The 144,179-nt window shown below is 40.2% G+C and overlaps 2 long non-coding RNA genes and 1 pseudogene across 7 annotated transcripts; 2 read left to right on the top strand and 1 right to left on the bottom strand.

Moving 5' to 3' along the window:
- Nucleotides 1-30,168: 30,168 nt before the first annotated feature.
- Nucleotides 30,169-79,602, top strand: LOC123334655. 6 transcript variants are annotated; one of them, XR_006552658.2, is made up of 6 exons: nucleotides 30,169-30,227; nucleotides 31,147-31,324; nucleotides 43,152-43,220; nucleotides 54,454-54,507; nucleotides 57,219-57,451; nucleotides 79,416-79,602. It is a non-coding gene; the product is annotated as an uncharacterized LOC123334655 (long non-coding RNA). The 6 variants fall into 6 exon arrangements; XR_006552659.2 differs by lacking the exon at nucleotides 54,454-54,507; XR_006552657.2 differs by lacking the exon at nucleotides 57,219-57,451.
- LOC123334656 lies at nucleotides 31,331-33,510 on the top strand. The gene is made up of 2 exons (XR_006552660.2): nucleotides 31,331-32,165; nucleotides 33,253-33,510. It is a non-coding gene; the product is annotated as an uncharacterized LOC123334656 (long non-coding RNA).
- A 63,461-nt stretch (nucleotides 79,603-143,063) lies between the features above and the next one.
- LOC112586649 lies at nucleotides 143,064-143,695 on the bottom strand (annotated as a pseudogene).
- Between the last annotated feature and the right edge of the window lie 484 nt (nucleotides 143,696-144,179).

The following is a 144,179-nucleotide window of genomic DNA, read 5'->3' as shown; positions in this document are numbered from 1 at the left end:
CTCTATTAGTCTTTGCCCTGCTTTATTCCATATTCCTCTGTGACCCTAGAGGATTGTTTAGAAAGTGCAATAAAAAAATATATATGGAAATATTCTAAATGATTAGAGTGTCTATTACTACTTAAATATCTATTACTACTCAGGCCCATTGAGTCAGTGATGCTATCTAACCATCTGCTATCTAACCGTGTTGCTATCTAACCATTACTACTCAGGCCCATTGAATCGGTGATACTGTCTAACCTCTGCCACTCACTTCTCTTGCCCTCAGTCTTTCCCAGCATTCAGGGTCTTTTCCAATGAGTTCATTCTTCACAGCACATGACCAAAGTATTAGAGCTGCAGCATAAGTCCTTCCAATGAATATTCAGGGTTGATTTCCTTTAGGATTGACTGGTTTGTTCTCCTTGCTGTCCAAGTGACTCTAAAGAGTCTTCTCCAGCACCAGTTTAAAAGCATCAATTCTTTGGCACTTAGCCTTCTTTATGATCCAGTTCTCACATCTGTACATAATTTTGACCACATGAACCTTTGTTGGCAAAGTGATATCCCTGGTTTTGAATCTAGGTTTGTTATAGCTTTTCTCCCAAGGAGCAAACATCTTTTAATTTCATGGCTACAGTCACCAACCACAGGGATTTTGGAGCCCAAGAAAATAAAGTCTGTCACTGTTTCCACTTTCCCCCCATCTATTTGCCATAAAGTAATGGGATCAGGTGCCTATATATCTATACTATATGTACTCAGTATGTAAAAAACCTAAAAATTCATCCTATACTGCTGGGGTCCAGCCCCGGTGGATCCAGGGAATTCAAAGGGGAGATGGCTTCGGCGATCAGGAAACAACAGCTTATTTAAATGTTAATTAAAGATATAAAGAGTGGTTAAATAAGGATAGCTCAGTGAGAAAATTTAGTGGAGAAAAGAGGCTGAATAATTCAGCCAGAAGGTGAGAGAAAGAACGACATGGGGAGACCAAGTTTCGGTGAACAAGGCCCGCACTTTATTTTCCAAAGTAGTTTTTATACCTTAAATTATGCATAGAGGATAATGGGGGAAAGGGTAGAGTCATGCAGTAAGCCAGGCTTTCTTCCTGCAAACTTATCATATGCAAAAGTTTAGGTGATTTGCATCATCTTCTGGCCTGGAGGCCTGTTAACATTTTAAGACCCTTTCTTCAGAAAACTTATTTTTCTCTAAAGGTGATTAGTCAGGCACCACCCTCCAAAAGCATTAGATAAAGTTGCATTCCTATAGGGCAACGGTGTGGTGGGCTATAACAAGAAAAAGAATTAACTCAAGGGTCCAAGGTTACAAACATTAAAGCTACTACTTACACCAATTATATTAATCAATACACTGCCAGGGACACAGTAGGTAAGGGATATGAAGACTTAGCAGCAAACATTGGCCCAACAAGTGAAAAACCCTTCACCAATACAATTTCTAATCAATCTTTTAACTGCTCAACGGAATCTGTATTCAGACAGTTTAGAACATCTCACGCCTCTCACGGTTGTGAACTAAAACACTCTTGTCACGCCCAGGACAGCCCCCCATAAAGTCAGAGGTGTAGGTGAGAGCACAAAGCAGTAAAGTAGGCAGACTCTGGTTTTGGGGGTAGATGCTTGAGAATTTCCAGGGGGACTCCTGAGGCTCAATCCCGCCTTTGCGTATGCCGAGCCTCCTTCCTTATGACCTTTGCCACAGGCGGAGTTCCTCATGCTGGCTCCCGGCACCTCTACTATTAGAAATGGATAGAAATGAGATAATTCTAGCAGGCTAGGTGAATGGGTGGATGGCTTGCTATAGATGCAGATATAGTTGTAGTTTTTTAACCTTTTACATAATTTCTCATTCCATTTTACATACCTTATGGGACAAATCTTATTTTTCCTATTTTTAGGTGAAGTTCAAAGTGAAATAAAATCTTCAAAATAACCCAAGTAGTCAGTGACAGAGATGAGATTGAAGTCCAGGCCTCCTCTATTTCAGAATCCTGTGTTCTTTCTCCCTTACCTCACTGCCTTCTCCTTGTCAGTGCTTGGAACCCACCTGGCCGTATACCTACTAATGCAAGAGACTTCAGAGATGTGGGTTCGATCCATGGGCCAGGAAGATCCCTTGGAGGAGAGCGTGGCAACCCACTCCAATATTCTTGCCTGGAGAATCCCATGATCAAAGGAACCTGGGGGGCTACATTCCATTGGTTTGCAAAGAGTTCGATACGACTGACATGAATTAGCATGCATGCATGATAAGCAAGAATTATTAATGACTTCCAAAACAACGGAGTCAAAGGTTATTGGGAAAAAGGACATTCACAGGATCTCCAATTATTGCCACATAGAATACATATTAATTACAAATCCAAAACATTATTCTGACCTATTTCATTTACCTAATACCATATTCCTCTATTTCTTTGCATTGATCACTGAGAAAGGCTTTCTTATCTCTTCTTGCTAGTCTTTCGAACTCTACATTCAGATGCTTATATCTTTCCTTTTCTCCTTTGCTTTTCGCTTGTCTTCTTTTCACAGCTATTTGTAAGGCCTCCCCAGTCAGCCATTTTGCTTTTTTGCATTTCTTTTCCATGGGGATGGTCTTGATCCCTGTCTCCTGTACAATGTCACAAACCTCATTCCATAGTTCATCAGGCACTCTATCCATCAGATCTAGGCCCTTACATCTATTTCTCACTTCCACTGTATAATCATAAGGGATTTGATTGAGGTCATACCTGAATGGTCTAGTGGTTTTCCCTACTTTCTTCAATTTAAGTCTGAATTTGGCAATAAGGAGTTCATGATCTGAGCCACAGTCAGCTCCTGGTCTTGTTTTTGTTGACTGTATAGAGCTTCTCCATCTTTGGCTGCAAAGAATATAATCAATCTGATTTCGGTGTTGACCATCTGGTGATGTCCATGTGTAGAGTCTTCAGTTGTGTTGTTGGAAGAGGGTGTTTGCTATGACCAGTGCATTTTCTTGGCAAAACTCTATTAGTCTTCACCCTGCTTCATTCCGTATTCCAAGGCCAAATTTGCAGAAATGGTATGGACCTAACAGAAGCAGAAGATATCAAGAAGAGGTGGCAAGAATACACAGAAGAACTGTACAAAAAAGATCTTCACGACCCAGATAATCACGATGGTGTGATCACTGATCTAGAGCCAGACATCCTGGAATGTGAAGCCAAATGGACCTTAGAAAGCATCACTATGAACAAAGCTAGTGGAGGTGATGGAATTCCAGTTGAGCTATTCCAAATCCTGAGAGATGATGCTGTGAAAGTGCTGCCCTCAATATGCCAGCAAATTTGGAAAACTCAGCAGTGACCACAGGACTGGAAAAGGTCAGTTTTCATTCCAATCCCAAAGAAAGGCAGTGCCAAAGAATGCTCAAACTACCGCACAATTGCACTCATCTCACACGCTAGTAAAGTAATGCTCAAAATTCTCCAAGCCAGGCTTCAGCAATACGTGAACCGTGAACTTCCAGATGTTCAAGCTGGTTTTAGAAAAGGCAGAGGAACCAGAGATCAAATTGCCAACATCTGCTGGATCATGAAAAAAGCAAGAGAGTTCCAGAAAGAACTCCAGAGTTCTTTCTGCTTTATTGACTATGCCAAAGCCTTTGACTGTGTGGATCACAATAAACTGTGGAAAATTCTGAAAGAGATGGGAATACCAGACCACCTGACCTGCCTCTTGGGAAACCTGTATGCAGGTGAGGAAGCAACAGTTAGAAGTGGACATGAAACAACACACTGGTTCCAAATAGGAAAAGGAGTACGTCAAGGCTGTATATTGTCACCCTGCTTATTTAACTTCTATGCAGAGTACATCATGAGAAATACTAGGCTGGAAGAAGCACAAACTGGAATCAAGATTGCTGGGAGAAATATTAATAAGCTCAGATATGCAGATGACACCACCCTCATGGCAGAAAGTTAAGAGGAAATAAAAAGCGTCTTGAGGAAAGTGAAAGTGGAGAGTGAAAAAGTTGGCTTAAAGCTCAACATTCAGAAAATGAAGATCATGGCATCTGGTCCCATCACTTCATGGGAAATAGATGGCGAAACAGTGTCAGACTTTATTTTTTTGGGCTTCAAAGTCACTGCAGATGGTGACTGCAGCCATGAAATTAAAAGACACTTACTCCTTGGAAGGAAAGTTATGTCCAACCTAGATAGCATATTCAAAAACAGAGACGTTACTTTGCCGACAAAGGTCTGTCTAGTCAAGGCTATGGTTTTTCCTGTGGTCATGTATGGATGTGAGAGTTGGACTGTGAAGAAGGCTGAGCGCCGAAGAATTGATGCTTTTGAACTATGGTGTTGGAGAAGACTCTTGAGAGTCCCTTGGACTGCAAGGAGATCCAACCAGTCCATTCTGAAGGAGATCAGCCCTGGGATTTCTTTGGAAGGAATGATGCTGAAGCTGAAACTCCAGTACTTTGGCCACCTCATGCGAAGAGTTGACTCATTGGAAAAGACTCTGATGCTGGGAGGGGTTGGGGGCAGGAGAGGAAGGGGACGACGGAGGATGAGATGGCTGGATGGCATCACTGACTTGATGGACGTGAGTCTGAGTAAACTCCAGGAGTCGGTGATGGACAGGGAGGCCTGGCGTGCTGAGATTCATGGGGTCGCAAAGAGTCGGACACGACTGAGCGACTGAACTGAACTGAATACCACATTTGGAGAAGGCAATGGCACCCCACTCCAGTACTCTTGCCTGGAAGATCCCATGGACGGAGGAGCCTGGTAGGCTGCAGTCCATGAGGTCGCTAAGAGTCGGACACGACTAAGCGACTTCACTTTCACTTTTCACTTTTTGCTTTGGAGAAGGAAATGGCAAGCAACCCACTCCAGTGTTCTTTCCTGGAGAATCCCAGAGATGGGGGAGCCTGGTGGGCTGTCGTCTATGGGGTCGCACAGAGTCGGACATGACTGAAGCGACTTAGCAGCAGCAGCAGCAGCAATACCATATTGGTTAATGTTTATTTTGCTTCCATTTTTTCTCATTCTAAACACTGTTGTAAAACACTTTGATACACATAGCTTTGTACACAAACTTGTGTTCTAGAGAGGCAGCATGGCCAGTGATTAGAAGCAAGGACTCAGGAACCAGTCATAAACCAAGTCCTGGTTCTTTCTTTTCTTTCTTTCTTTTTTTTTTTTTAAGTTTTATTTATTTATTTATTTACTTTACAATATTGTATTGGTTTTGCCATATATCAACATGAATCTGCCATGGGTGTACATGTGTTCCCCATCCTGAACCCCCCTCCCACTTCCCTCGCATCGCATTCCTCTGGGTCATCCCAGCGCACCAGCCCTGAGCACCCTGTATCATGCATCAAACCCGGACTGGCAATTCGTTTCACATGTGATAATTTACATGTTTCAGTGGCATTCTCCCAAATCATCCCACCCTTTCCCTCTCCCACAGAGTCCAAAAGACTGTTCTATACATCTGTGTCTCTTTTGCTGTCTCGCATACAGGGTTATCGTTACCATCTTTCTAAATTCCATATATATGCCTTAGTATACTGTATTGGTGTTTTTCTTTCTGGCTTACTTCACTCTGTATAATAGGCTCCAGTTTCATCTACCTCATTCAGCTGTGTGACGTTGGCTGAAGTTCATCCCTCTGCACTTCAACTTCGCCATTCAGAAATGAAAATAACAATAGTGCCTACATCATAAAGTTGTTGTTGGAATCGGATGAACTTATATATGAAAAGGACTTGGAATAGTATCTTCATCAAGTCAGCACTCTAGGCTGTGTTCTATCTCAACTACAGTCATTGCTGTTGTTATGGTATGGTTGCGTTAAGGAAAATACATATTCCGGTTTAATTGAGCTTTAGGAATTACCTATGGGAGGGGCTGCAACAACATGTTTCCACTTTATCACAACCTCTCTAATATATGATATTATCAGATTTTTGTTGTCATTGTTTAAAAAGGTTTTTAAAAAATCTTAGTTTTAATTTGAAGTTTTCTGATTACTAGTGAATTTGGTTTTCTTTTAGTTTTTTTGGCCATTGCTTTTTATATTCTCTGATTCATCTGTTCATATGTTCTGCTTATTTTTTAATTGGACTGTCTTTGTTGTTAATAGGAACTCTTTGTATACTCTGGACTCTAAACTCTAGCCACTTGTACAAATTCCAGAGGTGAAGAGAATCAACATCTATACAATACCAAGTGTCCCATCCATGAACACAGTACCTGTCCTATTACCAAGGTAGTCTCTCATTTTGTTCAGTGAAACTGTATCAAATTTCTCCATAAAGAGCTTCCTTCTCTTCTCTTTTTTCTTTTCTTTCTTTTTTTGTTTGTTTTAATTTTTTTGGTCTTAATAAGATTAAGACCAAATCTTTTTTAAAGATTGTTGGTTTCTAATTTTGCTGCATTAAAGTCACAGAAAATATTCTGTATATATTTAGCCTTTGAAATGTGTGACATCAATTTTTGTGAATATTCCATGTGTTTGAAAGTTATGTGTTTTCACTGTCATTTAGTTGTAGAGTTCAATATGCATATTATAACATGAAGTTTATGTTATTCAGTGCTTCCATATGCTTAATGATTTTTCCCTACTTGAAATGTGTTAAAGTCTCCCATTATATGCATTATGGCAACTTTTTTTCTGATATACTCCTTTGCTATCTTATTGATGTTTTCTACTATTGTGTAGTTAAAACTTTATTTCTTAAAAATTCTTTATTTTCTTGAATGTTTTGAAATCTGCCATTCTAAAGTTTGAATCTACCTCATATTCTCTTCCTTCATTATTACAAACTTCAAGATAGCTTTGCCATCCTCTTTCCCCCAAAACAGAATTCCATTAATTGAACTTAATCAGATAGGTTTAGATCTTCAGCACTCCATCCATATCAATAGTTACTCATATTGTTTACCTTCTGTGATGTGAATTTATTAACAGCTCAAGTAGAAATGTAATAAAATGCTGTGCTTTTCCAGACTCATACTTTCATTTGAAAAAATCCATAAACTGGATGGCAGAAAGCATGGTATTTGATATGTGAATATCAAATATGTGAATTCCTACCATATGTGAATATCAAATATGTGAATTCCTACCATATGTGAATGGTAGGAAAGGGAAAGAGATACAATAAATAAACATGAATAGAGGCACTCCCCAACTTAAGTGTAAGCTGCATTCCAAGATTTCAATTGATGAATTGATCATGTGGAAGTTAGAGGATACTTGGTCTCCCAAGCGCTAAGTTATTTCCTCAGCTGTTCTCAACTGCTAATTAGGAAGCCCCATGTCCTCTGTGTTATTACCTGTTCCTTGGCACATATTTTCCTGGCTATCATGACTTCATTTCTCATAAACATTTTAGAGCTTGTTAATGATGGATTCATTTTAAAGCTCTATTAGGTTTGAGAGTTCATAGCCAAGCATATTTTTTCCCCATTCAATTCCCTCTATCCTTCACTGGAACTCTCTTATTTTTATATGACCCAAGTCTAGGACATCACATCTGCCTCTTCAGTATTAACAAAGTAGATAATTATCTATTTCTAATTCTTCTATTTCTTTCAAGGAGGAGTTGAAGACTGAGAATGTAGAGAATGTGATGCAGGATAATTATACTCAGTTGGAATCTTTAAAGAAAACATTGCCCATGCTACCTTGTCTTTCAACTTTTTACAGACAAAGCCAAAGATGTTAGAGGTATATTTAAAGATCTTCTGACTTTGTCGATTTATTCCACATGAATTTGTCATAGTGATTAGTCGTTGTTGACTTAGTGAGTCTGGGCATTGTTTCTATACACGAAACAAGCTTTGGAGGCACACCCTACATATCAGGAAAGATCTGCACACAGCGTTAGGTGGCATCCTTAGGCAGCCTGATTTTATTTCTCTTACAAGAGCTAAGGGGACAATCTAAATCTCAGGCTTCTTTCCACTAACTGGTTTCTATGACTCTCTTCTGATCACATATGCGTAGGGATCCACATGATGACTATATTAGTTTGCTAGGTCTGCCATAACACAGACCATAGAAATTTGTCTTCTCACCACTCAGGAGGCCAGAAGTCCAAGTCAAGGTGTTGTCAGGTTTAGTTTCTTCTGAGGCCTCTCTTCTTGACTTAAAAATGGTCATATTTTCCTTGTGTCTTCACATGGCCTTTCTTCCGTGTGTGTGTGCATGCCTGGTAGGTCTTTGTGTGTCCAGATTTCCTCTTCTATGAAGGACACCAGTCAAATTGGATTAGAACCCTAGTGGGGTTCATTAGAATGCCCTAATGGCTCAATTTTAACTTAACACCCCTTTAAAAGCTATATCTCCAAGTGTGGGCAGTGCTTGACATAAGCAGGTACTTGTACTTTGGTCTGGTGACAGAGAGGGCAGTTGAAGAAGCACTGTAAAAAGAATTGCATCTGAATGATTTTTGGATCAAAGATGATTTGAAGACTAGCCATTTTAGAACATGATTATTTTCAAGTCTTGCTTAAAACCCCCATTATCTTCCAAAACCCAGCAAAGTAGTTCAGGATTTCCTTCAGGGAAGTGGGGCGAGAGGCTTATCACTTTGGTCCCTTTAAGTTGGACTGAATAGTGTGGATGAGGCACCACCTTGGCAAGATTGGGGTGGACCAACTGAACAGGTCTCTTCCACTTCGAATTTCTATGATTAATGTGCTCTTGCTCGGATTTTCTGCATTTTCTAACAGTTTTGAAAATCTCTGCTAATGGAAAAACATTTTACGAAGAGATTGAAAGTAATTATAGTGTCTTTCCTTTTTTTACCTAGAATATATAATCAATTTCATTTATTTCCCTAGTAAAACATTCACTGCAGGTTTAATCTTTGAAAGACAACTTGATTATCTGTTCTACAGAGCAAGTCAGGAGATATCATTCAATCATAACTTCCTATTATGAAATGTTTATGCCCAAATCATTTTCATATTGAATAGGGGTCTGATTAACACATAACATTTAAGGTGTGTGTGTGTTTCACAAAACAAACTGAATAGGTAGCATGTAACATTATTGAAAGTATATTGATATATTTAGTACCTTTGCTTTAAAAAAAAAAAACTATTTTTTTTTTCTCTTCTAGAGCTACATAATGTCCTGAATGTTTTAAATAAAGGGTACTGTTCTGCACTCCAAAACCGTGTAATAAAAACTCTTTGAAAGTGGATTAAATAACTTCCCACATACAGTTAATGTCATGGTACTCTTAAATAAAAAAGGGGAAGGAACAAACAATGGGAAATAAAAATACACATTCTTATCTGGAAAGTCACCTTAGATTACACTTTTTAAAAAACTAAGTTCTGTACATATTAAACTTCTTTTGCAAAAGTATAAATGAAAATTTCCACCTAAATTAATATCTAATATATGTGACCTACATTTCCCCAAGCATCCTCACAGGGATTACCCCAGAGTAACAGTGTGTATGCTTAGTCGCTCAGTTGTGTCTGACTCTTTGCAACCCTTTGGACTGTAGCCTGACAGGCTCCTCTATCGATGGGGATTTCCAGGCAAGAATACTGGAGTGGGTTGCCATTTCCTTCTCCAGAGGTTCTTCCTGAAGCAGGGGTCGAGCTTGTGTCTCTGGGTCTCCTACACTGCAGGCAGATTATTTACCCGATGAGCTATCAGGGAGTAACAGTAACACATATTAAACCCCAAATCTCTGGTTTAGGGTTTGCTCTCTCTCCGTGAGCAAAACTGCCAGAACACCAGCCCCTAGATCCTGCACTCTGATTGAAAGGTGCTAACGAAAGATCACAACACTGCCAGTGTCTCTGTCCCATTTTGTGGGATATGATCTTTGTGCAAATTAGTAAAAGTTGCTCTTTCTCCAAGCAGATGAAGAAAGGAACTGGATTTCAAGCATGTTCTAATTCCCTTGGCTGCATGTCCTTGAGCATGGACAACCAACATGTGTGCGGCAGCCCTGCCAACTCACCTCTTCTTCTGACCTGCAGCATTAGTTCACTGTCTCTTTTCAGCCTATATGACCCTGAATGCTGTGTGACCTTTGGTGGTGACAGTCTCTGCGAAACCTGTTTCTGCTGTTTTCTACCATGGTGGTCGCAGCTGTTCTTATTCAAAGTCAATAATTTCCATGCTAAAACTATGGAAGAATGAGTCCCCCACAACTCACACTGCATCTTTTTTCAAGAACCACAGCAGAGCAAATCTGCTTGCTACATTTAAGGAATATAGCTTTTTGGAGGAGATCAGGTATTTGTTTTGCAAGAAGTCACCAAACTTTCTTCCTAAGTGTCTATATTAGTTTTCATTCCCACCAACAATGAATGAAAGTTCCTGTCGCTCCACATCCTCACCAGCATTTGGTATTGTCAGTGTTCTGCATTTCGGCCTTTCCAATAGGTGTGTAGTGGCATCTCACTGTTATTTTAATTTGCAGTTCCCTTATGACATATGTTGGGCTTCCCAGGTGCCATAGTGGTATAAAAAAATAAATAAAAAATCCACTTGCCAATGCAGGAGACTCCAGAGACACAGGTTCAATCCCTGGGTCGAAAAGATCTCCTAGCATAGAAAGTGGCAACTCACTCCAGTATTCTTGCCTGGAGAATTCCCTGGACAGAGGAGCCTGATGGGCTACACCCATGGGGTCATAAAGAGTCAGATGTGAATGCATGCACTCTGCACCATATGCCATATGTTGTGGACCATCTTTTCTTATGCTTTTTTGCCATTTGTGTATCTCATTAATGAGATGTATGTTAAAGCCTTAGACTCATTTTTTAATTGGGTTGTTTGTTTTCTTATTGTTGAGTTTTAGGAGTTCTTTATTTGTTTTGGATAGCAATCCTTTAACAGTATGTCTTTTGCAAATATTTTTATCCAGTCTGTGACTTATCATCTCATTCTCTTGATGAGTGCATTTGTTATAGCTCCGTCTCCTGAAGAAAATGACACATATTCCTTAGGACCAAATAAAGAGAAAATCTGAGTGAATGCAGCTGCTTAACTCAACTTTGTTCCCTTCCATAGTCTACTTGGGAAGCTAATGGCTTATCTCCCCCATCCCTTACCCCAGAGTCATTGGGAATATTGGTCCAAGAGGTCAGGAATCTCAACTTGTCTAGTCATTGTCTCTACCAGAAAGTGTATGAGGTCTTCAGGCAAACAAAATCCTTTTCTTACTTTTATACCAGCTCTCAGAACCTTCTCAAAGATATGGGAACTGAGAAGAATCGGTAGTTTAGCCTTCTGCTCTAAGAGCCTCCCTATATAGTTTTATATGACTTTAGAGGCTAAATAAAGAAACTGTACAAGAATATACTTTATCCAATGATGAAGTGAGGTCACGCTGGATTTGAAGAACAAGATAAAATCAGTCTTTGTATGACTTGCATTAATCCAATGATCTGGCCCAACACTTTGTTAATGTGGATTGTGTTCTCGCAGCCTCTCTGCCTTCCAGCCTTTGAGCTTGCTGTGTTCTGTGTGCTGTCTGTTTTGCTCAGCATCAACCTAGACAAGAAAATCAGCATTTTCACTGATCTCCAGGCCAAAAAGAGTACCATTAATATAAAAGTTTTCATTTTTGCTATTCCATTTTTTAATTTCCAAGCTCCTTTTTTGCTCTCTGACTTTTCCTTGTTCGGCATTTTTAATCACATTCTTGTTATAAATCTTATACTCTTATCACTCAGAGATTATCAGTGATAGTGTTTTCTGTTTATTTTTATGGCCTTGACTGTACTCATTTTCAAGTATTAACACTTAGAAGTTAATTGAAGGCTGTGCAGTTATTCTCCATGTGTCTCTCCAGAAATACTCTCCATTCTTTCAAGGCCCTGGAGGCTGACTGCTATAGATCACGTCATCTGGGATCCCTAGCTCCCTATTAGCTTCCTATCAGGTTCAACCAGTGGAGGCACTGGCAAGTGGTAAGAAAGGAAAGGGAGACGGAGATTGGTCATCCGTTCGCATTTACTCTCTGCCCAGCCATTGTTCTTTCAGTGCCTGTGTTCCTCCATCACAGGGTTTCTTAACCTTGGCACTGTTGACATTTGGGGATAAATATTTCTTTGTCGTGGGCACTGTCCTGTGCATCATAAGATGTTGGCAGCATCCCTGACCTGTTCTTTCTAGATGCCAGTAGCAATTCCATCTCCCCGATGTCTCAATCTCAACCAAAAATGTTTCCTGGCGTTGCCAACATCCATGGGAGAAACTACCCCTGGTTGAGAACTGTCCTATTGCTGTGGCTGGAACAGCCGTCTTCCACAGTTCCAGCTCAGACTGGACTCCAGTAATAGCAATCTCTCCTCTTGTCTCCTTAGGCCTGCCCACTTGTACTCCACCCTAGGCTGCTCAGCGTTCTTTTTTGGTTCATTTGAATCTTCCCAGCCATCTATAAGAAATCCCTTCATTATGGTCTCATTTACATGAGTCCTGTTAGTATGTGCCACCTGTTTTCGGCTGAGACCTCATTGTTCCAAGGTGTGTCATGCTGGAAACGACTGTGGCTCAGCCTCTTTGATAACATTTCCATCACTGTATCTGAGAACCAAGATAAAATATCTTGTGTTCAAGTATAACCATCTCAACCATGTTGGAAGGATTTCCAGGACAGATGGTCCATTCGTGAGCTATTCCTCTTTCTGCTCTCACGGCCCCATTCCTGCCGCCATCACACAGTCTGTGTCATGTCTTCCGTGCGTGTCTTTCTCCTCATTGCCCTGCCTGCATGTCTCATCCGAGTCACTTGTGTTTCTGATGCTAACACCAAGCTGTTAGCATCCACTTGTTGCCTCTTGAGAGAAGCCACAGCATCACAGGCATTTGGGTTTGCTGCTTGCCTGATTGCTGCCAGCCACCATAACGTTGCTTCCACATTGACTTCCCCCTCTGCTCTGCCTCATCCACACAGAGCAGGCTGGCAGCACCTGAGCCCCACAGACTACTCTGTGGAAAAACCCATTTTAGGGACATTCATCTCTATGAAGCCTTCAATATGAATTTAAAATGAAAGGAATTAAGAGATGTAACTATCTCTCACCAGAGGCTCTCTAAAAACTACAGAAAAAAATAAAGGAAGAAAACGAAAAAAATTACTTTAGTGAAAACTGACCAAATCCATAACAAACAAATAAGTCCTATTTCAGCCTTTTTGCCCCTCAAATAACTCCAGGCCAGGATAGCAAAGCAGTCTCTCCAAAGTCAGAAAACTTGCTCAGAGATTTGGCCTTAATTTCTTTACAAAAGACTGGAATTCACCACCCTGAATAGCACAGAAAGAAAACCTGGAATTCTTAGGGTACAAACCAGGTACAGAGCTCATTTACAGATGATCTCTTCCAAACTCCCTGCTTTGAATGCAAACCTTTACAAACTAGATTAAGAGCTGAAGTTCAGCATTCTCAGGAGTTGCTAAAAGTAAGTACTTGAATGAGCTAAATACCACTTTGCTATTCAGTTGCTTACTAATGTCTGTCTCTTTGTGATCCCATGGACTACAGCACACTAGGCTTCCCTGTCCTTCACCATCTCCCAGAGTTTACTCAAACTCATATCCATTGAGTCAGTGATGCCATTCAACCATTTCATCCTCTGTCATCCCCTTTTCCTCCTGTCTTCAATCTTTCCCAGCATCAATCTTTCACCAGTCTTTTCCAATTAGTTGTCTCTTCACATCAGGTATCCAGACTATTGGAATTCAGCATCAGTCCTTCCGATGAGTATTCAGGGTTGATTTCCTTTAGGATTGACTGGTTTGATCTCCTTGCTATTCAAGGGACTCTCAAGAGTCTTCTTCAGCACCACAGTTCAAAGGCATCAATTCTTTGGTGCTCAGCCTTTTTTATTGTTCAGCTCTCACATCCATACATGACTGCTGGGAAAACCATAGCTTTGACTATATGGACATTTGTAGGTAAAGTAATGGCTCTGCTTTTCAATATACAGTTTAGGTTTGTCATAACTTTTCTTCCAAGGAGCAAGCGTCTTTTAATTTCATGGCTACAGTCACTGTCCACAGTGATTTTGGAGCTCAAGAAAATAAAGTCTCTTACTGTTTCCATTGTTTCACCCTCTATTTGCCATGAAGTGATGGAACCATATGCCATGATCTTTGTTTTTGGAATGTTGAGTTTTAAGCCAGCTTTTTCACTCTTGTCTTTCACTTTCATTAAGAGGCTCTTTAATTCCTCTTCACTTTCTGCCATAATGTGGTGTCATCTGCATATCTGAGGTTATTGATATTTCTCCCAGCAATCTTGATTCCAGCTTGTGTTTCATCCAGCCCTGCATTTCACATGATGTACTCTGCATATAAGTTAAATAAGCATGGTGACAATATACAGCTAACTTCATCTAATCCCCAGGGTTTACTTCACACCAAGAACATGTAAGCATCACTCTTTAGCATGGCCCTGCTTCATAGACTTAGCTTTGAAAGGCAGGTTAAATCATCAAGGAGAATACAAGGAATGTATCCCCAGGAGAAGCAGGCAATTTATTTTTAGGCTTTCATCAGTAAAAAGAGCAACATCTCAAATGTGAAACTCTTTGCAACTCAGGAATAAATATAAAAGTAGACCCTATTTTTAAAAGGTAATCCGGTTTGTTAATTGCACTGTTAACTCTCTTGTTCTGCAGTGTTCTTATGTCAAATGCCACCCCCACACCCGAGAGAAGGTAACTGCTAGCGGCAGCTCATGAGATCACACAGAATCCCTTTCGAGCTGCAAGCAGAGGCACTGGATCCCAATGAGCAAGATAAGCCATCTTCAGAGCAATCTTCAAATTATTCTGAGCACAGAAATTTCCTGGAGCATAGTGCTGGGAAAACGTGCTTGATTGAGCCTCTCAGTTGCTCGTGTTATCACAGAAGGACAGGTGTGGTTGTCATGTTTAATATCCTGTAAGAGGAAAGGCCTAGGGCAAGAGTCACAGTGGAAAAAGGTATAATATTAACCCTCATGGAAATTAGATAGTCCTAAAGGAAAGCCAGCACTTGAACTTAATAACAAAGCAGACGTTTCTTATTTTTCATTCCCCTTTGGTTGTATTTTCCTGGAATTCTTTGTTCGAGAATCAGGAATCTAGGCACACTTGGCCAATGTTATCTTAGCACAGCTGGCATTAATATCACCTGTGTGTGTGTGTGTGTGTGTGTGTGTACACGCACGCACATATGTGTGTGTGTTAGTCATTCAGTCGTGTCTGACTCTTTGTGACCCCATGGACTGTAGCCTGCCAGGCTCCTCTGTCCATGGGACTCTCCAGGCAAGAATACTGGAGTGGATCTTCCTGACCCAGGGATCAAACTTGGGTCTCCTGTATTGCAGGCAGATTCTTTACCGACTGAGTTACCAAGGAAGCCCCAACATCACTAGTGCCCAAAACTGCTGGAAAATTATTCACAAGAAAAGGATTCATATCCACTTTGTTAGAACTCCCAGTTTACCTTTCCTTTTCTAGAAACCTTACGAGCATCAAGAATTTCGCAAGAATTTTCACTGCTGGAATGCTGCTGTGACTGTGTGTTTGCAACAGAATACAAGCAACAGTGGTGAGCCAAGGCAGTGCTGGCTGGGAGGGCAGAGCAGGAGCCCACCTCTCTGGGATTACTCTCACTGTGCTGCCTATGCGACTCTGAACAAGCTCTTTAAGGCTCTACTGTTTCATCTCTAATGTGGAGGAAATAATAGCACCCATTTCACTGGGCTGTTGTACAATTAATTTTTTCCTCCCAAGATCCCCAACTCCCACACTTTCTTCCACCTTAGCAAATGTCCTTCCATCCATGAAACTGTTCAAGCTAGAAGTCAGAAGGTCCCCCTAAATCATTCTGTCATTCACACTCCCTAGCCAGTTTGAGATTGCGTCTGTCAATTCCACCTCCATGGCAGATCCAGCGTCTCCCCACAGCTCTGGCATCTGGGCCAGTGGTGCTCTCATTTTCTCGCTCTAGCTCTTCCCCAGCTTCTCTACCACTGACTGCCCAGGGTATTCCTCTGGCCTGGTTGACACAGGCCAGACACCTTCACATGTCTCCTTGCTTCTACTCTTTACAGGGCTTAGTTACTATTAAGTAGACCTTAAGTTGGAGAAGGAAATGGCAACCCACTCCAGTGTTCTTGCCTGGAGAATCCCAGGGACGGAGGAGCCCAGTGGGCTTCTGTCTATGGGGTTGCACAAAGTCGGACACGACTGAAGCGACTTAGCAGCAGCAGACCTTAAGTAGTATTAAGTAGTACTATTAAGTAGACTATTAAGTGATAATCTGGAAAAGGAAATTCTGTTGTAGCCTTGCTTAGAGGCTGCCAGTTTCTCCTACTACACTGGAAATCCATGCCAGGCTCTTCATCATCACTCTTGCCTCTCCTCTCGCCTTTCCTCACTTACATCTGCTTTCCTTCCTTCCTGGAGCACATTCCTTTCTTAATGCCTTCACACCAGTGTTCTCCTCTGCCTTGAGCTTTGGTCCCTGTCTTAGCCCATTCAGGCTGCTATAACAAAAATATCACAAACTGGATGGCTAATAACAACAGACGTTCATTTCTCACAGTTTGGGAGAGATTTCTCACAGATTTCAGCTTTTGATGAAATTCAGAGAGTTTGATGAAACCTCACTTCCACATTCATAAGTTCCGTCTCCTCCATGTGTCCTCACATGATGGAGGCTCTCTTTTATAAGGGCATTCATTAATCCCTTCCATGGAGGAGCTAATCATTTATGACATCATCCCCTCCCAAAGGCCCCACCTTCAAATACTATCACATGGAACAGATAGAGCAGCCCTCAGACCTGATGTGACACTGTGTGATTCAGCTCTCCGCTCAGCACAGCCTGTTACCAGAAGCCTTCCCCGACCACACAGTCTAAAGTAGACCATCGTGATTTCACTCGCTACCTTTGCCTCATGCTATTTATCAGAATCTAAATCTGTCTTGTCTATTTAATCCATTATCCACTCCCCAAGTAGGAAACAGCGCCTGAGAGAACAGCAGTCCAGTCAAGTGTTACTCAGTAGCCCTCCTCCCAGAGCCCCTAAATAGTGCCTCGAGGCACAACAAGATTTGTTGAAGGAACACATAGAAAATGGTTTGTATGCAAGTACTTAACAAATGTGGAGGAGTTTCTGTTGATTGAGAATACTTTTTTTTTTTATCCCAGTCAGTTTTGTTGGCAAAGTTTAAATACAAAATCAATTTTTGTATTTTTTTCTAATAGTAATATCAATGGTTTGGGGGAAGGGGAGGCAAGAAATGGCCCCCTGAGAGAGGTGGAACCTTTGCAGCAGGTCCCAAAGGCTCCAGAGTCATTATTTTGCAAAGGGAATTTATAACAGGACCTGTCACTTGAGAAACAGTGAAACTTAGATTTATATCCTCCATTTAATTCCTTTTATGGGTATTCAGCATGGTTCGACCATTGAATACTTAATTCTAAATTCCAGATATGTTCAAGTTAAATCCCTTAGATATAAAGAAAATCAGCATCAACTTCTCCACTTTCCCCAGTGTATAATGCACCCTTTTAATAGAAAAATTAGCCATGAACAGAAGACCTTAATAGACATTTCTCTAAACAGAAGGCTAGTAGGCACATGAAAAGATGCTCAATATCGCTCCTTATTAGAGAAATGCAAATCAAAACAATGAGGTACCACCTCATACCAGTCACAATGGTCTTCATGAAAATGTCTACAAATAACAAATGCTGGAGAGGGTGTGGAGGCAAGGGAACCCTCCTACGCTCTTGGTAAGTTGGTACAGCCACTGTGGAGAACAGTATGGAGGTTCCTCAGAAAACTAAAAATAGAATTACCACATAATCCAGCAATCCCACCCCTAGAAATAAACCTGGACAAAACTATAATTCAAAAAGATACATGCACCCCTATGTTCATAGCAGCACTATTCACAATAGACCAGACATGGACACAACCTAAATATCCTTTGACAGATGAATGGATAAAGAAGATGTGGTACATATATACAATGAAATACTACACAGGCACAAAATAGAAGAAAATAATGCCATTTACAGCAACATGGATGCAACTAGAGACTAGAGAAAGGCATATACCTTATGATATCACTTATACATGGAATCTAAAATATGATACATATGAATCTATCTACAAAATAGAAACAGACTCATAGACATATAGAGCAGACTTGTGGTTGCCAAGGGTGGTGGGAGGGGAGAGGGAGGGATGGCCTGGCAGTTTGAGATTGGTAAATGTAAACTATAACAATTAAAATGGATAAACAAGAAGACTGTAATGTACACCTTGTTGTTTAGTTGATAAGTTGTGTCTGATTCTTTTGTGACCCCATGGACCGTAGCCCGCCAGGCTCTTTCTGTTCATGGGATTTCCTAGGCAAGAACACTGGAGTGGATTGCCACTTCCTTCTCCAGGGGATCTTTCCAACCTGCATCTCCTACATTGGTAGACAGATTCTTTACCACTGAGCCACCAGGGAAGCACAGAGAGCTATATTCAATTTCCTGTGATAAATCATATGAAAAAGAATATTAAAACAGAATATATTATATATGCATATAATTGAGTCACTTTGTTGTACAGCAAAGATTGGCACAACATTGTAAATCAACTATATTGCAATCAAAATTGATCAATCAATCAAATCCTGTCATTATGAACATGAGAACAACAACAACAAAAAGAAAATATCATTCCTTGGAGGCTAGGGATTTATCAAGATTTCTTGGTGAGCAAAACTGATATTTGCACTGATAAGTTAAACTCAGTGTTTCTCTATAAATAGGGAAGCAATTTGGTTGAATAAAGTAGATTGGCGCATTGAACCCTTTGAATTGTTTTATGTGGAAAAATTTCCTGACAGGTTCTTTAGCATGACTGGTACATAAAGTTATATCTGTGCTACAGAGCTTGTCTCTCAATAATAATCATAAATAGTTGGAAAACTAGTGATCCAGCCAGTGACTCTATGTCAACATAACCTTTTTGAAAAGAATTATGATTTATCATATACATATGTCTACCCTTTCTTCCGAATGCAAGTTTATATTTTATAAGTGACTGGGCAGCCTTTTGGAAAGGTTGTTGTTGTTGTTCAGTCTCAAAGTTGTGTCTAACTCTTTGTAACCCCATCAACTGCAGCACGCCAGGCTTCTGGGTCCTTGACTGTCTCCCAGAGCCTGCTCAAACTTGTGTCCATTGAGTCAGTGATGCCATCCAACCATCTCATCCTCTGTCACCCCGTGCTCCTTTTGTCCTCAATCTTTCCCAGCATCAGGGTCTTTTCCAATGAGTCAGCTCTTCGCTCAGGAGGTCAAAGTATTGGAGCTTCAGCTTCAGCACCAGTCCTTCCAATGAATATTCGGGGTTGCTCCCTTCCAATTCCATAGATAGAGCAAATCCATTTTAAAAGAATTCTAAATAAGGAGATTTAGAGTAATATTTGACTATGTAATTGTATGTACACAAATAAGACATATTCCTGTCATCAAGAAGCTTACAAGTTACTGAGAGATAAATGTTCAAACAGAGTAGAAATGTTATTTAAGGTCAATTAGCATAATTCCTAGTGAGAGACGAGCAGACATAAAAGTCAGACTCAGCCAAGGCTTCGTGGGGAATGGAAGGTGAGCTGAGACTTGAATGCTAAGTGGCAGGACAGGAGCAGAGAAAGAAGGTGGTTTCCAGCAGAAAGGGAACAATGTATTTAAGGGACGATGACACTAAATAAAGAGGTAAGGGCCAGCACAGAGGATTTATACTACCTACAAACTGTGTAGGTTTCCTTTTAGGCAAATGGAAATATTAAACTGAGAAGCACAGACATACACAGATTTCTGTTTAAGAACAGGACTGTCCAGTAAAACTTTCTGTGATAATGGAGATTGTTCTGTATTTGCACTATTCAGCATGGTGGTCATTTGCCACTCAGTAGCTACTGAGTACTTGAAATATGATTAGTGAGACTGAAAAAAATGAACTTTTTAATTGGGTTAGGTGTACGTTGACAAACGGTGTATGGCTAGGGGCTACAGTATTACTGCAAATTTTGAAAGCTACACCTCACCCATATTTAAGGTTAGGTTGCAGATATGAGCTATAATAAGAAAGCCCTAAAGCAAGTTATTTTGAAAGTCCAGGAGACTGTACTGTTGAAGACTGAAAAAAGGGTAGTGGCAGCTGAGAAGTAAAGGATGGGGTACCTCACCAGGTAGGCCAGGTAGACTTGTGCCCTCAGTTCCTGGGCTCAGTGACCAGTGCAGCCAATGTAAGAAATTAGCACTGAAGGGATTGATTGGATATGAATAAGAAACAAATGCTAAAAGTTAAATCTCTTCCAGGCTGGTTAATAACACATTTTCTTCTCTTCAAATTATATAGGAAAAGGAGAGGAAAAGGTTAAGCCTTTCTCTAACTAAAGAATTTGCATACTTGGTCTCCAAAATTTGGGAGAGGGAAAAAGGGTGCCCATTGAAAGAAGAGAGCAGTTTATAGCTTCTCTGAGACAGTGAAGGGAACTGGGATAGGTTTGTACGAGTCCTGCAGGGAGAGCCCTCAGATCCTGCTCTTTCAGAGTGCTCTGGAGAGCAGGAGGGACTCGTGGGAGGAGATGATAAGTGAGTCCAAGAAGGTGGACGTCAGGCCCGGGTGCATTCAGCTTCAATAAAGACCTCTGCTTCCAAGTTCTAACTTATCAGGTGGCGCTAGTGGTAAAGAACCATAAGAGATACTGGTTCAATCCCTCATTGGGAAGATCCCATGGAGGAAAGAATGGCAATCCACTCCGGAATGTGGCGTAGAGCTCCAAAATGAGTTGGCAGGGCTGCGTTTTTCCCTGGCAGTGCTGCTGCTGCTGCTGCTAAGTCACGTCAGTCGTGTCTGACTCTGTGCGACCCCACAGATGACAGCCCACCAGGCTCCCCCGTCCCTGGGATTCTCCAGGCAAGAACACTGGAGTGGGTTGCCATTTCCTTCTCCAACGCATGAAAGTGAAAAGTGAAAGTGAAGTTGCTCAGTCGTGTCCGACTCCTAGTGACCCCATGGACTGCAGCCTACCAGGCTCCTCCGTCCATGGGATTTTCCAGACAAGAGTACTGGAGTGGGGTGCCATCGCCTTCTCCCTGGCAGTGCTAGGGAGAATCTGTTTTCTTGCCTTTTCCAGGCCTCTAGAGTCCACCTTCATTCTTCGACTTCATCCGTCTCCCCCCTTCACCCCTCCCCTCCCCCTCTTTCTCTCCTTTTCCCTCTCTCTTCTTCTTCCTTTCCCTCTTCTCTCCACTACTGTTCTCATATCTTCTCTTCTGACTTTCACCCTTTTGCCTCCTTCTCTTAAGGATTCTTGTGATTACACTGGGCCCAGGAAAATATTACTGAGCCCAGATAACCTCTCCATCTTAAGATCCTTGACCTTTGCAAAGTCCCTTTTACCATGTAAGGTAATATCATTACAGATTCTGGTTTCAGGGTGTAAATATCTTTAGGAGGCTATTATTCTGTCTATTACACCAACCTACATGGATAAAATCTTATTTTAATGATTAATGAGAAAACATGTAAATTTTTCATTGCATTAAAATTAAGTTATATCAGTATACTTGATACATTTTAAGTAGGTAAACCTTTTTCTAGGACTTAAATTTTAAGTAGGTAATTTATAAGTAGGTAAACCTTTTTCTAGGACTTAAATTTTAAGTAGGTAATTTATAAGTAGGTAAACCTTTTTCTAGGACTTAAATGTTGTTTAAGAGCTAAAGCTTTAGTTTCATCAACATTTATAATGTTACCATTTGACTTATAATGGTTGACTCTTTTCCCTTTTTTTTTTTAAATGTATTATTTATTTTTTAATTGGAGTATAATTGCTTTACAATGTTGTGTTACTTTCTGCTACACAACAAAGTGAATCAGCTGTGTGTATACATATACTCCGGAGAAGGCAATGGCACCCCACTCCAGTACTCTTGCCTGGAAAATCCCTTGGGCAGAGGAGCCTGGTAGGCTGCAGTCCATGGGGTCTCGAAGAGTCGGACACAACTGAGTGACTTCACTTTCACTTTTCACTTTCATGTGTTGGAGAAGGAAATGGCAACCCACTCCAGTGTTCTTGCCTGGAGAATCCCAGGGACGGGGGAGCCTGGTGGGCTGTCGTCTTTGGGGTCCACAGAGTCGGACACGACTGAAGCAACTTAGCAGCAGCATACATATACTCCCTCTCTTTTGAGCCTCCCTCCCTTGTAGCTCAGTCGGTAAAGAATCCACCTGCAATGCAGGACACCCAGGTTTGATCACTGGGTTGGGAATATCCCCTGGAGAAGGAAATGGCAACCCACTCTAGTATCCTTGCCTGGAAAATCTCATGGACAGAGGAGCCTGGTGGGCTACAGTCCATGGGGTTGCAGAGTCGGGCACGACTGAAGCGACTGACACTTACTTACTTACTTACTTACCCACCCCTGCATCCTACACCTCTAGGTCATCATGGAGCACCAAGCTAAGCTCCCTGCACTACACTGCTATTTCCTACCAGCTATCTATTTTACACATGGTAATATACGTATGTCAGTGCTACTCTCTCAATTTTCCCTTCATTTTTACATTAACTAAATTGTATGAAATTAAAAAGGTCAGATTTCTCAGAGCCTCAGTCTCCTCCAGTGTAAGATGAGGGAATTGAATTGGTCCATTTCTGAGGTCCCATTCAGCTAGAATCTTATCTATATTGTTTCCTGATATTCTAATTTACATTCAGAATTACATTTTTAAAACCAGCAGAAGTTCTGGTTTCTCCCTAGAGCTGCAAAAGCCAGACTTTGTTTTTGATTTGGATTTTGCTCTGTTCTATGTGCCTAAAGCAGGCTAACAGAGTTTATCATTGGGGACTAGAAAAACAACGCATAATTCAATTTTACCCATATCTACTCATAAATAAAAGGTGCAAACTTTATAACTAGCGTGATAAATAATAGCTCTCTTGGACTGGTTTCATAGAAAATAATGATATACATATCACTTATGGTAGGTAATAAGAGATGCTATATTTGCATAAATCCTAAGGGTACGAGTCATCCTCCAAAATGTTTAATTGCTTTCCTGTTTCCCATAATGTCATATTTCACTGGAAATACTAAGTTTCGAGGAATGTTCAGTATTTCACACTTCCTGGAAATCGTTTAAATGAAATACTAAAGGAGGCAAACTTTTTAAATGTAGGAGTTTTTGTTTATTTTTTATTGAGCAAGGGGCTTGAGTGGAGAAAAATACCATTGCGGGCACTTAAAATCTCAAGCTATTAGTCTAAAACTAGTAAGTAGACATCAGAATTCATCAATCGCTAGATGCGTCTTTTGTTGTTGCCCGTTGTGCATTATTCTCAACTTTATTTGGAACACGTCTAACTTGACCTAATAATAGGATGCGTGTAAACTGGCCTGAGTGCTGGCCCCTGTGAAGATACTGGTCCTCTGTGGCACCTTCTTCTTCTCACTTGTGTTACTACCTATTGGCAGCTATGGGCTGTTGTAATATGATTTATATTAAGATACGTATGTTTGGTCTTTGTTCACTTTTCTTGGCACAGAGGTCCTAAACCCTTTGTATTTTCCTGGGATAGCACCACAAAGGTGTCTTCTGTTAATGAGCTGATTCTTGGTGGTGGTTTAGTCACTAAGTTGTGTCCGACTCTTGCGACCCCATGGCCTATAGCCTGCCAGGCTCCTCTGTTCATGGGACTCTTCAGGCAAGAATACTGGAGTCGTTGCCATTTCCTTCTCCAGGGGATCTTCCCGACCAAAGAATTAAACCTGGGTCTCCTGCTGCTGCTGCTGATGCTGCTGCTAAGTCACTTCAGTCGCGTCCGACTCTGTGCGACCCCATGGACTGCAGCCTACCAGGCTTCTCCGTCCATGGGATTCTCCAGGCAAGAACACTGGAGTGGGTTGCCATTTCCTTCTCCCTCCTGCATTGCAGGCAGATTCTTTACCGACTGAGCTACAAGGGAAGATCCAACCCAGCTAAAGATGGGAACTGATTGCCAGGATAACTAACCATGTGCTTAGTGGGTTGGAACTTTCAATTCCACTCTCCTCATCTCCAGAAGTAGGGGAGGGACTGGAGGTTGAATCAATTGGCAATGGCCAATGATTTAATCAGTGATGCCGATGTAATGAAACTTTCATAAAACCCCAAAAGAATATGTTTGAGAGAGCTTCCAGGTCAGTGAACCAGAATGCTTTCCATATGCCACTGTGCCAAGTCCCAAACACCACCAGGATAGACACTCCTTTGCTTGGAACTTCACCCTCTGTATCTCTTCATCTGACTGTTGATTTGTGTCCTTTAACATCCTTTGTAATAATCCAATAATAAGGTAATGATCTAGTGAGTAAACTGGTTTCCTGAATTCTGTGAGCTGCTCTAGCAAATTAATCAAACCCAAGGAGTGGGTCCTGAGAACCTCCTCTAGTCGATCAGAAGTACAGGTAACAATCTGGACTTGCCATTGGCCCCTGAAGTGAAGAGAGCTGGTGGGACTGAGCTCTTAACCTGTGGAATCTGACACTATCTCTGGGTAGATAGTGCCAGAATTGATTTGAATTTTAGACCCCCAGTTGGGGTTGGAAAATTCCTTGGATGTGTGGGGGAAAAGCTCCACATGTTGGAAATGGTGACCAAGATCTTCGCCATTAACCTCTTTCTAAGAAAGTTCTTGTGTTCACTTAGAAGTCACACTTTAAACAACCCAACTATGACAATTCTTTCTCTCCATCAAGACCCAGTACCAACTGTTTTGTTCCCTCACAGCAGTGTCTCCTTATAGGTTATTTAGTTTATATTTCTGTGATATGTCAATGCATATTGAACGCAAAAGGAGAAGGGGGTGGCAGAGGATGAGATGGTTAGATAGCATTACTGACTTAATGGACATGAATTTGAGCATACTCCAGGAGATAGTAAAGGACAGAGTCTGGCATGCTGCAGTCCATGGGGTCGCAAAGAGTGGGACACAACTTAGTGACTGAACAACAACAATATTTAAATATCTTTAATATTCATTGCATGTGATCTTTCTAGCTGGTTCTCATTATTCACTCAGCAGATAGTTCAGTTCAGTTCAGTTGCTCAGTCGTGTCTGACGGTTATTGAATACTCACTTCATGTCAGGTATTATGCTAAGCTCTAGGATACAATGGCAGGCAAACTGAATAGAACCCTATTCTCACAGTTCTTACATTTTAGTGGGAGAGACAGAGATATTAATCCTGGGATTACACAGTCACATTTTAAAATTATAATATCATGCTAAGAACAATGTGTTAAACCAAGGCAATGATTAAAGAAACAGAATTTTTAGAATGTATAAATTCATATCAGTAATAGAATGCTTTTAAAAACATCAAGTCTTATGTGGATTTAAGTATCCATGTGACTTCGCTGAGAGTTCTTTCTCTAAATTATTTAATTGCAAAGGGAATTTGGCACAACAGGGAAAATTCAATAGCTTTAGAAGCAGCACAGGAAAATAATAAGTGACATTTGCCCAAGATTTCAGATCTGTTATGTACTGATATGTGGCACATTTTAAACATCCTGAAATTGAAAGTTCTAATCAGGTATGATAGGATAGGAAAGGTTAAATGCTGCCATTTTCTTACACATACATGAGTAATTATAGAGATGTCTCATTTTCCTACCCACCAGCTCACTGTATGCAAAGTTTTTATATCTGTTACCAAATAAGCCTTTATCTGAATCCATCTGGTTGGCTCCAGGACATATGGTAAAGCATTTTCATTGGGACTTCTCTTTCTCGCTGTAGGTGACAAAAGGAAAAGGCACTTGGACAGTGTCAAACCTATGCATGTGAGAAGAGTATTTGTGTTAAAGCCTACACTAAAGTATTAGGACTTTTCATATTAAAAAAAAAAACTTTGGTAGTGGGTGAAATCTTTATTTTCACTATGAGTTTATTCTTATTCTAAGACTTCTAACGATTTAAAGCCAAATTCTTTTCTGGCCACAAATACCCAACCTCCAACCATAAGCAATAGCTACCACCGCTTTACCCTATGGAAAGGATATGAGGAAAAGGAGGAAGTCTGGAACATTTTACAAACGCTTCCCAAGAAACTTTACTCCAAACATGCAGATCCTATTAGATACACAGGTAACTGTGAAGGACATCATCATATTTCCTTTCTTTAGCTATCTCAAATTCTACTTTCTATAAGAAACATTTTCTCACTACTCCAACAAGGACCTGTCTTCAGAACTCCTGGATCATTCACTGTGTGTACCTCTTTTATGGATACACAGAATAATGTGCTGCCTATGCCTTCTTTTTAGAAACAGAACTAGAAGTAATAAAAAGTAAAAACGAAAACAAAAAAGCACCAGCGACCTAGAGCCCAACTAGAATATAAGCCCATTGAAGTTAAGAGTCATATCTGTGAAATTTCTCTACCCCCAGCTGACAGTACATATAGCCTAGACAAAGAAAGTGTTGAGAAATATGTTTGCAGTTATTAATTAGGAGAGAGAGAAGGTAGATAGGAGAAGAGGAAGAAAAAGAAGAAAATCTGAAGAGAGAAGAAAAGAAACAAGAGCAAGGAAGAGACTGATATGTAGACAGACATACATATAATCTTCCCACCTAGAGCCCAGCTTAACCTTCACCACAGCTTCTTTTCTGAGCCATAGTGTATCTGTATTGTCATTTAGCATTTCTACCATCTATAAATGGGGATAATGATATTACCTACATCAGAGTTTCCTATAAGGATAAAATTAGTCATGAAATCATGATGCCCAGTACTTTCAATGAACGTTCAGTTCAGTTCAGTTCAGTCACTCAGTCATGTCCGACTCTTTGCGACCCCATGAATCACAGCATGCCAGGCCTCCCTGTCCATTACCAACTCCTGGAGTTCACTCAGACTCACATCCATCGAGTCAGTGATGCCATACAGCCATCTCATCCACTGTCATCCCCTTCTCCTCCTGCCCCCAATCCCTCCCAGCATCAGAGTCTTTTCCAATGAGTCAACTCTTCGCATGAGGTGGCCAAAGTATTGGAGTTTCAGCTTTAGCATCATTCCTTCCAAAGAAATTCCAGGGCTGATCTCCTTCAGAATGGACTGGTTGGATCTCCTTGCAGTCCAAGGGACTCTCAAGAGTCTTCTCCAACACCACAATTCAAAAGCATCAATTCTTTGGCGCTCAGCCTTCTTCACAGTCCAATTCTCACATCTATACATGACCACAGGAAAAACCATAGCCTTGACAAGACGGACCTTTGTTGGCAAAGTAATGTCTCTGCTTTTAAATATGCTATCTAGGTTGATCATAACTTTCCTTCCAAGGAGTAAGCGTCTTTTAATTTCATGACTGCAGTCACCATCTGCAGTGATTTTGGAGCCCCCCAAAAATAAAGTCTGACACTGTTTCCACTGTTTCCCCATCTATTTCCCATGAAGTGATGGGACCGGATGCCATGATCTTCGTTTTCTGAATGTTGAGCTTTAAGCCAACTTTTTCACTCTCCACTTTCACTTTCATCAAGAGGCTCTTGAGTTCCTCTTCACTTTCTGACATAAGGGTGGTGTCATCTGCATATCTGAGGTTATTAATATTTCTCCTGGCAATCTTGATTCCAGCTTGTGTTTCTTCCAGTCCAGCGTTTCTCATGATGTACTTGGCATATAAGTTAAATAAGCAGGGTGACAATATACAGCCTTGACGTACTCCTTTTCCTATTTGGAACCAGTGTGTTGTTTCATGTCCAGTTCTAACTGTTGCTTCCTCACCTGCATACAGATTTCTCAAGAGACAGGTCAGGTGGTCTGGTATTCCCATCTCTTTCAGAATTTTCCACAGTTTATTGTGATCCACACAGTCAAAGGCTTTGGCATAGTCAATAAAGCAGAAAGAGATGTTTTTCTGGAACTCTCTTGCTTTTTCCATGATCCAGCAGATGTTGGCAATTTGATCTCTGGTTCCTCTGCCTTTTCTAAAACCAGCTTGAACATCTGGAAGTTCGCACTGAAGCCTGGCTTGGAGAATTTTGAGGATTACTTTACTAGCGTGTGAGATGAGTGCAATTGTGCGGTAGTTTGAGCATTCTTTGGCACTGCCTTTCTTTGGGATTGGAATGAAAATTGACCTTTCCCATCCTGTGGCCACTGCTGAGTTTTCCAAATTTGCTGGCATATTGAGTGCAGCACTTTCACAGCATCATGTTTCAGGATTTGAAATAGCTCAACTGGAATTCCATCACTTCCACTAGCTTTGTTCGTAGTGATGCTTTCTAAGGCCCACTTGATTTCACATTCCAGAATGTCTGGCACTAGATGAATGATCACACCATCATGATTATCTGGGTCGTGAAGATCTTTTTTGCACAGTTCTTCTGTGTATTCTTGCCACCTCTTCTTAATATCTTCTGCTTCTGTTAGGTCCATACCATTTCTGTCCTTTATCGAGCCCATCTTTAAATGAAATGTCCCCTTGGTATCTCTAATTTTCTTGAAGAGATCTTCTCTAATCTTTCCCATTCTGTTGTTTTCCTCTATTTCTTTGCATTGATCACTGAAGAAGGCTTTCTTATCTCTTCTTGCTATTCTTTGGAACTCTGCATTCAGATGCTTATATCTTTCCTTTTCTCCTTTGCTTTTCGCTTCTCTTCTTTTCACAGCTATTTGTAAGGCCTCCCCAGACAGCCATTTTGCTTTTTTGCATTTCTTTTCCATGGGGATGGTCTTGATCCCTGTCTCCTGTACAATGTCACGAACCTCATTCCATAGTTCATCAGGCACTCTATCTATCAGATCTAGGCCCTTAAATCTATTTCTCACTTCCACTGTATAATCATAAGGGATTTGATTTAGGTCATACCTGAATGGTCTAGTGGTTTTCCCTACTTTCTTCAATTTAAGTCTGAATTTGGCAATAAGGAGTTCATGATCTGAGCCACAGTCAGCTCCTCGTCTTGTTTTTGTTGACTGTATAAGAGCTTCTCCATCTGGGCTGCAAAGAATATAATCAATCTGATTTTGGTGTTGACCATCTGGTGATATCCATGTGTAGAGTCTTCTCCTGTGTTGTTGGAAGAGGGTGTTTGTTATGTGCCAGGAGCCGGCATATTGCATATTGAGTGCATATTGCATATTGAGTGCAGCACTTTCCACAGCATCATCTTTCAGGATCTGGAATAGCTCAACTGGAATTCTATCACTGCCGGGAGCCAGCGTGAGGAGCTCCACCCGTGGCAAAGGTCATGAGGAAGGAGGCTCGGCATACGCAAAGGCGGGATCGAGCCTCAGGAGTCCCCCTGGAAATTCTCGAGCATCTACCCCCAAAACCAGAGTCTGCCTACTTTCTGCTTTGTGCTTTCACCTACACCTCTGACTTTACGGGGGGCTGTCCCCCACTACCTCTCTCTGAAAAAAAGAGTTAGCTTACAGCTCCAGTTAATAATTCCTGGGTGTGACAGTGTTTAACCTACAAACTCCTTTGGAAATCCTCTAGCCTGCCTGAATAGGTTTTTCCAGCCACATGTGATTGTTCAGAGCCTCCCAACTGTGAGAGGCAGGAGATGTTCTAAACTGTCTAAACACAGATTCCTTTGAGTAGTTAAAAGATTGATTAGAAATTGTATTGGTGAAGGGTTTTTCACTTGTTGGGCCAATGTTTGCTGCTAAGTCTCCATACTCCTTACCTACTGTGTCCTTGGCAGTGTATTCATTGATATAATGGGTGTATAGAAATGTAAAATGCAGCTTTGTCCAATGCTTTTTTGGAGGCTGGTGCCTGACTTTGGAATAATCACCTTTAGAGAAAGATAAGTTTCTTAAAATGTTAACAGGCCTCCTGGCCAGAAGATGATGTAATTCACCTGAACTTTTGCATATGATAAGTTTGAAAAGCCTGGCTTCAATTAGGACCAGGAACTGCTGTCCTTGCATGACTCCACCCCTTCCCCCATTATCCTCTATGCACAACTTTAGGTATAAAAACTACTTTGGAAAATAAAGTGCGGGCCTTGTTCACCGAAACTTGGTCTCCCCATGTTGCTCTCTCTTTCAAGTTCTGGCTGAGTCTCCATCTGGAGCACGGAACCCACCATGCTTGCTAATTATGCCTGGGCTTCTAAGATCCGACCGGGGAGGCCTCAGTGTCTCCTCTCCTTCGGGAGAACGGAAGGACGCCTGCGGCCTACGTAAGTGGTGCAAACTTCTTGTCTTGAAGTTTTATTGGTCTCCCGCGTAAACCAAGCTACTCAGCCTCTTTTCTCCACTGAATTTTCCTACTGAGCTATCCTCATTCTATTACTCTTTATATCTTTAATTAATATCTAATTGAAGCTATTGTATCCTTACCCTCGCCAACGCCGTCCCCGCTTCGAATACCCTGGATCAGCCGGGGCTGGACCCCGGCAGTTATGACCAGTGCATTTTCTTGGCAAAACTCTATTAGTCTTTGCCCTGCTTCATTCCGTATTCCAAGGCCAAATTTGCCTGTTACTCCAGGTGTTTCTTGACTTCCCACTTTTGCATTCCAGTCCCCTATAATGAAAAGGAATGTTAGGGATTTTAAAAATTATTTTAATCTGATTCCTTGTAAAAGAATGGTATTATTAGTCATATGAGCTAAACATGTCTAGAACTGGGGAAAAAGATTCACAAAAAAAGTATAGGATCAGAAGGAAATTGATGAATGATAGAGAAGACAAAGGTAGAGCATTAAATCATTAAGAAGAGAGAAAGTGAACTTAGGGCTATGGAGCGGAATATTGCCAACTCACAGTAGTTGGTTTATTATTGTTACTATTTATTTATAGGTAAGCAGGAGTCAGAGCTGGAGTGAGGAAGATTGCATGGGGAGACAATTTTAGGGCTACTTAGTTATGCTCTGTCATTCGGAAATATGGAAGACCAGTGGATGGAATAGTTGTCAGCAATAAACACATAGTCACTAGACATGTTTCCACGTGGGTTTGGATGAGCCCCTCCAGGCAACCATGGCTGACAAATAGGACAGGAAGAATGGAAGAGAATTTGTATCTACTGCTGGGTGTGAGGATCTCAACAGTCAACACATGACACAAATATCAAAACTGGTCTTATTTATTTTTTCAGGTGCAAAATTCTGATGCTGGTTTACGTAGATACTCCACTCTCATGGAGGTGGAGCATAATTGCCTACTCTTAAATGCAGGCTGTCCATCGAGACTGACTTCCAAAGACTATAGCAAGGAAAGGACGAAAAATGAATATCTTTATGCTGGAGAAACCTGAGCAATGCTATCTCAGCCAGGTGATCAAAATTAACATTATCCATCCTAAGGTGATTTGTTACTGGTAATTTGTATCTTTGACAAGATATGATGAGACTGTCACTGGGGTCTTCATTCCCCAAATTCATAATCCCAATCTAATCATGAGGAAAACATCAGACAAATCCCATTTAAGGAACACTCTTCATGTAATTAGCCAGTACTCAAAACAGTCAAGGTCACCAAAACCAAAAAAAGTTTGAGGAACTATCACAGCCAAGAGGAGCCTAAGGCGGTGTGATCATTAAATGCACCATGTCCAGGATGGGACTGTAGATCAGAAAAAAGACATCAGGCAAAATTTAAGGAAACACAGCTAAAGTACAGGCTTTAGCTCATTGATAACGTGTCATTGTGGGTTCATTAATTGTGACATTTGTACGGCACTAATGCAGCATATCACAATAGGGGAAGCTGGTGATGGCGTGTGTAGGAACTCTCTGTACCCTCTTTGCAACATTTTGTGGCTATCAAACTGTTCTGAAACTAAAAACTTCATTGAAAAAATGAAAGTCATGGGATGGTAGGCTGTTTAAGTGACAGGTGTTTCTACTTAACTTCAGTTCCGCTCCAGGGCTGTTACAGCAAGTGGTTTCAAACTTGAGTGCGTATCGTAACCACCTGGGCAGCTTATTAAAGAGATTGAAAGCCCCTCCTTCCCTAGGTAAGCCTGGGGTAAGGCTTGACGATTGTCATCTCTAACGAGTTCCCGGGTGATGTTTGTAGTGCGAGTCCATGGACCAAAACCACTGCTATTCAAAATCAGTCCCAGAATTCAAAGCAAGTTTTCGTTCGTGGCTCTTTGTTAGCGAGCAAGATAAGGTGGCTTTATTTTAATGTATTTCCTCCTCTAGTACTCAAAGCATTGATGCTATAATGACTGGTGTATAATAATTTTAGCACAATTCCAGTTGATATTGTGTTATTATCCTGTATACATTTTTGGTAATCAGTAAATGCTGTTCTTTGTTGAGCTTTTGAAAGTTATTTACAACAGGGAGGTGGAAACTTCCAAATAAAGTGCAGCTGTATCTGCAAGTCTTCAAAAATGCAATGAAAAAATCATAAGGGGTATTTGGAATTTGTTGCCTGAAAAGTACATGTTCTTGAACTAAGAAAAACAAAAAAAGCCAGGGAGTGTTCTATGTTTGGATGGTTTTGCTTGCAATTTTTGTCAGGATGAATTCAGAAAGAGGAGTGTAGGAGAGCTTATCAGTTTGGCAAATATTGGAGGATTCACAGCAAAGAACTGGATTTGTCTTGTTCATGATTTTGCTTGTGTGTATGGTAGGGGCAGGGGTGGGGGGATAGGAGGGTGGAGGTGGTCAGGATGAGTACTTGCTTAAGAGAGCTAGCATGAAGTTATCGATGCCCTGCTTTGAAACATCTTCCAGAACTATTTACTCTAAGATTTAGGAAGGAATGACAATATCCATGTCACTTCTTTAAGTGGATTACACAATTGTGAAGAGAGTCTAAAAAAGGAATTTCAGGTTAAATAAAAACAAAACAAAAAACCCTGGGCTTATGACATTTCAAAACAAACTGGGTTTAGTAAGGATAGATCATTGAAAACCTTTGACAGGTGTGTGAGTTCTTATGCATTTTGAAACCTAAAATGTTTTGAAATTTAGTGACTTTAGTAATTACAGGGGAGAACCTAGTATGTCACTGTTTATTATTACACTGATCTGGATCCTCTGTGCAAAAAGTTGAAGCTCACAAGGCAGGTGCTAGTCTTTGCTCTCAACATGCAGGGTGGTAAAGATCAGCCACCCTATGTTTGATCTCACAGTTGGCTGCCAATTTCTACAATAGTTACTGAATTCAAACTGCTCACTTCAGATGGCAGCCTGCCATCCCTGCTCAGGCCATGTGAAAACTCTTACCCAGGCTTCTCTTCCGGCAGGACTTGTGTTTCCTCCACCAGAACTGCTGCAAATGCTCCCAAGAGCAGGAGCTCGGGTGTGAGGAGGGAGCAGCCGCGCTGCGGGGGTGGAACCACTCAGCTCATTCACCTGCAGTGGAGGGAGCTGCTGGGAAGGAGTGAAATAGCAGGAGCAAAAAATAGCAGCTGTCAACAGAGGGACTGACAGCTAGGGCTGTCAAAAGTCCTCCCCCAGCCCTTCATACCAAGCTTACCGAATAAAAATAATACAGAAAGCAATGGAGAAATAATGCCCCATCTTTTAGGAGAGTTGATCCTTCAAACCGAATAACATTCCTTGTCTTTTCCCTGAGTTTCCAGGATTCGACTCTCCTTTTTCATACTCCTCTTGGCCCTCTCTGCTCTATGTGGTTTCTTCTCCTCTTTTGGTGCTGTATCTTTCAGTTCAGTCACTCAGTCATATCCAACTCTTTGTGACCCCATGGACTGCAGCACACCAGGACTCCCTGTCCATCACCAACTCCCAGAGCTTGCTCAAACTCATGTCCATTGAGTCAGTGATGCCATCCAACCATCCCTTCCTTTGTCATCCCCTTCTCCTCCTGCCTTCAATCTTTCCCAGCATCAGGTCTTTTCCAATGAGTCAGCTCTTTGCATCAGGTGGCCAAAGTATTGGAGTTTCAGCTTCAGCATCATTCCCTCCAAAGAAATCCCAGGGCTGATCTCCTTCAGAATGGACTGGTTGGATCTCCTTGCAGTCCAAGGGACTCTCAAGAATCTTCTCCAACACCACGGTTCAAAAGCATCAATTCTTTGGTGCTCAGCTTTCTTTATGGGCCAACTCTCACATCTATACATGACTACTGGAGAAACCATAGCTTTGGCTAGACAGAATTTTGTTGGCAAAGTGATAGCTCTGCTTTTTAATATGCTGTCTTTATGCTGTTTTTTTTAATTTAATTTTATTTTTTAACTTTACAATATTTTATTGGTTTTGCCATATATCGAAATGAATCCACCACAGGTATACATGTGTTCCCCATCCTGAACCCTCCTCCCTCCTCCCTCCCCATACCCTCCCTCTGGGTCCTCCCAGTGCACCAGCCCCAAGCATCCAGTATCGTGCATCGAACCTGGACTGGCGACTCATTTCATATATGATATTATACATGTTTCAATGCCATTCTCCCAAACCATCCCACCCTCTCCCTCTCCCACAGAGTCCAAAAGGCTTTTCTATACATCAGTGACAGGATTATATGATGGTAAGCATTTAGCAACTTATTTTCTTCTCTTACACGAGGTTGCTACAGTTAATGATACAGGTTCAGTTCTTCTTTTGTCTGGTTTTGGTTCCTTCAATTTTCTTTGGTCCTTTTTAGCGTAGTATACATCTGTGCATGCCCACCCTCCTCATTTGTACTTTCTGGCTCCCCCTGCTTTTCTCTGTGACACGAGGCACTGTAAAGGTATATCACTATATTCCTGTCCAGAGCCTCTGCCTAAGCCCTTTGCTCACCTCCTCCACCAACTTAAAAAAAAAAGAAGAAAAAAAAAGCTTCTTGTACTGCTATTTCTATTTTTTTGTTTCAGCATTAAAATTACCCCCTTTAGAAGGTATAATATAGTCAGATTTCCTACTTTTTACCAATTAAATCCAGCTTCTGCTTACTAGTAAACAGCACATTTATACTCCAGTGTTTGAGTTGTGCTAGCTTCCTTGGGTGTAGGACTATGGTACAAGCAGATGCCATCTCTCAGGAACCAGAGGTGAAAACCTGAAATCTGCAGAAATTTCTCTGCAGATCTATGATTGACTAACAGAACTGAAGCATCCTGATATTAGAGGACAAATTTGTACTCGGAACCAGAAAGAGGCTTCTATTGGGTTCTTCTTCCGTGTATTAGGCATGTAACATTAGTGTCCTAACCTTTTAGAAACTTTTTTTCCAAATGGAAATAGTACTTGTCTTGCTGCCCTTTCAGAGTTGCCATGCACATGAAAGGAGATGTTGTGAATGAAAGCAATTTGCAAACCGCAGACGTTCCTGTGAATGTAAACTGTACAGATGCAAACTTTATTCTCTTTTAAACAAGAGCTTGCTAACACACACTTGATTGTGTTATAAGTGTTGTTAACATAATTTTATGGTGCCTGCTTCCTCCACTCAGTTGCCAGGCCCTCTGTCTGCCTCTCTGTGGGTGCACTCACCCTGTGGCTTCTCCCTTCCCAGGAGGAAAGCTGAGGTCACTGAGTAGACTCCTCAGGGCCCAGTAGCCCATCAGAGCCCGGCCTTTGAGGCCAGACACACCCGGGCCTAAATCCCAGCCTCTGGTGGGGTGTGGTCTTGGGCAAGTGCCCCAGCTTCTCCAGGGTTGAGCTCCCTTATCTGTAAAACTTGGGCAATTGTTCAAGGGTCTTAAGAGACACTATGTCCAACTCCGAATCAGTGTTCCGTAGCTAACGTTGAACAGGTCATAACCATGTTGCCATGTTTTATACATGAAAACAGCAAGCAGTCAATAGTGAGAAGTGAGGCCTGGAATAAGGCCCAGAAGGTCCTCGAACAAGGTCCTTGTTGAATCAGAAACGGTATCTCAAGCTTCAGTGTTTAAGCTTTGGATCTCTTTCTCTCCTGGGCTGCCTGTTTATGAAGATTCCCTGTTCCCCATTAAGATGAGCATTCCCGGGCCTTAAACTTGAGTTTCCTCCTTGATGACAATGGGAAAGATGCAGGACTTGGTGACGTTGACCGGTCCTGGGATCCTGAGCTGGGATTTTCAGCCTCTTTGGAAGGGCAACTCTGAAAACTTAACAGTGCCTCCCACCGCTGTTAGCAGAGTGGGCTGGAATCCCACTGAGCAGAGTGCAGCCTAGATGTGAATGATTACTATTACTCAGTGAAACAAGAAATGGTTTGAGATGACAAATGTGTGAGAGCTGTGCTCCACACTGCTCTTAATCAACGGGGCAAAAGGCCAAATGACAGAAATCCCCTTAGAGATTGACGGTGCCAAATAAGCCTCCTTGACAAGTCTTCCTCTGTCAGTTGTAGGCAAATTAGCAAGTTCAAATAGGTGGCAACTATTCCTGTCTTGCCAGCCGTGGTGATTCTCATGCTCTGTGTGATCCTTTTAACTACTTGCCTGATGGAAATGCCTGAAGGCTGTGTCCATCCCTCCAGAGTATCATTAAAAGGAGAAGGACGTGTATCCACTGAGCCTGCCAATCTGCCCCTTCAGAGGTGGGATTTGACTGGCAGATGACACTCTTCTTCACAGTATGTGTGAAGCCCAGAACTAGCTCCTGGCCTTTACAGCAAGTGAGAGGAGCTCAAGTCATCAAGTCATTTTAAAAAAGAAGCCATTTTCCCAAATGAGAGAGCCTGCTGCCGGCTCTTCTCAATTTCCTTATATTCCTGGAATGTGACTTTGAGTTAACTGTTGGGGAAATGGCATCCTATGTTTCCTGTGCCTTGGGTATCTCTACATCTGAGACTGCAGGGAAAAAAAAAAAATTGAGTGTCTTAATGTCAATCTTGGCTCTCACTGCTGGTAGCTTGATGGCTGAGATACTCATTAGTTTATTCATTGCCTCATCACTCCCTTTTCAGGTCCCAGCCGGTGCTTGACTGCTTGTCTCATGATTACAGTATTTGGATGTGTGTGGATGATACTGATATGATTAAAGAAGCCTTTAGTTTCCTTATCTCTATCCAGTATCATAGTATGCCTATTCCTCCTTGCTAATCACCTGAAAAAGTCAGCAAATGATGGCCCAGGAGCCAAATCCAGCCTGCCACCCATTTTATAAGTAAAATTTTCTTGGAACCTGGTTGCGTTTGTTCATTTATGCCTTGTCTACGTTCCTGTAATCCAATAACAGAGCTGAGTAGATGGAACAGAGGACAGGTGGCCTGGAAAACCTGAAATGATTATCATCTATTCCTTGATGGGAAGTTGCCACCCATTCCCTGAGGAGACAGTGAGGGCCTTCTTTATAGGACCCCCCTGCCCAGTCTGTGGACTTAGGTCCCTACTACTCTGTTACCTATCTCCACCCGTTCTCTCTTTCCTCACACCTTCAGTATCTTATTTTCTAGTCATTTTTCATCCAGTATTCAACTTGGGTTATTTTAATTAAAGATGGTTAACTTCTCAACAGTGACATAGAATTCCAGGAGGAACAGTGTGTCTAGAATAAAGAATAACTTCAGGCTATCTCTAGCAGCCAGCACTCTGCAGAGCACCCCTAACCTAGGAGGTATTCAGCCCTTGAGCAGAGGTGCCCAGGATGGTCCCACCCTTAAGCCAAGTGGGCTGATACTCCATCTGACACCTCTAGGCTTTTGCTTATGCCAGTGACCTGAAAAAAACTCTTCCCATGCACTTGTTTGAGGTTCTAACCCATTTTTTTCCAAACTGAGCTGAAATAACATCTTTTATTTTCCTCCACACAAAACCCTTTATCTCCCTGATCTAGTCTCTCTAACACAACCACCTACAAGCATTTTGTTGGTACCTCTTATGATATTTATCACTTTCTACTTTGTAAGAGGGGAGAACCCTTGTATTCTACTCTATTACAAGTTAATCACCAAAGAGATGTTGCCTGTAAATTTGAATTACACATAATGGCCCATCTCTGGGAACCCTGTCCCCAGAAAATGAGCATTAAGTTAAAATACTTTTGTTCAGCTCACAGGAAACATTTTGACCAGGCCATCTGGGAATAACTGCAGGAAAGGAGAAACTAACACATTCCCTCTGGAGGCTGTCTTGAACCAGGAAAAGCTTGACTTTATTCATTGCCCTTTTCGTATAAAAAAGGGTGTTATACTAATACCCTTAAGCCTACTATTAGCCCTACTATTTAGGGCTACCCTGGTGGCTCAGATGGTAAAGAGTCTGCCTGCAATGTGAGAGATCTGGGTTCAATCCCTGGGTCAGGAAGGTCCCCTGAGAAGGAAATGGCAACCCACTCCAGTACTTTTGCCTGGAAAATCCCATGGATGGAGGACCCTGGCAGGCTCTAGTCCATGGGATGACAGAGAGTCAGACACAACTGAGTGACTTCACTCTTTAGTATAAAAGCTGTCTGAATTCTAATTCAGATTAAATGGTTCTTTGGGACAGTGGTCCACCAATCAGTCTTCTTGGTCTGCTGGCTTTCTGAATAAAGTTGCTATTTGTTGTCCCAACAACTCCTCTCTCGACTTATTGTCCTGTGGTGGAGCAAGTAATATGACCTTGGACTCAGTAACATATTTCAGTTATTTGTCTATCTTCTCCCTCTCCTTGATGGCAGAATCTTCACCTTATTTATCTTTGACGTCTTTACAATACCTAGTACTATTTAGATTCTACCTAGATCTGTTGAATTAGTTTGAATTTCTCTTACCAAGTATGTAGAATCTTTATGAATAAAGGATTTGGGGCTTCTTAGGGCATTTTCCCTGAAATAATATGTATTAAAACCTGAAGAACAGATGCTATACATACCTCAGGTTTTGACTTTAAATAGTATGTCAGCTCTTAAAAATTTCAGTATCCACTTATGTTACTGGAAAAAAAATGATAGCCCTGCCTGATTTTATTTTTCTATAAGTCAGTCCTATTTTATTAATCTGTGACTTACATGAAAATGCTAAGATGGTAATACACAAGTGAACTTTTTTTTTTTTACAACTGCAGAGCTCTAAGACTTAATTTGCATGACAATGTCTATGGAGTTTCATTTTTCCTTTCTGGTAAATGTGTCAGTTTAAGTTTTGAATTGATAATGAGCACTGCCTCTTCAAGGGAATTAGTTGGAGAAAATACCGATGTATGTCAGGGTTGGGTTTTCTTTTTTTAATGATTTCAGAAAGGTAGTTATAAAAGCCCTGTAGAGTTTATTCTTGAAGTCATGTTTTATACAAAATTTAGCTCATCAGCTTAAATTTTTTCTTAGATCTGCCAGCCCTAATGTTGGGTTAATTTAATTCCTTTTCACAGTTGTGCTTTTGCCTAGCAGGTGGCAACGGGGTGCTTAGGCAGCCAGAGTCATGTCCCTAGTCCTCACAGAGGTCAGTGCGCTTCTGTTCCATGGCCACTGCCTGCAGCCTGTCTGGAAGTGTGGGAGGCTGGAGTAAGGGAACCAATGAGTAGTGTGACTGGGTATCTACAAAATCTTTCTGAGCGAAGACAAAAACCTACTCAGGATATATTCATCATTGTAAACATTGTTAAGGGAGATAAAAGGCAGAGATCTGGGCATCTTAAGAGAGATACGGGTCAAATTCTACCTTAGTGTCATTTTCCTTTTGGGGAGTTCTTGAACTTCTGACTTGAATCTAGCATAAACATGGCTAAAGCAGTCCAGGTGATTTTTTTTTTTTTTTTGATCCTGCTCTAGCTTATGATTTCTACACAGGGTCTGGGTTTTGTTTCTATTCCCGAAGTCAAGAAGGGGTATTTTCATGTGTCTGGAAAAGTATTCCTTCTAGAATGAGGAGGGCCACATAAGAATCTGAACCCTTTGAAAGATGGACAGATATAGAGGTTGTGAACAGCAAAGTCAGACTCATTTTTTGCTTCCGGGTTTCTTACCTTCTATTCCATGTAATTGGAGAATGCAGGTAGGGGGCCCAAAATGACACTTCTTTAAAGCCCTAATATGCACCTAATCAAAGAAACAGTGATGAAAGTACTTCTTGGCATCAAACCATAGTTCTCAGCTAGAAGCAACTATAATTCTCACAAGTCCAAAAGGATAAAAATAGCTGATTCCAGGTTACAGAGCTGGCAATGACCCAGGACTTAAACCCAGGTCTCTTTCCCTCAAGTCTGGTGCTATGAATGTCGTGCCACACAACTCATCCTCTGCTGCCACGTGAGGCCTTATCATTATGCTCCAACAACCTGAGTTCTGATCTGCAGGTCAAAGGCAGTCTCTACCACACTTCCTTAAAAGCTTTGAATGTCTTTTGAACAGCACACCAGGATTATCAGTGTTCTTGTGTATTTATACCCTCAATCTGAAATAACTGACATTGAGTGCTGACTGTGAAGCCTTGTTCTGAGAGCTTACACGTCCTAACTCATTTAATCATCACAGTAGCCAATGGCACAAGCACCATTTGATCTGTCTTACAAAGAAAGTTAAGCAGACTCTGGCAATCTGACCAGAACCCATGCTTTGAACATAATATGCATACTCCATGTATACCTACCTCATCGAGGGCAACACAGAATTGTCTGGGCTAATCCTTCTCACCGTGTGCTAAGCCCTTACTCTTTTTCAAGGGCCATTAAGACTTGATCTGAGCCTCTCATCTCTTGGCTTCCACGTGAATACTCAGGCTGTCCCAAAGCACGGTTGCTAGTGACCACCAGATTAGTTTTCCTTCATCTTCAGGGGGAGTCTTTTTGCCTGTTGATTCAAAGTGACATGAATGTGGGGTCAGATGTCTTCCAAGTCCCCGGGCTGCTATAACTCTGTCTAAAACAGTTGGATTATTCTCAGTCAGATATTAATGCCTTTGTGTGGATGATTAATTGTAAGCAGTACAGAGGTGTAAGAAGATTCCGGAATCTGAAGATGATCCTTTTGGTCTCATGCCTGTCCCCAACTCTTGAGTTTACCTGCATCACAATGATTTCTGTCCAGATTTTCTAGAGACAAAATGTTTTTTCCAAAGAATCCTGCAGTCACCTAAACTGGTGCCTTGGACATTAGGAAGGTTTCTTTAAAAAATAAAACTTGTGTTATAGTTTTGGTGGTGGATGCAGATGTCTGCTCAGAAAAGTCAAGAGTCCCTATAAGCGAGAGTAATCTAGAGGGTGGGGGAAACAGCAGAAGTACCCATGGCAGAGGCGGGCCACAGAGCTGACATGGACTGGGGCTAGGCAGGGACTGCGGTGGCACGGAAGGCTCCCAGCTGAGTGAGTGGCTGTCACTGTGATACTGGACTAGAAGCCTATAAGCCGGGAGGGTGATGGAATGCACTGTAGTCCCGACTTGCACAGAGGTTGATAAAATGGTTTAATTTCCCCCAAATCGCATCCTTTTATTAATTCCTAAATCAAACTCCAGTTTGTGTGCTCTGTTTCTAGGCCAGAAAGGTATGCTTTGAGACCAATTCAAGTAATCTATCCTGTACCATTCCTGGAAAACAAATTCAAGCTCATTTGGATGTTTTGCCTCCTTCCCATTTGGTCTTAAGGCTTCCCTGGTGGCTCAGAGGGTAAAGTGTCTCCCTGCAATGCAGAAGACCTGGGTTCAATCCCTGGGTCGGGAAGATCCCCCGGATAAGGAAATGGCACCCCACTCCAGTATTCTTGCCTGGAGAATCCCATGGACGGAGGAGCCTGGTGGACTACAGTCCATGGGGTCGCAAAGAGTCAGACATGACTGAGCGACTTCACTTCACTTGGTCTTAAACCTGCTTCTTGTTATTTCTGTGTCTTCCTATGTGGTGTTTCTTAATAGAAATTCCCAGTCAGTCCATGGACTATTTTTAAGTGCTTTCTCTCCCTCATTCCTTCCCACACATCTAAAATATCTCCAAGGGAAATTCAACAGTTATAGCCAGTGTGGAGGGAATTGAAGGCTCCAAAAGATGTACTGTAAGAACTGGAAACAATTTCAGAGATGATCTCTGACATGAACGCTTGTGAGGATCTTCACAAAATGGTTTAGACTAGCGATCAGAAGTAGCTCACCTGGGAAAATGTTACCAACTATGTTCATGATGCTATTAACAATACTTCTCAAATATTTCAAGATGCCAGAAAGTCTTAAATCCTACCTACATGTGCATTATTTGCAGAGGAAGGGAGAGAGAATTGAGAATGAACAAAGAATGAAAAAAACTAATATGAGAAATTGTTTTTCTCAGCAGTTAGAGTAGGATTCTCCTTCCTGGAAAAGACTCATCTTTTTCAATAATTTTTAAAACTTCTGTTGGAAACTGAGCTCTTAGTGGGCTTCTGGATGAGCTTGTGCTCAGATGGAGAGAGCCCAGGTGAGCTGCATTGCATCAGAAAGGAAATAGGATAAGATGTCCAGTCTGCAAGGTGGGGCAGTATGAGAGAAGGGAGAGAGGTGAAGTCCCAGACAGTACAGAGAGAAGGAACAGGCAAGAGGAGGTGTCTCAAGAAGTCTCCAGTGGCTCAGACAGTAAAGAATCTGCCTGTAATGAGGGAGACCTGGGTTTGATCCATGGGTTGGGAAGATCCCCTGGAGAAGGGAATGGCAACCCACTCCAGTATTCTTGCCTGGAGAATCCCAGGGACAGAGGAGCCTGGCAGGATACAGACCATGGGATCACAAAAAGTTGGGCACGACTGAGCTACTAACACAACAAGGGTTATTTCCTTTCTGTGTGGAAACTTTCAAAAATACATGAGGGATAGCTTAATGTACTACATGTAACCATCACCTGCCTTTAATTATCAACACATGACCAATCTAAACTCCAACTTCTCTGCTTCATGCCTTCACTTTTTAAGTGTCTTTTTAAAAAATTTTTATATTATTTATCATGGCTGTGCTGGGTCTTCATAATTGTTAACAGGCTTAGTTATGTTATGTGGGACCCTAGTTTCCTGACCAGGGATTGACCCGGGGTCCCCTGTATTGGGATTGTGGAGCCCTATACACTGGACCACCAGGGAGGTCCCCTTCCTCACTATTAAAGCTTATCTGAACATCATATTTCATCCACACATATTTTGATATGTATCTCTAAAATGCAAGACTTTTAAAAATAAAACTCCAGTATTATCAACAAAGAAAACTTCGGCAGTTCCTTTGTGTGATCAAATAAAAACGGGCAGATTATTCCAAATGCAACTATTTTATTGCATAACATAAAGCATATAAATCATAAGTTTACAGATTGACTTCTCACAAACAAATTTATCTACGTAACTAGGATATTCTTAAGCAGAATGGCACCAGCACCCGAGAAGGACCACCTCCTCCAGTGACCTTCCCACCAAAGGTAACCCTATCCTGATTTTAATTTTGTTTAAGTGGAATGGTATGATATTTATTCTGCTTTGCTCAACATTATTTGTAGGATTAAATTTATTAAAGTGTATTTAAGAGTGTTCACATGTACTTCAGAAGAGCATGCACCCAGCTTCTGAGGGATGGGCCGGGATGTTCTATACATTTCTGTTCGAGCCATTTGGTCTAATATGTGGTTCAAACCTATTTCCTTATTGATTTCTGTCTGGATGGTCTATCCATTGCTCAAAATGGGGTATTGAAATCCCCTGCTATTATTGTGCTGTTGTCCATTGTCTCTTGATTTGTTAGTATTTGCTTAATATGTTTAGATGCTCTTATAATGGGTGTATATACATTTATAGAAAGTTGTCTTGATGAATTTACCCCTTTACCGATATATAGTGACCATTTTGTCTCTTCTTTCCATTTTTGGCTTATTCTATTTTGTATGATATAAGTATAGATGCCCTGCCTTCTTTTAGTTTCCAACTGCATGGAATATCTCTTTCTACCCCTTTATTTTGAGCCTATGTGTGTCCTTAAAGTGAGTCTCTTGTAGGCAGCATATAGTTGGGTCTTGGTTTTTGTTTTTGTTTCTTTAAGCCATTTAGCCACTCTGAGTTTTAATTGGTGAATCTAACCTGACTTACATTTAGTTATTATTGACATACAAAAACTTATTAGTGCTATCTTATTGTTTTCTGGTGGTTTTGTGTTTCCATCGTCCCCCACCCCCACTCCATCTCTGCCCACCTGTGTACACTGGTGATTTTTATGGTGGTATGCTCTATTTCATACTGTTCATGGCGTTCTCAAGGCAAGAATACTGAAGTGGTTTGCCATTCCCTTCTCCAGTGGACCACATTCTGTCAGATCTCTCTACCATGACCCGCCCATCTTGGGTTGCCCCACGGGCATGGCTTAGTTTCATTGAGTTAGACAAGGTTGTGGTCCTAGTGTGATTAGATTGACTAGATTTCTGTGAGTATGGTTTCAGTGTGTCTGCCCTCTGATGCCCTCTTGCAACACCTACTGTCTTACTTAGGTTTCTCTTACCTTGGGCATGGGGTATCTCTTCACAGCTGCTCCAGCAAAGCGCAACCGCTGCTCCTTACCTTGGACGAGGGGTATCTCCTCACCGCCACCCTTCCTGACCTTCAACGTGGGATAGCTCCTCTAGGCCCTCCTGTGCCCGTGCAGTCATGGCTCCTTGGATGTGGGGTTGGTCCTCCCGGCCACCGCCCCTGGCCTTGGGCATGGGGGCGTGGGGTAGCTCCTCCCAGCCGCCGCCCCTGACCTCCGACGTGGGGTAGCTCCTCTCGGCCATTCCTGCTCCACCACAGCCTGGCACTCTCGGCCGCTGCCCCTGACCTCGGATGTGGGGTAACTCCTCTTGGCCGCCGCCCTTCCGGCATGGGGTCCTCCCACTTCTGCCCCTGACCTCGGATGTGGGATAGCTCCTCTCGGCCGTGCTTGTCACAGCCGCCTGCGCTTAGTGCGCCGGTCGCAGCCGCTTGCGACCAATATGCTACTGGAGATCAGTGGAGAAATAACTCCAGAAAGAATGAAGGGATGGAGCCAAAGCAAAAACAATACCCAGCTGTGGATGTGACTGGTGATAGAAGCAAGGTCTGATGCTGTAAAGAGCAATATTGCATAGGAACCTGGAATGTCAAGTCCATGAATCAAGGCAAATTGGAAGTGGTCAAACAAGAGATGGCAAGAGTGAATGTTGACATTCTAGGAATCAGCGAACTGAAATGGCCTGGAATGGGTGAATTTAACTCAGATGACCATTATATCTACTCCTGTGGGCAGGAATCCCTCAGAAGAAATGGAGTAGCCATCATGGTCAACAAAAGAGTCCAAAATGCAGTACTTGGATGCAATCTCAAAAACGACAGAATGATCTCTGTTCATTTCCAAGGCAAACCATTCAATATCACAGTAATCCAAGTCTATGCCCCAACCAGTAATGCTGAAGAAGCTGAAGTTGAATGGTTCTATGAAGACCTACAAGACCTTTCAGAACTAACACCCAAAAAAGATGTCCTTTTCATTATAGGGGACTGGAATGCGAAAGTAGGAAGTCAAGAAACACCTGGAGTAACAGGCAAACTTGGCCTTGGAATATGGAATGAAGCAGGGCAAAGACTAATAGAGTTTTGCCAAGAAAATGCACTGGTCATAACAAACACCCTCTTCCAACAACACAAGAGAAGACTCTATACATGGACATCACCAGATGGTCAACACTGAAATCAGATTGATTATGTTCTTTGCAGCCAAAGATGGAGAAGCTCTATACAGTCAGCAAAAACAAGACCAGGAGCTGACTGTGGCTCAGATCATGAACTCCTTATTGCCAAATTCAGACTTAAATTGAAGAAAGCAGGGAAAACCACTAGACCATTCAGGTATGACCTAAATCAAATCCCTTATAATTATACAATGGAAGTGAGAAATAGATTTAAGGGCCTAGATCTGATACATAGAGTGCCTGATGAACTATGGAATGAGGTTCGTGACATTGTATAAGAGACAGGGATCAAGACCATCCTCATGGAAAAGAAATGCAAAAAAGCAAAATGGCTGCCTGGGGAGGCCTTACAAATAGCTGTGAAAAGAAGAGAAGCTAAAAGCAAAGGGGAAAAGGAAAGATATAAGCATCTGAATGCAGAGTTCCAAAGAATAGCAAGAAGAGATAAGAAAGCCTTCTTTAGTGATCAATGCAAAGAAATAGAGGAAAACAACAGAATGGGAAAGACTAGAGATCTCTTCAAGAAAATTAGAGATACCAAGGGATCATTTCATATAAAGATGGGCTTGATAAAGGACAGAAATGGTATGTATGGACCTAACAGAAGCAGAAGATATTAAGAAGAGATGGCAAGAATACACAGAAGAACTGTAAAAAAAAGATCTTCACGACCCAGATAATCACAATGGTGTGATCACTGACCTAGAGCCAGACATCCTGGAAGGTGAAGTTAAGTGGGCCTTAGAAAGCATCACTACGAACAAAGCTAGTGGAGGTGATGGAATTCCAGTTGAGCTATTCCAAATCCTGAAAGATGATGCTGTGAAAGTGCTGCCCTCAATATGCCAGCAAATTTGGAAAACTCAGCAGTGGCCACAGGACTGGAAAAGGTCAGTTTTCATTTCAATCCCAAAGAAAGGCAGTGCCAAAGAATGCTCAAACTACCGCACAGTTGCACTCATCTCACACGCTAGTAAAGTAATGCTCAAAATTCTCCAAGCCAGGCTTCAGCAATACATGAACCGTGAACTTCCAGATGTTCAAGCTGGTTTTAGAAAAGGCAGAGGAACCAGAGATCAAATTGCCAACATCCGCTGGATCATGGAAAAAGCTAGAGAGTTCCAGAAAAACATCTATTTCTGCTTTGTTGACTATGCCAAAGCCTTTGACTGTGTGGATCACAATAAACTGTGGAAAATTCTGAAAGAGATGGAAATACCAGACCACCTGATCTGCCTCTTAAGAAATTTGTATGCAGGTCAGGAAACAACAGTTAGAACTGGACATGGAACAACAGACTGGTTCCAAATAGGAAAAGGAGTACGTCAAGGCTGTATATTGTCACCCTGCTTATTTAACTTATATGCAGAGTACATCATGAGAAATGCTGGACTGGAGGAAGCACAAGCTGGAATCAAGATTGCCAGGAGAAATATCAATAACCTCAGATATGCAGATGACACCACCCTTATGGCAGAAAATGAAGAGGAACTCAAAAGCCTCTTGATGAAAGTGAAAGGGGAGAGTGAAAAAGCTGGCTTAAAGCTCAACATTCAGAAAACGAAGATCATGGCATCTGGTCCCATCACTTCATGGGAAATAGACGGGGAAACAGTGGAAACAGTGTCAGACTTTATTTTGGGGGGCTCCAAAATCACTGCAGATGGTGACTGCAGCCATGAAATTAAAAGACGCTTACTCCTTGGAAGGAAAGTTATGACCAACCTAGATAGCAGATTGAAAAGCAGAGACATTACTTTGCCAACAAAGTTCTGTCTAGTCAAGGCTATGGTTTTTCCTGTGGTCATGTATGGATGTAAGAGTTGGACTGTGAAGAAGGCTGAGCGCCGAAGAATTGATGCTTTTGAACTGTGATGTTGGAGAAGACTTTTGAGAGTCCCTTGGACTGCAGGGAGATCCAACCAGTCCATTCTGAAGGAGATCAGCCCTGGGATTTCTTTGGAAGGAATGATGCTAAAGCTGAAACTCCAGCTCTTTGGCCACCTTATGCGAAGAGTTGACTCATTGGAAAAGACTCTGATGCTGGGAGGGATTGGGGGTGGGAGGAGAAGGGGATGACAGAGGATGAGATGGCTGGATGGCATCACTGACTCAATGGACATGAGTCTCGGTGAACTCCGGGAGTTGGTGATGGACAGGGAAGCCTGGCGTGCTGTGATTCATGGGGTCGCAAAGAGTCAAACACGAATGAGCAACTGAACTGAACTGATGCTCTATTTTCTCTTTACCTTTTGTTTATCTGCTCTAGATTTTGCTTCGTAGTTACCATGAGGCTTACATAATACATTTTGAAGCATGTTTGAAACAAAGTCTATGCATTGTGCCTGGCTGATACTGTCAGGGAGGAAGAAAAGATTCTTCCAGCCTTCTAGGTTCTTCTGGCTGATCCAAGAATTAAATTGACATGAGACAGAGTAACAGAAGGCAAATTTTTGTCCAAAAGTTTGGAAAATTTCATGTATACAGGAGCCTCACTGAGAGGATCAGAGACCCCAACATACATGAAAGTTTCAGAGACAGGAAGGCAAATGAGGTTTGTATACCATCCTGAGCTAAGGAATGGGGTAGGGGCCTGGGGCTTCCTATGACATGAGAGGCATTCAAAGGATGAAAAGAGAAGATGTTTAGTAATTAGATGTTGACCGTGCCATACAAAAAAAAAAAAAAAACAAAAAAAACAAAAAAAAAACCACTTAGATAAAGTTTCTTTGGCAGTAACTCTTTCCTGGGAAAAATCCCCAACTTAAATTCTTTCAAGCAACTGAGGGAGAGGCAGTAGCTTCTCTAGAAGCCAGAGGGTCTTGATTGGCTTTAGCTCAAAATAACCTTCATGAGAATGTGACACGACATTGAGGAGGCTCAGCCTGAACCCTTACAATATACCTCTTAAACTGCCTTTCCGTTTCCCCTATTTTTCTCTAAATTTCCATTTGTTTGTTGAAACTGAGACAACTGTCTCGGAGAATTTTTTACATGCTGGAATTTGATTCCTTCCTTGGTATTAAATATGCTTCCCTATATCTATATTTCACACATACTGATTTAGAACCAGAGACACAGGCAGAATCAGGTATTCCTTTTTAGTAAGGATATAAAGAGTTTTAAAAAGCAATCCCACTCCATCTCTAAAGACTGTCATTTTTACATCATTCGTTACGGGAGCTCAGAGAGGAGGATGCAAATAGAGCTGGTATCTGGAATTCAAATGAATATAAGAAGGAAAAAAAGTTGAAGATAACATCAAAAAGTTAATTACTATTATGGGTATGTCATCAATAATGTTCTTATATAGTTATGTTGGAAACATTAGAAACTGATACAGATTTCATGCTTTAATAAAGACATTTCTCTGGCTGGCTTCTCCCTGGCAGCTACCTTCCCACGATGGGATGGGGGTTGGGGAAAACCATTCAATCCTAAAGGAAATCAGTCCTGAATATTCCTTGGAAGGACTGATGCTGAAGCTGAAACTCCAATACTTTGGCTACCTAATGTGAAGAACCAACTCATTGGAAAAGACCTTGATGCTGGGAAAGATTGAAAGCAGGAGGAGAAGGGGATAACAGGGCATGAGATGGTTGGATGTCATCACCGACACAATGGACATGAGTTTGAGTGGGTTCCAGGAGTTGGTGATGGATAGGGAGGCCTGGCCTGCTGCAGTCCACAACTGAGCGACTGAATGGAACTGAACAGGCAGATGAGGCGTCCTGGCCGCCCATCAGGCAATCCAGCCCTCACACCTTCCCTGAGTTTCCCATGCAACTTTCTGGTCTTCGTTTGCTTTCTCAAGTTGGCTATCTGGTGGGAAGAAGACACAGCATTCTAATCCACTTGACTGATAGATATGTCTAGCATTCTGTGATGTGTTGATCTGTCTTTGTGGGACATATAACTAATTTCCTAGGGTCTGACACCATTGGGTGAACTGACAAAACTGATTTTCTGAGTCATCACCACTGGGCTTTAGACTCTGACCTGAGGGTTTGGCAGGAAAGAGCTGAAAGGTTGAGAGTGAAGTATGACGGGGTCAATTCAGGAAACACCTGATGAGAGACACCATGCTACTTCTCTGGAAACATGTGCTAGAGACATCTAAATGATCATTTCAGGTGTTCCTAAACTAGAAACTTTGGACAAGAATCTACAAACGAGATCTTTATTTCTGGAAACAATGTAAAAATAGGATATACTATGAAACTTAGCGGTGTTTGACCTACTTAGGTGCTGGTCTAAGTAAGAGAGATGAAGTAAGAAATGCTTACATTTTTGTTCACTAAGGTTTTGTTTTTCACAGGGAATCACTGTTTGGGGGGATAAATCAGAGTATTCTATAGTTAAGTGTCCTTACATAGTATAGCTTAGGGGGGTTGATGCTATGGAAAAACAAACTGATAAGTAAGTTGTACAAAACTTTGTTTGCATGTATTTTTTCTAGGAAAAGCATAGCTTCTTCAGGACCACAAGCAAAAAAAGATTAAGAATATAGAAATTTCAGATGTTCTTAGGTAAACAATATGTTAAATGAGATTTGGAGGGTAAAAGGTGATCCTGGAAAAATGTGAAGAGAACCAATGTATCTACCTTCAGCTCAAATCAAAGTCTCTGAGGACATTGGGATTAGAGCTTGCTTGGAAAGCTTTACATGTGGAAGTCAGCTTTGAATTGTCCTGTAAGGCATCACTGATGGGTATCAGTTAGCTGAATTCATGCTCCCCTACATGAGCACCACCCCTAAATTCTTTCTTCCACTTTCCTTCCCAAGTGGTCCTCTGACCTTGCTGTCTTAAGCCCTTCATGGACAATTTTGGTCCATCTGTTTTTATGTGAAGGAGTCTACATTCCTCTTGGAAGAGACCATTCATTGTCTTCCTACTATAGGGAAGTATTAAACGAGAGAGAGAGATGAAAAGAACGTTTGTGAAATAAAACATCACAAAGGTAATGATACTGTGTTTGAGCTGAATTTTATCATGTGATGAACTAAAAATGGCTTTTGAACAAAAAGGCAGGATAGCAGGGGCTTCTGCTCTGCTCTAACCAGCAAGTATAGAGTTGGCTCTAAATAATGTGTATTTATTATGTGGTTTAAAAGGCAGTTAAATTCCTGGACATCTGTAATATTCAGATAGAGTCAAGGTCTAAAGCAGAGTACAAAATGACTAACTTTGGACTGAGTCTAATCCACAGACTTGAGAAGGGGGATGAAGAAGCATGTGTTCATATTTAATATAATATTTAGAAACTACACATTAGCACTGATAGAGTAATGAGCAATGGGAGCTGGGGGCGCTCCGATGTGCCAGAATCTTCTCCCATAGAGCTATATTTCTTATTATATTATGTGGGATTTAAACACTTGGGACCAATTAAGACTTTGTGTGCTAAACTTAGATTTGGTTCTGGGGGCAGGGGAAAGTTATGAAAGAATTTTAATTGGGGAAAGTGGAATGATCCAATATACGGAGCATGGACTAGAGGGAAATAAAACAGGATTCAGGAAAACCAAATCAGGAGACTGCTATAGGAACACAGACAGGAAGTCAGGAGAACCTGAACTAAGGCAACTCTTGGGACAAAAGAGGAGAGATAATCGAGAGCCTTTTGAGAGGTAGAAGCAGTAGGGCCAAGGGACTAAATAGAGGATTCAGAGTAGAGTCCAAGAAGATTTGAGTGACAATGGGTAAGGTAGGGTCATTCATATTCTGGATGATATAAAGGAAAAGCATTTGGAGACAATAAGCCATTCTACCTTTTGAAACACTTCAAAACCTAGCCAGTATGTGCTACAAAGCTGAGGAAAAAGCCTGTTTAATGACTTGATATACTTTCAAAGTCAGTCCAGGTTCTAACAGCCGGCTCTAGTCTGAGGGATACTTCTTGGATGGTATAAGAGGCTAAACTAGTGGTTATCACTGATTCCCATCAAACTAAGCATCATACTTGGGAAACTTAGAGCACTGGTTGTCCAATAGAAGAGTAAAGCAAGCTCCTTGCAAATTTTTTAATATCAGGTGCCTGGACCCTTAGATTAGGCATCTCCAGGAAGGGCCTAGACTCTTAAATCATGCAAGAGCATCCAGTTCAGTTCAGTCCATTCAGTCGCTGAGTCGTGTCCGACTCTTTGCGACCCCATGGACTGTAGTACACCAGGCTTCCCTGTCCATCACCAACTCCTGGAGTTTACTCAAATTCATATCCATTGAGTCGGTAATGCCATCTAATCATCTCATCCTCTGTCACCCACTTCTCCTCCTGCCTTCAAATATTCCCAGCATCAGGGTCTTTTCCAATGAGTCAACTCTTTGCATCAGGTGGCTAAAGTATTGGAGCTTCAGCTTCAGCATCAGTCCTTCCAATGAACACTCAGGACTGATCTCCTTTAGGATGGACTGGTTGGATCTCCTTACAGTCCAAGGGACTCTCAAGAGTCTTCTCCAACACCACAGTTCAAAAGCATCAATTCTTCAGTGCTCAGCTTTCTTTATAGTCCAACTCTCACATCCATACATGACTAGATGGACCTTTGTTGGCAAAGTAATGTCTCTGCTTTTTAATATGTTGTCTAGGTTGGTCATAACTTTTCTTCATAGGTGACGTGGTAATTATTTCTTGTGTACTTGCTCCCCACTATTCTTTTTTTTTTCAACTGACCTGCTGTGCTTTTGTTTATTGCTGCCTGGTTACAATTATTGAGTACTGTTTGATGTTAATTTAGAATAGCTTCCTCGTCCTTATTGGAAATATTTTCATTCATTATCCCTCTCACCTACTTGTAAGAGTGTTTTGTTTCTGTTTGTGGAACATCTGGTCTCAGCAAGAAAAGAATGAAATATATGCTTTTTGATTTTTATTATTATACAACTAATAAGAAGCCAAAGGAAACCAGAATTGTGGGGTGGGGGGAGGAAATTCATTGGCAGGATCAATTTGATACTGATCCCACTGAATTGTTGTTGTCATATTTGTTTCCTGTGCTTTCCAATCTGAGCAGAATATGCAATAGAAAACATGACTGACTGCCTATATGATTTAAAACAGAATGCAAAGTGGGGAACGGGCCCCTCTACTGTTTCAGTTCACAGAGAGCTCCGTGAATCCTTTTTTGCCTGCCCTGGAACTGTTGATCTATTACAGGTAGCAATACCTTGTGGTATTTTTAACCAATCTTAATACTGTGAATGGAAGTAGAAGGATGATGAAACTGCTTGCACAATGTCTTGCTCACCGAGACAGCTAACCTTTGACACGTCACAAAATCATTGGTGACCCCATAACAGATTATATGATGAGGTTGCTCATGGGTCCTGGTTCTCCTGGGTTAGAGAATATTCCTTAGTATACTTAGCTATTCCTGTTCATTATTCTCTCCCCACCTTGGATCCCAAAACTTTTTTCCCACTACATGGGGAGAATGAGAGAAAATCTGAGCTCATCTGTGACTCCGTCCAGACTTTTCATGGCCTCTCCAGAAGCATGTGCAGCAGATATTGTATATGTAAGATACAAATAGTCCTTTCAGACCTTCTCAGACACTAACCCCAGCATCCCTTACTTCTCTCTGGACAAAAGGAAAGGGAAGTGGTGGTCTCATCTCAGGACTCTATTACTAGAAACAGAGGAAGCATTGACAGTCAGGATAGCCACATTTCATTGCCTGTTGTCAGTGGGGTTTCATTTTTTTAGTCCTGAAGCTGCCTCATTCCTGAAGCAGCTGGACAATCACTAACTGATGGTATCCTTCTGTCTGAAGGAATGCTACTGCACCTAGGAAGGGAGGACTAACGAGCTGACCTGAGCTCAATCTGCTGCTTCCAGAAAAGAGTGCCACCGGTATCGACAGTACATGTAATCTGTGCGTGTTTTCTGGGAGAAAGAGAGGTTCTAGATGTGAAAGGGTATTTTGACTGTTGATGACTGCCTGGTGCCCACTAAGCCTAGCTGAATTCTCCCCTACATAACCCTTTACAAGGATGAGCTCTCCACCAGTGTCCATGATCTACACTGAAGGGCATGTCACTCTGAGAATGTGTGTCTGTATATGAGGGACATCGTAAAATAAGAAATGAGTGTTGGCTCGTTCACTGTCTTTTCCTGGGCAAGAATATTAGAGTTTCCCCATAATTTCAACTTTAAACTCTAGACAAGCATCTGACCATCAGAATGCACCTTTTTAAAGCGGAAAGGATAGCAATTTAAGAGCACAAGCTCTGGAACCAAACTTCCTGGTTTCTAATCCCAGTTTTGCTGCTCACTACCTCTATGGCCTTGGGTGAACTTACTTAACATCTCTTTGCTCTTGCTTCCTCATCAATAAAACAGGCAAAAGTAGAAATACCATAGAATTGTAGTGAGCACTGCATAAATTACTGCATATAGTAAAAATGTGTGTAACCAGCAAATGGTAAATACTCAAAATTTAGCTCTTATTAATATTAAGACAGTCAAAAATGAGGGGTAGTGGTCATCCATAAAATCAGGAAAGACAAAGAAAAATTATTCTCATATAAAATTGTTTTGGTTTTTAAAACCCAAAATTTAAGTTATGTGACATAAGATGCTCTGCAGATTGTTGTAGTCTCCTCAAGATCCTTTGAGCTTGACTTTTTAAAAGGTCCCTAGAAATAATCTACTCATTTTAGAGCTAAGGAAATTGGATTTTTAGAGAGGTTAAATGACTTGAGTCAAATGACATCAATAGTACCAAAACATCCCTTTGAGGAGATTGCTTAAGAAAAGAGGAGATGAGATTAAGAACAAAACTTCTTACCACCCCTCTTCCAACCTAACTCTTTAGAAGAGCAGCTGAGTGTAACCAGAACCAGTAGACTGAGGATTGGAAATCCAACCAGAGAGAGGGAGGAGCTAGAAATTTGACGGAACCTAATTAGAATACATCTCACACACTATTTCTTTCTTTCTTTCTTTCTTTTTTTTTTAGATTCAGACACTTCATTAATCACAAAGGCAGCAAAAGGAGGAAGGGCAGCCAAAGGTATGCACTCCTCATGAGCCTGAAGCAGGGCAGCTCTGAAATAGAAAGGGCCAATTAACTGCAACATGGACAACAGGACACTGTGTTGCTGATGAGCCCATCTACACTGCAGCTGAATGTTTTCATTGCCTGCAGCTGTGCCTTAAGGGGGTAAGGCAGAAAGCTTCTTACTCATCAGAACCCAGGAGATGATAAGAAACTATGGAAACAGAAAGATGTCCTTCTTTCTGATGGCTAAGTAGTAGTCTCTCTCTCACAAACACACATCTTCTTTATCCATTCATTCACTGATGGGCACTTAGATTGTTTCCACAACTCGAGGACATGTACATCTCACACACTAGTAAAGTAATGCTCAAAATTCTCCAAGCCAGACTTCAGCAATACATGAACCGTGAACTTCCAGATGTTCAAGCTGGTTTTAGAAAAGGCAAAGGAACTGGAGATCAAATTGCCAACATCCGCTGGATCATGGAAAAAGCAAGAGAGTTCCAGAAAAACATCTATTTCTGCTTTATTGACTGTGCCAAAGCCTTTGACTGTGTGGATCACAATAAACTGTGAAAAATCCTTCAAGAGATGGGAATAGCAGAGCACCTGACCTGCCTCTTGAGAAACCTGTATGCAGGTCAGGAAGCAACAGTTAGAATTGGACATGGAACAACAGACTGGTTCCAAATAGGAAAAGGAGTACGTCAAGGCTGTATATTGTCACCCTGCTTATTTAACTTATATGCAGAGTACATCATGAGAAACGCTGGGCTGGAAGAAGCACAAGCTGGAATCAAGATTGCCAGGAGAAATATCAATAACCTCAGATATGCAGATGACACCACCCTTATGGCAGAAAGTGAAGAGGAACTAAAAAGCCTCTTGAGCCTCAGATCCCTTCTGTCTCATTCATGTCTTAAGATCTGGTCCTTACAGCAAAAGAGACACAGATGTATACAACAGTCTTTTTGGACTCTGTGGGAAAGGGAGAGGGTGGGATGATTTGGGAGAATGGCATTGAAACATGTATAATATCATATATGAAATGAATCACCAGTTCAGGTTTGATGCAGGATACAGGATGCTTGGGGCTGGTGCACAGGGATGACCCAGAGGGATGGTATGGAGAGGGAGGTGGGAGGGGGGTTCAGGATGGGGAACACGGGTACACCCGTGGCGGATTCATGTTGATGTATGGCAAAACCAATACAATATTGTAAATTAAAAAAAATATCTGGTCCTTAGCAGTAATCACAGATTAGAGCATCTCTCCATACAGCAGTGTAGCATTGTGGGAATACATGGGGTTTAGAGTCTTCACTATATTGTAGCTCTGCCACTTGCAAGCTCTGTACTCTAGATTTGAACCTTTATCATTTCCTTTGTTTCCAGAGTAGGGACAATGTTAGGCCCTAAAAGGAGGACATGTCACTAAGATGAGATAGTCTGAGAACTGATTTTGAGGGGCCTGACCAGTTGGATTTATTCTTCACTCCCTGGGTCTTGTTTTTCTGCTGAGATTCTTCGTGAAGAATAACAGCTGATCTGATGCCACTTGGTTTCTCACCTCGTTGAGCCTTTTAGCTTTCCTCTGTCCCTTGTGTGTGCCATGTGCCTCTGTGGTGGTCCTCAAATTTAGGTGTCAGGATACTAGGCAACAGAAAGCATCTGAATTAGAGGAAGGGAAATTCTCAGAACCAAGTCTCCAGCAGCACTCAGAGCCATTTGGGGATATTTAGAATGCTGAGAGTCCAGAGCAGCTCTTCTAAGAGACCACAGAGAAAGATGAGCGCACTAGATTGACCATGGAAAAGAAAACCCAAAACTCCGTTTACCTCTCTAGAGTTTCCCAAATGTTTAGGAATGTGAGTTATTACGACAACAAGAGAAGATACTGAGTAGAAGGAAAGGTGTTGGGCTTTAGAAATGTTAGAAATTTATTCACCCAGAGCTTGAGCCATGTCACACACTCAAATGCTGGATGCCCATAGCCATCACGAGATGAGTCATGAGACTCAACAATGGATTTGTTACCCCTAGAGCAACAGGGAAGCCAAGGGCACTACAAGAAGCAGGACCGGCGGGAGGGGAAGAATACTGCCTCCCTCACTAGGTGATTTGGAGATTAAATGATTTAAGAGAAAAAGCATTGGGAAATTATAAAGTACTATGTAAAACAACTTTATTGCCAGTAGAAAACTCACTGGCAATACATCGATTAAGAAAAATCAAATTATTGATACTAAAAATTTTAAGATTAGGTATGTAATGTAATTAACAAATTACAGATGCTTATTTGTTACTTCTAAAACATTTTCTATATAGTCAACAATTATTTAATGTAGGGACAAATTAATGCTTTTGCAATATTTTTTGTCACACTTATTTGGAAACATGTTAATCAAGGCTGAACTTACTTTTTGCTTAATAGAATAGAATTCGCCTCATTGATCATTTCCCAGTTGGCAAGTTATTTTTGCAAACATGTAATTTGATCTCTGTAAGAAGGGGAGGTCCTCAGGAGAGATGGCATCGTCCCCAGTTTGGTGACAAGAAACCAAGGTGTGGAGGATAAGGCAGAGGTCACTTGTTCAGGATTGATGTTCACAAGAAGTGGAGCTGGAATTTATATACAAACTTTCTGACGCCACATCCAGAATTCCCTCAAATACCTTATGGTCTTTCTTTTGGTAAATAAAAATGTACTTTGCATCTTTCAGGCACAGACTAAGGAGTTTGAATGCGGCTAAACAGATCAACAATCCTTAATTCTCAAACTGTGCTGCATATGATTCAGTCAATTGTTACTGCTATTAAATGCTCTGATATGAAGACATGCTCACTTACCAGGAAAACTCAAGTGACATGCAGTTTGGCTCTTCCTCTCACAACATTTCACAAATTCAACCGACCAGATATAGAAATTTTGACCTACAGTTATTTGAATCTCAAGGTGAGAATCCAGAGGAGGCTGTCTGTATGTTTACTGAAAAAAAATCTACGTATATGTGGACCAGTACAGTTCAAATCTGTTGTGTTCAAGGGTCAACTGTATTCTTTGTGCTGCACCAGAGGGGACTTGAGCATCCACTGACTTTGGTACCCTCAGGGCTCACAGAATCCTCCACGGATACTGAGAGAGAATTTTAATTGTATAACATTCACTTACCTAAGCAATACTAGAATCACATGTCTGTCAAAGTGTGGTCCTCAGGCCAACAGCAGCATCACCTGGAAATGTGTTAAAAATGCAGACTCTGAGGCCCCATTGAAGACTGGCTTAGTCACAGGCTTTGGGATGGGTACACAGCAGGTTGTTTCCCTTGTGGCTCAGATGATAAAGAATCTGCCTGCAATGCAGGAGATCCCGGTTCGATCCCTGGGTTGGGAAGATCCCCGAGAGAAGGGAGTGTCAAACCACTCCAGTATTCTTGCCTGGAAAATTCCATGGACAGAGGAGCCTGTCAGGCTGCAGTCCATTGGGGTTGCAAAGAGTCACACACGACTGAGCGACTAACACCAACACATAGGTGATTTCAGCACACACTCAAATTTGAGAATCCCTTTCATAATCTATGTAAGGGAAGACCTGGCATTCTGTAAAGAAATGGTGCCCTAGGGTTTCCAGCTCCAGTCAAGGTTTGGATATAAATGTGCTCCTCTGAATCGCATGCTCTATAACAAGCAAATGCAAAGAGTGGGTGAGGGGGGAGAAGAAAATGGAATTTGCTGCTCATATTTACCTGAATCCATATTTATATAAAAGTTATAGGCAAATGTATATTTTAAAGGCAGCAGTTCCCATATTAGAGAGCTTAATGATTACGGTTTGGTTATTTAAGGTCATTCTTCCACTATTCTTAAGGCATCTTCACTTGAAACTTTGAAACAAATCTCTGAATTTTTGCATGAAATCCACAGAAATAACAGATCATGATGATATAAGTGAAAAGAAAGTAAAAAGTGAAAATGTTAGTTGATCAGTCATGTCTGACTCTTTGCGACCTCATGGACTGTAGCCCACCAGGCTCCTCTGTCCCTGGGATTCTCCAGGCAATAATACTGGAGTGGATAATCATTCCCTTCTCCAGGGAATCTTTCTGACCCAGGAGTTGAACCCAGGTCTCCCACATTGCCAGCATATTCTTTACTGTCTGAGCCAGAGAACCCCGATGACATAAGTACACCCCCTTTTCCCCCTGGGAAGTAAAGCTGTTTCCCAGGGTGTTCAGTTCAGTTCAGTCACTCAATCGTGTCCGAATCTACAACCCCATGGACTGCAGCACACCAGGCTTCCCTGTCCTTCACCAACTCCTGGAGCTTGCTCAAACTCATCTCCATTGAGTTGGTAATGCCATGCAACCATCTCATCCTCTGTCACCCACTTCTCCTGCCTTCAGTCTTTCCCAGCATCAGGGTCTTTTCTAATGAGTCAGTTCTTCGCATCAGATGGCCAAAGTATTGGAGTTTCAGCTTCAGCATCAGTCCTTCCAATGAATATTCAGGACTGATTTCCTTTAGGATTGACTGGTCAGATCTCCTTGCTGTCCAAGGGACTTTCAGAGGTCTCCTCCAACACCACAGTTCAAAAGCATCAATTCTTCGGTGCTCAGCTTTCTTTATAGTCCAACTCTCACATCCATTCATGACTACTGAAAAAAAACAAAGCTTTGACTAGACAGACCTTTGTTGGCAAAGTACAGTCTCTGCTTTTTAATATGCTGTTTAGATTGATCACAGTTTTTCTTCCAAGGAGCAAGTGTCTTTTAATTTCATGGCTGCAATTACCATCTGGAATGATTTTGGAGCCCAAGAAAATAAAGTCTCACATTGTTTCTATTGTTTCTCTATTTGCCATGAAGTAATGGGACTAGATGCCATGATCTTACTGTTTTGAATGGTGAATTTTAAGCCAGCTTTTTCACTCTCCTCTTTCACTTGCATCAAGAGGCTCTTCAGTTCCTCTTCACTTTCTGCCATAAGAGTGGTGTCATCTGCATATCTGAGGTTATTGATATTTCTCCCAGCAATCTTGATTTCAGCTTGTGTTTCATTCAGCCCAGCATTTCACATGATGTACTCTGCATAGAAGTTAAATAAGCAAGGTGACAATATACAGCCTATACGTACTCCTTTCCCAATTTGTAATCAGTCTGTTGTTCCATGTCCAGTTTTTTTTTTTTTAAACTTTACAATATTGTATTGGTTTTGCCATATATCAACATGAATCCACCACAGGTATACACGTGTTCCCCATTCTGAACCCTCCTCCCTCCTCCCTCCCCGTACCATCCCTCTGGGCCGTCCCAGTGCACCAGCCCCAAGCATCCAGTATCATGCATCGAGCCTGGACTGGCGACTCGTTTCATATATGATATTACACATGTTTCAATGCCATTCTCCCAAATCATCCCACCCTTGCCCTCTCCCACAGAGTCCAAAAGACTGTTCTATACATCAGTGTCTCTTTTGCTGTGTCGTATACAGGGTTATTGTTACCGTCTTTCTAAATTCCATATATATGCGTTAGTATACTGTATTGGTGTTTTTCTTTCTGGCTTACTTCACTCTGACCCAGCAATCTCATTGCTGGGCATACACACTGAGGAAACCAGAATTGAAAGAGACACGTGTACCCCAATGTTCATCACAGCACTGTTTATAATAGCCAGGCCATGTCCAGTTTTAACTGTTGCTTCTTGACCTGCATACAGATTTCTCAGGAGGTAGGCCAGGTGGTCTGGTATTCCCGTCTCTTTAAGAATTTTCCACAGTTTGTTGTGATCCACACAAAGGCTTTGGCATAGTCAATAAAGCAGAAGTCGATGTTTTTCTGGAAATCTCTAGCTTTATCTATGAGCTAATGGATGTTGGCAATTTGATCTCTGGTTCCTCTGCCTTTTCTAAATCCAGCTTAAATATCTGGAAGTTCTCAGTTCATGTACTGTTAAGCCTAGCTTGGAGAATTTTGAGCATTACTTTGCTAGCATGTGAGATGAGTGCAATTGTGCAGTAGTTTGAACAGTCTTTGGCCTTGCCTTTCTTTGGAGTTGAAATGAAAACTGACTTTTTCCAGTCCTGTGGCCACTGCTGAGTTTTCCAAATTTGCTGGCATATTGCACTTTCACAGCATCATCTTTTAGGATTGGAAATAGTGCAACTGCAATTCCATCACCTCTGCTAGCTTTGTTTGTAGTGATGCTTCCTAAGGCCCACTTGACTTTGCATTCCAGGATGTCTGGCTCTAGGTGAGTGATCACACCATTGTGGTTATCTGGGTCATGAAGATCTTTTTTGTACAGTTCTTCTGTGTTTTCTTGCCTCTTCTTAATATCTTCTGCTTCTGTCAGGACCATAACATTTCTGTCCTTTATTGTGCCTGTCTTTGCATGAAATGTTCCCTTGGTATCTTTAATTTTCTTGAAGAGATCTCTAGTCTTTCTCATTATATTGTTTTCCTCTTTTTCTTTGCATTGATCACTGAGGAAGGCTTTCTTATCTCTGCTTGCTATTCTTTGGAACTCTATGTTCAGATGAGTATGTCTTTCCTTTTTTCCTTTGCCTTTTGCTTCTCTTCTGTTCTTAGCTATTTGTAAGGCCTCCTAAGACAACCATTTTGCCTTTTTGCATTTCTTTTTTGGGGGGAGGATGGTCTTGATCACCACCTCCCATACAGTGTCGCAAACCTCCGTCTGTAGTTCTTCAGGCACTCTATCAGATCTCATCCCTTGAATCTATTTGTCACTTCCACTATATAATCATAAGGAATTTGATTTACGTCATACCTGAATGGTCTAGTGGTTTTCCCTTCTTTTTCAGTTTAAGTCTGAATTTGGCAATAAAGAATTCACAGTCTGGGCCACAGTCAGCTCCTGGTCTTGTTTTTGCTGACTGTATAGAGCTTCTCCATCTTTGGCTGCAAAGAATATAATCAATCTGATTTCAGTATTGGCCATCTGGTGATGTCCATGTGTAGAGTCTTCTCTTGTGTTGTTGGAAGAGGGTGTTTGCTATGACCAGAGCATCCTCTTGGCAAAGCTCTGTTAGCCTTTGCCCTGCTTCATTTTGTACTCCAAGGCCAAATTTGCCTGTTACTCCAGGTATCTCTTGACTTCCTACTTTTGCATTCCAGTCCCCTATGATGAAAAGGACATCTTTTTAGGGTTTTATTTCTAGAAGGTCTTGTAGGTCTTCATAGAACCATTCAACTTCAAGGTCTTCAGCATTAGTGGTTGGGCATAGTTATTTTTCTGGGCTCCAAAATCACTGCAGATGGTGATTGAATCCATGAAATTAAAAGACTCTTACTCCTTGGAAGGAAAGTTATGACCAACCTAGACAGCATATTAAAAAGCTGAGACATTATTTTGCCAACAAAGGTCCTTCTAGTCAAGGCTATGGTTTTTCCATTGGCCATATATGGATGTGAGAGTTGGACTATAAAGAAAGCCATTTGCTGAAGAATTGGTGCTTTTGAACTGTGGTGTTGGAGAAGACTCTTGAGAGTCCCTTGGACTGCAAGGCAATCCAACCAGTCCATCCTAAAGGAGATCAGTCTTGGGTGTTCATTGGAAGGACTGATGTTGAAGCTGAAACTCCAATACTTTGGCTACCTGATGTGAAGAGTTGACTCATTGGAAAAGACCCTGATGCTGGGAAAGATTGAGGGTGGGAGGAGAAGGGGACAACAGAGGATGAGATGGTTGGATGTCATCACTGACTCAATGGACATGAGTTTGGGGAAACTCCAGGAGTTGGTGATGGACAGGGAGGCCTGGCATGCTGTGGTCCATGGGGTCACAAAGAGTCAGACATGACTGAGCAACTGAACTGAACATTCTCCTAGCCATGGTTGTTCATCAGCGAGTTGTAGTTTTGGTGTTCTTGCAGGAGAAGATAAGCACATGTCCTTCTACTCCACCATCTTGTTTGAACAAGATGCTAATTCCTAGGGTGTAATTAGTTGTAAATTAGCACTTTGTTGGGTACTGTCCTCCTCTTTCTCTACAGCCTAGCCATGGTGAGTTGTCTCAAACTATCAGGAAAGGTGTTTGAAATCACACATCCAAATAGCAGTGGATTCACTGTAATTTTTGCTATCAAAAATTATGTTCCATTACAACAGGAACATCACCAAATTAATATCAGCAAATAAAATTAATGAATGTACATCCTAAGAGCCTATGTATCCTCCCTCATGATCCAAGGTGGGGCCCAAGACTGAGGTAAAGAGAAAGAAAGACATGCCACGTGCTAATGAACGGTTAGGGTATATCTGTGTGTAATGAGGCTAATTAACTAAGGTGTGTCACACCTATCAATGGAAAATCATAAAGTTAAGAAAGATCTTTTAGAAGCACAGACAAACATAGCCTTTCTTCAGAGTGAATTAAATTCTTTGAAAAGTGGTTATGCTGATCAGAGTCTGAATTCTGAAAGGAATGAAACTTCACATTTTACTTTGTAGTTTGAATGGAATGTCTATTCGGGTAACAACCATGTGAATGAAGCTTAGCTATATAGTAATAAGGGGTTATTTATTAACTTTGCTAATATTTTCTTTGCTTTCTAGAGATTTTATGTTTAGTGTCAGATCTAGTAATTTTTGTGTTTTTAATTTTTTAAAAAACAAACTGATTAATTAGTTTAATTATTGAATGCTGAGAACAGTGCAGGGCTTAGAAATGTTTGAATTAAATGGGAGCAGAAGAATATACCTAAAGTATCAAGAGGCAGTGCTAACTGAGGTGCTTTGAAGGTAGAAATTCCAGCCCTGCAACATAGGCAAGTCATTTTATTTTTACTATGCTTTAGTTTTGCAATATGGCGTTAATAATATAGGATCTAATCCCATGGCTGGAGGAGCCTGGTAGGCTGCAGTCCACGGGGTCGCTAAGAGTCAGACACGACTGAGCGACTTCACTTTCACTTTTCACTTTCATGCATTGGAGAAGGAAATGGCAGCCCATTCCAGTGTTCTTGCCTGGAGAATCCCAGGGATGGGGGAGCCTCGTGGGCTGCCGTCTATGGGGTCGCAGAGTCGGACACGACAGAAGCGACTTAGCAGCAGCAGCAGCAACACACACATGTACACACAAAGGCATGTAATTATACGTAAGGAAGATACACATAGATATTTATATAGGAGTTTTGTAAATATGAAAATGCATCTATATGCATGACTATATGCATGTATCCCCTAGTAAATGTACACTTGAAAAAAATACCTTGTGTTTTGTTTGTTGTTTCGCCAACCTTATTCAGAATTAAGATCCTGTACTGGAAAGCTTACCCAGTTGGCTCAGTGGTAAAAAATCCACCTGCCAATGCGGGAGATCCGAGTTCAATCCCTGGGTCGGGAAGATCCCCTGAAGTAGGAAATGGCAACCCACTTCAATATTCTTGCCTGGGAAATTCCGTGGATAGAGGAGCCTGGTGAGCTACAGTCTATGAGGTTGCAAAGAATCGGACATGACTGAGCATGCACACGTACAGTGAAAAGCAGCCATACATTTATTAAGTGCTTACTATATACAGGTCCCTGAGCTGGATCAGGAGTTATGAGTGTGGAGTACATTTTAAAAAAAGAAAAGATGTGTCCTCTGCTCTTTGAGAACTTCAAATTTAGTTGGGAAACTTAAAAGCTAAAGGGTTACAGAGTTAAACAGCATAAGAACTCAACAATGTCAGAAACAATACCACAAGCAAAAACAAACCCACAGGTTGAGTTTATTGCCATGAGATGGTAGACAAAGTGTTCTTTTAGTTCAGAAAGGTGGAGACTTTATTAAAGAAGAGACACTTGAGTTAGCTTGTCAACAAGTAACACAGGTCCCACTGACAACTGCCTGACACTGCCTTTAGTACTTCATTAGCATTAACTCAGTCACAGTTTCCTATGCAATAGGAACTTTCCTTATCTCCATTTTACTCATGGAAAAAGAGTCCCAGAGACATTCCATGTCTGGCAAAACCCAAAGCAGAGGCAAGGACATAAGGAGGGATATGACTAGTTTGGGGAACAGTGGTCAGGCCAGTGTGCAGAAAAAAGATATTTTGAATGGAAAGGCACACATTTAAAAAAATTAAAAAGTTTTAAAACTAGTTTAAGGCTGTAGTGTAAGGTCCCAGAGTTTTTGGCTAAGGAACTTAAATTCCTAGAGACAATTGGGAAACTTGTAGCCTTATCAAGAGTGCAAATGGGAAGTTAGTTATTATGGACAAAATTTGACAGCCTGAGGGTCTGGGGAAGATAGTGATGGGGGTTGTCTGCTTAGAAATGAGGCTGAGGTTAGATAGGGGCTGGAGGGAAGTGGCTGATGTTCTGAATGGACATTTTAAGGAGAAGGCCAGGACTGCTTCATAATAAAGCAACAGAGGACTTGCTGAGCATGAGTTTATAATGAACAGAGAAAGCCTGATTCTGTGGATACCTCTGTGGCTTAGAGTGGGGAGAGGAGGGCCAGCAGGACTGGGAGCACAGAGATGAGAAAGGAGTATTAATATAGCTGGGATTGGGGTTGTGTAAGGCTTGATGGCACCCCACTCCAGTACTCTTGCCGGTACCTGGAAAATCCCATGGACGGAGGAGCCTGGTGGGCTGCAGTCCATGGGGTCGCGAAGAGTTGGACACGACTGAGCGACTTCACTTTCACTTTTCTCTCTCATGCATTGGAGAAGGAAATGGCAACCCACTCCAGTGTTCTTGCCTGGAGAATCCCAGAGACGGGGGAACCTGGTGGGCAGCCGTCTATGGGGTCGCACAGAGTCGGACACGACTGAAGCGACTTAGCAGCAGCAGTCACACCTAGAGTGTGAAAGAGTGCTGTATGTGGAGACAAAATCTAGGTTCAAATGCAGTTTTTCCATTTCCTAGCTGAGTAGCTCTGGGCAATTTCCTTAATGATCAGGAATCCAGAATGTCATTTTAGAGTACTGACTTCCTTAAAGATTAATGAGAAGCTCATGAGAAAGAACAACTTTGACCACCTGTCTAAGCCTCAACAAAATGTGGCAGTCACTTGCTTTACCATGAGCTACGTTTCTGGTTCTGCCAGTGAACCAGCGTTTTCCCAGAACAAACGCCTGAACATGATGAGGAAGGCAGACAAGTTGAACTGCTTTGTGCTGTCAAGAACCATCATGAGGGCTTTTCCTCCAGAAGCTGTAATATACATTGCAGCCTTTCAGTCCTAGTTTGTTGAGTGTCAAGAGGCAGCAGGGCAGCTATTTTGCCGGTGTAGATCACAGGAGAGCTCATCTGGGAGCCAGGAGGTGGAGCAGATTCCCTGGCCTCCTGACAGCAGGAAGGCAGAGGCAGCATTCCTTTAGGCTGATTCTGTGGTCTTGTGGTCATTTCTGAAAGCTCAGCTGAGTCTGCCCCCTAACCCTCACAGTGATTGTGCAGGCACTAAATCTCTAAATTAAATCTCAGTCTGCTTCAACTAGCTCACATGACTTCTGTTTACAGCTACCCTCTGATCAATATGACAGTGAAGTTCTAAAGAAAAGATTTTCTTAGCTTTATTGAATAATTGATAAAACTATATATTTAGAATATACAGTGTGATAAGTTGATATGTAGATACACATACACTTTGTGAAATGATTACCACGATAAAATTATCTAACATACGTATCTGTCACCTCATGCAGTTAACTTGTGTGGTAAGAATGCTTAAGATTTACTGTCAGTAAATTGTGAGTATGTGATACTGTATTATCTGTAGTCACCATGCTGTATATTAGATCCTCAAAACTTGTAACTGGAAATTTCTACCTCTTAACCCACCTTTCCCCACTTTCTCCATCCCCTAGTCCCTGGAAACCACCATTTCACTGTTTCTTTAAAATCAGCTTTTCTCTTAATATTCCACATAAATGTGATACCATGCATTATTTGTCATTCTCTGCTGTCTAATTAATTTCACTTACCATAATGCCTTCCAAGTTCATCAATGTCATAACAAATGGCAGGATTTCCTTTTTATGGCTGAGTAATATACTATTGTATGTATATACACATTTTTCTTTATTCATGAAAAGGCAGCCTACAGAATAGGAGAAACTACCATATGATCCAGCAATCCCACTACTGAATATATATTCAAAGCAAACTAAATAAATATCTCAAAGAGGTCTGTATTCCCATATTCATAATCACCACACTATGGAAACAACCTGTGTTCATCAATAGATGAGAATACATTTTAATAGCAAGTACTAAACCCATCTTTTGCTGTAGGATATATAAGCTTTATTACTTAGAAACTACATTTCTTGCTATTTGTCCTGTCCAATCTTTTTTAATTGCCTTCTCTCTATTTTGATACATTCTCACATTTTGAATCTGTCTTTCTAAGGAAAACTTAAAAACAGACTTTCCCCAGCATCTCATATGGGTTGTGAATATGCAACCTAGGTTCTGGTAATTAGATGTACCTACAAGAGGCTTGGATGCAGATGAGAGGAACAAGAGGAGGTGTCTGGGCCCAGTGAAATCTATCATCTGGCAAAATACAACAGCATCTGTTTCTGCAGCTTAGGTTGTTGAGCGCTGAGCATAATCGGCATCTAGTGGCAGGTGGCAGGAATGATATATACACTGCAGCTATCCTCCAGGATATATGGTTTGTTCTTTCTGGTTATGTGGTCCCTTGTCTGGTAACATCTACCCCTGCCTTTTGGGCTCTCCTAAAGATTCATTCAGCTACGTAATACTCTTGATAAATTCTGCTGTTTGCAACTCAAAATCCTGATTCATAATCTTGTAGTGTTTTTGTCTTGTGATTCTAATCCAGCTGATCTCTGCACTATATTCTATAGTACTTTTCCATGGCTCATAGAATTATAAAATTTTTGAGCTAAAAGAAGTCTTAGAAAGATTTCTTGCAGCCACCCTACTTCCTGCCACTTCACAGATGTAGAATCTCCATTGAGAAAGGTGAATTCGCTTGAAGAATAGGAGGTCTGGATTCAGACTCTAAACTCAGGTCTCTTTAGCACTCTTCTGGTCTTCATCTTAGTGTTCATTTCACTCTGCAGTGCTCCCTACCAGAGAGAATATGCTCCAGGGGGAAAGGATACATGCCACAGAACTTGGTAAGAGAGCATTAAGGGCTCTTTATTTAAGAGTGCTCTAAATCATCCTCTTAAAGAAATATTAATTATATTGTCTCAGTCCAGTGCTATCCCAACTTCTATATTGTAAAAGCACTTTAAAAGTACATTTTATCCCAAACTTTCAAAATGTTGAATCAGAAACCTGCCCCTTTAACAATGGCAAGTGACAGTTTATAAAGTGTAGCAACCTGCAATCATCTCTAAAATTACACATGGTTTTCCAAATTAAACTCTGTAGTGTGTTCATACTTTGCACAAAGCGTATATCATGATTGATTGATAAATTTATAGTGGCAGATCTTAATTGCAGGCTCATTCCAAGTTAACAGCTAAATGACTTAACTACTTAGTAATTTGCATTGTACATGCCTCAATATTCTCCTATTTACACTGAATAAGTTTCATTGCGAAATTACAGTATTCTCATTGTTAAAAATTATGGAAGTACAGAAAGTAAAAATATGAAAGCCATCCACTGTATAGTCTCATTTCTCTGGATGGTATGAATCTTTTCTAACAGTTTGTAATTGTTACCACCTGGAAATCCACTTAATGATGGGCTTAGCCTCCTTCTGTGCTTCTCTATAAGTTACTTTCTTCTAGTATACTTGGGTATTTAATCTATCCCTCCACTGAGATCTGCTCCTCTACAATACTTGCACTAGCTCCTTATTTTCTGCTATGCTCTGGCCCTCCAATCCCTTCGCCCCCAGGCACTCTCTGTGACTTGGATATCCACCTTCCTGTGCATGAGGAATTTATTGCTGTTCTGACCTCAGAACTATGGCAGGGAGTCCAGGCTTCCCTTCTCTTGTCCCACATTCAAACTTTAATCTCCACTCCACCAGTGGACAAGGGTGTCATGACTTTTTCAAAGTTTGGGGACAACTCAAAGGGATTACATAGAGGGGGGGAGAAAATCTTAAAACTGAATTTTTTTAAATTTATTTTTTTATTGAAGGATTATTGCTTTACAGGATTTTGTTGTTTTCTGTCAAACCTCAACATGAATCAGCCATAGGTATACATCTATCCCTTCCCTTTTGAAACTCCCTCCCATCTCCCTCCCTATCCCACCCCTCTAGGTTGATACAGGGCCCCTGTTTGAGTTTCCTGAGCCACACAGCAAATTCCCATTGGCTATCTATTTTACATATGGTAATGTAAGTTTCCATGTTACTTTTTCCATACATCTTACCCTCTCCTCCCCTCTCTCCATGTCCATAAGTCTATTCTCTATGTCTGTTTGTCCATTGTTGCCCTGTAAATAAATTCTTCAGTACCATTTTTCTAGATTCCATATATGTGCATTAGAATATGATATTTATCTTTCTCTTTCTGACTCCCTTCACTCTGTATAGTAGGTTCTAGGTTCATTCATCTCATCAGAGCTGACTCAAATGCATTCCTTTTTATGGCTGAGTAATATTCCATTGTGATATATGTACCACAAATTCTTTATACATCTGTCGATGAATATCTAGGTTGCTTCCATGTTCTGCTGCTGCTGCTGCATCACTTCAGTTGTGTCCGACTCTGTGCGACCCCATAGACGGCAGCCCACCAGGCTCCCCTGTCCCTGGGATTCTCCAGGCAAAAACACTGGAGTGGGTTTCCATTTCCTTCTCCAATGCATGAAAGTGAAAAGTGAAAGTGAAGTCACTCAGTCGTATCCGACTCTTAGCGACCCCATGGACTACAGCATGCCAAGCTTCCCTGTCCTTCACCATCTCCTGGAGCTTTCTCAAACTCATGTCCATTGAGTCATTGATACCAAACAACCATCTCATTCTCTGTCATCCTCTTCTCCTGCCTTTAATCTTTCCCAGCATCAGGGTCTTTTCAAATGAGTCAGTTCTTCACATTGGGTAGCCAAAGTATTGGAGATTCAGCTTCAACATCAGTCCTTGCAATGAATAATCAGGATTGATTTCCTTTAGGATTGACTGGTTTGATCTCCTTGCTGTCCAAGGGACTCTCAAGCATCATCTCCAATACCACAGTTCAAAAACATCAATTCTTTGGTGCTCAGCCTTTTTTATTGTCCAGCTCTCACATCCATATATGACTACTGCAAAAACCATAGCTTTGACTATTCAGATTTTTGTAGCCAAAGTAATGCCTCTGCTTCTTAATACAATGTCTAGATTTGTCATTGCTTTTCTTCCAAAGAGCAAGTGTCGTTTAATTTCATGGCTGCAGTCACCATCTGCAGTGATTTTAGAACCCAAGAAAATAAATTCTCTCTCTGTTTCCATTGTTTCTCCATCTATTTGCCATGAAGTGATGGGACCAGATCCCATGATCTTAGTTTTTTGAATGTTGACTTTTAAGCCAGCTTTTTCAGTCTCCTCTTGCACCTTGATCAAGAGGTTCTTCAATTCCTCTTCACTTTCTGCCATAAGGGTGTTGTCATCTGCCTCTCTGAGGTTATTAATATTTCTCCCTGCGATCTTGATTCCAGCTTGTGTTTCATCCAGCTTGGCATTTCACATGATGTACTCTGCATATAACTTAAATAAGCAGGGTGACAATATACAGCCTTGACGTGCTCCTTTCTCAATTTGGAACCCGTCCATTCAAATGGTTATATATCCTTATATCACATTCAACATTACTTGGCATCCTTGATTGTTTCCTTAAGCTAAATTCTTAAAAGTAGAATTGTTGAGTCTAACATTCTCACATTTTAAAGTAAAATTTTGATTTATTATAGAAGTCACTTTTTCATTATGGCAAGATATAACAAAATTTACCATTTGTAGCCATTTAAGCGTATAGTTCAGTGGTATTAATACTCTCACACTGTTGTGCAACCATCACCAACATCATCTATAACAGCTCCAGAAACTCTCACACCCAGCTACTGATTGATGGATACACATGGAGTTCATTGTACTATTCTTTCCACTTTTATGTATGTTTGAAATTATCTGTAATTAAACTTTTTTTAAAGTGTAAAACTTATAATGTTTACATGACCTTGGATAATATACCTACATCACTTTGGTTAGAAAACAATGCAATGTGTGACTTTTTTTAAACAGTGTTTTGCAGGAATTGTCTTACTGTGACAGAGAACTTTGCTGTAAACCTGGCTTGGTATCTAAGTCTTTTTTTTTTTTTTTCAGTGTCAAGGATTGGTACCAAAAAAGCTGCCCCCAAAAGATTCATTCTGAACTGGGAACCTATGTCCAAAGCCCCACTGGCAGCTGGACCCCCTGCTTTATTAGTCTGTGAGCCTAGAAAGGCTTTGCAAATGTGTACATGAATCAAATAAACACTACACGGCTGGGAAAAACAGAATTCTAGGGCATGCATTATATATCATCTTAAACCATACTTTGCTTTTAAATATTTAACAGCTTGAAAGGTTGGCAGGTTTGAAAACTGATGTTCTTCATCCCAGAGCAGGCAGAGAAAATGTTCTTAGTAACATTTTTTTTCCTGTCAAGTCCTCACCTAGTCAGTACACTTAAATTACACTCTGTTACATGAGAGATGGAAGTGCTAATTTTAAGGGCATAACAACAAAGTAACAAAAATTGGATGAGTCCATCTTCTGCTAATATTTAGAGCTCTTTGAAGGATGTGGCGCAATAGATGAGAGTGATGGATGAAGAAAATATTGGCCTCTTATGCAGTGATTTAGTGAGCTTAAAATGGGTTGAATCTAGTATTAATAATTGCTGAGAACAGCCAAAAGATCAAAGATGTGCCCTAGAAGATTTGGGACCAAACAATGTGGACTGGAAGTTTAACTGTAAAAAACCCAAGGCAACCTGTGGCTGATTCATATTGATGTTTGGGAAACCTATACAATATTTATAAAGCAATTATCCTCCAATTAAAAACAAATTTCTTTAAAAAACGAAAGCAGATGTTGAGAGGTATAAGACCTCATTTTTTGAAGGAATTTTTCTAGACATTTATGCCGTGAGTACATGGAGTTAGGAACCTTATAACCAATTAGTCTTGTGTGTTGCATCAAGGACTTGCTTTCCATAGAAAGTTAGAGCGTTGAACTAGTGTGTAGGGTGTTTGGTCAAAGAAAAGAGTACAGAGTCCACTTGCAAATGAATCAAGTAGAGAAATGAATTCTGAAAGGAAGAAAACCTCTTAGTTTGAAATAGGCACACGCATAGGGTTTAGTTGTCTTTGGGTTTTGTTGTTGTTGCTTAGTCACTAAGTTGTGTCCAACTCTTTTGTGACCCTATGGACCCACCAGGCTCCTCTGTCCATGGGTTTGGGTCTATATAAATCATGAGAGGACTTTCTTCAGGTTTGTGTTAGAACTCTAGATTTCAAGATCGGGAAACCTAACCTGTACTGACTTAGGTAAGAAAGAGCTGGCAGATTCTGAAACACATGAAGTACAGGGTGGACCTGACTTGAGGTTAACTCAGCCAGGTCCTGACTCTGATAGCCAATCTCAACCTCCCTCTCTAATTGTTTTCTTTTTAGTTGGTGATATATATATATATATATATATATATATATATCATACATATATATATATATGTATTTTACCATTTTAAGTGTACATTTCAGCCATTAAGTATATGTACTTTGCTCAACCATCACAAGTAACCACTTCCAGCCCTTTTGCACCAGTTGAAACAGAAAACCTGTACCTGTTAACAATAAGCCCTATTCCTTCCCTCTGCACTCCTTAGTAACCACTATTCTACTTTCTCTCTCTCAATTTGCCTATTCTAGGTATTTCATATAAATCATGCAAATCATACAATAGTTGTCTCTTTGTCTTTGGCTTATTTCATTTAGAACAGTGTATTCAGAGTTCATTCCTGTAGGGTGTGTGTGTGTATGTGTGTGTGTATGTGAGTGTACATGAGTGTGTTAGTCACTCAGTCGTGCCTGACTCTTTGAGACTGCATGGACTGTAGCCAACCAGGCTCCTCTGTGCATGGAATTCTCCAGGCAAGAATACTGAAGAATGGGTTGCCATTCTCTTCTCCAGGGGATCTTCCTGACCCAGAGGTTGAACCTAGGTCTTCTGCATTGCAGGCAGATTCTTTACCATCCTACCCACCAGGGAAGCCCCATTCCTGTGGTAATATACATCAAAGTTCCACTTCCTTTTATGGATGAATAGTACTCTATTGTGTGTATATATACCACATTTTCTTTATCCATGTATCTGTTACCATCTTTTAACTACTGTAAATAATGCTGCTATAAATGTTGGTATACAAATATCTGTTAGAGTTCCTGCTTTCAATTCTTGTGGGTCTGTGTTTAGGAACAGACTTTCTGGATCATACAGTACTTCTAATTTCTTGAGGGATTCTTTTGTGTTCATGTTTACTTCATTCTCTCAGAATAACACCTCTACAAGGATTTAAACCATGGCTTCTAGTGGGTCTAGGTTCACATACTCACAACACTGGCTCCAGAGAGGAGAGAACTATTTTCCCCAACTCAAGGTCCAAAATCCTGGAAAAGAAATGTAACTGGCTAAGTTGGCTCTTATCCCCCTATCTGAAGCAGTGACTGTAGAGGGGCAGGGATAGGGCATAGATGTGTATTCTTGGATGATGGGATTAATTGAGACAGGCTCCCACCCTCAGCTGGGGAAGTGGAATCATGTCAGAAAATGACAGCCCTAGTTTGGGACCTGTGTCTAAATCTGGGAGAGGGGAGTACAGTTACTAAAAAGGAGAAGGGGGGGCATCCTGGACACGAATCCTGGAGAATTTCTGTGAGCCAAGTGCTTTCAAATCAGCAAACATCAAAATAGTTTTGTTTCATCACTATGCTTTGTAGTTTTCATAGGATAGGTTCATATGTACACACACAGAGAAAGGGATTTGTCTGAATGAGACAATTTATGATACTTCATGTAGCAGTCCCTAGTATATTTATTCAAACACTTGTTTAATATATACAGTGTTTTTTTCAGGACAAAAGACTGAAAATCTTAATATATCCCTTCATATAGATAGGCTGTTGAAGGATGCAAATTTTTTTAAAAATATGCTCCTAATATGAGCTTGTTTTTCAGCTTTTGTACCACCATGAACATATATACAAAGTATAAAGCAGCAGAGTAAAAGAGATATTAGGGCTTCCCAGCTGGCACAAATGGTAAAGAACTCTCCTCCCAATGCAGGAGACGTAAGAGTTATGGGTTTGATCCCTGGGTCAGGAAAATCCCCTGGAGGAGAGCGCTTGGCGATCCACTCCCGTATTCTTACCTGGAGGATCCCATGGCAGGTTATGGTCCATAAGGCTGCAAAGAGTTAGACGTGACTTAGTGACTAAACAACAACCAACCACCATGGACATATTTACAAAGCATATAGCAGCTGAGAATAAAAGATACTTATCTTGACTTTCATCTTATTGTTTCATTTCCACTTTAAGCTGTACCTGAGATTCAAATTATGTCAGATGGAAAGCCCCTGGAAGTATCCATTGAGAATTGTGTTACTAGCAATTTCTTACTCCTACTGGGTTTGAAAGACAAAGCCAAGAGTTGGTGTAACTTAATTGTTTTATCAAGTCAAGTTTAGTAAACTACTGACCTGATTTTAGGATTCATGAAGTTCTTAGGCTTTTGAAACTTGTGCTTTTTATTTATACATCCAGCAAGTAGAGCTATCTTCTCTCAATACACAATAAAGCCCCCAAATAAATCTGTTACTTATTCTCTAGCACCTTATCCCAAGCAATCATCTTTGTTTCTTTTCATAATCATATTAGTGCTCTATTTATTTCCGACTTTCATTTTGTGATTCAGTTTGCATCTTTCATTTTCCATCTTAAGCATTGTTTCTATTTTAGGCTTTCATTCAGTCATCATCCATTTCACATCTGTTATTCTTCTCAGAGGTCATTCCCTCTGTGTCTTAGTTATCCCCACGTAATTAACAGCCATAATATTTAAAAATAAAAGCCTTCACTAGATGCATCTTGTGGCATACTTGATTACTGCTTTTTCATAAGGGAAAGGGGAAGAAATCAGAGAAGGAAAGCAAAGTGGCCCAAATTGATAATGACCATTCATTTCCTTACAAAAACAATTCTATCTATGTATAAGTTGAATTACAGAATTGAATTAACCTTCTTTATATATCACGGTCTTTCTTTCTCTATCTTCCCCTCTACTTCTCTTCAAAATGCAAACACTTTTCTTTTCCTAGAACATTTATCTTTCTAAGGTGTGTATTTATTACTCTTCAATTTAAACAAGCAGATACCAAAGGAGGGATGGAATCTGTGCTCCTTGGTGGTGTATCTGGAAAGGAGATGTGCTCTTCTCAGCCTGGATTTAAGTCGGAAACCCCAAATTGCTGCTACCAGCAGGCTCACTCACCAACTTTCTGATAGGATGTGGAGGCTGTCTTTCTAGAGAAGCACATTGGGAAATGAAAGACAGAGAGGTCTTAAAAGGGAAAAGAGAGACTTTGGGAATTTTCAAGCACTTTGCTAACTTTGTCTCAATATCAAGAGATTTCAGTGTACTTTCAAGTAATCAGTTGAATGTCAGTAACTATTACCCTTTGCTTCTTTCTCTTCTTCTTAGACTGGTAATTCTTTCTCCCTTCCTTAACCTTACTGATTGTATTGATTTCGTTCTCACTAATAATTGTAATAAGAAGAATGCACATTTCAAAACTACAAGTCAACAACCGAGAACTATATTTCAGTCATGATACAACTATTCTTCATCCCTTTTCAATCTAGTTGCTCCTATTGGGCTACCTTGCTGATGGCTTTTAAATATTTTTTTCTGGTGGCTTTGCCTTCCCTTCTGTTGAAGACAAACTTGCTTCTTGCCATTCAGTATATTGAAAGTTCCCATAATCTTAGGCTCATCCCATCCAGGGAGAGTCTCCTTACAAAACTAGAAAAATAATTGCCCAAGTGATAATTCTTCATACACTTTGGAAGCTATAAAGTTCAGACATTTCTTAACAATATAATCTAAGACCCTTAACATTTTTAATGGAGTCCATTTCCTACTCTTTTAATTATTCATTTCTTTCCTTTTAAGTTGTCTCACTTTTCACAATAAAGAGCTAAAGCCAAACGCATCATGTTAATAAGATTCTGGCCAATGTGGATATAATGAGAAGGTTCCCACAACACATAAGCACTAGTCTTCTACTGTATTCTGTTGCAAATGCTTTTCAGTATATTGCAGGAAACCCAGATTTTTTATTTCCTGTACTCCACTCATATGATTCTTTCCAGACTCCCCAGCCATGCACTTCCAGAGAGACTGTTGTCCTTTCTGTGGTCTCATGGTCTTTTTCTCTTAGAGTCTCTTCTAAATGTTCCTGCAGTGGGGCCTACAGAAAAGAGGCATTTCCTCCAACACTCCTCGGAAGGAAACTTGAATTATAAGGCATTCAAAGGCCTGGAACGATGATAAATAGAACTGGCTGCATAATATTTAGCAACCAGAGCAAAGTAAAAATGCGGGGTCCTTTCTTCTAAAATTAAGAATTTAAAGACGGTGGCAACAAAGCATTAAGCCAAACGTGGGGCCCTTCTAGGTCCCTGTGACTACACAGGTCACCTGCTCGTGAAGCCAACCCTGGTGATAAGAAATGCTGAGGAGTGGATAGGGGTTATCCTGAAGGTTTCTTCCTGGTTCTAGAGACAACTTATTTGTGCAGGAGGAGCTAGTGACCCAAATGCCTAGTCATTAGAATATCAGAATGTATTCTGCCACATGTGAGGCATGTTTCATATTTCTTTGCTAATTAATTTCAAGGGGGTGGTTTCCTCTCTTTTTATCATAGTCAGAAGATCATTTCCTCCCTCTCTCAGTGTACTGATCTGAATTTACTTTCACTGAATTTTTTTTCTTTCCTGAAAATACACATAATTGCACAAAGGGAGTATATGAAATACCTACGGTTTGTTTAGTATAAACAGGGCTTTTGATTACTGATACATACAAAATACAGTCCTTACCAAGCAAGCAGGGGCCCTGCTTTGTCCAATTCTGTTTTAAATCTCAGTTGTGATTTGCTGGGATAGGTTGAGGCCAGCCCCTTTCCAAGCACTACATTGTATCTTGGTCCTTTGTTCTCAAGTAGGTAGTAGTGCTCTGACAAACCTGGACAGCATATTAAAAACCAGAGACATCACTTTGCCAACAAAGGTCTGTATTGTCAAAGCTATGGTTTTTCCAGTAGTCATGTACAGATGTGAGAGTTGGACCATAAAGAACTCTGAGTGCCAAAGAATTGGTGCTTTTGAACTGTGGTGCTGGAGAAGACTCTTGAGAGTCCCTTGGACAGCAAGGAGATCAAACCAGTCAGTCCTAAAGGAGATCAACCCTGAATATTCATTAGAAGGACTGATGTTGAAACTGAAACTCCAATACTCTGGCCACCTGATGAGAAGAGCCAACTCATTGGAAATGACTCTGATGCTGGGAAAGATGGAAGGCAAAAGGAGAAGAAGGTGACAGAGGATGAAATGGTTATATAGCATCACCAACTCAATGGACATGAATTTGAGCAAACTCTGGGAGACAGTAGAAGACAGGGAATCCTGGCATGCTGCAATCCATGGAGTTGCTAAGAGTTGGACATGACTTAGCAATTGACCAACAACAAGGTAGTAAATAACTTAGAGATTAGTTCTTACCTTCAATCAATACCTCCACCTGTCCTAGGATAGTACAGAGTTATAATGGAGTTCATTATAGAGTAGAAGGACCACTGGATTAGGAATCCAAAGATTGTGTTGAGTCAGTGTGGCCAGCTAATGTAGCTTAAGACACATCTCCTTTCACCCTCTTCAAGATGTGGTTTCCTTATCTGCTAAAGTAAAGTTAGTGATGCCTCCCCACATGAGATAGCAAATTTGCCGTGATCATCAAATAGAATTAAGTATGGTGGTGCTAGGGGTAAAGAATCCACATGCCAAAGCAGGAGACGTAAGAGACGCAAGTTCAATCCCTGGGTTGGGGACATCCCTTGGAGGAGGGCATGCCAACCCACTCCAGTATTCTTGCCTGGAGAATCCCATGGACAGAGGAGCCTGGTAGGCTACAGTCCATAGGACTGTACAGAGTCTGATGTGACTGAAGCAATTTAGCATGCACTCACACACATTTGCCTTTGTAGAGGTTTTTCTTCTTTGAGAGATATAATCTGAGAGATGTAGACATTCCCAGACAGACCTTTCCCCTAAAGGCCTTATCATTTATTTTAAAACTTGGGACAAATATAGGAGGAAAAAATCGATAAAAGAAGGAGAAATAACAAATACCATAAGAGCTCAGAATAAAATGACTAGAACTGCCATATGACCCAGCAATCCCACTGCTGGGCATACACACCGAGAAAACCAGAACTGAAAGAGACACGTGTACCCCAGTGTTCATCGCAGCCCTGTTTATAATAGCCAGGACATGGAAGCAACCTTGACGTCCATCAGCAGACGAATGGATAAGAAAGCTGTGGTACATATACACAATGGAGTATTACTCAGCCATTAAAAAGAATACATTTGAATCAGTTCTAATGAGGTGGATGAAACTGGAGCCTATTATACAGAGTGAAGTAAGCCAGAAAGAAAAATACCAATACAGTATACTAACACATATATATGGAATTTAGAAAGATGATAACAATAACCCTGTATATGAGACAGCAAAAGAGACACAGATGTATTGAACAGTCTTTTGGACTCTGTGGGAGAGGGCGAGGATGGGATGATTTGGGAGAATGGCGTTGAAGCATGTATATTATCATATGTGAAACGAATCACCAGTGCAGGTTCGATGCACGATACTGGATGCTTGGGGCTGGTGCACTGCGACGACCCAGAGGGATGGTATGGGGAGGGAGGTGGGAGGGGCATTCAGGATGGGGAACACGTGTATACCCATGGCGGATTCATGTTGATGTATGGCAAAACCAATACAATATTGTAAAGTAAAATAAATTAATTAATTTAAAAAAAGAAAAAAAGAACAAAATGGCTAATTAAATCAGTGTGTGGAAGGCAGTGAAGGAGAATAGGAGAGGAACGCTGGACTTGAGGCATAGGTAGGCTTTGTCAGAAAGGTGAAGGGTCAAGAAAACGTACTCAAAAGAAGACAAGAATATTAACGGGGATATGGGAGAGTCTATCTGAAGAATCCAAAGGAAGGTCATTTTGATTAGAACTTAAAGATTGTAAAAAGCGCAGAATGATAAAGGTAGGTCATGGAGAATCTTTCCTATCCTGCTGCAGAGTTAAAGACTTTTTCAGCCCATGGTGTAGAGTGTTTGGAGAGTTTGGGAAAAGAGAAATAGTATCTGGTCAAACGAGACCTTGTACGGAAGAACCATGTTAAAACAAGTGAGGGCATGAAATAGTAGGCATTAAATAAATGTTTATATCCTGTTAGATGGCACATGTATCCACTTGTGACATCAACATGCCAGTTGGCAGTATCTGTGTGGTATTTTCTGAGGCATAGTATCTACTCCTGCCAAATTGTTTTGCGTTTAAATTTGCCTTCCAAGGGATTGGAAAACAGTCAGTCGCACTTGTTATGTCAATGTCTAGGACAATGAAAAATAACTCATGTGTACAAAAGCCTTGTAGATGCCGGAACCTTGGATTTTGAAAGCATTCTATAATGATACTGGCAAAGATGAGCAAAAGTTATCAGTGAAAGCATAGTGACTAATAACAACAACCACCTTCTATGGCACGCTTGCTATTTGCCAGGAACTGTACACAGTAATTGCCTTAACTGCATTATTAAATGTAGTCCTCATAGCAGCCCTCTAACAGAGATTTTATATTCTCTACAGGGGAGGAAAGTGATATTTACAGATATTCGGTAACCTGACCAAGCCCACACAGCTGTAAGGCATTGGTGCAGGTTTTCCAGCCTAAAGTGTTTTATAATCCAGAGCCTGAGATCTTTACAACCTTACTATTTGTTTTAATTTTTATTGTTTTCTAACTTTTCTACAATAAAAATATATTACCCATGGATTTAAATGATGAACTCACTTCATTTTTTAAAACTAAAAAATCAGCCAAAAAACAAGATTTGCCACCAGTCTACTCTTGATTATGCTTCTGCTTACACATTGGAGGGTTAAATTATGGCAAGGTAGAAGGATCTTTTCATCTTTGTAGTAATGCCTGCCAAGACCACATTTTGAATCTACCCTAAAGAAACATTTCTCAGCTATTTTATTTCTCCGCGTGGCTCTGACTTAAAGGTTGAAGTGCAATATTTTAAAAACCTTGGATCTTAGGTTTAGTGAAGATGTAAGAAAAGCCTGATTCAAATGGGATTGTAAATCTGATGATGATGATGTGAGCCACACTCGCCCGCAGGGTTGAACACCTTTCTGTTCATTATCTGAGTGTAGAGAATGAGTGAGGAGTAGCCCCCTGTCTTTCCTTCTCAGCATCGCTCACATGTGTCAGGTCTTCCTGCCTCTTCAATGGCCTAGAGGAAGGAGGAGGAGAAACCAACCACAGATCCCTTCTTCTCTAGGGGTCATTGAATGATGAATATAGATGCAACCTCAAGGATGGTCTCAGCCAATGATGGCAATTACAGATGAAGAAACAGAGTGACCTGGTCAAGGTCTCCTAGTGAGTTAATGAAAGTTTCAATGTCTTCTATACAAAGGATGGACACCAACTAACTTTGCCACACATGGTGAGGGACAGAAAAGTGAAGGAGTCGAGGGTCAGAAAAATATCTTAATATTGTATAAGGTGATTTCAGAACAGTTTCATGTTTCATTCAGTTTGTGTGTTTGCTTTATAGCATCATATTTTTAAAAGATAAAGTTTCCAAATATTCACAGAGGCTAGTGCTGGTGTATTCAACTAGAATGCAAGATACTTGTAATCCCTAAAACTCTAAATTAAAAAAATATATATCTGAATCATCTGAATGTGCTTGTTTAGCTTCTGCTCAGAGTCAATGTCTTTGCTCACCCATCAGGCTCATTTGGTGGGCATCTGTCTTCAGAATCTTCCTCCTCACCAACTGTCTCATTGATTGTCATTTGAGTCTGTTAGTCATGCATCCTTAGGTGAATGGTGGGTGGCAATTAGCAGCATCTCTTCAAGGTATCTGCTGGTGCATGTGACTTCCTTGTCACTTTGTTAGGAAAATGGCTAGATAATAATCTTCATCTCCCTGTAATCTGTCTTTCTGAAGGTAGGATTGGCATCCCTCTGTGATTGTGTTCATTAAAAGTTGTGTTGTAAACTTACCTGGGAGAAGCAACACTATCATTAGGCATGTAATTTGTTCCTGTAGTGTTCATTAAAGTCTAGGGTCATGTGGAGGAAGTAGCAACTTTTCTAGTGGGCATACCAGAGAAACAGCTGTGGAATCTGTAGGTAGCAGCTGTTGGAAAAAGAAAAAAATAAAATTTGGCGGAATCTAACAAAGAATCCTTGAAGTCTGAAAATACTTGGGCACTCATTGTTGACATCCTTTGATCTTAGAGGATTGTCAAGTACTGCTGCTGCTGCTAAGTCACTTCAGTCGTGTCCGACTCTGTGTGACCCCATAGATGGCAGCCCACCAGGCTTCCCTGTCCCTTGGATTCTCCAGGCAAGAACACTGGAGTGGGTTGTCATTTCCTTCTCCAATGCATGAAAGTGAAAAATGAAAGTGAAGTAGCTCAGTCATGTCTGACTCTTAGCGATATTAGCAAATAATTTGCAATTTCATATGAAAAACATTTCTAAAGTTAAAGCTTTAGGTGTCTATAGCTCTTTGATTTTGATGTGTTAGAATTAAAATTATTTTCAGTGTTACCAGGAAAAACATAGGATGTCTAGAAAGACATGTTTAGAGCCACTCACTACTTAGGCTAGACATTTTTTTATCCATCATTTGGTATTTAAGGATCATAATAATCCCCCAATTCTGGCCCTAGGTAACCATGTACAGAGAAAAATTGATCTAGATAAGTTTTTAATTTTTAAAAATTTTTATTGGAGTATAATTGATTTATAATTTTGTGTAAAATTCAAGTATACAGTAAAGTGAATCAGTTATACATATATCCACTCACTTTTAAATTCTTTTCCCATATAGACAACCCTCAGAATGGAAAAAAAAAAAGTATTTGCAAATGAAGCAATTAACAAGGGATTATTCTCCAAAATACAAACAACTCATGAGACTCAATATCAAAAAAGAAAAACAATCCAATCAAAAAATGGCTGGAACATCTAAATAGACATTTCTCCAAATAAGACATACAGATGGTTGAAATTTTAAATTGAAACAAAGAGAACTTTATACTCACTCTTATTAGAATATTTATATTCTTCATCCTTGTGTCCTGCTCCCTGGATAGGTTCCTATTTGGCATCTTGAAGGTATTTCCAGGGTTATAGGAAACAAGAACTTAAATTAGAGGATTATACAAACTTGTAACATTGAGATATACTGCCTTCACACTTCACTAGAACATTGAGACCCACCCCATATTTTAGCTGTGATACTATCTTACTAGTGTGTTTATCATGTCACTGATAGTTCTTCACTGAGGAGATTTTCATATTATATCTTTAAGAGAATGGAAAGTGACAGGTGAGGACTCTTCCTGCTCTAATTGTTGCAGTTTTCATGTAAGAAGCCTCATAGGACCTTTGCAATGGCCTTGCAATTGGGTTGATGTCGAGCTTCTGGTCAACTTCCCGCTGAAGAACAGTTTCTCCTAACTGAGTCTATATGTAGGGAAATATTGAGGCAGAGGAGGGAAGCTGGCAGCTGTGAAGCCTGATTTAGCTGACCCCAAAAAGGGCTTCTCTGGTGGCACTAGTGGTAAAGAACCCACCTGCCAATGCAGGAGAATCGGATGTGGGTTCGATCCCTGGGTTAGGAAGATCCCCTGGAGGAGGGTATGACAATCCACTCCAGTATTCTTGCTTAGAGAATCCCATGGACAGAGGAGACTGGCAGGCAGTTTCAGGGTCACAAAGAGTCAGACACAACAGACACAACCGAAGCAACTTAGCACGTACATTCTGGCTGGAGTGTCCTGGAATACACTATCACCCCAACTCAGGATTCATCTGGCTGTTTTTGCAATACTACAGTTGCCTCTGCTATTTGCCCAGGATCCTTACCAAGCTTTAAAAAAGAAAAAAAAAAAAAAAAAACCAACACTCTTTTTAAATCAATGCTAAATCCTTGTTTATTTAAAAGGGAATATAGTCATCTTATATAAGATTCAAGAAATCATTGGATAGTTCACCAACAGAATTTAAAGAAGCAACTTATTTTTTAACTTGACCAACTTCACCTGACTGTATTTGCCCTGAAACTTTACTGCTATTCGTATTCCTAACAGTCAGCATGCCTTGACTCAAAGCATGCATGCGATGAATAATACATGAGGCTGTGGCAAGATGAGTTAGAAGTATACTAAAAAGGAACGGCAGTAGTCACAGAGGATTTTAAATCTTAGATTAAAGCACAGAAGGATTTTATGTAAGGATCAGGTATGGCTTAGAGAAAATCTTTACTTGGTTTAATTATTTGTATCGAATTTTCTATTTATTCTTCGTCACAATTCTGTAGAGAATGCCCTCGTGGGGTTTTCTTTTCCTTAGCTATGCAGTTAGAAATTAATGAAGAGATCTCTCTACCCCATATAAATTATCTGGACTTTGACAATAATCTCTCTTTCTCATTAAGACAGATGAAGTCAGCTTCAAGGACACTTGTCTAATTCTTTCATGTTGGCCCAGTGTGCACAGGAAAGTCTTCTGCTACTTGCTTGCCTGTGCTGAGATCGCACATCTTTATCATGTGTTACTACTTAAACTCATAAACTGCTCATTTGAGCTGTCATAGAAGCTTTGTTAAATCTTTTTCTTATTTTCTCTTTACCATTCATATGTTTCATAGAAACTCCTTGGGCAAAAGGAATGGCTATTAAAAAAAAAAAAAGAATGGCCATTTTCTATCAGAAGGACGAAATTATTAGGTGGCCTTATTTATAGCAAAACTATACCCAGAAGTGACTCTTCTTGGGGTTCAAAGTGATTAAAAAATTAGAAAATGAAAATAATTCCCTTTCCTCTATTTTTATATATATTATTTCCCATTTTAGAAGAGAGACTGTCATAGGAGGAAAAAGCAAAGAATATCTTCTAAAATCATTCTATAGCTCCAAAAATTATAAAAATTACGTGAAAGTTCAGGGAAGATTACCTAGAACAATGGCTGTCATCCCAGCTCTCCATCTCATTTTATACCATTTCAGGACCTTACAAACTGCCAAGAAGAAGGGAATACCAAATCTAGCACACCCTTGTCATGACACATTAAAGGAAGGACTCCTCTAAAGAGATAAACTATCCCCAGACTACAAGAGCCTTAAATAAAATAGCATTTAATGTCTGAGTCCTTGTTTTAACCAGAACCTGGAGGAGTATCTGTATTGAAGTGAAGTGAAGTTGGTCGGTCGTGTCCGACTCTTTGCGACCCCATGGACTGTAGCCTACCAGGCTCTGAAGAACCTCTTAGTCCATGGAATTTTCCAGGCAAGAGTACTGGAGTGGGTTGCTGCCGGGGTCCAGCCCCGGCTGATCCAGGGTATTCGAAGGAGAGACAGCGTAGGCGAGGGTCAGGAAACAACTGCTTAATTAAACGTTAATTAAGGATATAAAGAGTAATAGAATGAGGATAGCTCAGTAGGAAAATTCAGTGGAGAAAAGACGCTGAGTAGCTTGGTTTATGCGGGAGACCAATAAAACGTCAAGACAAGAAGCTTGCACCACTTACGTAGGCCACAGGCATCCTTCCGTTCTCCTGAAGGAGAGGAGACACTGAGGCCTCCCCGGTCGGATCTTAGAAGCCCAGGCATAATTAGTAAGCATGGTGGGTTCCGTGCTCCAGATGGAGACTCAGCCAGAGTGAGAGAGAGACATGGGGAGACCAGTCTTTCGAGGAACTGATCCCAATTCTTTATTTTCCATGGTCTACTTTTATACACTGAGATGTTATGCAAAAGTCACGCAGGGTCAGCAGTCCTGACTTTTATCAAAGTCAGGTGTTTCATACAAATGTATACAGAGGTCTTAGGGGTGTTACATCATCTTCTGGCCAGGGGGTCTGCTGACAATTTATGACCCTCTCCTTGTGACAGCGGTCAGTCAACCAGGACACTTATTTCTCCAAGGGTGATTATTCTTAAAACAGATGCCACCCAAAAAAATTACATTCCTATAGGGTGAGGGTGTAGTGGGTTTTAGTTAAGGAAAGAATTTACTTAGCCTAAGGTCTAACATGATTAATATCAAAGGTTAATACTTATTTCTTCTATATATTCATTAAGGTGTATAAGGGCAGGGGATATGGAGACTTAGCAACAAGCATTGGCTCAACAAATGAAAAACCCTTCACCAATACAATTTCTAATCAGCCCATTACACTTATACTAATAATTTTCTAACTTCTCTAAAGAACCTGTTTTTAGAAGATTTAAAGCATCTCGTGCCTCTCACGGTTGGGAGGCTGTGAGCAATCACATGTGGCCGGACAAGCCTGTCAGGCAGGCTAGAGAACCTTCAGAGGAGTTTGTAGGTTGAAACACTCCTATCACGCCCAGGAATTATTATTAACTGGAGCTCTAAGTTAACTCCTTCTCCGAAAGAGGTGGTGGGGGACAGCCCCCCGTAAAGTCAGAGGTGTAGGGGAGAGCACAAAGTAATAAAGTAGGCAGGCTCTGGTTACGGGGGTAGATGCTTGAGGATTTCCAGGGGGGACTCCTGAGGCTCGATCCCGCCTTTGCGTATGTCGAGCCTCCTTCCTCATGACCTTTGTCATGGGCGGAGTGCCTCACGCCGGCCCCCAACAGGTTGCCATTTCCTTCTCCAGGGGATCTTCCCAGCCCAGGGATCGGACTTGGGTCTCCCTCACTGCAGGCAGACACTTTACCATTTGAGCCACCAGGGAAGCCCTAGTATCTGTATTATCTAGGCCTAATGCTGTTGCTTGCATGGTATCACTTCAGTTTGGGGACAAAAGGAGAAGGACAGTTTCTTAGCATGTATTTGTCATCTGAGATCCAGGGCTGCTCCCATCCAAGACTGAGCCAACATTAGAAGCCCCAGTGACCTGACGCGTTCAACTGCAGAGGCAGGAGGTGGAGGGGGAAAGAGCATGAGGACGCCCCTCATTTCACATCATAGCTCTCACTGGCTGAGGGACCTCGGACAGGTTATTCAACCTAAGCATGCTTCCCGTGCTCTGTCTTTAAGGACAGAATCAACTTCATACACAGGGTGAAAGATCTGTAACTTTTAGTTCTAGTCCCCAGGGGCCCTAACATTGGAAGAATTCACTGAGCATCCCTTTGTGTGGGAATACACAAATGGTTTCGGGCCACCTCTGCATATTGAATACAGAAAACAATTAGGAATTCACAGTTGGGATTTTTGAAAGCCATTAAAAAAGAGCTCATTTGACCAATCGTTGTTGATACTACAAAGGTTTTCAAGGTTCTTTTATGTTTACACCTAGAATAATACATATAGGGACCTTAAAGGAGACTCTAGGAGACTCCTTAAATCTGCCTAGACAGCCCATCAAGACAATCCAAAGGAGAATAAGAAACCATATGCCAGGTAGAATATGTGGAAGAAAATGAATCTTCAACCATCCCCTTCTGTAGTCAAAAATATCTGAGGAATATTTATCACCCAGGGGGAATTCTGGACAGATGTCTATATATTTTTCCATAAAAGTTGGTAGACTTACTGTATATAAATTGAAGATTACAGACTAGGAACTTTATGTGTCCCTAAATTTTAAGTCAAGAGATAACTGGAGTAACAGGCAAATTTGGCCATGGACTACAAAACAAAGAAGGTCAAAGACTAACAGAGTTTGGCCAAGAGAGTACACTGGTCATAGCAAACACCCTCTTCCAACAATACAAGAGAAGACTCTACACATGGACATCACCAGATGGTCAACACTGAAATCAGATTGATTATATTCTTTGCAGCCAAAGATGGACAAGCTCTATACAGTCAGCAAAAACAAGACCAGGAGCTGACTGTGGCTCATATTATGGACTCCTTATTGCCAATTCATACTTAACTTGAAGAAAGTAGGGAAAACCACAAGACCGTTCAGGTATGACCTAAATCAAATCCCTTACGATCATACAGTGGAAGTGACAAATAGATTCAAGGGATTAGATCTGATGGACAGAGTGCCTGAAGGAACTATGGACGGAGGTTCATGACATTGTACAGAAGGCAGGTTTCAAGACCATCCCCAAGAAAAAAGAAATGCAAAAAGGCAAAATGGTTGTCTAAGAAGGCCTTACAAATAGTTGAGAAAAGAAGAGATGCTAAAGGCAAAGGAGAAAAGGAAAGATATATCCATCTGAATGCAGAGTTCCAAAGAATAGCAAGGAGAGATAAGAAAGCCTTCCTCAGTGATCAATGCAAAGAAACACAGGAAAATAATAGAATGGGAAACACTAGAGATCTCTTCAAGAAAATTAGAGATAACAAGGGAACATTTCAGGCAAAGATGGGCACAATAAAGGGCATAAATGGTATGAAAGCAGAAAATATTATGAAGAGGAGGCAGGAATACACAGAAGAACTATACAAAAAAGATCTTCATGACCCAGATAACCATGATGGTGTGATCACTCACCTAGAGCCAGACATCTTGGAATGTGAAGTAAGTGGGCCTTAGAAAGCATCACTACAAACAAAGCTAGTGGAGGTGATGGAATTCCAGTTGAGCTATTCCAAATCCTGAAAGATGATGCTGTGAAAGTGCTGCACTCAATATGCCAGCAAATTTGGAAAACTCAGCAGTGGCCACAGGACGGGAAAGGTCAGTTTTCATTCCAATCCCAAAGAAAGGGAATGCCAAAGAACGCTCAAACTACCGCACAATTGCACTCATCTCACACGCTAGTAAAGTAATGCTCAAAATTCTCCAAGCCAGGCTTCAGCAATACATGAACCGTGAACTTCCAGATGTTCAAGATGGTTTTAGAAAAGGCAGAGGAACCAGAGATCAAACTTCCAACATCTGTTAGATCATTGAAAAAGAAAGAGATTTTCAGAAAATCATCTACTTCTGTTTTATTGACTATGCTAAAGCCTTTGACTGAGGATCACAACAAACTGTGGAAAATTCTTTAAGAGATGGGAATACCAGACCGCCTTACCTGCCTCCTGGGAAATCTGTATGCAGGTCAAGAAGCAACAGTTAGAACTGGACATGGAATAACAGGTTGGTTCCAAATTGGAAAAGAAGTATGTCAAGGCTGTATATTGTCACCCTGCTTGTTTAGCTTATATGCAGAGTACATCATGTGAAATGCCAGGCTCGATGAAGCACAAGCTAGAATCAAGATTACTGGGAGAAATATCAATAACCTCAGATATGCAGATGACACCACCCTTATGGCAGAAAGTGAAGAAGAACTAAAGAGCCTCCTGATGAAAGTAAAAAAGGAAAGTGAAAAAGCCAGCTTAAAATTCAGCATTAAAAAAGCTAAGATCATGGCATCCAGTCCCATCACTTCATGGCAAATAGATGGGGAAACAGTGAGAGACTTTATTTTCTTGGCCTCCAAAATCATTGCAGATGGTGACTGCAGCCATGAAATTAAAAGACGCTTTCTCCTTGGAAGAAAAGCTGTGACCAACCTAGACAGCATATTAAAAAGCAGAGACATTACTTTGTTGACAAAGGTCTGTCTAGTCAAGGCTATGGTTTTTCCTGTGGTCATGTATGGATGTGAGAGTTGGATTGTGAAGAAAGCTGAGCACTGAAGAATTGATGCTTTTGAACTGTGGTGTTGGAGAAGACTCTTGAGAGTCCCTTAGACAGCAAGGAGATCCAACCTGTCCATCCTAAAGGAGATCAGTCCTGAATATTCATTGGAAGGACTGATGCTGAAGCTGAAACTCCAATACTTTGGCCACCTGATGCAAAGAACAGACTCATTGGAAAAGACCCTGATGCTGGGAAAGATTGAAGGCAGGAGAAGGGGATGACAGAGGATAAGATGGTTGGATGGCATCACCAACTCGATGAACAAGAGTTTGAATAAGCTCTGGGAAGCCTGGCATGCTGCAGCCTATGGGGTCACAATGAGTTAGACATGACTGAGCCACTGAACTGAAATTTTATAATATAATGAAAAAATTATAAATTATGTAAGAAGGAACAAATGTTAATCAACTGGAGTCAAAATATATGGTAAATATTTGGAAAACCAAGCTGGAAATCATAGACTTGAGCCTATATCTTTATTCAAGCACTTAAAAATCCTCTCTAAAGGGTTTAAGTTTATCATTGCCATTAAAAATAAAATTTATTTTGGGGACCTATTGATATCAATATTGATATATATAGATATAGATATAGATATATAGATATTTGAAATCCAGTTGATTTACAATATTGTGTTAGCTTCAGGTGTGATTTGGTTATATGTATTCTTTTTTTCTGATTCTTTTCCATTATGTTTATTACAAGATATTGAACATAGTTCCATGTGCTATACAGTAAACCTGTATTGTTTGTTTCCTATATAGTAGTGTGTATCTGTTGATCCCATACCCCTATTTTATCCTTGTAGACTTTTTGATGATGACCATTCTAAACTGTGTGAGATGATACCTCATTATAGTTTTTATTTGCATTTCTCTAATAATTAATGTGTTGGAGAAGACTCTTGAGAGTCCCTTGGACTGCAAGGAGATCCAACCAGTCCATTCTGAAGGAGATCAGTCCTGGGATTTCTTTGGAAGGAATGATGCTAAAGCTGAAACTCCAGTACTTTGGACACCTCATATGAAGAGTTAACTCATTGGAAAAGACTCTGATGCTGGGAGGGATTGGGAGCAGGAGGAAAAGGGGACGACAGAGGACAAGATGGCTGGATGGCATCACTGACTCGCTGGACGTGAGTCTGAGTGAACTCCGGGAGTTGGTGACAGACAGGGAGGCCTGGCATGCTGCAATTCATAGGGTCACAAAGAGTCGGACATGACTGGGTGACTGAACTGAACTGGGCTGAATAATTAATGATGTTGCACATCTTTTCATGTGCCTATTGGCCAGCTGTATGTCCTCTTTGGAGAAATGTCTATTAATATTTAGGTCTTCTGTCCATTTTTTGATTGGGTTGTTTTCTGGTCTTTTTTGATACTGAGTTGTATGAACTGTGTGCATATTTTGGAAATTAAGCCCTTGTTGGTTGCATCATTTGCAAATATTTTCTCCCAGTTGGCAAATTGTCTTTTTGTTCATGGTTTCTTTTGGTGTACAAAAGTTTATAAGTTTGTGGTCTCATTTCTTGACTTTTATTTCTTTTTGGAGACTGACCTAAGAAAATATTGTAATAATTTATGTCAGACTAGGCAAAATATTCTGACATAAATTATTGCAACATTTTCTTAGGTCAGTGTCACCAAAGAAATAAAAGCAAATAAATGAGACCACAAACTCAGGGTCTTCCTAGGTGGTGTTAGTGGTAAAGTACCCACCTACCAATGCAGGTAGGTATAAGAGAAGTGAGTTCGATCCCTGGGTCAGAAAGATTCTCTGGAGAAAGGCATGACAACCCACTCCATTATTCTTGCTTAGAGAATCCCATGGACAGAATAGCCTGGCAAGTTATAGTCCATAGTGTTGCACAGAACTGGACACGACTGAAGTGACTTAGCATGCATGCTCATTCTCTTCTAGAAGCTTTATGGTGTCCTGTCTTGAAGACATTTTGAGTTTACTTTTGTGTGGTATGAGAGAATATTCAAACAGCTTTCCCAACACCACTTCCTAAAGTGACTGTCTTTTCTCCATTGTATTTTGTTGCCTCCTTTGTCAAAAATTGATCATAGGTGTGTGGTTTATTTCTGGACTCTCTGTTTCATTGATCTATATATCTGTTTTTATGCCATTACCACATTATTTTGATTACTGTAGCTTTGTAGTAGCATCTGAAGTCTTGGAAGGTTTATGCCTCCAGCTTTGTTCTTTTTCCTCAGGATTGCTTTGGCAATTCTGGGTCTCTTACAGTTTCATATAAATCTTAGGATTATTTGTTCTAGTTCTGAAAAAAAAATGCCATGGGTATTTTGAGAGTGAAAGTCATTCAGTCACATCCGACTCTTTGTGACCACATGGACTATATAGTCCATAGAATTCTCCAGGCCAGAATACTGGAGTTGGGTAGCCTTTCCCTTCTCCAGGGGATCTTCCCAACCCAGGGATCAAGCCCGGGTCTCCTGCATTGAAGGTAGATTCTTTACTAGCTGAGCCACAAGGGAAGCCCAAGAATACTGGAGTGGGTAGCCTATCCCTTCCCCAGCACATCATCCTGACCCAGGAACTGAACTGGGGTCTCCTGCATTGCAGGCAGATTCCATACCAACTGAGCTATCAGGGAAGCCCAAAGGAATGCATAGTTTGCAGGATTTTGAGATGGATAACATTAAATTTGTAGATTGCTTTGGGTAATATGGCCATTTTAACAACATTAATTCTTAAAATCTAAAAGCATGGACTATCTTTCCATTTCTTCCAATTATTTTCGGTTTCCTTTGTCAATGTTTTATAGTTCTTAGCATATAAGTCTTTCACCTCTTGGGTCAGATTAATTCCTAAGTATATTATTTTTTGATGTGACTTTTAAAGAATTTTTTTTTTTTTACTTTCTCTTTCTGATATTTCATTGTTAGTGTGAAGAAATGCAACAGATTCATGTATGTTAAATTTGTATCTGGCTACCTTGCTGAATTCACTTAGTTCTAGGAGCTCTTGTGTGGAATCTTTAGTTTTCTACATATAGTATCATGTCATCTGCATATAATAACAATTTTACTTTTTTTCCAACTTTTGTTGTTGCTGTTGCTCATTTGCTCAGTTGTGTCCAACTTTGCAACCCCACAGACTGCATTATGCTACACTTCCCTATCCTTCACCATCTCCCAGAGCTTGCTCAAACTCATGTCCATTGAGTCAGTGATGCCATCCAACCATCTCATCCTCTGTCATCCCCTTCTCCTCCTGCCTTCAACCTCTCCCAGCATCAGGATCTTTTCTAATGAGTCGGCTCTTCGCATGAGGTGACCCAAGTATTAGAGGTTCAGCTTCAACATCAGTCCTTCCAATGAATATTCAGGGTTGATTTCTCTTAGGATTAACAGATTTGATCTCCTTGAAGTCCAACGGACTCTCAAGAGTCTTCTCCAACAGCACAGTTCAAAAGCATCAATTCTTCACTGCTCAGCCTTCTTTATGGTCCAACTCTCACATCCATACATGACTACTACAAAAACCATAGCTTTTGACTATATGGATATTTGTTAGCAAAGTAATGTCCTTGTTTTTTAATATGCTGTCTAGGTTTGTCATAGCTTTTCTTCCAAGGAGCAAGCATCTTTTAATTTCATGGCTGCAGTCACCATCTGAAGTGATTTCCAACTTGGGTAACTTTTATTTCTTTTTCTTATCTGATTGCTGTGGCTAGGACTTCCATTTCTGTGTTGAATAAAAGTGATGAGAGTGGGCATCCTTGTCTTGTTCTAGAATTTGGTGGGAAGACTTTCAATTTCTCACCATTGGTTATTATGTTGATTGTCAGTTTGCCATATATGCTTTTATTATGTTGATGTGTTCCCTTTAAACCCACTTTGGCAGAGTTTTTATCATGAATGGATATTGAATTTTATCAAATGCTTTTTAATCATCTATTGATGATCATGCAGTTTTTCTCTTTTGTTGTGGCATATCACATTGATAATGCATATGCTGAACCATTCTTTTGACTCTGGAATGAATCCAACTGGATCATAGTTTATGATTCTTTTCATGTGTTGTTGGATTCATTTGGCTAATATTTTCTTGAGGAATTTTGTATTTATATTCCAGGTGTCCATATTTATACTACTACCTAGAGCTTCTGTCCCAAATTCCAATAGGGTCAAAGATACCTTCTGAGAAATACCTGCTCGGGGAGGTGGGGGATGGGCGGGGACTTGGAGAAACAGTGACTATTTGCTGGCTACCTGGAATCCTTTAGGAAAAGAAGTATGACCAGAGTTGGAAGGCGGAGAGGTGGAGAAGGGGAGAGGAAAAGACAGTGAGAGAGAGAGAGGCAAAAACAATTTGGCCTAAACAAGAAAAGGCTAAAAGGAGATTTTACTCGTCCTTGTTCCTGTGAAGGAATATTACACAGCTGGTCATTAGACCACTAGTGGGTTTTCCTTCCATTTTCGACTAAAAATAAATTAAAATGAACTTGAACTAATTCAACCACTTACTAAACTTAAGTATAACACACAGCCTATACAAGTCATCTTAATCTCTCCAGATCTGTTTCTTCATCTGTAGGAGTCTTAGAGTAGATTGATCCCCAAGATTACATCCAGATTTAATTTGCAATTCAAGAGTTTAGAATAGGTGGCAAGTAATTTATGAAGGCCCTTTTACTGGAGATTTTTAAACATTAATAATGACATTTTTCTGAGATACAGTTGCATAGAGTATTGCCTGAAGGTTTGAGGATAGAGTCCATGGCATCTAAATGTTCCCTTTAACATGTACAGAATGCATAACATAGGAATGTGGTGAAAACCTAAATGGTAATCTAAGAAGTCTTCCAGGAGGAGGGAAGTTCTGAGCTAATTTAGAAGACCTGCTGAAAAGGACAAAAGAAGGGAACATGTTACTAAGAAAAAGCACAACTCAAACAAGCAAATACAGGATATGGCAAGGAGAGGTGGAAAAGCCCAGACAGAGATCAAATCACTTCTACCACATTCCTCTGCATTAGGAAGGACTCTGTGTGTAATAATCTAATTGTGCCATAATTTTGATATCACACAGATTCAAATTTGAGTCTCAGCTCTGTAACCTTAAGGAATTTCCCCAACAGAGCTACAGATTCCTCATCTGTAAAATATAGATAACAAAACTTACCTCTATTGGGATATTGAAAAATTAAACAATATATGATACACAGTGTGTTCAGCATCACACCTGTAATTGCAGTAGGAGAACAGCAAATGTTAGTTACTACCCTTCCCTCCCCAGGACAAACCAAACATCCTGCTGACAACTCCACAAACAACTTTACTAGGGAAGAACAAGATAGCAAAGAGGCAAGAGCATGGAGCTGGAAATTAGAGACCAGGTTTGGGATGGCAGATGGTGGGTTCCTGCCACCTGTGTGACCACAAGCATGTAGGTTCAGTTTTCTTGTTGTAAGAATTTTGAGTTTTTCATAGATGATCCCCAAATTCCCCTGAGCTCTAGCATGATGCATTCAGTCCCTGCCCTTATGATGTTACTAACATCCAGAAAGAGCAAGCACATAAAAGTGTTTAGTGCCAATCCAGGCTAAGGAAAAAAATGACATGAAACAGTGGCATAGCATGTAGCTTTCCAGCTTAAGGATGTAGATTTCAAACTGAAAAGAAGTAAAAATCCAAAAACTTGTAATGCATTTCTCTGAACATATTAAGGGCAATAGTCTGCATGATTTACTCAACTGACATTCACTGAGTGTCTACTACATTCCCATCAATGTCTACTACATTTCTGGGCCTGGGAGGGCAGAGTAAATAACTCAGACTCCCTCCTTAGTCTATGAGAAACATGGCTGTCATAGGGCAGTGTCTTAAGCACAGTGATGTGTATTAGAGCATGCTATCAGAGCAAAAAAAGAGTAGACTCATCGCAGAGTAGAGGGAAGGAAGCCTTTGAAGACTTTCCAGACAAAGTGACAGGTTAACGGAGGTTGATAGGGTGACACGAAATCAAATACCTTGTGATTAAAGAGCAACAGAGCTTTACACTGGCAGTCTGGCCTGGGAGGCAGAATATTGACAGTGAGGGCCGATATCCCCAAAGGCAAGCAGATCTTAGAAAGCGTCTCAATTTCCTCAAACTAACTCTAGAGCTTTTCCTCTGGCAGCAAGCTTCTCTTTCCATAAATCTTTTATTTAGACTAAAGATGATAATCCCAACCAGTCCATTCTAAAGGAGATCAGTCCTGGGTGTTCTTTGGAAGGAATGATGCTAAAGCTGAAACTCCAGTACTTTGGCCACCTCATGCAAAGAGTTGACTCACTGGAAAAGACTGATGCTGGGAGGGATTGGGGGCAGGAGGAGAAGGGGACGACAGAGGATGAGATGGCTGGATGGCATCACTGACTCGACGGACATGAGTTTGAGTGAACTCCAGGAATTGGTGATGGACAGGGAGGCCTGGCGTGCTGCGATTCATGGGGTCGCAAAGAGTTGGACACGACTGAGCGACTGAACTGAACTGAACCGAACTGAAAGATGATAATTCCAAACATTTTGTGGCCATAGTCAAGATTTTGGTTGCCAGAATAAAAACCAACTTAGACATGGATTCAATCCTGGGTCAGGAAAATCCCATGGCGGAGGAAATGGCAACCCACTCCAGTTTTCTTGCCTGGAAAGTTCCATGGACAGAGGAGCCTGTCAAGCTGTAGTCCATGGGGCTGCAAAGAGTCAGACAAGACTGAGCATGCACACACACAACCACATTAGGCCAACTTCAAGGAAACAAAGTTTGCTTTGGAATATTGGGTAGCCCATAGCATTAATGAAGAGACTTTATAAGTCCTTTAAAAAGGGAAAGAAAAAAGTAGGAGCCAAGGGAAGCAAAGGTGGTCAAGATCACCCAACAAGGTTAGTCTACTTTGCATTGTAATATCATCCTCAGAGTTCATTTGTGGCCATGCCTAGACTCTACTGCCCCTGGACACTTGCTCTGACTGCTAGATTCTTACTTCAGCCTCGTAGATATGAGTAAATTCTATCTTTGTACCTTGGCTTCATTTCCATGCCTACATCAGTTTCCACAGAACGTGTGGGGAGATGTGCGCACACACACACACACACCCTTGTCTCCTGCCTGGTTCACAAAGATGTTTCAAGCATTTGTAATAATAGGCATTCAGTATACAGAAGCAAACTGTTATGTAAGTATCAAGTATTATTAACCTCAGTGATTAACTTTAGTTAGTAAAAATTATAAATCATCTCATGTATGCTCTTTGTAGCAAGGGAACAGTTGTCATTTTCTCTGAAATGATCTAAATTAGCTACATTTTGAAGTGAGGCTGAATGTCATTACAACATAATACGATAAACCTCTCTGTCAAAAGGAACATTTGCATATTTAAATTCAAATGAAGGAGGAATAGACCTATTATCTCAATGTCCTAAAAGATAACACATTATTATTATATAACATGTCTTCTACTGTTTATAGACATTATGCTATTTTAAATAACATTTTAAAGATCGTTCCAATTTTTTATAAAATATCTGGAAATAACCTTAAGGATAAAAGTACTATATACATTGATTGTAACATTTATATAAATTTGAATGAAAAGAAAGTGAAAGTCACTCAGTCATGTCTGCCTCTTTGCAACCCAATGGACTGTACAGTCCTTGGAATTCTCCAAACCAGAATACTGGAGTGGGTAGCCATTCCCTCAGGGTTCTATTAACTCAGTGCCTTTAATGTCAAGTTACCGTGAAATCTGAGAGGTCCATTTGTGTTAAAGTAAGTTAGGTCAGCTTTGCAACCAACCAATAAAATCCCAATGGCTTAAAGTTTTGAGGGAAATTGTCTTGCTCACATCACAGTCCAATAGGGGTATCTTCTTCTTCATGTAGATGTTCAGAGGCAGACTCTCCCTTTCTAGTAACTCAGGTTTACCCTAAGCCCTGGGAGCCCTCCACTAGACACCCTGCATCCATCCAGAAGACAGGGAAGAGAGAATATAATGAAATACAGGGGTGGTTTTAAATATCTTGTATGTACTTAACTTATCATGAAAGCAAACCAGTTTTCTGGATCAGAGAACATACTTTTATTGCCTACAGGAATAACTGGGCTGAGTTCCTTATGCCCCATTTCATCCCATGCAGAGTTGTCCAATGAGAGAAGATGGACACTGCAGATGAAAAAGGGATATTTTTTGCCATAAGATGAACTCCAAATTTATGAAACCAGGAGCTTATATAGAGGCTAGACATCTACCCCTCATCTCTTCTAAGAGAGGGAAAGAAATTTATCTTTCTAATGTAAACAGATCTACTCCTGTCTCCATATAGGGTGTGTTTACATTTGAAGAATAAAGTTTCTTTACCTAGGAGACAGTTTTATTTAAAGATAAGGTTTCTTCTTGGCTTAGGGGTGACACACATCATTCTAACCCACATTTCCCTGGTCAGAACTCAATCACATGGCTATACCTAAACGCAGCACAGCCCAGAAAACGTAGTTTTCTTGTGTTTCCAAGAAGAAAACTAAATGTATCAGTAAATAGATATGGAAAATTTCCTGTGTTTATGCGTACTTGAAAGTAGGAAGCTAGGCAGAATTCAGAAACACCATTCAGCTAGCTCCAAGCTGGAGTACAGTTACCACATGCTCTAATCACTGAGCAAAGAAATTGAATGGATCAGAGTGGTAACCATGTGTCCCCCTGGGGAATAAAGGTGAGAGGAATGGTCCAGGTCAGGTCTGGAGCCCCATCTCTTAAGCAGGGAACCCATTAGCTTCCCCAATCCTGATTGTTTCCATGTAGGCATTCCTCAATATTTAGAGAAAGCTTGTGTTAAGGTTCTAATAACCAAGGGAATGCTCACAGTGTTGGAAGCCCATCTTTTTCTTTGAAATGATACTTCCTTAGAGAGGAGAGTGAAAAAGATGATTTCAGTAAAATGAATGTCTTGAGTCAGCAGAGGTACCGGGGCCTGCTTACACAACCTAATGTGAGTTAAGGTTAGGTCCTGAGAGTCAAGTGGCATCAGCAGAAGCAGGTCTGCACTGTGGATGGGTTCTGGTGGAGCCTCCGCAGGAAGCTGTGCAGTGTGTGCTGTACGTAACAGTGTCCAGAGGAGTTAAGTGTGAACCAAAATCAGCTGCCTGTAGCTCATTAAGCCTGCACTCGGGTGCATGAAAGCAACTGCCTAGCAAAAGGGGGGCCTTTTGAGTTGCTAAAATGTTGGTTGATTTGTCAAGCTGTGCACTCACAGAATGCATCAGCCTGAAGGGTTTCTCTTTGATTTGGCCCACCCAGGGAAAAAGACACCTTTTCCTAATAATCACAAAGATGTAATATAGGCTAGTGAGGGGACCCAAACCCTAAGTTCCGTAAATGAACTTTAAATGAGAAAAATGAGAGCAGCCTGGGAGGCAATAGGGGCAGCAGAAAGCATTTAGCTGCAGAGGCCTTAAGATGCAAAGAAGAAAAGAGTGCAGCAAAGCAGGAGTGCACGAGAAAACAATCCATATAGACTGAGTGGCAGTAACAGAGACTCCAAAAATTCAGCGGCTTATAAGACAAGTTCCTTTCTTTCTCATAACAGTCCTAGATGGGGACTCCAGGTCAGAGGCAGCATATTGCTGTTTAGAGGTTGTCTATTTATGTAGTAAATAGTATACGTTAATCCCAAACTCCTAATTTATCCCCCATTTTCCCCCTGGGTAACCATAAGGGATTTTGAGTAAGGAACTGGCTGACTTCCACTGGCTAGAACCTAGTCCCATGACCACACCTAACTTCAGAAGAGGCTGCAAAAAGTAGTCCGGGGACCAAAAAAGAAAATAACAGATTTTGGTTAACAGCTCACAGTCTTTGAGTTACATGGACTCAAAGATTCTTAGCAATAACATAGGGGAGAGTAAATGCAGAGAGAGCCTGCTGATGTATTAATTAAAAAGGGGAGAGAAGAGATAAGGACAGTTGGCTGACCTCTGCACTGTTAAGCTTCTATGTGGGGCAGGGCTGACGGACACAGCTAAATTCATATTTCATCAGTACTATACCTGTGATTTTGCTCTTCAGTGTGACTAGCTGATCAAAGCCTCTATTGATTTCAAACACTATTTAGGAGCTCTGGTAGGCAGGATAATGGTCCCAGAAGATGTTCACATCCTGATTTCCAGAATCTGGGAATATGCTACTTTACATGGCAAAGGGGTTAAGGTTACAGATGGAATTCAGGTTGCCAATCAGCTGCCTTTAATATCGGGATAGGAGACTGGACTATCTAGGTGGATTAATATAATCCCAAGGGTTATGACAGTGAAAGAGGGGCAGGAGGAGAGCGTGATGCCAGGTGAGGAGGGTTTGACCACTGTTTCTGGCATTGAAAATGGGATAAGGGGGCCATGACTGAATGGATGGGGGTGGCCTCTAGAAGCTGAAGAGGCAAGAAAATGAAATCACGCCTAGCACCTCCAGACTGATTACACAGGCCTGCTGACACCTTGATTTTTAATCCATGGAGATCCATGCCAGACTTCTGACCTAAAGATGATGAATACGTGTTGTTTTAAGTCACTAAATTCACAGTAATTTGTTACAGCAGACACTATAACAGGCATTGCTCATGTAAAACATAGAGTGAAGGGAGCCTACTGCAATGCTGGACACTAGAAGAGCTGCCCGGGTGGGGGTGGCTGATCCCATGAGAGGTATTCATGCAGAGGCTGTACCATCGTCAGAAATGTTTCCTAAACTTGCTGAGATAAATCAGCTCCATCATCTTGTGCCTAAGGTGTGATTTTTATTCCCTTTTTAAACACAGAGCTTCTATAGTAGCTAGAGAAACGAAGGTCTCCAGAATCCAGCTGAAAACTGATACTAGGTGATATCAACACACAGTTCAGCTTACCTTTGTATCCTTTTGACTGGTTTATGTCAAAAATAAGGAGTTAACAAAAGCCATCAAAGTATGGCTGGTTTATGTCAAAAATAAGGAGTTAAGAAAAGCCATCAAAGTAGGAAATTATTGCAAACAAATCATCAAAGTATGAAATTATTGCAAACAAATCTCTTACCTCATATACAACATGAGTAAGTCTATGCCTGCAACTCTAAAATCTTCCATTTACTGCCCTAAAAGAACTCCATGAACTAGTATTTGTCTCTTGTTTTATATTTATGTAAACATGTATATAACATAGTTATATACATTTATAAAGAAATATAGAAATATAAAATATTTATATGAATATATTTATTTATATGAAATGTAAATATGTGACATATTTACATAAAGTGTATATTTCTTCTCACAGTGGGCGATCTTAGTATTTAACTTCAAACTGTTTTGTTGTTCCTACCTGTGAGAAAGCTGGTAGCAGCTTTAACAGATTCAGGGCAGTACTGTCTGAATGTTGCCTAGAGTGTTAGCAGTAGGGTTTTAATCAGTGTTGAACTTTCAGAAGAAAGATGCTAGATAAACAAAGCAGAGGACATGAAAATATATTCCATTCTGCTGGCCCAAATAATGATATACTTCATTAGAGTGGAAAAGTAAAGAACTTCACTTAAAATTATTATATTCTTTCTAGAAAGTTAATAAAAAGAAGGCAGAGAAGCAAATTACAAGAGCCTTTTGTGTTTGCCCCTCATCTCTCATATTGACAGAATATCATGTTTCATAGAGTACCATGATATGGCTAGAATGTGACTTGATGCCATCAAAAAATAATAAGTGCAGTGAGGAGAAAAAATATTACAGCCAAGGTTGAGCCTGGTTTTTGTGTAAACAATTTTCACATCCAAAGAGCACACAGTGAGACAATAATTTGATTTTCTTTCATGATTATCTAGTATTTAATTCCCAGGAGGCTTGGTCTTGAGGTAGTGCCACCAAGTGATGAAAAGTTCTAGCCGAGTTAATTTCTTTCTGGTCTAAAGCAGAGCAAGAATTGATTTTTTTTTTTTTTTCCCAATGTGGTCCATTTAAATTGAGAGCTATTCTTTCCAAAGATTAAGGTAAAAAGTTTTAAAGCTAAATGTTAAGGTCACACATATGAAAACAAAGTTTACATAAATAATAGCTGAAAACAATTTTTCAAATAATTACCTTTTCCATTTTTATAGCCTTCTTTTGTATAAGAATTTTCAGGTCCTTCAGAACATTAGGAAAAAACGAGGATCCTCTCACTAGAAAAGAAGGCTGATGCAATGCAAATGAAGATCCATTTGTACTATTTTTGGAGCTTTAGAAAATTAGAGGTTGTTTTCTATTGGGTTGGCCAAAAAGTTCTTGCAGATTTTTAGAATTTATGGAAAATCTCTAATGTACTTATTGACCAACCCAATATATGTAGCCTGGAAATATATACCACTATTTTACATCCTTATTCCATACATATATATGTAGTCTTCCCACCCCTCCACCATCTCCCTAGGGCACATATGTCTGAGATGAAGGAAAAATAAATCATGTCACAACCGTGGTCATCTCATGTCTCTTCAACCTCACCTGGGAAATCACTAAACCTTAGTCACATGGATCTTTTCTTTCATGTTCAAAACCATTGGTCTTTATCCAAACTATTCCAGGCCATTATAATCTTCCTTTGCCACTTAGGAGTAAGTGGGAGATCCTAGCTAATTAATATAACAAAACATCCTTGGCTCCATTATAAAAAATGGAGAAGCTAAACATGAGAGAGAGTTCCTGGCCTGCCTTTGAGTTGGCCTGGATGCGCATCCCCATTTCCCCAGTGACTCAGCAATGAAGAATCTGCCTGCAATGCAGGAGCTATGGATTCGATCCCTGGGTCTGGAAGATCCCCTGGGGGAGAGCATGGCAACCCACCCCAGTAGTCTTGCCTGGAGAATCCCATGGACCCCGAACCTGGCGGGCTACGGTCCACGGGGTCCCAGAGTCAGACACAAGTAAAGCGACTAAGTACATGCGCACGCGCATCACAGTTCCGATGGACGATATGGAAGAGCACGTCTCCTGATGTCACATCTCCCCTTTCTCCTTCCTGCCCAGGACACAGCAGGTGATGAGATACAGCAGCCTTCTTGTGTCCATGCTAGATGTGGCAGGCAGATTATAAAGTATCTCCCATGATCCTCACTTCCTGATGTTCATGCTCTCCGCTTGAGTGTAGAAGGGATCTTGCTTCTGATAGATTACAGCAAAGATAATGGGATGTCTCCCCTGTGATTGTGTTACATACATGCCACGTGCTCAGTCGTGTCCACTCTTTGCAACCATATGGACTGTAGCCCGCCAGGCTCCTCTGTCCATGAGATTCTCCAGGCAAAAATACAGGACTGGGTTACCATCTCCTTCTCCAGCAGATCTTCCCGACCCAGGGATTGAACTCCCATTCCCTGCATCTCCTGCATTGGCAGGAGGATTCTTTAGCCACTGAGCCATCAGAGAAGCCCCGTGTTACGTAGGAGGGTAGCATCTTTCTCAGAGACTTTCCTGCTAAGTTTGGTGAAGAGAGTGGCCATGTTGGGAGAGGTACATGTGGCAAGGAATTAGAGGGAACCTCTAACCAATATGCGCTTTCCTGGTGGCTCAGAGGTTAAAGCATCTGCCTGGAATGCGGGGGACCCGGGTTCAATCCCTGGGTCGGGAAGATCCCCTGGAGAAGGAAATGGTAACCCACTCCAGTACTCTTGCCTGGAGAATCCCATGGAGGGAGGAGCCTGGTAGGCTACAGTCCATGGGGTCACAGAGTCGGACACAACTGAGCAACTTCACTTTCTTTCTTTTCTGACCAATAACCAACTAAAAACTGTAGTGGCCTCCAGCCAACAGCTAGTGAAAAACTGAGACCCTCCATTAAACAATCCACAAGGAACTGAATGCCACCAACACCAATGTTCAGAAGCCATTCCCTTTCCTTAGTCTAATTTTCAGATGAGAACCTAGCTCTGGCCAACATCTTTATTGGGAATGGCTTAGCTATAAAGTCCTTTGCAAGACTGCTGACTCCTGACCTACAGCAACTGTAAGATAATAGAGGTGGTTGTTTTAAGTTAAGTTTGTGGTAACATTGCTGCACAGCAATAGACAACTAAGACACCAAAGGTGAAGGAGCAGATAGAGGATTCTAGTTCTCTAAAGACACTCAGAGCTGGTACCCAGTCTGGACTGCCTATTCTCAATTTTTATTGAATGAGATAAATACTCCCCTATGGACTTAAGCTTTTCTGTTTTTCAAGTTTTTATCTGAATTGGTCTTGTCGCAGTCCCTACTGGTATAAGATGGCTTGTACCCTAAATTGATTACTCAGCTCTGAATACAGCCTTCCTCTTGATCATGACAATTCTCTGGTTGTAGTGACTATTGCCATAACTGTCTCAAAACATGCCGCAAATATTACGGTTCTAACTCTTCTTTTGCTCCAATTGTTGAGTTAGGGGAAGGACTCTCCTTCAACCGATATTAAAAGAGGAAGAAAAGGGATAGGAAAGGGAGAAATGGAAAGAGGAAGGGAAGTTTATTTTTTTCTTAGAACCCAAACTATGCATCCAGACCTTTTGGGTTTATTACAAACATATAAATGTAATTATAACATGTTGCGACTCTCATCAAAATAGATGTATTTATGACATCTTTGACTTCTGCCCCAAACTCCAAGACACACAAGCTCCCACAGAGTATTCCTTTTTACTCACCAACTTCCTACTGCAAGTCCTTACGATTCCTCAGTCTCCTCTCACCTTTGGGAGACTAGGGCTCCACTTTTCCTCCATGACTTGATTATTAGGTTTGGAGATTTTCCCACCAGCCCTCCAGTCTCCTGAGCCTTATCCTCCGTCATGCAAACCGAACTTGATTAGGCATAGGGGAGTCCTCACTTTACACTTGAAACTCTGACCCCAAAGGTGAGCCCTTTTGCATGAAGATTCTCAACATGTACCTAGTCAAGGACATATAGTGTTAGCTCCATTATGGAGACAAGGAAACTGAGGTGCAGCATCTGAAAATTTTAGCTTTAGGAGAGACTCTTGAGAGATTCTGATGTTCTTCTTACTATACTAAAAAGACACTTGGGAGGAAAATGAATTATGAGTATGATTTCACTTCTTGTAATGGCTCCAACATGTACAGTCCAGTGACTTTGATAAAATCTGTTACCCTAATGAGACCTTTTCTCTGATGAGCGATATGTCTTGTCTCCTCCATAGTGCTGTGGTACAGACTAAAAGGATACATGAATATGAACAGTTTTTGAAAGGTTTAAGCACTACAGACAACATAAACTGGAGATGCAGTTATACCAATAATATTTGCAAATACAATTTCACAAATCCAGTGGATAGCATTTTTCATGTTTACATTTTGGATTTTTGAATTGTCTTGATTTTATATATGTTTTTGGTCATTTGGAAATATTTTGCCTGTAAATTGCAGTTTTTACTCCTCAGTGATTAGATGTCAGCTGTCTGCTCATAAAGAAAGGGACTACTCAGGATTGGTTCACAGCTGACTTCAGATACCACTTATTTAATTCTCAGGAACACTAAGCATAAATTATATTTATGAACTCTTTTATTCAAAATATCTGTCATGAATATATGACCTTTTAGCCGTGGTGTAATCACTTACATATTGACTATTTTAAAATACAACAGAAAATAGTTCAAGAAGACAGCTTGAGCCGAGAATTTATGAATAATAGACAAACCGAGGACTTTTCATGTCGATTTGTACCCCCTTTGGGCTTTAGGCTAATCAAAGAATGTCGCTTGGCAGCTGATATATAAGGACATTCGACACGGGTTCTGACTGTAATGATTTACTTCTCTTAGTGCGTTTCTAGCAGCAGAGGCACACATGAGGAAAACTAGTCTAAGAAAAGCCTTCAGAATTATTCCATGCCTCTGTTATTGAAAAAAGTTTAAAATCAGTATAACACTTTGCTTCATATTACTCATTATGTAGTATACCAAAAGATAAGTTTAGCTTTTTGTTGTTTTTTTTAAGAGTAGGTAAACACAGGGATTTTTGTCTGTCTTAACCTCAGATGCTTAGCCTCAAACAGCAAAACAAAATGTGAAGCCTCCTCAACTCTACCAGATTCTAAAACCAGCTTTCTCTTTCTGTGTTAGTGATTACTACAGTCCCAACTTGGAATTTTCCTCTTTTCATTGCTCTAAAGTTGGAATTCTGTGTGTGTGTGTGTGTGTGTGTGTGTGCGTGTGTGTGTAGGGTGAGGGAAGGGAGAGGAAGGTGGTACAAACGGTCCATGAAAACCTGAAATTGATGTATTCCAACTTTCCAACCTTCTCTGAGAACCAATAAGTTGACATCCTTATGCCTTCACAATGTTAACCAATTCAGCTTGAAATGTCATCATGCCTCAGAAGGGGAAAATGCCCAGAACTCAGAAGAATGTTTGCACCTGTTCTGCGATGCTAGTAGCCTTTGTTGTGAGAACCTAGACATTAGAGACATGACAGGCTTGTCCTGGAGACCGGCTTCTCCCCAGGTGACTGGGCGTTATGCAGATGAAGAGTTAGACTAGGGCAGGCTACATCCTCCTCGCCTGTTCCTGTTGAATCTGTTTCCATCTGCCATGAGATGCTGCTCGATGAAACACTGGATCAATAGTGTTGAAAATTAGAAAATTAAAGGCATCGGAGAAAGAGACAAGATAAATCATGTAAGGCAATGAGTACAATGCCTTGCATATGAAATGCTAGGTGAACTTTAGCTGTTGTATCATTTTCAATTATGAAAGTAGCATTTTCCTTGAACCATTCTTGCTGTTTTACCTCCAGCTAAAAGTTGTTTGGCATGCAGACCATGAAACATTCATCCAAAATCCACAAATGTGGACATTTCATCTGCCACTTGTTCAATCTGGAGCCCAGCACAAGTTCCTATTGTGTTTTTAGTTATGTTCATTTGCCCTGTCAAAAAATAAGATCAATTTGAATGCCTACATTTAAAGAAATGCAAGCTGTTAAAAGTAGAATGTAAATGGTATTCTGAGTGGCAGTTGTCTCTGGCATCTGATTATTGGGATTGAGATATAATTTGAAATGGTAACAATGGATTTCTGTCACTCATAAAAAAAGGCATTTACACACAAAAAAATAGTGTGAAGAAAATGTGATTTGCCTATAAAACTAGAGCCTTCTTTGGTAATTTTGTTTGCAAAAGAAACAGCAGTTCTATGTGCTTATGAGCTATTTATCATGTAACTGCTTGAAGATGCCAACAATACTGGCAATGGAAAGTAGAGATGTTTATGAGAGCCCACATCAATGGTTGCAGTGAACTCTACTTTCTTCATTTTCCATTACATTCAGAAAACAAGGGAACCAAAATGTTTGTCACTAACAGCTGAATTTAAGAAAGTCAGACCTCGCTTGACTGCCATTTTGAAAAGTAGTTGCTGTTGATATTCAGTTATTTCATAATCTTATTTCTTGTGTGATTTTACAACGTGGAAATGCCATTGTTTTTCTAAGGCTGATTCATACTCTCCTCATCACCTTCTCTCCCTCTATTTTAAATGTAATTCAAATGTCAATACTCCCATTTATCAGTCACCTGTTTCAAAGAATGTTCTTGTTGGATTCTTTGAAGGAAAAAATAAGAACTTACTATGACGTGTAAGTAGGAAATGAGCAAAAATAGCTGGAAGTGGAGTTTTTAAAATCATTTTAGCTTTGTATAGAGAAGCCTATTGTTCATATATTTATTCATGATAGAAAAAAATAGTTGCTAGAGAGAAAAATGACCCCAGGGAAAAATGAGTTCCAATGCTTATTATGCCATAAGCCTCAACTTCCTTCACCATACTTATGACTTTGTACCAGGTATGTCAACCACGGAAAATCTCTATTTTATATCCTTACTAAAGCTCCTATAGCAACCCACTCCAGTATTCTTGCCTGGAGAATCCCAGGGACGGAGGAGCCTGGTAGGCTGCGGTCAATGGGGTCGCACAGAGTCGGATACAACTGAAGAGACTTGGCAGCAGCAGCAGCAGCAAAGCTCCTATTCTAAATGTTGTTTAAAATATAATAAGAAATAAGCTCTTTCAAAAGGAAAGTGGATTGTAAAAACTGTGCCTATGAAATAAAAATCATGAGGTTAGGTAGTTATTCAAGGTGGGAGACAACTGCCAGGAATGAATAGCAGGGGGTCTATCCTTCCAGGATCTCAGAATCTAGGTCAACAGTCAGCATATTTTTCTCTGAAAAGAGCCAATAGGAAATGTTTTCAGCTTTGTAGGTTAAATGACCTCTATAGGGGCTTCCCAAATGATTCTGTGGTAAAGAATCTGCCTGCCAATACAGGATACACAAAGAGATACAGGCTCAATCCCTTGGCTCTGAAAGATCCCTGGAGTAGGAAATGGCAACCCACTTCAGTATTCTTGCCTGGAAAATCCTGTGGACACAGGAGTCTGGCAGGTTACCATCCATGGGGTCACAAAGAGTCAGACACAACTTAACAACTGAGCATGCACATAGTCTTTGTAGCATGAATATTCAGTACCATGGCAGCACTCGATACTGCTTTTGTACTTTGGAATGAATGTGCCTGGGCTCTGATAATATTTTTCGATCATTTAAAAATGTAGAAACATTTCTTAGTTCATGAGTTATAGAAAAGTAAGTGGTAGGTCAGAGTTTGCCACTTTTCTGGTTTAGCAAGTTGGAAAGTGGCCTTGGTTCCATAGTCAGAGGCAAATGCTAGAATCACTGTTATAAAAGGGTGATGCCCCTCTCCTTTAAAACAGGGGAATAGTGTTTTCCCCCATACAATATTTGAAAATTTGTCACAAAACCTTTTGGGGCTGTCATTTGGAGATGTTTTCTGTGATAGAGGTTTTCTTATTCGGGCACAAAAGGAGATCAGATGTGGAAAAGTCAGAAAATGGCAGATAATTCCAGCCAAGGAAGAATCTAAAAGGCTTTGCCTTCAATTATCTCCATAGGAGGATAGTTTACCAGTGTACAAGATGAAGAGAATTAGGCAGTAGCTGGAATGTTGAGGCCAAACTGTTAGCAGGATTGATTTTTAATTCCAAACCTAAGATTCTGGACAAGTCCTTAAAGTATCTGACTCCAAGGGAAACATTTCAAGTGTGTTAGAAAAAGATGATAATCAAATCCTAGAGTTAACTAGGGCAAAATTAAATAATCATTAAAACAGCCAAAAATTAGGGGAAAAGGGAACATTTCTTTTTACCTTAGGCCTATTTAAAGGCTTGCTGTTAATGCAAATTCTTAAAACCTAGCCCTGAAAATGATGTTAAAAATAGATGTATCAAAGCATTCTATTTTGACTTAAGAAGCAAAAGGTATTTCATTCCCTCCCTCCCCACCTCCCCCTCCTGCTTCCTCTCCCTCTATCTTTTCCTTCTTCCTTCTTTCCTCCTGTTTTTCCTTCTCTCCCCATCTATGCGAGCCACTGAAATCTGATAACTCATAAAATTACATCCAAACCAGATAATCAATAAAGTCACCTAGAGTCATCTTTGGAACTATGAATTCCCTGGTCTAAAACTAACTAAATCAGAATCTAGAGGCTTGACATGATATCATCTGGGTTTTTTTTAGGTTTTTTTCTGTTTTTGTTTCATTACAAGCTCTGTAAGTTATTCTTGGCAATAAATGCCAAAATGTACGGCTGCATTGCTGCTGCTGCTGCTGAGTCACTTCAGTCGTATCTGACTCCGTGCGACCCCATAGACAGCAGCCCACCAGGCTCCCCTGTCCCTGGGATTCTCCAAGCAAGAACACTGGAGTGGGTTGCCATTTCCTTCTCCAATGCATGAAAGAGCAGCCCTAAAACTTGACTGAACATCAGAATGATCTAGAGAGCTTATTAAAACACAGATTGCTGGACTCTACTCCTGTGGTTCTGTAGCGAGGCCCAAGAAAATGTATTTCTAAAGAAATCTTCAGCTGCAACTGGTGCTGCTGGTCTGAAGATTACATATTTATTGAGAATTGCTTCATGTTGTATGACCAACTCTCCCACTTATTCTTAGCAGACTCATGCTTTAAAATGCTTCTTAAAAGTTTCATCTGCACTTGTAAACGTGTAAGGGATTATACCAAGCATCAAACCTGCTAAATAGTTCCTAAGGATGAACACCAAAAGCTGGACCTTTTTTGCTCAACCATTTAATTAATAGACTATTCACTTAGCAAAGCACCATGACACCATGTAAATGATTCTTATGACAAGTCTGATTAGAATGCTCTGAAGCTGAAATGTGTCTACAGGCATTTGCTCTTGTTTGGAGCATTTGAATTCTATCACTTCCTGTAGAGGGCTTTGGGGTTTCTCAGAAGCAAACTGTGGTAGCAAATTAGACTTGATTTAATTTCTGTGTAAATATAAGACCAAAATGACAAATCTTTCCATAAAAAAGTATGCCTCAATATAGGTCATTATTTTTATACTCTGATGATTCATTGGGATCATTGTCATTTTCTATCCTTAACTCACACATCCTTCTAGTGTGTGTGTTAAATGTTGACAACAATTTCCAGAATTTGAAAAATCATAATGCCTACTTCTCTGTATCTGTTTCTGTTTGTGCCTATAGACTCATTGCCATAAGAGCTATAGGATGAGGTAACAGTGACACCTGGGTTACCCACTCTTTATCTCATGAAACACCCATAATAACTCTGTTAGGGAAATGGTAAGAAAACTAAGGCTCAGAGATGAATTCTTCCAAGGAAATGTAAACAATAAATTGTGCATCAGGATTTATACACAGTTCTATCAGATTCTACCATGTTTGGTGATACATAGAAGCAGAGTTCTCTGACAAATACAGAATTTGTTAAATAATAACGAGCCAAAAGAAAATTATAGAGACACAAAAGCTTCTTGATTCCTTATCAAAGCTTGCCTTGATTTTATTTGAACTATCTTGATTTTTAGGACCTGTACACATACATCAACAAACTTATTTTTGTGGGGATTTTATCAATAAATTCTGGTTTTCAGTTAGTTGTTAGCACATGTCAAACTTCCTGTGCAGGCAGTGAAGAAAACCATTAAGATCTATAGGGATGTCTCAGAACCTGCTGGTTCTGAGCTATGTTTACTATGGAGATACATTTCTGTGAATGTCATGATCCTCTGCCAAAATGTCAACCTTGTCCTCTGCATCCAGAAGTTCATGAACAGGGGAGAGGCTGCAAAGATTCAAGGGATCTTTGAATTATAGGGAAAGCTAGTGGATAGGATAGAGAATATTAAAGGCAGCATGCTCTTAAGGCTAATAGCGGAGTACATAGGCTAACAGGGAGAACATAGGGTAGTGGGAGATACATAGGGGAAGGACAACTAATGCTAATCATACAGTCTCAAAGAGGCCATGGTCAGATTCTCTGTAGACGCCAGCAAACCATGAAAGACAGGAGCAAAGCAAGGGCATTTTCATCACATCCCTTTTTTGCATGGATACCTGGGTGGGTGGTTGGCAATATTGAAATAGCTTATTTGAAATTAAGTTTCCAGAACTTGTAGCTGAGCTCCATTTGCTAGAAACACAACTCTGGATACCAACAGGTTTGTCTTGCTTGGAATAAGAATTACATATTTGCCTATAGATATTTATCTCTGAAGAGATCTTTTTTAATGTTTAATCTCCTCAAGATTTTGCTTTAAAAATTATCAAATTTTCATGAGTGCTTATTCTGAGGGGATACTATGTAGAGTGCTTTAGCTGGGTCATTCCATGTAATTCTCACAAGCACCCCCTAGATAAGCATGATTATTATCTTCCCCAATTGACAAATGAGTATGTGGGGGCTTAGTAGTGACTTGTCCAGGGTCCAACAGGAAGTGGGAAAGCTGGGATTCAATCCCAGGGAGTTGGAATCCAAGGTCTGCCTCCCTAATTACACCATTCTGCCTCTCAAAACTTGTTCAGATCTAGAGCAGTAGGTTTTGCCCCTGGATGCACATAGGAATCATCCGGAACATTGTATTTTACAGAAGAAAAGATCCAATGCTTGAATCCCATCTTAAGAGTTCTGATTTAATTGTTGGAAAATGGGATCAGTCGCAAGTGTTTTCAAAAGCTCCCTGATTGGATCTAATATGCAGCCAATACGTGAGCTTCAAATATGCTGATGACTGTGTCCCACCCTCCGCACCCCTGAGATTGTAATGTAATTGGTCTGGAATCTAACCTGAGCTTTGGAATTTTTAAAAGATCCCTGCCCACCTCCCCACACTGCCCCACATGATTCTAATGCACAGACAAGTTAGGAACCTTTGCTCTAGTGACTCTCAAGCTCTGATCAGTATGAGAATCATCAGAATCACCCATACAAAAGCCAGGTCCTATCCCACTTAGTTGGGTCTGGGCCTCTGTGGATCTCAAACTTCATTGCATGTCAAAATCATCTAGAGATCTTGTTCAGTGACTATTTGGCATGTACTGCCCCAGAAATTCTGCTTTAGTAGGTCAGGGTGGGCTTAAAATTTGCATTTTTAATAAGTTTACAGATGATGTCATTGCTGCTGATCTGGGGATCACAGGGAAAAGGAATATTCTCCCCAGGGACATTAGTCAATGTGTAGGGGCATTTTCTGTTGTCCCTGGGGGGAGGGGGAGGGGAGTGATGGAAGACTGCTCTTGGCTTCTAGTGGGCAGATGCCAGAAGTGGTACCAAACATCCTACAATGCACAGGAGAGGCCCCAGGGAAACAGCTATCCAGTTCAAGTGTCAGGAGTGCCAAAGTTGAGAGACATTGCTCTAGTCTAAATTTTAGAGAGATGTTTATATCATTATAAACCAGGGAATTTGAACACAGATTTGGAGGAAAAAAAAAAAAAATTCGAGTATCCTCTTTAAAACTGAGAGACAGAGCCAACTGTATGGCTTAGATATACTTAGAAATTGTAAAACATTATGATTTCTATTTCAAATTGGAAGACTAACACACGGAAAGACCTTACTTCTTTGGCAAAATTTTTGCAGTAGCATGAATTATTATAGCATTTAGGTGCCTTCCAAAGAGTTCCAAATCCTCTGAGTTTGCCTTGGAAATTTTCATACAAAAAAACTGGACTTACCAAGGAAACCATTAAAGGATAATTATTCTTTTTATTAAAGTACTGAACTTAGGACCTCATTAAAAAGTCAGTGTTCGTAGAGCATTTTAAAGGAAACCTAAATTATCTTGAAAAAGATCTATTCTCTAAAGTGAAATCCATGAATATTTATACAACATTGATTTCATTGTTTTATGTTTAAGAGATATATTCCGTGGTAAGGATATAGGAACTTTAAGAAAGTGAAAACTGGTCCTTAGTGGGTTTAAAGCTAAGACGTGTGTGTAGATCTCTGTGAGGTGGGGCAGTAAGTAAGAAGGGCCTTAGGGGTGGCTGATGTGTTCTGGAAATGCTTTTGAGGGCATCACTTGGGTAGAGAATGTTTTGTGGTAAATGTGACTTCAGGACTGGACCCAAATCCGTAAGAACAAAATCTAGAAACTAGATAACTAGTACAGAGATTATGAATGTGCTAAGTCACTTCGGTTGTGTCAGACTTTGTGTCCCTATGGACTATAGCCTGCCAGGCCCTTCTGTCCATGGGATTTCCCAGGCAAGAATACTAGACTGGATTGCTATTTCCTTCTCCAGGGGATCTTCCCAACCCAGGGATCGAAGCCGCTGTCTCTTATGTCTCTTGCATTGGCAGGTGGGTTCTTTACCACTAGCACCATCTGGGAAGGCCCGAGGTTATGAATGGTTGAGGCAAAACACTGATTGTCCCCAACAGGGAGCCGATGGCCCCAGGGGAGCATCTGCCCTGCCCAGCAGCTCAAGCAGTAGACCAGGAGCTGGTCCTAGGATACGGCCCCACCCACCTCTGTATGGAAGGGAGTGTGCATAATTCTGGGGATCTGGGAAGATTCTGACACCTTACCATGAACTTTATTCCACATCTCAACCAAGACTCAGTGGCAAGACCCTGAGGGATGCAACCAGGGTAAAGTTTGGATCACACATCTCTACTGGGCAAACCCAACCATCTGCAATTTAGAAATAAAACACAAGTTTGGGGACTGGGCCAAAATTTCAGATCAAATAATAATTAGGAAGAATGTTGGTAGCCTTATCCCACCAGCCACTTAATGCATTTTCCTCTCTGACAAGCGTGCCTTTTAAGGTTGTGCTCCATTGTTCATGTCATCATCATAAGTCTATTTTAGTGACAGTAAGCACCAGCGAAGGCTAATATTTCCCCATGAATTTTTTCTCTACGCCATCTCTCTATTTAGCTCTTTTCCAGCTATTTGCGGTCTTTCAGATACCGTGTGAGTGAGGAAACACTAGTTCTAATAACCTCTGATTCCCATTGAAATGGGAATTTCCCATTGAAATTTCACAGTTAAGTGAAATCTATTGGCAAAATTGTGTATTTGTCCAGAGTGAGCAAGGCAGATATTTACCTCCTGCCCATAGAAGCTGTATGATTGTCAGCATTCGAATAACAGCTCAGCTCTTTCCTTTCGTTAGGACACATGTTTTACATCTATTGATTATTTCAAGATGATAGTATAAGTAAATTCCTCCATACTTCCAATAAGGTGAGACAGTTTAGAGAAGTATTCTTTGTTGTCATATTAGTGCTTTACAATAGAATTTGCAGCAAAAGGCTCCTGCTGGATTTTATTCTTGTTTTCTCCAGGACTAAAAAAGTTAAATAAATCTGTATCTTTGAAACCTGCCAGCAGGGTTCTGACACTCATTTGAATTATGGACTCTCAGAAGCATTTGGTTGTTTTAAAACCGGCAAAGGACTTGAGCCAGCCACCTGGAAATGAATAAATACCCCTCTGTATTTCTCCATGACTCTCTGTGAGAATTGGCCTTTATTTTACCCTCTTAGATGCAGACAAGCCCTTCTGTCTTGCTCTTTGGATTCAAGATGATACCACAAATAGAGGTTTTCACTCTGCATATCAATGAAGCACAAATAGCATTTTACCCACCAGTCCTCCCACCAGTGCTTAGTGAGAAGACTCAGCTCCAGGCAGGTAGAAAGGAGAATTAGATACTTCAAAGAATGAAGCATTCACTGGGAGAAACAAACACGCTTGCTAAGGCATTTGACAAAATCATGGTTGACTTTCTTCTCTGGAAGGAATTTGGGTCATTTGGAAATAATCAGTAAGGCACAGAGTTCTAAAAACCACGGGACGAAGACTGAAGGGCCTTTCTACTACCTTTTAATTCTCTGTTCAGAATAACCAGCTTTTCAGGGATCCCCATTTGGACTTAGCTCTCTCTGGACGGTTTCCTTTCTTTCAAATATACAAGCAGTTGGACTTGGAGTTTTGAAATGTGAGGAAGGAAGAGGCACTATAATAATTCTCTAGGGTGGAAATGCAAGGCCAAGGGAATGGTCCACAATGATACCTCATTCAGCTGAACTCACTGGAAGGTACCCTGCTATACACTGACAGATGACATGATTTTTAGGTAGAAGTAACCCTTCCAGGAATTTTAGCAGTATTACGTGCCCATTTGCTGCATCATGCATGCATTTTCCTGTGGGAAAGATGCCAAATATTTTGTGCATGACTTTCTAAATAAATGATAGCCACAATTGCTAAACCCAGTGTTTTACATGACAGATAAAAAAGAGCCCATAATTGTTTGGTGAGTGTCAGGAGATATGTTTAGGGTCTTTATAGGGCCACTAAACAGTTGCCTGAAACAATGCCCCTTATAACAGCTTTGTTCAAAGACCTTTGCACCCCAGCCTCTGCTTGCAGGACCCAAATCAGTAGCTAGATGTTTAGTATTTAGGACAGACACACAGCCTAAACCATGGACAGCATACCTCGGAAAAAAGTCAAACTTTAGTGATTTCTATTTTAGTGCGTATACACTCCCAGTTGAAAGGGTTTATCCTAAAGCCTCCTGTTGATCCCAGCAAAATGTGGGCAAAATTTTAAAAGACAGAATCCTAGTGAAAATACTTAGAGCACATAGATTCAAGACCACAGGTAGTTTTTAGATGGCTTTCATGTGAATCTAGGGATTCATAGTAAACAGAACAGCCAAGATACAAAGGTTTAAGTATGAGGAGCCATAAACAAAACCATTTTCATTTTTTGAAACTAAAGATTAGTTCTATATATATACATAATTAATTAAAATAGCTAACTATTCAAATGTTTTTTATGATAAACCTCTGACAAAATAACTGAAAAATCAGTTTAAAATGATTATAATTTCTATCAGTAGCACATGTTGTTAGTTACTAAGCCACTGAGTTAGTTGAAGTGTCTGGAACTGTGCATTTTTGAAATGTTATTTGCTTGTGTTTGTTTTCAGGAAACACAGCTTTTACTTTAGTAAAAAATATTCATTCGTTTCTTAAAATATGACTACGGTAAGAAGGTTTATGCCTGGAGATAGTGAGCTGACGTCAACCTGTCCTGCTTTCCCATAGACAGCTGTACCCCCACCCCATACTGCTTATGCTGCATATATCCTTGAAGTCTTGTTTTTCTGCAGATATAAAGATTTTCTTCCTTGTCCTCATACATCCTACTTATAAAATGTAAAAAACAAACTCCTTCATAATTAGAAGACTGCCTGGGTCAAGTATGAGCTATGTGTTCAAAGCATGGAGGAATTATTTCCCCTACTTCCTAGTACCCAAACAAAACCTATTTGCAGATTCTGATATCCATGATGAAGCTACACATAGGGCTGTGATAGTGTTTGTGTCCAGGTATGTATCCCATTTTGAATCCTTAGAACCAATTAAGTATACTAGAATGAACACATTGTTTTCGTATAGCAGTCACCCAAAGGCATCATGTGTGGCTAGAGTATTGGGAAAGTCGGGGTTTGTTTTGTACCTTGTCAGTTACCCAAGTTTCACTCAGTTCCATAGAGTATTTGTAATCAGGTAGGAAATATTGAGGCTTTGTCCTAGACTTGAACAGTGAGGGAAACCCATGTTATAAGGGAATTTACATGATGAAGTAAATTCCTAAGAGGTTGTGTAGAAAGATCATTCAATCTCCTGTTGAGAATATATCTATGTTTGCAGAATGGGCAGATATTCTGATTTTCAATTTTTGTCTCAGACATAACCATGTCACAGCTGTCTCCCTAAGTGTACTAGTTAAATTCATTTTGTTCTGAAAAATTACAGGCGTATATAAAGCCACTGTATCTTTAAATACATATATACACAAACTTTTCTTGACAAGTTCAGAAGTGTAAGACATATGACAGAAGTTTACAATTACATAGCTGATTCCACAGTCCTGCAACTGCATTTTGCACTATTGTGATTTCACACTTGAGTCCTGTTGACACTTGCCACCAATTCTGTTTTTCTTACGTCACCAAGGGTTTGGCTTAGAAGGTTGTCTTAACTCAGTCTTCAGGGATCGCTCAAATTGCATTATTAAAGAAGATGAAAATAATTCAGGTAACAAAAACTTCTTTAGAGATACTCATCCAATGAATTAAGTATAAATATCTATTCAGTAGTGTGTGTAAAGTGTGAAAGTCGCTCAGGTGTGTTCAAGTCTTTGCGACCCCATGGACTATATACAGTCCATGGAATTCTTCAGGTCACAGTACTGGAGTGGGTAGCCTTTCCCTTCTCCAGGGGATCTTCCCAACCCAGGGATTGAACCCAGGTCTCCTGCATTGCAGGCAGATTCTTTACCAGTTGAGACACCACGGAAGCTCAAGAATACTGGAGTGGGTAGCCTATCCCTTCTCCAGCGGATCTTCCCAACTAGTAATCAAACCGGAGTATCCTGCATTGCAGGTGGATTCTTTACCAACTGAGCTATCAGGGAAGCCATTCAGTGGAGTATATTGCAAATAAAGATTAAAGGAGATTTTAAAATGGCAAATTGTCTTACTGTCCTTCATTAGGATATGTAAGAACTAATGCATATATGAAGAGAAATAGCTGTCAGGTTTGTAAAAACAATTTTTGCCTCAATCTCATGTCTATTGAGTTGGTGATGCCAGCAAACCATCCCATCCTGTCATCCCCTCTCCTCCTGCATTCAATCTTTTCCAGCATCACGGTCTTTTCTAATGAGTAGGCTCTTCGTATCAGGTAGCCAAAATATTGAAGCTTCAGCATCAGTCCTTCCAATGAATATTCAGTGTTGATTTCCTTTAGGATTCGCTGGTTTGATCTCCTTGCAGTCCAAGGGACTCTCAAGAGTCTTTTTCAACACCACAGTTCAAAAATATCAATTCTTTGGTGCTCAGCCTTCTTTGTGATCCAACTCTTATATCCATACATAACTACTGGAAAAACCAAAGCTTTGACTATATGGACCTTTGTTGGCAAAGTGATGTCTCTTCTTTATAATACACTGTCTAGGTTTGTCATTGCTTTTCTTCCAAGGAGCAAGCATCTTTCAATTTCACAGCTGCAGTGACCATCTGCAGTGATTTTGGAGCCCAAGAAAATAAAGTCTCACTGTTTCCATTGTTTCTCCATCTATTTGCCATGAAGTGATGGGACTGGATGCCATGATCTTAGTTTTCAGAATGTTGAGTTTTAAGCCAGCTTTCTTACTCTCCATTTTCACCTCCATCAAGAGGCTCTTTAGTTCCTCTTCACTTTCTGCCATAAGGGTGGTATCATCTGCATATCTGAGGTTATTGATATTTCTCCTGGCAATCTTGATTCCAGCTTGTGCTTCTTCCAGCCTGGCATTTCTCATGATGTACTATGCATATAAGTTAAATAAGCAGGGTGACAATATACAACCTTGGCATACTCTTCCCAAATGTGAACCAGTCCATTGTTCCATGGCCAGTTCTACCTTTTGCTTCTTTACCCGCATACAGGTTTCTCAGGAGGCAGTTAAAGTGGTCTGGTATTCCCATCTCTTTAAGAATTTTCCACGGTTTGTATGATCCACACAGTCAAAGGCTTTAGCACAGTCAATGAAGCAGAAGTAGACGTTTTTCTGGAATTCTCTTGCTTTTTCTATGATTCAGTGGCTGTTGGCAATTGATATCTGGTTCCCCTGACTTTTCTAAATCCAGCTTGAATATCTGGAAGTTCTCTGTTCACATGCTGTTGAATACTGGCTTGGAGAATTTTGAGTATTACTTTTCTAACATGTGAAATGAAAGCAGTTATGCAGTAGTTTGAACAATCTTTGGTATTACCCTTCTTTGGGACAGGAATGAAAACTGACCTTTTCCAGTCCTGTGGCTACTACTGAGTTTTCCAAATTTGCTGGCATATTGAGCGCAGCACTTTCACTGCATCATCTTTTAGAATTTAAAATAGCTCATTGCCTCCACTAGCTTTGTTCGTAGTGATCTTCCTAAAGCCCACTTGACTTTGAACTCCAAGATGTCTGACTCTAGGTGAGTGATCATATTATCATGGTTATCAGGGTCATTAGGATCTTTTTTATATAGTTCTGTGTATTCTTGCTACCTCTTCTTAATATCTTCTGCTTCTGTTAGGTCCATTTTTTTTCTGTCCATTGTCCCATCTTTGTATGAAATGTTCCCTTGGTATCTTTAATTTTCTTGAAGAGATCTCTAGTTTATTGTTTTCTAGATCTCCATTCTATTGTTTACCTGTATTTCTTTGCATTGATCACTTAGGAAGGCTTTCTTATCTCTCCTTGCTATTCTTTGGAACTCTGCATTCAGATGGGTATATCTTTTCTTTTTTCCTTGGCCTTTAGCTTCTCTTTATTTCTTGGCTATTTGTAAGGCCTCCTCAGACAACCACTTTGCACTTTTGCATTTCTTTTTCTTGGGGATGGTTTTGATCACTGCCTCCTGTGTAATGTTACAAACCTCCATCCATAGTTCTTCAGGCACTCTGTCAGATGGAATCCCTTGAATCTATTTGTCACTTCTGTAGAATCATAATGGATTTGGTTTACATCATACCTGAATGGTCTAGTGGTTTTCCCTACTTTCTTCAATTTAAGTCTGAATGTTGCAATAAGAAGTTCATGATCTGAGCCACAGTCAGCTTCTGGTCTTGTTTTTGCTGTTTTGAGCTTCTCCATCTTTGGCTGCAAAGGGTATAATCAACCTGATTTCAGTATTGACCATCTGCTTATGCCCATGTGTAGTGTCATCTCTTGTATTGTTGGAAGAGGGTGTTTGCTATTTTTGGCAAAACTGTTAGCCTTTGCCCTGCTTCATTCTGTACTCCAAGGTCAAACTTGCCTGTTACTCCAGTTCTCTCTTGAATTCCTACTTTTGCATTCCAGTCCCCTGTGATGAAAAGGACATCTTTTTTTTGGTGTTAGTTCTAGAAGGTCTTATAGGTCTTCATAGAACTGTCAACTTCAGCTTGTTTGGCATTAGTGGTTGGGGCATAGACTTGGATTACATTCTGTCATTTTTGAAATTGCACCCAAGTACTGCATTTTGGACTCTTTTGTTGACTATGAGGGCTACTCCATTTTTTCTAAGGGATTCTTACCATCATACATCAACTAAATAAAGACACTGAAAGATAGAGAGTAAAAGGATGAGAAAATATACAAATACTAACCAAAGCAAAGTTGACAGAGCTAAATGAAACCAAACAAAACAGGCTTTAAGACCAAAGCAATATTCAAAATAAAGAGGGTCACAATTATATACAATTCCCAATCCACCAAGAGAATATATGTAATTCTGAAGTTATACGTAACTAAAACATAGCTTTAAATAAAAATTACAAGGATAGGTAAATCCACCATCACAGTTAAAGACATATCACATCTATTTCTCATTTAAATGCTTTTTTCTCTGTAATCACCTTCTGTGGTTTTTCAGTCTTCTAACTATATTGAGGCTTTCAATGGCTAAGTCAATGGTCTCTCTTGGCAAATGTCACATTTCACTTGAAAATATGTGGGTTATTTTCAAATATCTTTTGATATTCATTTCTAACATAATTCCACAGTGATAAGAGAACAAACTCTGTATGCTTCCAATACCTTAGATCATGAGATTTATGTCCCTTGTTTTGTGTCCCTGGATATATTCCACTGTTCCTAGTTTATAGTCTATGGGAACTTGAGTAGAATTTATATCTTACTGTTATATGAAAATTGTACAAATCTTAATTATGTTGAATAGATTCCTAGTGCTTTTCAGGAGGTCTACTATATCCTTACACTTTTCTGTATTTTCATTCTATTAATTTTTGAGAGTTTGGTATTAAACCTTCAACTAAAAATCTTAATTTGTCTATTTAAAAAATATAATATATAGTGGAACTATATGTAACTTTGCTTTGTATTTTCCAAGTCTCCTGTAAATGTTATCCTACTTCCAATAATTTAAAAAATAAAAACAGAAGATAAAAAATGCCAGAGAAAAACAAATACTCTACATTTTCACTTATATATGGAATCTAAAGAATAAACAAATGAGTGAATATAACAAAACAAAATAAACAAAGATATATCACATCAATTTCAGTAACTGATTTTAAAAGTAGGCCAAGAAATCACTAAGGATGAGAATTTGTACCCAATTAAAAAGTTTGATCTAATGTGCATAAATCAGATTCTGAGCGCACTATTAGAATATGTTTTCAAGCACACATGGAACATTCTTTCGAAATACATTATGGTCTGGACATAAGCAACTCCTTAGTTTCAAAAACCTGTATTATACATGTCATACTCACTGACCTCAAGAAAATTAAGTTAGATAATAACTACCAAAAGGGGAATTTTTAAAACTCATGTTTAAATTCACATGCTCTAATTATCTATGGGTAAAAGAAACCACACAGAAATTTAAAATACTTAGAACCAAATATGAATGAAAAACTATATATAAAAATTTCCAAGATGCAACTGGAGCATTCTCATATTAAAAGAATATGTTATATCTTTATTTTTTAAAGTCTGAAAGTGAAAAGGGTAAAGGGTGCTATAACTAAACTGCAGAATCAAGCAGAAGTTATTTTGAAGTATACAAAGCTAAATTTCAAGCAGACGTAATGTTTCAAAATCTAGAATGATAGAAAATATTAAAACTGACTCATGAAGAATTAGTTGGCCCATATAGTATGACTTTATCAGTCAGGGTTCATTCAGGGAAAAAGATAAAATTAATACAGGAACTGTGTAAAGAGACTTGAGGAAAACTGAGGTAACAGAGGTAGTAACCACAAGCATTACCTATTACTTATAAGCTGTAGAGGGGAAAGGAAGAGGTGATTGCTCTTGGAATCTAACAGCTTGGAAAAGGGACTTTACAGAGCTGGGACCCAGATCTCTGATTAATCTCTGATTAGAGGGTGCTGATGTTCAGGAGTTCATAAGAAGCCCCCTTGTAGATCTGGGAGTCAAACCACTGAGAAAGGAAGCACTGGCCATCTGGCCATCTCTAAAGAGGGACAGTGATGTTGATTATGGGACTATAGAGAAAACTGGAAACCGGAAAAAAAAGAAAAAAGTCACTGCCAAAATGAAGAAACATTGTTGTGTTGTTTCTTCAGCTACATAGGAGTGCAGCTGGTCTACAATATTGTGTTAGTTTCAGGTGTAAACACAGTGATTCAGTTATACATATGCATACATTCATTCTCTTTCAGATTCTTTTCCCACATAGGTTATTACAGAATATTGAGCAGAGTTCCCTGTGCTGCATAGTAGGTCTTTGTTGGTTATCCAGTTTATATATAGTAGTGTGTGTATATTAATGCCAAACTCCTAATTTATCCCTCTCTTACCCTCTGGTAATATTTCTCCTTTGGTAACCGAAAGTTTGTTTTTGAAATCTGTGAATCTATTTCTGTTTTGTAAAGAAGTATCATATCATTTTAAAAATTATATTCCATGTAAGAGTGATATCATATGATATTTGTCTTTTTCTGTCTGACCTACTTTACTTAGTATGGTCATCTCTAGGTCTATCCATGTTGTTGCAAATGGCATTATTTCATTTTTATGGTCGAGTAATATTCCATTGTGTATATGTGTCTCATCTTTATCCATTCCACTCTTTCTGGACATTTATGTTGCTTCCATGTCTTAGCTATTGTAAATGACCATTATGGTACATGTATCTTTTTTCATTATGGTTTGTGATTTTCTCTGGTTATGGACTTCCCTGGTGGCTCAGATGGTAAAGAATCTGCCTGCAATTCAGGAGGGTCCCAAGTTCCATCTTTTGGTCGGGAAGATCCCCTGAAGAAGAGAATGGCTACCCACTCCAGTATTCTTGCCTGGAGAATCCATGGACAGAGGACCCTGACTGGCTACACTACATGGGATTGCAAAGAGTTGGACATGACTAAGTGACTAACACTTTCACTTCACTTTTTCTCTGGTTATATATCCAGGAGGGGGATTACTGGAACATATGCTAACTCTATTTTTAGCTTTTTAAGGACCACTGTTCTCCATAGTGGTTATACCAATTTGCACTCCCACCAACACTGTAGGAGGGTTCCCTTTTCTCTTACCCCCTCCAGAATTTATTATTTGTAGACTTTTAGATAATGGCCTTTCTGACTGGCATACGGTGATACCTCTCTGTAGTTTTGATTTACATTTCATTGATAATTAGTGATCTTGAGTATCTTTTCATATGTGAGAACAGTCACTTTTGATTGCAGAGAAGATAATCCAATAGTCTTGGGTACTTGGGTTAGAGAAGAAGAAAATCTGAAAGTAAATGAGCTAAATATACAATTTTAAGAAATTAGAAAAGCAGAATAACTTGAAAGAAATTAGATAAAGAGACAAAAGTGAGTGAAAAAGAAAATAAAGATTCAACAGGTGGAATGAACAAAGCCAAAATATATTTCTTCAGAAAGACTAAGAAAACTGACAAATGAAAAAACTGAAAAAGTCACAGATAAATAATTTTGGGAAAGGAAAATACACAAATACTGCAGAAATCAAGCAGAGGGTATTATAAATAACTGTATGCCCAGAACTTTTGAAGTATGTGAAATGGTCAAATTACTAAAGCAAATTCAATAAGTAGAAACTAGTCTATAGCCACTGAAGAAATTAGATTTATCATTTTTTTCCCTCATAGATCAAACACAAGGCTCAGATTGTTCTATAGGACAATTCTAATTCTTTCAAGGAAAAGAGTATTCATATTTCACATAAACTCGTGAAAAGAAGTAATCCACTCTGGTTTTATAAGTTATAACTTAATATCAAAACACAAGGAGAAAAAGAAAAGATATAGTTCAAACAGCAAATTCATCAGTATGTACAAAAGGAGAATATATATTCAGTGGTAAAATGCTAAAAGTGTTCACTTTAAGGAACAATATAAGCATACTCACTATCATAGGTATTCAACATTGTACTGTAGGTCTTAAAGATAAAATGATAGAAAAGTAATGGAAGGGGAGAAAATGTCATCTATAGATGATACGGTCATCTACATAGACAACACAAGGAGAGATATAGAAATTACTGAAATTATCATGGAAATTTGTCAAGGTAGATATTACAAAAGATTCAGTTCAGTTCAGCTGCTCAGTCATGGACTGCAGCACGCCAGGCTTCCCTGTCCATCACCAACTCCTGGAGCCTACTCAAATTCATGCCCATCACGTCAGTGATGTCATCCAACCATGTGATTTATACACAAAAAACAGTTGTATTTCTATATACCAGCAACAAACAGAAAATTCAATTTTTTAAAGATACTATTTATACAAGCAACTGAAAATAGATGGTACTTTGAAATACACATAGCAAAAAACAAGCACACCTTCTATAGGGAAAATAATAAAACTGAATCAAAAGACATTTAAAAAGTTCTCAGTAAATGGGTATACATGTTACGTTCATCTGTTGGAAGAGTTAATATTGTAAAAATATAAGTGTTTCCTCAAATTATACTTATTTACTGGAATTAAAGATTTTTAAAAATGATTTAAAAACTTAAATGGAAAAGCAAAGAGCCAAGAGAGTCCTAAAGAATCAAGCAGATTTTTTCCTACCAGAAAAATTTGTAATAATTAAAACTGTGTAACTGGTGCAGAGATAGAGCAATGGAATAGAATGGAAAAATAAGAAAATTATCTATGCACATAGAAAACTTGACATAAGGCACAACTAAATTCAGGATTAGTGGAAAAGAACAGACTATTCAATAACTGGTTCTAGAATAATTGCTTATCTATAAGGATAAAATTGTAAACTGACCTTTAACTCAAGCCTTACAGCAAAAACAAAAAAACCAGTTTCTAATTTATTAAGCCTTAAGTATGACAATAAAATATTAGAAATTCTAGAAGAAAATATAGGATAAAAACTTCCATAGTCTTAATTTCTTAAATGAAATTATGTAAACTGTAATAAGGATTAAGAAATTTGACTTCACCACTATTAAGAACCATGCATTAAAAGACCCTATAAAGACTTGTGGTTACAAAGGGGGAGGGGAGTTGGGGGAGATATGGACTGGGAGTTTGGGGTTTGGGTTTAGCAGATACAAACTATTGTGTTGCCCAAAAAGTTCATTTGGATTTTTCCATAACATCCTATGAAAAACCCAAATGATCCTTTTGACCAACCCAATACTATATGTAGAATGGATGAATAGCAAGGTCCTACTGTGTAACACAGGGAAATATATTCAATATCCTATAATAAGCCATAATGGAAAAAGAATATGAAAAAGAGTATGTGTGTGTGTATATATATATGTATGTGTGTGTGTAAATGTAAATATATATATACATATATACAACTGAATCACTTTGCTGTGTAGCAGAAATTAATATAACATTGTAAATCAACTGTACATCAATTTTTTTTAAAAGACCCTGTAAATAATGTAAAAGACAAACCACAAACTGGGAAAATATATTTGTGATTCACATAAAAAAAATTTAAAAAGGACTAGTGTCTACAATATATACCAACCTCATATATCAATAGAAAAATATAAATCAATTTTTTATTGAAAAATCATGTCACATAGGTAACATAAGCAGTCAATAAATATCAAAGGATTCTCTACTTCATTACAGTCAGTGAACATTCAAATAATGATATACCATCTCACAGCTACCAGACTAGAAAAAAATTAAAATCTAATAAAACCAAGTGATAAGAAGGACATAGAATGATAGAATTTCTCAGAGCAGGTAAGACCACAAATTGGTATAATCATCTTTGGGGAATAAGTTATCTCCAAGTCAACTTGAGTGTACATATACCCCTTGCCTAAGCAGTTCTACTCCGAATCTTTGCACACATGCGCCAGGAAACACAAGCTTTAGAATAGCACTGTCCATAATAGCAGCAAACTCTAGAAACAGCTCAATTGTCCATTAAAGTTAGAATGGATAAAATCATTATATAATCATACAGTGAAATACTGTGCTGTAGTAAAAATGAACTACAGCTATATGCATCAACATAAACATTTCAGAAAAAATTTTGAAGTCAAAAAGCAAACTGCAGAATATAGAAGTATAGTTCCATTCATGCATAGTTCAATAACAGGTATATCTAAACAAGACATTGTTGAGACACATGCATGTGATTAAAACATGAAAAAAAAGTGGGAAGATTATCACAAAATTTAGGATCCTGATTGCCTCTGGGAAGGAGACAATGGTGTTGCCTTCAAGAGAGGCACACAGTAGCCTTCACAAGTATTAGTAATGTCCTGTTTCTTAAGCTGGCTGATAAGCACAAAGTTCTTCCTTTTATTTTTGTTATTTTACACAATTATACACCTTTACTGTATTATAGACTCACAATAAAACATTTTATAAAATTAAGAACAATTTACTTTTAGATGGGCTTCCCTGATAGCTCAGTTGGTAAAGAATCTGCCTGCAATGCAGGAGACCCCAGTTTTATTCCTAGGATCGGGAAGATCTCCTGGTGAAGGGATAGGCTACCCACTCCAGGAGTCTTGGGCTTCCCATGTGGCTCAGCTGGTAAAGAATCCACCTGCAATGTGGGAGATCTGGGTTCGATCCCTGGGTTGGGAAGATACCCTGGGAAAGGGAAAGGCTACCCACTCCAGTATTCTGGCCTGGAGAACTCCATGGGGTCGCAAAGAGTCAGGCATGACTGAATGACTTTCACTCATTCACTCACTTACTTTTAGATAATTGATTTGCCTTTATAAGGGAACCAATGAATTAATTTAATACTTTTCCTTATAGACTGATAATTCCACTGTCTCCTTGGGCTACAAAATTATAAAATTTAAACCACCCTCCCTAAAAACAGAAATCTAAGTAATTTTGATTGAACTGTTAACTTTTGATTTTTTTACAAACATAGGTATATATACACATATATATGAATTTTAAGATGATACCTATAAAAGAATTTGAAGCCATAAAGACACAAATTCAAGCTAATATACATGGTAAAAGGTAGAATCACTGTTTGTTTGTTTGTTTTGTGGCTAGTGATCAGATTAGTTGGATGTTCTTAGAAGTCTGGTAAACCTATTCTGTTTTTTATTTCTATTTTGATACTACAAAGACAAGATGGTTGTGTCAACTGAAAAAAATGCACAACCTAAAAGCTGAGAATTACTGAGTTCTCAGTAGTTCTCAGTACTCAGTAGTTCTCAGTAGTACTCAATAGTTCTCAGTACTCAGAAAACCTGAGTTTTATGAGCTGGCCTTATGGAGGACTATAATCTGGGAAGGCAGCCTCTCAGATAGTCCCTCTGAGGGACTGTTCCTAAGAGGTAAGGGAGGAGCCAGGATACATAGGAGTTTTTACTGGAGGGAAAACTACATAGTGGAATATCAAAAGATTACTGCTAATCACAAAAAAAAACCCAGATAACTCAGAGGGATGAATTTAATGATTTCTTGTATAGGGGAAGATGCAAGCATCTGGACTTACTGAAATCATTCTTTTGATGTACATCTTAACAATCTATGGCCAGTATCCTGTTTTTCTCTATCCTGAATTCCCCTTGGGGCACACAAGAGTGGGAGATGGAGGCTGTTGCAGTGACTGATGGCTTTATGGCTGAAACATCCTTGTTCACTGACAGGGCAAGTGACATTTTTTGTCCACATTTGGAAAAAGTAGAGATGGGAATAGAACATCATATATATTTGCAGAATAAACCAAGGGTTCCTGTTATGTGACATAAATGTGGAAGGACAAGAAAAGAAATAGTTTTCACCAAAAAACCTAACTAAATTACATCCCACTAAACTAAAGAGTCAAAAGTTTACTAACTATAATATCTGTACCTCCCTAAAAGTGAAATTGTTAGTCACTCAGTTGTGTCCAACTCTTTGCCACCACATGGACTGTAGCACACCAGGTTCCTCTGTCCATGGAATTCTCCTGGCAAGAATATTGGAGTGGGTTGCCATTACCTTCTCCAGGGGATCTTCCCAACCCAGGAATTGAACCTGGGTCTCCTGCATTGCAAGCAGATTCTTTACCATCTAAGCAACCAGACCAGGGAAGCCCTGTACCTCTGTACCTCCCTATTCCCATGAAAATAAGACTTAGCCTGGGTATAGAAGAGTTGATAAGATCGTTCCAAGAAAAAGCACCAAACTTGGGTGAAAATGGATACATCCAAGATGGTATGCAAGGAATTTAACAATCAGTTCAGCTTGAAAAGTCAGAAAGCATACTAGCCAACCCTTAAACTGTATCACTGCATCCTAATATCAGGACCGGTATTTGTTAAACTTTTATTCTATTTTATAGAAATTTTGTTTGTTTTTTATACTAGAATAGTGACTTGTACACAGTAGTTGCTGAGTAAATATTTGTTGAATAAATGACATATTTAAAATTTTAAAAGCAGAGAGTAAAAAATAAAAGCTATTAGAACAGAGTAAACATTTATAAAAGTATTTCAAGTTGACTGAGAATAACAGCAGGAGATTAAAAGCAATCAGGAATGCTAGGGAGCAAAACAGAGCAACTGCAAGGTGCATAGGGTCTGCAGTCTGAAAAATGTGAGTTGAAAACTTTTCTCTGCTGGATTTGTAATGTTGACTTTAAAAGTACTCATAACCTAAAAGTTGAGTTATGCTTTAGTCAGTGGGAATTATCAGGACTTCAAACCCAGGAGATAGCATCTCATGTAACCCTGAGAGAACTGCTCCAAGGAGGGGAGCCAGGTTATATAGAAGTTTTGCAACAAAGGGCAGGTAGTCTGAACATGAAAAGGTGATTGTTAATGAAAGAAAACAAGACACCCCAAGTTAAAGACTTTAGTATTTCTATGTATATGAAGATGCAAGGGTCTGGGCTCACTGAAATCATTCCTTTGATATGCAGCTCAGCTATCTGGGGCCAGTATCCTTTGTTTTCACATCCTGAGTTTCCTCAGGGCTCACCAAAGGGAGTGGCTGCAATCTGATGGCTGCTAGATGGCAAGTATTCTTTCCTTCCTGAATTCCATCCTCGGTGGCTGCAATCACTGATGACTGAGACATCCTTGTTTACTGATATGGCAGAAAATATTCCCTTTCTCAGTCATCTCCACCAAAATACCAAAACCTTCTATTCTTCTGGCTGTTTTTAAAGATCTTATCTTTCATTTCAGCAGTTTCACTATGATAAAATATATTTTTCTATTCTGCTTACAACTCATTTTCTGAGCCTGAAGATTCTTGTCTTTCTCCTGTTCTGGAGATCCTCATCCAATATTTTTCTTCAAATATTGACTATTCTTGGAAATTGGTTTTAGCCACATAAAGAGCCTTGCTTCTCTTTCATGTCTCTTAAACTCTTTTCCATATTTCCTTTTGTTATCTTTCCTCAGCTTCATCTTTGATTTCAATGATTTTCTACTATCTGTATCGGAACTGCTGTTTGACTTTCCCATTGAGACTTTTGTTTCAATGATCAAATAAGTCAAGTTTAGAAGTTCTATTTGTTGTCTTGAATCTTAAATCTCCTCTTCCCCCATGTGTCTTGTTACTGTTACTTGTTACTGTCCTTTATTTCATGTAAGTGATACTTTGCCTGTGGGTATCTTTTCTGGTCTGGGTTGAAGAGGACTCTTTCTACAGTGGTTGTGTGATTGCTTCTGACAGATCTATCAGGCGTATTCCCAGCCCAAACCCCTTTTATGCTATTTCCTTAACTAGAACTTCACACTTTATATGGGTAGCATGGATTATTATTATTGTATGTATTATTGTTATTATTATTCTATTATTATTATATGGTAGGTAAAAATGCCCCCTCCAAGGGTAATGAATTCCTAGGGAAGCTCTTTGTGTTTCCTCCACCTGGAGCCAAAACCAAGAAAGGCAAGTTCTTTTCTTGCCTGTATGTGCTGAAGGACAGATTTTTTTTTTCTAAATTTCCCTTTAACTGAGACTGTAGTTACTCAAAGTTTCCTGCTTTTTATAAAAGTTTTAATTCCATTTCCTGTGAACCCTCCATTTTCTCTAGGAGCTCAAAGGCTTTATCTCCTGGTTTTTCATGAATGTTATACTTCCAGCCCTCAGGTTTCTGGCTGATTTCATTTCCCAATTTATACTTGTCTTCTGGGAATTTCCCCTTATTGAAAACTCAGCTACTCAGTTCAGTGAAAAGTTTTCAGGATACCTTCTCTTCCTTGCTACAGAAAATGGAAATCTCCCACTTACCTAAATTAGATCCAACCATATGACTTGTTGATATTTGACTATTTTTGACCTATAAAATTCTGTTCATAATATAACTCAGATATTTAACTTATATATTTTCTAACCCTTAGTTGATGTGAGGGTTAAATGAGATAATGTATTTAAAGATCTTATAAGTCTGGACATGTAGATAACAATAAATGTTAACTTAACATTATAAACACACATGTCCGTAAGTGCAAAGGATACATACTGTCTGGTTGGTCCTTCTTCCTCAGTTCTTGTCTCATCGTAGCAAAGAATTGAAATGACCGACAGTTATAGCTCAAGCAGGCAAGATTTAATGTGCAAGAAGTACACTCTTGACACGTTAAGAGTGGGCCACTCCTGTGGGGTGGCCTAGTTTGGCTTTCCTCTTTTATATCCCTTGTTTCCTCCCCCGAGGGGTTCCTGAGACCTCATAGGTTACACCCTATGCAGATAGGGAATAACCTGCATATGCCCAAGACCAGCAGGGAAGGGGACAAGCTTTCTGGGAAACAGGCATGCTTTTAGGAAAGGGGACGTGTTGGGCATATTTTCTCACCAGAGGTTCCCATTCCAGTCCATGGCTTCCTCTTTTTGCAGACTTTTTTGTTTTTCTAGTTGCTGGTTCCTCTGACTACCATCTGAGACCCTATTTCCCTATTCTAACTAACAATATTATAAATAAAATACTGTTAACAAGATTTGCCTTGAGGGAGGGGACCTTACTTACTGGAAACAGGGAAGGAAAGAGATACTTACTAATTTTTCCTGTAAACTCTTTGGTAACTCTTAAATTTTGAATTATATGCATATATTTCCTATTCAAAAATCATTGTAAAAATTATAAGCCCATGAAACTACATAGCATGCTATACATAAGATATATATGGAAGATGATACAGAGATTCCTTAAAACACTAGGAATAATACCACCATATGACCCAGCAATCCCACTCCTAGGCACGTACCCTGAGGAAACCAAAATTGAAAGAGACACATCTATCCCATTGTTCATTGCAGCAGTCCTTAAAATAGCTAGAACATGGAAACAACCTAGATGTCCATCAACAGATAAATGGATAAAGAAGTTGTGGTACATATACACAAAGAAATATTACTCAGCCATTAAAAGGAACGCATTTGAGTCAGTTCTGATGAGGTGGTTGAACCTAGAACCTATTATACAGAGTGAAGTGAGTCAGAAAGAGAAAGATAAATACCGTATTCTAATGCACATGTACAGAATCTAGAAAAATGGTACTGAAGAATTTATTTACAGGCCAACAGAGGAGAAACAGACATAGAGAATAGTCTTACGGACATGGGGAGAGGGGAGGAGAGGGTGAAATATATGGAAAGAATAACATGGAAACTCACATTACCATATGTAAAATAGCCATTGGGAATTTGCTATATGGCTCAGGAAACTCAAACAGGGGCTCTGTATCAACCTAGAAGGATGGGATGGGGAGGAAGATGGGAGGGAGATTCAAAAGGGAGGGGATATATGTATACCTATGGCTGATTCATGTTGAAGTTTGACAGAAAACAGCAAAATTCTGTAAAGCAATTATCCTTCAATAAAAGATAAATTTTAAAAAATGAAGCAGCCACTGCTTTTTAAAACAGGCTCTTACCACATGATTCCTCTCTATGTCTATGGTAATCAAGGCATTCACTATAAAGATACTAATGGAATTTTAAAATTTCACCTAAATATATGGGGCCATTAAAAGAAGTTACCAGAGCAGTTTATGTGCCCAACCTCCTTCTAAGGACTCATGCACTATGGCAGGAGTACCATAGTACTTCTGTGTACCTCTGCACCAGAGGGATTTGCCTTCAGTTATTGTTCCTTAGCCATGTGAGGTAGTGTATTGTATTGATGTTTTCCCCTGCTCTACAGAAAGGTTTCTTAACCTCCAGAGATTGACACTTCAGAGCTGATAATTCTCTATGGTGGAGCTGTCCTGTGCACTGTAAGATTTGTGGCCCCATCCCCAGTCTCTATCCTAGTTGCCAGCAGCACTCCCCTTCCTCGGTTTTTTCTACGGACATTGCTAAATACTCTCTGAGGGACAGAACTGCTCCCAGTTGAGAGAGACTTTTGAGCAACCTACATCTTGCTAATTGCTTTGGTCTGAGCCTGTGTTGGTGAGTGAAGTGTCAAGACTAAGAAGAAATACCTGAAGGTCTTTCTGTGGTTTAGGAAGAGGAGGAAACTCCTTTCATAGCTTAAACTGGTTCTCTCACTAGATAAACCAAAGGGAAGCAGTGGCAACATCCCAGGGGTACTCAAAAAATTGTCAGTGTCCTCCCTTTGAAACTTGCAAAATGTCAGTTCAAAAGGTGTTTCTTCCGCATTCATATAGCAAAGCCCACTTGCAAATAGTACCTGGGCATTCTTTTGGGTGGGCTTCCCTGGTGGATCAGTGGTAGAGAATCCTCCTGCCAATGCAGGAGACACAAGTTTGATCCCTGGGTTGGGAAGATCCTCTGCAGAAGGAAATGGCTACCTACTCCATATTCTTGCCTGGGACATTCCATGGACAGAGGAGCCTGGCAGGCTACAGAGTCTGACATGACTTAACACCTAAACAACAACAACTGTTTTGGGTACAAGCTCATACATAAACTGTGGAGCACAGAAAAGGACTGGCAGGAAGTCTTAGGGCACATCCACTCTTTGGCTCATTAAGAAGAATCACATTAAGTCTATCTCCTCAGTCAAATAAACCTTTATGCACGCAACACAGCTTAGAAAAGCTTGCTTACTCTTAATTTAGCTGATATGTATTAGACATCTTTAAAGTTCTCCATCAAGGATTCTATTTAAACATTGCCATCACCTCATTCTATATTCATTTGTAAATTACTTAAAACTTTGCACTTAAAAATATTAGCTTTGCAAAAGTCTAACTTGGAATGGAAAGATACAGTAGGATTTGGAAACATTCTCTTTAAAAAATGAATCAGAGACTCATAGACTCATATTAATCTGTTAGTTTTTCTCCCTTGCCCTACCTTCTTAAAAAAATACTAAATGTTTTAGTGCAAATGGAGTTATTTGTAGGGATCCCTGCTTCAAACATAGGAAATAAACTGTCATTTGCAAAGTTCATTATCAAAGATCAACGTTGAGAAGTGAATAATCTTAGTTGGGTGCAAGTTTTCATCATTTAAATGTCACTGAAAGCTGGAATAGGCATATTTAATTTTTTAATTAAAATACTTTAAAATTACTCAAGGTTATTTTTAAAGTAAAAATAAAATAAAGATAATTTTTAAAAGCTAGTTTATATTAGGATGAATTTATATAAAAGCACTTCAACTTATTTTAAAATCTTCATAACGTCTTAAAATCCATTACTTCATGTATATTGGGAAATGTCTCTAAGACTTAGTCATTTAAGGATAAGATAGTTTTATTTTTCCAGTTAAGCCCAGAATTGTTTTAGCCCTTTCACCTCACTTATATATGCGTCAATCAATTTGCTTCTGCCTCCCAAGTTCAATATGAAGAATCATATTAGTCTTGAATCAAAATAGTCTTGAAATAGTGTGTGATTTTCAAATTGTGGGGGGGTGGGGGGTGGAAATCACTTGCCTTCTGCCTTATTTGTAAAATACTATCCTCAAAATTCTATTTCAGGGTCAGCAACTGTGATACTATATTGCATATGCATGAACTGAACACATTTACAAGTTAAAAAGATCTTGGGTTTCTGAAAAGAATATGCCATTGTTCTTGTTTTGCCCTTCTCTTTTTCCTCCAGCTATTAAAAAAAAAAGATGATCCCTTCTCTTTCCTCACTATACTTAGTCTAAGAGTTAACTACCCACACTTGAGCACGTAAGAAGCAAAAAGGAGCATGCCAATAACCTGATGTACAGAAAACTAAGAATAGCTGCATAAAAGGGCTCTACTCTCATTTGGTCTTTCTCCATCACTACAAAGGGTAGTGATTACATAAAATTTTCTGGAGTGGATAAAATTTTCTAGAATTTAAGATGGTAGCAAGAATGGGGACGCTCTCTCTCCCACGTGCTCTCTCTCTCTCTCTCTCACACTCTCACTCTCTCTCTCTCTCTCCCCATGCACTCCTCCACTCTCTTTGAGTCTTTGGGTTGGCATGCCCTCCCACTTGGAGAAGGCAATGGCACCCCATTCCAGTACTCTTGCCTGGAAAATCCATGGATGGAGGATCCTGGTAGGCTGCAGTCCATGGGGTCGCGAAAAGTCAGACACTACTGAGCGACTTCACTTTCACTTTTCTCTTTTATGCATTGGAGAAGGAAATGGCAACCCACTCCAGTGTTCTTGCCTGGAGAATCCCAGGGACTACAGAGCCTGGTGGGCTGCCGTGTATGGGGTCGCACAGAGTCGGACACGACTGAAGCGACTTAGCAGTAGCAGCAGAAAGAGTGGGCACAACCCTTAATATCTTTTCATCTACAAGACCTAGAGGTGAGTCCCTCTTAACTGATAACAGGAATATATAGTGGCTCAGACAGTAAAGAATCTGCCTACAATGCAGGAGACCTAGGTTCTATCCTGGGTCGGGAAGATCCCCTGGAGAAGGAAATGGCGATCCACTCCAGTGTTCTTGCCTGGAGAATTCCATGGACAGAAGACCCTGGCGGGCTACAGTCCATGAGGTCTAAGAGAGTTGGACATGACTGAGCAACTTTCACTCTCCCATGACTGATTCATATGGGAATGAATGGCAGAAACCAATGCAGCACTGTAAAACAATTATCCTTCAATTAAAACTGTTTTAAAAATTAAAAAAAAAAAACAAAAACCTGATAGGCAGGTTATATATATGCTGATGACTTGCCTACACTTGGAAGGGCCACTGCCTACACCCCAGTGGTGAGGCAAAGGGCCCCTACTGTCATCTTCCTGGGCAGGAGACCTCCTGAAAGTTGGTGGATCTACCATTTAAACGGCCTAAAGCATGTTCCATGACCACACAGCAGCATGACCTTGGGCACATTTTCTTATCCTCTCTGAGTCCGTTTTACTTCCTAGGATCTTGCACAGATTAAACAACTGAATGTAAACACAGTGATTGAATCGCAGTGAACATTCGACAAACGGCAGGGACGTGGGGAGTGCTCTCTGCTAGTGACACCTCTTTGTTCCAGTCCCCCTCCCTGTCATCCTGTCGTTCCTGCCAGCTCACTCTTTTTTTTTTTTTTTTTTTTGCCAGGCAAAAAAAAGGGGGCATGGGGGAGAAAGGAGAAGCATGAACAGAAGCTCAATTGAAAACAAATTGAAATTCATTCACAAGAAGCACATCCTTGATTTGGGTTGTGGCTCTGCTTATTGAGTGCAGTTTATGAGGTACCGTGTTTTGACTGCTGTCCTTATCTCCCTGTTGATTATTACAGCCACAGGCTGCTCAGCACAACTCACATGGGAATTAGGTCCTTTAAGAAATTGACCCTCTGATGATGTGTTTCCAAAAGGAATCCTGCTCACTTCCAACATGAAGCCTAGATCTGGAGGATAAACAGTTAAGAGTGCAACAGTTCCCTGATATGGAAATCACCATAATGGTGACTCTTTCTGCTCCTTCTTCCTCTTAGCTCTGATAAAGGATTAGCTTGCTGGTGGCAGTAACACTCCCCTCTCTTACTTGTCCAATTCAATTAGAACAGCCCTCAGGGGAGTTACAGGAGGAGGCTGTCTCTTGTGAACCATCCTTGGGACTACATCTCGACAATTCCCACAGTGCCAGCCACTTCCCTGACTCTTCGTAAAACTGTCCATTTTTTTCCCCTTTATTTTCTCTTTTTAAATTTTTAATTAGAGGATAGTTACTTCACAATATTGTGTTGGTTTCTGCCATACATCAACGTGAACTGGCCACATGTATACATATGTCTTCTCCCTCTTGAACCTCCCTCCCACGGCCATCCCCATCCCACCCCTCTATGTTGTCAGAGCGTCGGCTTGGGGTTCCCTGCATCATACAGCAAATTGCCACTGGCTATCTGTATTGCATATTGTAATGTATATGTTTCAGTGCTATTCTCTCCGATCACCCCACCCTCTCCTTCCCTCACTGTGTCCAAAAGTCTGTTCTTCATGTCTGCATCTCCTTTGCTGCTCTGCAAGTAGGATCATCAGTACTATTTTTCTAGATTCCATGTATATGCATTAGTATTTATATTTGTCTTTCTCTTTATGACTTCACTCTGTACAATAGGCTCTGGGTTCATCTACCTCATTAGAACTGACTCAAATGCATCCCTTTTTATAGCTGAGTAATGGCACCCTACTCCAGTACTCTTGCCTGGAAAATCCCATGGACAGAGAAGCCTGGTAGGCTGCAGTCCATGGGGTCACTTGTTGGATACAACTGAGCGACTTCACTTTCACTTTTCACTTTCATGCATTGGAGAAGGAAATGGCAACCCACTCCAGTGTTCTTGTCTGGGAACCCCAGGGACAGGGGAGCCTGGTGGGCTTCTGTCTATGGGGTCGCACAGAGTCAGACACGACTGAAGTGACTTAGCAGCAATGTTCTATTGGGTATACGTACCACAACTTCTTTATCCATTTATCTGGCAATTTTTCTATCAATTCATCTAGGTTGCTTCTATGTTCTAGCTATTATGCAGAGTGCTGCAATGAACATAGAGGTACATATGTCTTTTTCAATTATGGTTTCCTCAGGGTATATATGTCCAGTAGTGGGATTACTGGGTCATATGGTAGTTTTATTCCTAGTTTTTTAAGGAATCTCCATACTGTTCTTCATAGTGGCTGCATCAATTTACATTCCTCACCAGCAGTGCAAGAGATTTCCCTTTTCTCCACACCATCTCCAGCATTTGTTGTCTGTAGACTTTTTGATGATGGCCATTCTGAGTGCTGTGAAATATCTCACTGTAGTTTTGATTTGCATTTCTCTAATAAGGAGCAATGTTGAGCATCTTTTCATGTATTTATTAGGCATCTGAAACTGTCAGTTTCCTCATTTATTGTCATGTATCAGTGTCCATTTCTCTTTCCTCAACTCGAAAGAGAGGCTGTCTCTTTTCCATCAATCTGAAACTGTTATCTTTAGTACAACTAACTGTAAATTTGCCATGTTTATATATTTTGCTTTATATTAACTCCAACTCAGGAAATTTTTGATTCATTTCCTCAAGAAATTTCGGTCTTCAACAAGAATCACATTCACAGCAATTTTTCGATCCTTTTATCACATCAATACATTGTGAATATTGACTGGTTAGAGTTTTAAGCAACGTGGAAATTTTTATTTTCAAAGAAAGGGTAGGCACAGTGAGAGAATAACAAGTTCAGAGATCAAAATAAAATTTCTGAGATTAACCAACTATTAAGGAATGGTTATATTTCAGCTGTAACTTTTTTTAATTTAATTTTTATTGAAGGATAATTGCTTTACAGAATTTTGTTGTTTTCTATCAAACCACAACATGAATCTCCATTGTAGTTTTTAAAATTTGAGTTTCAAGATTTTCCTATTAAAATTTGTTTTTAGCATAAGTCAGGTTTCCTGAACTGTATTGAATCTCAGTTTACTGTCAGTTCCACCATTAAACATCATTATACCAGAAGACCACTTTGCTTATCACTCCCAGGGAAGTCTCTTTAAACTAAGACTCTAAAGATTAGGCAGGTTTTATTTCTAGTCATGGTGGTGCCTTTATCACAGAGGTAGTTATTCTCTATACCATGTAAATCATCAAAGTGGAGAAAAAGAAAGTTAACTGCTGGTTTCTGGTGCTATTCAACTGTAAAGAACTATATTCAGGGAGCAGAAAGCATTTTGCTTAGGATAAAATTAAAATCTATTCTTATTTCTTGTAAGAATGGAGAATGATAACTTGAAGATATGTAAGAAATGACTTGATGAAAAAGAATATTTTATACTTATAATGAGGTATCCAAAGTTGGCCAGAGCAATGGCAGTTTCTAACAGTTCTATAGGAATCCTGTAGTCATATCTACTCTGAATATAATCCTAGACAAATAGTAAATCTAAATAATCTGATCAGTTCAGTTCAGTTCAGTTGCTCAGTTGTGTCTGACTTTTTGTGACCCCATGAATTGCAGCATGAAAGGCCTCCCTGTCCATCACCAACTCCCGGAGTTCACTCAAACTCACGTCCATCGAGTCGGTGATGCCATCCAGCTATCTCATCCTCTGTCGTCCCCTTCTCCTCCTCCCTCAATCCCTCCCAGCATCAGAGTCTTTTCCAATGAGTCAACTCTTCGCATGAGGTGGCCAAAGTACTGGAGTTTCAGCTTTAGCATCATTCCTTCCAATGAACACCCAGGACTGATCTCCTTTAGAATGGATCTCCTTGCAGTCATGGGACTCTCAAGAGTCTTCTCCAACACCACAGTTCACAAGCATCAATTCTTCAGCGCTCAGCTTTCTTCACAGTCCAGCTTTCTTCTCACATCCATACATGACTACTGGAAAAACCATAGCCTTGACTAGATGGACCTTTGTTGGCAAAGTAATGTCTCTGCTCTTGAATATGCTATTTAGGTTGGTCATAACTTTCCTTCCAAGGAGTAAGCATCTTTTAATTTCCTGGATGCAATCACCATTTGCAGTGATTTTGGAGCCCAGAAAAATAAAGTCTGACACTGTTTCCACTGTTTCCCCATCTATTTCCCATGAAGTGATGGGACCGGATGCCATGATCTTTGTTTTCTGAATGTTGAGCTTTAAGCCAACTTTTTCATTCTCCTCTTTCACTTTCATCAAGAGGCTCTTTAGTTCCTCTTCACTTTATGCCGTAAGAGTGATGTCATCTGCATATCTGAGGTTATTGATATTTCTCCCTGCAGTCTTGATTCCAGCTTGTGCTTCCTCCAGCCCAGCGTTTCTCATAATGTACTCTGCATAGAAGTTAAATAAGCAGGGTGACAGTAAATCTAAATAATCTCCTGGCTCTCAGCCTTGCCAGAAAACTTTTAAAGGCTGCCTGTCTGCTTGAAAAGGTGTTATGAGTTTGCTACCAGGGCAAATTTTGGGGGGGAGATAAAAGTCACTTGGAACCCAGTCATTTTGTAGTGGAGAACATGAACATCTTATTAGACCCCTGAGCATCCCCTCCTCCCATCCCTCTCAGTTAAAGGACAGGAGGGGGAGGAAAGGGAAGGGGCCCCAGCCCATGGCTTCTTCTACCCTGAAAGACCATGGCCTCTACCATTACACACTGGTCAAGAATAATGCCATGAATCACTCAGTAGCTTTGCTTCAAAGATCTTGAAACAACTTACCACAGTTTTCAGGCAGTAATAATCTTATCATTTATATAGTGAAAAGATAGCCTTACAAGTGATAATGACATACCCAGTCACCAAATGTTGAAACCTTTACCTTTACTCGGTGAAGACTGGAACTGGGCAAAGGGATCAAGAGAATTCACTTATTCCAAAGGCAATGAAACTTTCAAGTTCAGCATAGCAAACACAGATACATTTTTCTCATCTCTCCATGTGCCCATTGTCTTTGTCAGGGTGCCCAAAACATATTCTTTTGCCAAGAACTTAATCCAGGCATCCAAAAGTTCAAGATTTGTAAGGTTCCAATAAGCACCTGGGACAGATCCATACAAAGAACTAAGGGGAGCTCTTTCCCTCTTGTGCTGTTTCCAACATGGGTTCTTTCTCCTTCCTCTGATGGATCCCATTTTAATCTGGGTGTTTCTACACCTATTTTATTGTTAGAAGTGTTAAAGAAAACACAAAAATATACTATTATATGTTTAACATAGGTGAAACAGAGGGAAATTCACATTTGGGTTGAGGGAATTAAAAAGTTCTCAATCTAGGGAAGGAAAATGGCCAAATGATTCCCAAGCCAGTGGGAGATGAAGTCCACAGTATCACTTTGACAGCACAGAAATCTGCCTTTGGGTAAAGCATGACATAGCTCACTTATGCCTCTGTTCAACGGGCATGAGAATTTTGGCTCTAGAACCAAGCTTTTGATTCTGGGCAAATAGTGAATTTTCCATTACAGCAATGCTCAATAAGATGTGCCCCAAGTATATTGTTAGTTGTCTCTGTAAGGTTATTGTAAATTATGTGGGTGTTGTCATAGGTGTGTTCTACACATGGGAAAGCCTTGTAGCCCAGATGGGGGAGTTAGTTTGCCAAAGTTGGGCTTCACGTTCTTGCTGCAGACTCTCTCAGCTTAGCCAGACTCACACTGTCTTCAGAAGGGCAACCAAGCCCAAAACTGCAGGGTGGCTTAGTACATTGTTAAGTTTATTTAATTTTAAAGAATATGTGCCTTTATCCTCACCAGTCTTAGTGTAGATAAATTTCTTAGGTAACTAGATGAATAATTTTTAACCTTTCTGCATAATATCCTTGTTCTGAATATATGTAAACCTTAAGAACAGATCATAAGAAAAGCCTAAACATGAAATTTTATCTAGCTTCTGAGAAACAGTGTTTATACCACAGAGACAATTTTTATTTTTTTCCTAAAACATAATGTAGACCATACAATTATTTGCAAAATAAACCTAGGCTCTCATTTATCAATCCTATCAGACATTAAAATGTGCAAGAATTTGCAAATAAATACATTTGAAAGAATGTATCCTTTGGGAGAAAAAAAATTACACATTCGATTATATTTGACATCATTTTTCCCCCTGCTGTCAAAAATGAAAACAGAGTTTACTTCTCACTGGAGCAAATGCATTATAATCTCACTTCATTAAAGGCCAAACTTGAGGATTATACATCTGAGAGGAGAAACTTCCTTTTATTTGTTTAAAATGTACTTTTATTATGTGGGAGTGAGTTGACTGGGTACTGCTAAAGCTTCCACTGGTTTGTGAAATATGATTTCTGTTGAGGCAGTCTGAATGCAGGTTAGAAAAGAATTTCCAGACACCAAGCATTTCAGAAGGGAGTGAGTTTATTAAGAACAAAAAGCAGAAATAATGTGGGCACTGCGAGTGCAATGGGCCGACCTCCTGACAAACCAGAGAGAGTCGACAGTTTTTATGGGTTAGTAGCCAATTTTTATAGCCTCAAGACAAAGGAAACTCCTGCTGGAAGATTGGCATAAAGGTGATTGCTTAGGGTGTTAAAAAGTGATTACCAGGGAGGGCATCTTTGACTAATCTGGGATTCAGGAAGCCTGCTTGTGATGATCAGGGGGCCTTTGGCAATAGTTACAAAGGGTCTCAGTCAGCTTCTGGGGGGACCTGGGGTCTGGGCTCTGCTTCTGTGGCCTTGTGGCAAGGCCTCGCAGCTTTGGCCTTGGGGCAGGACTCAACAATCTCTTACATTCATTTTTAAGTCTAGAGAAGACCCATACATTGAGCATACTACAGGGGAGATGCCAAAGGAAAAGAAATAACTGTTAAGGAAGGTTCTAGATGCATCAGATGGAGAAGGCAATGGCACCCCTTGCCTGGAAAATCCCATGGACGGAGGAGCCTGGTAGGTTGCAGTCCATGGGGTTGCGAAGAGTTGGACATGACTGGGTGACTTCACTTTCACTTTTCACTTTCATGCACTGGAGAAGGAAATGGCAACCCACTCCAGTGTTCTTGCCTGGAGAATCCCAGGGACGGGGGAGCCTGGTGGGCTGCCATCTATGGGGTTGCACAGAGTCAGACACGACTGAAGCGACTTAGCAGCAGCAGAAGCAGATGCATCAGAAGAAACTTGTTCACTGAAAAAAAAAATGTACAACCTAAAAATTGAAAATTATGTTTTATTTGGGGTCATTACTGAGAACTAAATCCAGGGAAGACGTCTCTGAGGAACCATTCCAACGATGTTAAGGAGGAACCAGAATACATAGGAGATTTTGCTTAAAAAAAAAAAAAAAAAAGTAGTCAAACATCCAAAGATTACTGCCAATCACAAAAAATCAGACATCTCAAGTTAATGATTTTAGTGCTTTTCTATGTATGGGAAGAGGCAAGAGTCTGGGCTCACTGAAATGATTCCTTAAATAGGCATCTTAACTACCTAGGATCAGTATTCTGTTTTTCTCCATCCTAAATCCCCCAGTTTGACAAGACTAAAAACATTGTCTCAATGAAGAGAAGGTCATGAGTAAACACTTTTGGCTCAGCTTGGTGACCAGATCTGTAACCAACAAAGAAAGAGACAGAAAGGTGAATCTTAGGGGGAAATGGTTGTGTCTGAAAGGTGGGCCTTTTGAAATGGAGTGTCCCATCTTCATACACCAGCCACTTAAGATATGTCACAAGTATTCCCCAGTCAGAATTGCCCCTTCCTTTGTTTATGCTCCCATAGGATTTCTTTCCTCAAGAGGAGCACATGTGACACTGTGTTGCTGCTTGTCCACATGCCTCCTCTTCCTAGGAACACTAGGGTTCCTAATGGATCATCTCTGCGAAGTCTAGTTGTCTGTCCAGTACCTGGAAAAGAGTATGAACCCTGTACTTAATGCATAGTGGATAAATGAACAATCATGTACAAAAGTAAGTTGTACCCAGAGAATGGACTCATCGCCTGTTCCCCCCTGTATTCTCAGTATCCAGCACAATTCCTGACTAGGAAGGTCTTGGTATAAACAAGTAGGTAAAAAGATCTGTAACTCTGGCCAACAGACTCACTTTTGAACCTCAGCTTTAAGCCGGAATAAGTTATTGGGTTGGCCAAAAAGTTTCTTTACGTTCTTCTGTAATATCTTATGGAAAATCCCAAAGAAACTTTTTGGCCAACTTAATACATCTCTGTACTTCCATTTTCTCACTTTAAAATGGGGTTGATTGATTAACTAAGCAATACACGCATTAAAGGTTTGCCCAGTACCAGGCATAAACAAGGCCTCATTAAAATATCAGCAAATCTTACAGTAAAGCCTATAAAATTGACTTAATTCTTCACTGTCTATTTAGCTGAAATGTTTATTTAATTTATAAGTTCCAAAATCCCATGAAAAAAAGGCTAATGTGATAGTAAAAACCTTTGTACCTCTGGCACATTATCTGTAAGAAAGTTAAATGAAATGGAATTACCCCAAAATCAAAGGGTACAATTGTCAGAAATAAACACATTGATTCCAATTAACTCTGTTGCCATCACCTCATCAAATCCTCTCCACAATATCACTAGTTAAATTTATTTACCACTGTATATCCCAGGGGCATTTCAGGGCCTCATACATGGAAGCTTCATTTTTACACCGTTCTTACGCCTGACAGAGAAAATACGGTTCTCGTCTTTCAGAATTGGGATAACTGAAGTTTGGTTTAAGTGATCTGGCTTAAGACAGCAGGACTTAATAAGGAAATACCTAACTAGCAATTGGACAATAATTAGCAACTGGATAATCTGGCCCAAGGTCTAGGACTATCTTAAGTACCTGGGTTCTACACTAGGGCTCATCTTTTAAATTTTCTGAGTTTCAGTGTCATTATTTATAAAATGTGAGTAAAAGTCTCTGCTCCTTTTAAATCTTATAACTATAAATTATGTTGTATACCTGAAAGCTGTTTTGAAAATGTAAGTGAAAGTGAAGTCACTCAGTCGTGTGAGTGACTCCTAGCGACCCCATGGACTGCAGCCCACCAGGCTCCCCAGTCCCTGGGCTTCTCCAGGCAAGAGCACTGGAGTGGGTGCCATCGCCTTCTCCAATGCAGGAAAGTATTAAATCTTACATCCAAGTTCCTCATACTTGTTGCTTTTCTCTTCAAAAGAATCTCTTTTGAAACATTGCCAGGACGTAAACAAATATTGCCACAGTTTGCTTTGGAGGGATCTTTTCTTAATTGGATCAAAGATCAGTTCTCCAAGTATAATCTAGCATGATTGTATTGACTTAGCAAATGAAGAAACTGGAACGCAGAGGTGCTGTAACTTGCCCTGATTTTACACAGCAGACTAGTGTGTGGCTTCTATACCAAGAAACCCACCCTAATTCCTTCTGTTCATTGCGCTGACCACAGAATGAGGAGGCCTTTGTATTTTTTTACAGTTCAATTTGAAAGCATTCACTGTGTATTAACTGACCAGATACAAAAATAATCATGGTTAGATAACTTAGTTCATTCCTCTAATAAGCCTGTTGATCAGCTTGTCCCTGTTGCCAGCATCTCCACCTTCAAGAAATCACATAATCTTTTTCTTCATTCCATCTCCTAGAAAAGACAATTTGAAGGGCCACAGGAAGTTGTTTGTTTCTTTGAAACATTTTTCAAGAGTAAGGATCTCATGAATCAGATCCTCATGCCATACTTGCCTAGAGATCAAGCAATCAGCATGTTATCTATCATGGCAATTCACTTCATATTGATTTGGTCATAACAACACTTACAGATCAGTTCATTTACAGACTTCAGGTTTGGATATCCCCATGCAGTGTATGGTCCCACAATTCTCAGCATGTTGTTTGAAACCTTGTTGAACTTTACAAAGGTGCTGTTGAAGATCTGACAAATGCTAATAAGCTGCAACACCTTTTGATCCTCTGGGCTCACACCACTAATAACTCTGACCCTGATGACAGACGCCCATTTGGGTTCCACAGGTACATAGAAATTGCCAGCTTTTCCTGCCATCCTAGCCATTTGGATTTCATTTCTGTATATCTGCCTGTATTCCTTGTGATTGTGCTCAGCTGTTTCATAGATAAGATTCGTCCTTGCCTGTTGAAGCATTTTTTTGGGCAAACTTCTTTCTCAGGTACTTGATCTTAAGCTCTGCAAAATTCTTTTGCTTTTTCTTAAGGGTTTCTGGCCCTGGTGGCTCAGACAGTAAAGAATCTGCCTGCAAGGCAGGAGACCTGGATCTGATCTCTGGGTCAGGAAGATCTCCTGGAGAAGGGAATGGCACCTCCACTCCAGTATTCTTGCCTGGAGAATGCCATGGACAGAAGAGCCTGGCGGGCGACAGTCCATGGGGTCACAAAGAGTCAGACATGAGTGAGTGACTGACAGTTTCATTTCTGGCATGGCAGGAACCTTGTTTTTCTTCTCTTCTGCACCCTCCATAGTTGCAGCCAGAAAAGAGCAGGGCCTTTTTAGTTTATGTGTAAATAAATAAATCCGGAATTAATGAGCTGACACAAACAGACCACTTGTTTTTCCAGAACTGGATATCTTGATTATTCAAACTGAAGATACATGATTTAGTAAATGGAAAAATATGGAGAATTTA

Source organism: Bubalus bubalis, chromosome 8 (genome assembly GCF_019923935.1).
Source record: "Bubalus bubalis isolate 160015118507 breed Murrah chromosome 8, NDDB_SH_1, whole genome shotgun sequence".
Classification (NCBI taxonomy): Eukaryota; Metazoa; Chordata; class Mammalia; order Artiodactyla; family Bovidae; genus Bubalus; species Bubalus bubalis.
This window is presented reverse-complemented; position numbering and strand designations above follow the sequence as displayed.